At 45.7% G+C, this 115,519-nt stretch overlaps 2 protein-coding genes across 2 annotated transcripts; one reads left to right on the forward strand and one right to left on the reverse strand.

Moving 5' to 3' along the window:
• Positions 1 to 4,508: 4,508 nt before the first annotated feature.
• On the reverse strand, positions 4,509 to 36,269 carry C3H1orf131 (chromosome 3 C1orf131 homolog). The gene is made up of 7 exons (XM_066596097.1): positions 36,046 to 36,269; positions 35,198 to 35,511; positions 30,268 to 30,315; positions 22,265 to 22,360; positions 21,720 to 21,791; positions 5,545 to 5,597; positions 4,509 to 4,945 (listed from the first exon to the last, which is right to left on the reverse strand). The coding sequence occupies exons 1-7, from the start codon at positions 36,095 to 36,097 to the stop codon at positions 4,819 to 4,821; spliced, it is 762 nt and encodes a 253-aa protein (XP_066452194.1). The 5' UTR covers positions 36,098 to 36,269; the 3' UTR covers positions 4,509 to 4,818.
• Positions 36,181 to 100,572, forward strand: GNPAT (glyceronephosphate O-acyltransferase). Its single transcript, XM_066596096.1, has 16 exons — positions 36,181 to 36,351; positions 54,420 to 54,611; positions 57,599 to 57,775; positions 62,427 to 62,556; positions 62,959 to 63,086; positions 67,337 to 67,412; positions 76,236 to 76,387; positions 76,470 to 76,600; positions 78,272 to 78,495; positions 80,241 to 80,486; positions 84,007 to 84,086; positions 87,121 to 87,261; positions 88,233 to 88,332; positions 93,490 to 93,583; positions 98,668 to 98,729; positions 99,818 to 100,572. The coding sequence occupies exons 1-16, from the start codon at positions 36,322 to 36,324 to the stop codon at positions 99,859 to 99,861; spliced, it is 2,007 nt and encodes a 668-aa protein (XP_066452193.1). The 5' UTR covers positions 36,181 to 36,321; the 3' UTR covers positions 99,862 to 100,572.
• Positions 100,573 to 115,519: the final 14,947 nt, after the last annotated feature.

The raw sequence follows: 115,519 nt of genomic DNA on the forward strand, positions 1-115,519 counted from the left end.
TTTGTAGTACTTAATCTTATTCACAGAACTGAGCAGCTCAAAATAACGGGATACTGGCAGTTGAATGAATCACTCCTCAATAACGAAGGTGTGCAAAAGGAAATTTTGGACACCATTGAGGATTAGTTGTGCATAACCTTCCTGGTCACACCTCATACGCCACCAATTGGGAAGCCCATAAGGCAGTAATCAGAGGGAGATTCATTCAATTAGATTCCAAAATAAAGGCTCATTGGGCGAAGGAGCTACAGCATAAAGAAGCCCACTATTCTTACCTGTTGGAACACCATAAAAATAACCCCTCTCTGAACCTTCTTTCTGAAATTTCTAAAGCGCATACTGAACTAAATCTATGCTTAACTACCGTAGCAGAAAAACAATTAAGATGGTCCAGATAGAAATTCTTCTCTCAGGGGGATCAACAGGGTAGATTGTTGGCTTGGCAACTGACTACCAGACTCTTCCTCCCTGCTCTCCCTAAGTTACGCCTCCAGAATGGTAACCTGAGCTAAAACCCAGTAGAGATCAGAAGAGTATTTGGTCAATTCTATAGGAACCTTTCAACTTAAAAATTATTCTCACAGCAAATGTGTCAGAAATTGCTTGACAAGGTCGTTCCTAGGTTGACACCAGAACATAGGGATATCCTTGAGGGGAAGGTGACAGTGGAGGACACCTGGATAGCAGTAAAATCACTTAGGCCTTTCAGGGCCCCTGGCCCAGATGTTTTTTCAAATATATACTATAAGAAATTTTTCACACCCCCTGGGTGGTCCTATGGTTGGGTTTTTCAATTCCTTTCTACAAACTCCCTATTTATCCCCTACAGCAAACAAAGCCTTTATTCACGTAATCCCCAAAACTAACAGGGATCACTATTTGCGAAAATTATTGCCCAATTTCCCTAATTAATAATGACCAAAAGATTCTTTCAAAAATTATGTCCACCAGACTTGACATGTTCATCAATCAGTATACTCACCCGGACCAGGTTGGATTTATCCCTGGTCTGCAAGCCACCGATCAAGCTAGAAGGGCGATTGATATTATCTCAGCAGTACAATCAGGTTGGGTCAGGGAGACAAACAGGCGAGGACTTCTCCTTAGCCTAGTTTTATGCAAGGTCTTTGATTCGGTCTCTTGGCAATATTTATTTTATATTCTTGAGGACATGGGTTTCGGAACAAAATTCAGAACCCTAATCCAGGCTCTTTACTCATTTCCCTCTGTCTCGGTATGGATGTGGGGCTTTGAGTCTGACACAATAGCTATTGAAAGAGGGATGAGGCATGGGTGCCCATTATCACCTCTTCTAGTCGCATTAGCAATCAAACCGTTGGCCTTTATGCTTAGAGCCAATGAGAGTGTTAGGGGCATCCACATAGGGGGACATGAACACAGATGCGCCCTATATGCAGATGACATGCTATTGTTCATCCCCTGCGCCCTTACCTCTCTTCCCAATATATATCATACTCTGGATAAATTTGGAGCGATTTCAGGTCTCAGAGTTAAAGATACCAAATCGCAGGCTTTAAACTTAAACTTACCCTCCTCCATGATTAAGCTATTGAAACTTAATTTTAATTTTTATTGGGTCACAAAAAGTCTTGCTTATCGGGGGATACGCCTCACTAAAGCTTTTGATACATTATATCGAGTTAACTTTCCCCCGCGATTAAAAATCTAGGACAAGATCTAAATACGTGGACCTCCTACAATCTATCATGGTTAGGCAGAATCCATTCTATTAAAATGACATGGCTTCCAAAAATTCTCTATCTTTTCCGTGCTTTGCCCATTCCTATCCCAGCAGTGGACTTGAAACATTTACAATCCAAATTGTTGATATTTATCTGGTCAAATAAATCAAGGCGTATCCAACAGTCTACCCTATATGCACCTCGAAGTGCGGGAGGCTTGGGGGCCCCTAATATCACTAAACATTACCATGCAGCTCAACTAGCACAATTAACCTCCATTTTCTCCCGTTATGATAAACCTCAATGGGTATCTATTGAGACACAGGCAGTTTTCCCCCAATCATTGGAAGATATATTTTGGCACAGAGCGGAGTATAAAAAAGCAATCCTGAACCCGACCCTATCTTCTTCCTTGGCTCTTTGGGATAGATTATACAAAAGATATGGCCTTATATCCAAACATCTCCCCATGTCCAGTATATTTAGTAATCCAGCCTTCCTTCCTGGTATGAAAAAAATGACTTTGGATGGTGGATAGCCAAAGATCTTACCAGAATGATTGATTGATTTTGTGGATAGATTAGGCTTCAGACAATTTGAGTTCTTTCGGGCTATTAACTCCATTCCAAATTAGGAGATTTTTCATCTCTAACAAATTAAGCATTATGTATTGACTCGTACTGAAAATAGACGAAATTTGGCTGAATTAACTATCTTTGAAAGCCTTTGTAACACAAATGCTTGAGGCCCTGGAATAATTGCCAAATTATACTCCAACTTTATAACACCCAAGGACAAACTCCCCTAATATGAGGAGATGGGAAGGGGAACTAGGTGAGGAACTGCCAATTTCTGAGTGGCATTAAATTGCAACATCAACTGCAAAACTCTCTATTAACGTATCAATAACAGAAGCGGGTTATAAACTTCTTATGTGTTGGTATTTTGTTCCTAAAAGAATCTCCAGTATGTGTCCAGGGATGTCAGGCCTATGTTTTAAGGGGTGTGGAGGGGAGGGAACCTTTCTACTTATCTGGTGGAACTGCCCTAGGCTCTGCAGGTTCTGGTTTCAGGTCAACACCCTTATATACTCCATTACTAATATTTCATTACAAAAATAGTCCTGGAAAGCTTTACTTGGCAAACAAATTCCTAAAATCCCCAAACACACTCATAAATGGATATCTTATTGTTTCCTAGTTGCACGTATAGCAATTGCTCACTCCTAGAGGAAAACATCAGTTAGTGTTGATTTAGTTAAAATAAAACTATTATGGATTATGGTTAATGAGAAACTGGCAGCTATTCTTGCAGACTGTGAAGCGGTATATTAAAGAATCTATTCATCGTGGTACCAATACTCGCTTACCATGCATCTATGGAACCCAACAGCGAGAGCTGTGACCATCCCAGGGGTCTCTAGCTCTTTTGGGGCAAAAATTTAAAAGACAGTCTTATTTTCAGGGAAACACGGTATATCGTAGTTTTCCTCAGGACATTCTCGCTTCAAGTTCACCCACTTTATTAGCCAGATTTCTTGCACTCGTTGCCATACAATTTATACGGGTTACGATTTGTATTTCTTAAGTTAATTACAGTCCTATTAGCTGCTCTGTCAGTTCTATCTGCACCAACTTCCCTCCTCCTGCTTGACTCATTTCTATTCTTTAATCCCAGAACTCTGTCTACATGATCTTCTCCCCTCTCCTCCCCCCCCCCCCCCCCCAGTCCCCAGATTAAACATTCCTCCAACCATTTAGCCATCTTCCTCTTCCAGCACAGCAACATCCTCCCCATCCCTATGGTAGAGTCTGTAGACAGCAACAAAGTCAGCGCAGTTCTCCAGGAACTCAAACCCCTTCTTCCTACACCAACTCTGGGGCCACTTGTTTACCTTCCTAATCTCCCACTGCATTTCTGATGTGGCTCGTAGTACAGGTAGCATTTCAAAGAAAACTACCTTGGAGGACCTTGCCCTCATGGCAAGATGTCAGACTAGGTAGAACGGGAGCAGCGGGGAAGGTGAGCATAGCTTCTTTTATGTTGGTACAGTATGGGGACTAGCTTCTGAAATAATAAATGTCCCCGGATTACCCTCTTAAGGTCGGCTTCACATAGGCATAAGTGCATGTGCGTATTTTACACTATTTTTTGCGCACACATTGATTTCATTGGGCGATTAAGTTTAATATGTGCAATTTTGATACATAATACAGACGAAAATAGAACATGCTGTGTATTTTTTTTGCATGAACAAAATGTGCGCGCAAAATATATGCATGTGAATGAAACCATTGAAATCAATGGGTTCCATTCACTGCATATTGTGCTTTCAAATTTAACATGCGTAATATGCAGCGCAAGTGTGTTCGTGTGACTAAGCCCTTAGGCTGCATCTGCATGGGCTACAAAATCTCGCTACATAGTTTCCAATGGGTTCTTTCACAGGAGTGATGTTTTGTAGTAAGATTTTGTAGCCCGTGCGGATGCAGCTTCAGAGTAGGAAACCAATTCCTTTTCAGACTTCTATTTTAATGCAGACCTTCTTGAATTTTTGGTTTTGCAAAATAGCTGACAGTGAACATCCTAATGAATCCCAGATATTAGATTTCCATTAGAAGATATGGAAGGGTGTCACAATATGATCCATTAGAATAAAAGAGGTGCAATAAATTATCAAGAAAAGACAGTAGTAGGTGGCAACAAAAATGGGAGAAAAAAAAAAAAAAAGTATGGAAACACGACTGCGCACATTTTGAGAACCATATAAAGAATATACATTAAACTGCACACACAAGCAGATAATACAACATACAGGTTACTTTAATAATTCAAAGCATCTCAAAATCTACAATATCATCATATAATAAAATGCAGCTTGTTCCAGAGGACAGAAACTTGAACTGATTGTATGATCTTGATCGCAGTTTACAATTTATGATTTTGCTCTGTGGTGCCAGATAAAAGGGAAAGGAAATGTATGACATGTAAAGCCACATGTCATTTGTTAGCTTCAAGAGTCACTAGAACGGTTCAGAGGGCCAAAGTTTAACCTGTACACAGCAGCAACACGCAGAGATGTAGTCCATTATTGTCCTGAATGATTTAAAACTGCTTATTTAGTAACTCTAGACTTTTTGATCTTTTCAATATCTTTGCCACTTAGGAACAATGCTCCATTTCTAAACCGGCCAAGTTGGCCTGATGGTGCTGTTCTTGAACCTTTCGTTTTTCTTGACCTCCTTTAAAAAAAAAAAAAAAGACAAAAACAATGTCAATACTGTCATTTGGATTAAAGCAGTTATAATACACCACAAGCATCTCGACTGTCAAAAAGGATATTTGGGAGTGACTCAATGTCAAGAGAGGAGGTCTGCAACATTTTGTAGGCTGTAAGCCACTTAAAACCAGAGTCCTGAGCCAGGCTGTGTGTGAAAGGGAGGGGGTGGGGGAGTGTTTGCATTATGATATGGTGATGTGGCTATTATTTTGTTAATTTTGGCTTGGAAAACAATTTTTAGTAATGACATTGTTGGAGCCACGATAGTAAAATAGGATCTTCAGCTGCCAAAAGCTGGGAAGCCATGAGGAAAGTTTAAAAAAAGCTTTTGGCTTCCAAAACACCGGTTGGGGATCACTGGTCTAGAGAGTAGACGACTCTTATGGGGCCTATTTGGCATACCAAAAGCTTTATATGATCAGATGAATAACGTGCATCTGCACTCATTTTAGGTGTACTAAATTAAGGCAAACATTGTTATGGAATTAGTATAACAGGTATGTAATATTTTGGTGAAGACAATGAATACCATTGACAACTTGTGTCTCTTGGAGTACTCACCGGTCCTTCCTTTCTTGCTTTTGTTTTTTTCTTTCTGTTTCCAAGCCATTTTCCTAAAAAGTGTAAGATAAGAGCTAAGAAAATGTGCAGTATTTGGTTACCATCGTCATAGACTGCATGCCAAGTCTCTAGTTGCAAATTGGGCAGGAACGGAACACACAGGATAGCCATATACAGATAGGCCTATTAACCCCTTGAGTGGCAGGTTTCCTACCACCCTGTCGTGCCCACCAGGGCAGGTTTTTTAAAATGGTCTAATCATTGAATTTCAACTAATTTTGCAGTTGCATCACAAGAGCCATAAATTTTTCATTTTTCCATTGACATGGCCATGTAAGGGCTTGTTTTTTGCGGGACAAGTTGTGATTTTTTAAACAGGGGGGAGGAAAAAAAGAAATGGGGAAAAAAGAAAAAAAGGGGCCATGTCATTAAGGGGTTAAATAATGTATTAACTTCCTTCTCTGGGTCATTACGACGCATGGATACCACATGTGTGATTGTATTTTTGATTTTTTACAAAGTAAAGGGAGACAAGTGTTTTATTTTTTTTATAATTTTTTAACTTTTTTTTTTAATTTTTTTTTTTTGTTGTCCCTTTAGGGGACTTCCACAGGGACCCATCAGGACCCCTGATCAAATTCCGGGGGTCCGATGGTGACAGCCCTTTACATGCTGCAGTCACATAGACTGCAGCATGTAAAGGGTTAACAGAGCAGAGATCGGAGGTTTTCTCTGATCTCTGCTGTAAGAGCAGGTACCTACGGTAGCTGTCCTCTCACAGCCAAGCACCAAGCTCTCCCTGCCACAGAGACCATCGGCTAGCTTCTGACAAGCCGATGGTCTCTATGGCAACCTGTAAACAAACCAGTGCAGGAGTTTGCCGACATATCTGCAATATCTTCTGCTGGTTTTTCAAAGCCCTTGCTTTGTTCTCTGTGGGTCTGTGCAGGCAGAGCACACTGTCACAGCTTGTGGCATTGTGCTCTGCAGCTCCCATAGTGATACATAGCCCGGAAATCTTCCGGGCTGTATCGCTATGAGCAGTGGAGCTCGTCCCGGAAAATTTCCGGGCGTGCCACTCAAGGGGTTAAATCCAAATAAAAGGAACACTAAGGAGGGATTTATGTGAGCCAGTGTTTCAAATCCTGGTCTTAATATGATCTCTGCAGATATGTTGGGTGTATCTGATGTCATCTGAATCTAAAATAAATCTGTACCATCTATAAGCTAGAGTAGATTCCTGATATATTTTTGCAGGATTCTGGCATGAATTATACTTAAATTTGTCAGATTGGGCAGTCACTGCCCTCTCCTAAAAGGCCACTCCTGTTTCCACTTAAACTGATAAGAGCCTGTTTAAATGTAAAAAAAAAAAAAAAAAAGAAAAAAAACACAAAACACATTTTTTTGTGCAAATAAGGCTATTACTAAAATTTGCGCCTCAATACACACAGCCATGTAACCTCCATAACCTATAGATGAAAGGGTGATTTTCAGCTGCCTGAAGTATTGGTGCTGGCCATTTATTTAAGAGTTTATAAAATCTTGTACTTTTGGTTTAGCAAAAGCCTGTCGAACTGTTTACCACCCCAGTGGATGCCTTTTCCATGTTACTACCTTAATCATCATAGTTAAAAAAGAAGCATATTTATGTAGATGTACACTTAGACAGAGTTGTCATTATGCGAGCATCTTTTCCGTGCCAAGAACACATTGGGGAAAACAAAGTAAAGCAGCTGCCCAGTGCAACTCCAGTCAAGCTCTCATTTTTTAGAGGTAACAATTTGTAGCTCTGGGTGACTCTTCCACTCTTTAATTTAATAAGTCTCTAGTGGTGGCCATTTGGACACAAGCCTTAAAACATCACTGTCATGAGACACAATTTAGGCCAAATATCTGTTTGGTATTTAACTGGGGGTGATGGGAGCTCCCACAAACAGAATTTGGAGGCCCGTTTAAAATGCTGGCATCCATCTAAGCACATAATTCTCAGACACCTCTGTACTATGTCAGTTGCTGCATTGGCTGCCCATCCACTGCAGAACTAAATGTAAACTCCTCAACCTCACCCACAAAACTCTGCATGTCACTGCGCCACTGTACATCCCCTCCCTCCTGTCTGTACACCACCCAGCCCGCACACTCCGATCGGCTAACACAGACTAAACACCCCTGTAATACGAACCTCACATGCTCGCCTACAGGACTTCACCAGAGCAGCACCCATCCTCTGGAACGCTCTACCCCAAGGCATCCGGACAATTCCTGATGCACGAAATTTCAGACACGCCTTAAAAACGCACCTCTTCAGGAAAGCATACCAAATCCCCTGACCTAGTCCCCCGCCCCTCACTATGGCTTCCCACACCTTCCACCCTGCCTATCAAATACGACCTCTACCCCTGCACCTCCTAACCGCCCCACTCGGTTTGCTTTCTAATAACCGATTTCCACATGAAATCCCCTACTGCCTGTGTTCCCCATGTCCCCCCCCCCCCTTGTACCTCCCCCACCCCATTTGTTTCAAACAGATTGTACCTCACATTGTAATTGTTGTATTGTTTGCATTTATCCCATTCTTGAAAGCACTGCGGAATAAGTTGGTGCTATCCAAATAAAGATTACTATTATAATTAGCAGCAGGGGGGGCGTGGCCTAACCAGAGCACAGGACAGCTGCAAGTCAGGAGTGTTCCCACACAAACAAAGCATTATCTGCGATTTTCTGAAGCAAGAGGGCCCTGAATCATCCCCAAAACACCACCAGCATCACCCCAGAGCTGAGAGGAACAGAACAAGGGGCTGCATGACCCGCTAGGACAAACCAGCAGATCGCAGCCTAGCAGTGAGAATTGAAGCAGGGGACTCGATTGGCAGGAGGACCCACAAGCAGGGGCTGCTGAGATAGGCCAGGAGGCAAGCCTACAGACCACCAGCGGCTGGAGCAGAACCCCTGACAGAAGAACCAAGAGGAGATAGAGGTGAGGTGATACCAGGAGGAGGGTCCACAGGCCCACTGGCGGGACCCGCGAGCGCCAACCGTGGGCTGCAGGACAGGCACAGAGAGCCTCTATAGCAAGCTAGGCAGCTCCTTGCAGTAACTAGGACTGCCAGCAGTGAGAGACACAGAGGAGTGAAAGACCTCAGAGTAAAACAATAGAAGACAGGCAGCCAGGGAGAGAAACAAAGGCCCTTCATTTACATTACAATACCTGGGCTTAGAGAAGCAGCCCACACCCTGCATAAGGGCTTCCCCTCCAGCCACATCTGCAGTAAGAACCCTCATTAACATCACAAGCAGCCCACACCTGGTTTAGCAGATTCCCCCTCCTCCAGCCACAAACAAACAAAAAGCTGAGGATCGCCCATCCCCTCTCGTCTACTCAAAAACAAAGGGGAAATAAGAAAAAAAAAAAAGAGAGACTGCTTACTGGCTCTGGTGGCACTTCAGAGCACTGTCCCTGCCCTCACAGCATCCTGCTCCAAGCTGTAAAGTTAGTTGCTCCATATACAAGCTACTTGTTCTGTACCCCAAAACGGTACTTTGCTGATTTACTGCCACCTGGTGGTGAATTCAAAACATTACATCAACTAATGCAAACTTCAGGGCTAGTTTACTACACAAGATCTGTTACCAGTATTCTAGATCCTAAACAGAGCCTGGCTGACTTGCTGCCACCTAGTGGTGAAATCAAGAAAATACATCAATGAGAGCCTGCAGCAGGAACAAACGCCATTTCTTTTAGAACAACCCCGCTACTACAACACAAGCGAACACACTAAAGTAGAGGGTGGGGGGAAAAAAAGACAGAGCTCAGAAAGGACAGAATGATAGGATGCCAGCCCTCCTAAATTAAGTCTGCAATTCCCCTGGAGGTGGGACATCACGCATGCCCACTTTTTATAAACTCCCTAAAAGCAAAGAAACCGGAGTAACAGAGGACGTCTCCTTCACTCATCCTTCTGCTCCGGGGGAACTGGGGTGTAAAAACCCATTAAGCAGCACAACCTGCCGAAATGGCAACATATTTTGCTCATTACATAGACCTGGCGGATGACCTTGACCCGATTCATAAGCCAACAAGAGGTCGTAACTGTTTGACAACCCAAGGCCTGGGAAAAAGTCCGCCTAAATCCCAAGACTTTCGACCTATGGCAAACTAAAAGTAAACTCTGAAACACGCTGCAGTAATACCGGATCCAAATTTAGGGGCCAAACTAGAAATTATGTGGTGACGAAGGTCCCTGCTGACCTGGCATTGAAAATCTTACACCCAGTCTAAAACCACGACTGTCTACGGACTGTGAATCACCGCCCACAAACAGAATCACCAGCAAGCGCTCTCAAGAGTTTAGGACACGAGGGCATGGACAAATTCATAAAACGGACTGACAACCACAAAACACCTCAATGCACTTCGCAAACATCTCAGCGATCCTTTTCAGGAAGCAAAACCATGCAAAACTTGTCAAAGTCTAAAAGTAAAAAAGAGAAACCATCCTTAAAGATTATCCAGGACTCCCCACAACACAGCCAAGAACCAGAATCATCACAAGACCTGGAACAAGAACACAATATGACAACTTCATGCTCTTCTCCGGGCCACAGTCCAGGTCATACACCTGATCTAGGAACAATTCAGGCTGTCTCAGTGGCGCAAGAAGTTTCACGAACCTTAATGCCCATGCTGGACAAGAGATTCGAAGTTCTCCACACATCTAGTAACTCAGCTCTGTCTCTCATTACCACAAACTCCCAAAAAATTGTGGACTTAGAGAATAAGTTGAATTCACAAGAAATAACCATCTCCAACATGGAACAAACCATAACTAGATGCCACGACAGTGAGCAGGCCCTTAGAGATAAACTCGAAGATTTGGAAAATAGGGATCGCAGAAGTAACTTGAGATTTGTGGGAATTCCAGAAACCATTGTGGGAGAGGACCTGATGACTTTGCTGACAATAGACCTTCCAAAAGTCCTAACCCCAGATGTTGCCCCTGGCAGATCCTGTATAGAAAGGGCACATAGAGTGGGGCCCCCCCAGACAATTGGGACCTGGCCAGCGACCAAGACAGGTTATTGCCAAATATCTCAATTGGGTGGTGAAAGAGAGCGTCCTCCGAAACTATCGGAGACAACAAACATTGACAGTCAGAGGCTTTAAAATACTTCTATTCCAAGACTTTTCAGCATCGGTCACCCAGAAAAGGAAGGCTTTTACGCCAATCTGCAGACACCTTCACGACAATGCCATTAGGTTTCAGCTGCTCTTCCCAGCCAAGCTAAGAGTAATGGAAAACGGCAGACAACTGATCTTCAGCGACCTCCAATCGGCGGCCCAACACTTTCGGCTGGAAGCCGGTGATGAACCATGACTGATCTAGAATCCAAGGATTCTGGCGCACTGTGGTGTGGCAATAGGCAATCATTGCCACTTTCTGAGAAAAGGTTTAACCAAACCTTTCCCCTCCCAGGGAACTTTATGTAATGATGTTTTGTTTTTACAGTTGTAAAAGTTGAATTGACACCCATATATCTCTCTCCTTCTGCGATGTCCGGTCCTGGTGCCCTGGCGCGTGTTCCTCCTAACATAATGCATTGGACTTCCCACCGCTTGCTGGGATGGCTGGGACGAAAGGTACAACAAAACAATACAACACAGAGATTGCAGACTCCCCCACCATGACAGACATGAACAATAGAACAGAACAAGAGTACCTCACACACACATATCAAGATAGTATCGTAGAACATAGCAGGCCTCAACACGCCATTAAAAAGAAAAAAAATCATTACACATCTGAGACGCCTGAAACCTGACATTATATACTTACAGGAGATGCGCTGGAAGCATGATTCGGGAAGCACCCTTAAGGCCCCATGGCTCGACTCATGCTACACTGCAAATTACACATCAAAAAGAAGGGGGGTGGCTATCCTATTCCGCAAAGGCCTGATATACTCAGTGGAAGAGGAACTAGCGGATAAAGAAGGCAGATTTCTGATGCTCAGAACACGCATACACGACATGGACTATACCCTACTTAATGTCTATATGCACCAAACCACACAACCAACAATTTCTTTCCAAAACTAAATTCTATGCTCTTACAGAGCCAACACCCAAATCTGATCATAGGGGGAAGACCTTAATACCGTTATATGCCCCGACATGGACAGGACGTCGCCGAACAACTCTTTTACACAAACAACTAGACGTCATACACCTTATGGAGACACAAAATCTTTGTGATCCCTGGCGCATAACAAATGCAGACTCCAGAGAGTACACATATTACTCAACAGCCCACCAGTCCTTTTCCAGGATAGATTGTTTCCTTTTGTCAACAATGCTGTTTGGGAAACTCGTAAATGCTTCTATTCTTCCCATCGCAATATCAGATCATGCACCAATTACGCTATCATTTCAGGGTAAAGACTCAGAGTAAAACACGAATCTGGTCCTTCCCTACACACTTATACCACTCGGAAGACTTTAGAAACTATTTAAAAATCCACTGGGCGAATTACATCGACGACAATATTGAACACACAGAAGACACGGCTCTCCTCTGGGCAACATCAAAAGCGGTGATGAGGTCACATAATGAGCTACACCTCATACAAGCGAAAGCAAACAAGACAACAATTCCTCAAACTCCAACACAATTTAATCACAGCACAAAAGCACTACGCCCAATTGCCATCTCAACAAAACAAATCTGTCTACAACCAGACAAAACAAATCTTAGAAACCTATGTCCAGAGGCAGGCCCTATGGCTCACTAAGATAGATCAGAATAGATACTACCGAAATGCCAATAAGCCTGGCCATTTGTTAGCCCGCATAATTAGTGTACAATCCACGCATAAGCTTATACTATCCCTGACTGACCCTACTACGAATGCAAAAATCTCAAAACAGGAGGAAATAGAAAACATTTTATCCAACTATTTCGAAGATCTATATATAGCAACCCCCACAGACAAAAATGAGGTTCAAAGGTGGCAAGATACCCTCGCCCTACCAAAACTCACTGCCGAACAAAGAATCCTCCTGGAGGAACCGATCTCAGAGACAGAGGTGAAAGAGGCGATTGGGACATCACCAAACAACAAAACTCCAGGCCCCGATGGATATGGGAATGAATATTACAAACTTCTACAACTAGAAATAATCCCAACCTTGACAAGACTGTATAATGAAACCTATACACAAAACATACAAGTAGACACATTATTAGACTCAAGAACAGTCTTAATACTGAAACCCAAACAAAAACCCAACGTTAGTCCAATCATATCGCCCAATATCCCTATTAAATAGTGACTACAAGTTCTTGACAAAAATACTAGCCAATCGTTTACAAATGCTCTGCCCAACAATTATACATGCCTCTCAAAGTGGCTTTCTAAGCAATAGGCACGCTACTAAAAACATACGAACAGCAATAGCAGCGACAATTGAGGCCAGCTGCCCACACACCCCACAAACATTACTACTAAGTCTAGAAGCAGAAAAAGCATTTGACAAGGTGTCCTGGCCCTTTCTGCAGGCCATCCTGCAAGACAGACAATTTGGCCCAAACTTTCTCAACTTTATTGGGTATATCCAAATTAATGTCTCAACCACCCTGACAGTTAACGGACATAGCACTCTGCCCATAGACATATTTCGGGGTACAAGACAGGGATGCCTGCTCTCACCCCTACTTTTTAATTTATCCCTGGACCCCCTATTGCACCTTCTAAAACCAACCTCACCAATGCCAACCCCCCCGCCCATATCATCCCAACATCTCCATAAATGCTTTTGCAGATGATGTTCTCTTGACCATTAAGGATCCGGTTCATACACTCCCGGAAATACTCCAAGACCTTCAGACACTAGGCCCTCTATCAGGCTACACTCTTAATCTGGAGAAAACCGAAGCACTCTTAATAAAAGGTTCGCAAACACCACATTGGACTCACCAATACCCCTTTCAATGGAGAACCCGATTTATTACCTACTTGGGAGTCCGTGTTCCAAAGAGATATCAAGATATATACAACATCAACATGAAGCCATACATAACAACCCTAGAACAAACCCTAACAAAATGGCGCAAACTCCCACTGTCATACATAGGTAGATGTCACCTATTTAAAATGGTAGAATTCCCTCGCCTTTTATACTTACTACATGTTCTCCCAATATATATTACCCCTGAGGATGAGAAAAAGATAAACTATCTAATAAGAACATTTATCTGGAAGGGTGGCAGAAGCAGAATCCCCTTCAATATCCTCAGACAACCAAAACAAAATGGAGGAATAAACCTTCCCAACATAAGAACGTACAATATTGCAACACTAACCAAAATAATCATCGACTGGATACAGCAGACATCTGTTTTCGTAGACACGGAAATAGAATAGCCCTCCCCAATTTCTTACATCTAACATATCAAATGATCCCAATAGAATACAGAGAGAACCTTCTCCTAATGTCGACCTGGAAAGCATGGCAAAAACTCCGCAAAGCCACCTCTTTACACCCACATTTTTCACCGTACTTAACGCTCTTACACAACCCATATTTCCAGGCCAACTCATCTCATGGTGAATTTCGATCCTGGCATGTGGGAGGAATAATCAATATCCAGTCCCTACTACATAAAAACACTCATAAAATGCTGTCATTGGGAGACCTACAATCAAAATATCCACATATCCAGTTTACCTTCTTTCCGTATCTGCAGGCCAAAAGTTTTGTAGACAAAATATTATTGAAAATACCTACGAACGAATGGCTTGAATTATACCAAATTCAGCTAAAGCAACCTACTAACACACGTGGTCATATGACTAGAACTTACCAATTCCTAAACAGCCCACTAGATCACAACACTTCCAGAACAGCACTCTCAAAATGGACAGCAGATATCCCGGGACTCACAGTACCACAACTCTTAAAAATGCTAAAATATAGTCTGACTATATTACCCTCAAGTAGATATGTTGAAATGACCTTACAGATATACCATAGAGCATATATTACCCCTCAGCGAGGACAAAAAAATGGGATTATACAATAATGACAGATGTTTCAGGTGCCAAATGGCCGTGGCGGGCCTTCGTCACTGTCTGTGGGACTGTGGGATAGTCCAGAATTTTTGGATTAAAGTACACCGCTATACAACACATTTGACCTCCGCAGCTCCGTTAGACCCCCTGTGGGCAATCTTTGGCTTTATAGACCTGGATAAATATAGATGCACCCCGGGCAGCCGTAGGCTTCTGCACATGGTCGCCATGGCAGGGATGAAAACAGTTCTGCAGACATGGGTAGATACGACCCCTCCCCCCTTTAAAGGGGTTGTCCCGCGAAACAAAGTGGGGGTATACACTTCTGTATGGCCATATTAATGCACTTTGTAATGTACATTGTGCATTAATTATGAGCCATACAGAAGTTATTCACTTACCTGTTCCGTTGCTGGCGTCCTCGTCTCCATGGTGCCGTCTAATTTTCAGCGTCTAATCGCCCGATTAGACGCGCTTGCGCAGTCCGGTCTTCTTCTTTTCTGAATAGGGCCGCTCGTGCCGGAGAGCGGCTCCTCGTAGCTCCGCCCCGTCACGTGCCGATTCCAGCCAATCAGGAGGCTGGAATCGGCAATGGACCGCACAGAAGCCCTGCGGTCCACCGAGGGTGAAGATCCCGGCGGCCATCTTCACAAGGTAAGCATGAAGACGCCGGACCGTGGGGATTCGGGTAAGTATTATCTGGTGTTTTTTTTTAATCCCTGCATCGGGTTTGTCTCACGCCGAACGGGGGGGCTATTGAAAAAAAAAAAAAAAACCCGTTTCGGCGCGGGACAGCCCCTTTAAGCTCTTTCTGGAAAAGCTGTCCTTTCTCATGCAAATGGACTGGACTGAGGCCTCATTTCAAAAGGAGGCGCAGGTGGAGGGATTCTTTGAGGTGTGGGAGAGTTTCATTGATGTCCTACCGCAACGAGTGAAAAGGGCAATCGAGGAATCCTTCAAAACAACCATATGGTATATGGAGAGATCTATATCCGGAGATCCACCAGTTAGTGGGACTTGACCTGATGTGGGAAACACCTTGGGGGCCTACTCGCTGGGACATAAAATAGACATGTTTCTATAAAGAAGATACGACTGGACCGGATATTCGCAGAGGAGGAGAGATGTAAGAAAGCGATTTTGTAATGTATCAGGTGTCAAAATTGTTTATTTTCAAGGATGTTACTGTAGTGGGTAAAGTAATGTGACCCCTACATATGTTCCCCCCCCCCGCCCCCCCGACCCTCCCTACAACCCCCCACTACCTTGATTCTTCGATCCCCCACCCCTCCCTGTGTACGCTAAGGGAAAAGGAGAAAAATAGAAATCTGGAGAGAAGCGGTAGCTGTCTTGACACAGGATATAATATGCAACCCTATGATGTAATAATGTGTACAGCTCCGTATAAAAATGTATCCCTTAGTGCACATGTGTCAAACACAAGGCCCGCGGGCCGAATCCGGCCCGCTGCCTCGTTTCATGTGGCCCGCGGCGTGCCGACGCTGCTCACCACTAAGCTATTACCAGCTGGAGTGCTGCAGCTCCCCGCTGGCATATTAACATTTTTCACAACACTTCTGCCCTATTCAGCAATTCCAGCAACCTGATTGGTTGCTTGGTGAATCAGCCAACCCAAACAACCAATCAGGCTGCTGGAACTGCTGAATAAGCAGAAGTGATGTGGAAAATGTTAATATGTGAGCGGAGGGGAAGCAGCGCAGACAGCAAGGAGGAGGTAAGTATGTGGTTTAGGGGGGCTAATGGTGGCTGCTGGGGGGGGGGGGGATTTAGTGGTTGCTGCCGAGGGGGGTGTTAATGGTGTTAATGGTTGCTGCTGGGGGGGGGGGGGTGTTAATGGTGACTGCTGAGAGGGGGGGGGTTAATGGTGGCTGCTGAGAGGGGGGGGTTAATGGTGGCTGCTGAGAGGGGGGGGTTAATGGTGGCTGCTGAGAGGGGGGGGTTAATGGTGGCTGCTGAGAGGGGGGGGGTTAATGGTGGCTGCTGAGAGGGGGGGGGGGTTAATGGTGGCTGCTGAGAGGGGGGGGGGTTAATGGTGGCTGCTGAGAGGGGGGGGGGGTTAATGGTGGCTGCTGAGAGGGGGGGGGGTTAATGGTGGCTGCTGAGAGGGGGGGTTAATGGTGACTGCTGAGAGGGGGGGTTAATGGTGACTGCTGAGAGGGGGGGTTAATGGTGACTGCTGAGAGGGGGGGTTAATGGTGACTGCTGAGAGGGGGGGTTAATGGTGACTGCTGAGAGGGGGGGTTAATGGTGACTGCTGAGAGGGGGGGTTAATGGTGACTGCTGAGAGGGGGGGTTAATGGTGACTGCTGAGAGGGGGGGTTAATGGTGACTGCTGAGAGGGGGGGGTTAATGGTGGCTGCTGAGAGGGGGGGGTTAATGGTGGCTGCTGAGAGGGGGGGGTTAATGGTGGCTGCTCAGAGGGGGGGGTTAATGGTGGCTGCTGAGAGGGGGGGTTAATGGTGACTGCTGAGAGGGGGGGTTAATGGTGACTGCTGAGAGGGGGGGTTAATGGTGGCTGCTGAGAGGGGGGGGTTAATGGTGGCTGCTGAGAGGGGGGGGTTAATGGTGGCTGCTGAGAGGGGGGGGTTAATGGTGGCTGCTGAGAGGGGGGGGGTTAATGGTGGCTGCTGAGAGGGGGGGGTTAATGGTGGCTGCTGAGAGGGGGGGGTTAATGGTGGCTGCTGAGAGGGGGGGGGGTTAATGGTGGCTGCTGAGAGGGGGGGGGTTAATGGTGGCTGCTGAGAGGGGGGGGGTTAATGGTGGCTGCTGAGAGGGGGGGGGTTAATGGTGGCTGCTGAGAGGGGGGGGGTTAATGGTGGCTGCTGAGAGGGGGGGGGTTAATGGTGGCTGCTGAGAGGGGGGGGGGTTAATGGTGGCTGCTGAGAGGGGGGGGGTTAATGGTGGCTGCTGAGAGGGGGGGGGTTAATGGTGGCTGCTGAGAGGGGGGGGGGTTAATGGTGGCTGCTGAGAGGGGGGGGGGTTAATGGTGGCTGCTGAGAGGGGGGGGGGTTAATGGTGGCTGCTGAAAGGGGGGGTTAATGGTGGCTGCTGAGAGGGGGGGGGTTAATGGTGGCTGCTGAGAGGGGGGGGGTTAATGGTGGCTGCTGAGAGGGGGGGGTTAATGGTGGCTGCTGAGAGGGGGGGGGGTTAATGGTGGCTGCTGAGAGGGGGGGGGTTAATGGTGGCTGCTGAGAGGGGGGGTTAATGGTGGCTGCTGAGAGGGGGGGTTAATGGTGGCTGCTGAGAGGGGGGGTTAATGGTGGCTGCTGAGAGGGGGGGTTAATGGTGGCTGCTGAGAGGGGGGGTTAATGGTGGCTGCTGAGAGGGGGGGTTAATGGTGGCTGCTGAGAGGGGGGGTTAATGGTGGCTGCTGAGAGGGGGGGGTTAATGGTGGCTGCTGAGAGGGGGGGTTAATGGTGGCTGCTGAGAGGGGGGGTTAATGGTGGCTGCTGAGAGGGGGGGTTAATGGTGACTGCTGAGAGGGGGGGTTAATGGTGACTGCTGAGAGGGGGGGTTAATGGTGACTGCTGAGAGGGGGGGTTAATGGTGACTGCTGAGAGGGGGGGTTAATGGTGACTGCTGAGAGGGGGGGGGTTAATGGTGGCTGCTGAGAGGGGGGGGGGGTTAATGGTGGCTGCTGAGGGGGGGGGGGGGGTTAATGGTGGCTGCTGAGAGGGGGGGGGGTTAATGGTGGCTGCTGAGAGGGGGGGGGGGTTAATGGTGGCTGCTGAGAGGGGGGGTTAATGGTGGCTGCTGAGAGGGGGGGTTAATGGTGGCTGCTGAGGGGGGGGGGGTTAATGGTGGCTGCTGAGAGGGGGGGGGTTAATGGTGGCTGCTGAGAGGGGGGTTAATGGTGGCTGCTGAGAGGGGGGGTTAATGGTGGCTGCTGAGAGGGGGGGTTAATGGTGGCTGCTGAGAGGGGGGGGTTAATGGTGGCTGCTGAAAGGGGGGGGGTTAATGGTGGCTGCTGAAAGGGGGGGGGTTAATGGTGGCTGCTGAAAGGGGGGGGGTTAATGGTGGCTGCTGAAAGGGGGGGGTTAATGGTGGCTGCTGAAAGGGGGGGGTTAATGGTGGCTGCTGAGAGGGGGGGGTTAATGGTGGCTGCTGAGAGGGGGGGGTTAATGGTGGCTGCTGAGAGGGGGGGGTTAATGGTGGCTGCTGAGAGGGGGGGTTAATGGTGGCTGCTGAGAGGGGGGGTTAATGGTGGCTGCTGAGAGGGGGGGTTAATGGTGGCTGCTGAGAGGGGGGGTTAATGGTGGCTGCTGAGAGGGGGGGTTAATGGTGGCTGCTGAGAGGGGGGGTTAATGGTGGCTGCTGAGAGGGGGGGTTAATGGTGGCTGCTGAGAGGGGGGGTTAATGGTGGCTGCTGAGAGGGGGGGTTAATGGTGGCTGCTGAGAGGGGGGGTTAATGGTGGCTGCTGAGAGGGGGGGTTAATGGTGACTGCTGAGAGGGGGGGGTTAATGGTGACTGCTGAGAGGGGGGGTTAATGGTGACTGCTGAGAGGGGGGGTTAATGGTGACTGCTGAGAGGGGGGGTTAATGGTGACTGCTGAGAGGGGGGGTTAATGGTGACTGCTGAGAGGGGGGGTTAATGGTGGCTGCTGAGAGGGGGGGGGGGTTAATGGTGGCTGCTGAGGGGGGGGGGGGGTTAATGGTGGCTGCTGAGAGGGGGGGGGGTTAATGGTGGCTGCTGAGAGGGGGGGGGGTTAATGGTGGCTGCTGAGAGGGGGGGTTAATGGTGGCTGCTGAGAGGGGGGGTTAATGGTGGCTGCTGAGAGGGGGGGTTAATGGTGGCTGCTGAGAGGGGGGGTTAATGGTGGCTGCTGAGAGGGGGGGTTAATGGTGGCTGCTGAGAGGGGGGGTTAATGGTGGCTGCTGAGAGGGGGGGTTAATGGTGGCTGCTGAGAGGGGGGGTTAATGGTGGCTGCTGAGAGGGGGGGTTAATGGTGGCTGCTGAGAGGGGGGGTTAATGGTGGCTGCTGAGAGGGGGGGTTAATGGTGGCTGCTGAGAGGGGGGGTTAATGGTGGCTGCTGAGAGGGGGGGTTAATGGTGGCTGCTGAGAGGGGGGGTTAATGGTGGCTGCTGAGAGGGGGGGTTAATGGTGGCTGCTGAGAGGGGGGGTTAATGGTGGCTGCTGAGAGGGGGGGTTAATGGTGGCTGCTGAGAGGGGGGGTTAATGGTGGCTGCTGGAGGAGGGGGGTTAATGGTGGCTGCTGGAGGAGGGGGGTTAATGGTGGCTGCTGGAGGAAGGGGGTTAATGGTGGCTGCTGGAGGAGGGGGGTAAATGGTGGCTGAGGGGGGGGGGGTTAATGGTGGCTGGGGGGGGGTTAATGGTGGCTGCTAGGGGGGGTTAATGGTGGCTGCTGAGAGGGGGGGTTAATGGTGGCTGCTGAGAGGGGGGGTTAATGGTGGCTGCTGAGAGGGGGGGGTTAATGGTGGCTGCTGAGAGGGGGGGTTAATGGTGGCTGCTGAGAGGGGGGGTTAATGGTGGCTGCTGAGAGGGGGGGGTTAATGGTGGCTGCTGAGAGGGGGGGTTAATGGTGGCTGCTGAGAGGGGGGGTTAATGGTGGCTGCTGAGAGGGGGGGTTAATGGTGGCTGCTGAGAGGGGGGGTTAATGGTGGCTGCTGAGAGGGGGGGTTAATGGTGGCTGCTGAGAGGGGGGGTTAATGGTGGCTGCTGAGAGGGGGGGTTAATGGTGGCTGCTGAGAGGGGGGGTTAATGGTAGCTACGGGGGGGGGGTTAATGGTGGCTGCTGGAGGAGGGGGGTTAATGGTGGCTGCTGGAGGAGGGGGGTTAATGGTGGCTGCTGGAGGAGGGGGGTAAATGGTGGCTGCTGGAGGAGGGGGGTAAATGGTGGCTGCTGGAGGAGGGGGGTAAATGGTGGCGGCTGGAGGAGGGGGGTAAATGGTGGCTGCTGGAGGAGGGGGGTAAATGGTGGCGGCTGGAGGAGGGGGGTAAATGGTGGCTGCTGGAGGAGGGGGGTAAATGGTGGCTGAGGGGGGGGGGGTTAATGGTGGCTGCTGAGAGGGGGGGGGTTAATGGTGGCTGCTGAGAGGGGGGGGGTTAATGGTGGCTGCTGAGAGGGGGGGGGTTAATGGTGGCTTCTGAGGGGGGGGGATAATGGTGGCTGCTGGGGGGGTCACTATTAGGGCTTGTTCACATGGGTATTTCGGTAGCACAAATACGCTGTGTATTTGCGCAATCAAAAATTGCTAATGCCTGCATATTTAGGCACGGAAAAAAGAATGCAGATGGTGCCCAAATATGCAGTGAATACATAGGTTTCCTGCGCATTCACCACATATTTGCACGGCCCATTCACTTCAATGGCCTATTGGGGTGTGTAGTAAGCAACAAAATAGGTCATGCTGTGTGAAAATGTACATCATGTGACTGAACTCACTGAAATCAATGGCTTCTATTCACTGCATATTATGTACGCAAATACGCTTGTGTGAACAAGCCCTTACTATACTGTCTTACAATCGGCCCTTTGAAGGTCACCATAAGCCTGATGTGGCCCTCAGTGAAAATGAGTTTGACACCCCTGCCTTAGTGCATGTCCTGGATGTAAGCAGAAACCCTGCTCAATGGAAAGATGCTCGATAAAACCTTGTCGAAATAAAACAGATTTTCCACAAGACAAGGCTCCTAACCTTACATCCACCCCCTTCCTTCTACCCTCCGTTTCCTCTCCCCCCACCCCCCTCCTCCGCACATACTGGGGCAGAAACTCAAAGGAAAGTAATTTTAAAAGCCATAATGGACTTACTGATGGAACTATATCCTAATACTTTTGTACTATGCAATCTGACAGACAGACTAATATAAATGCATGATTATTACTGCAAACCCTGTATGTGAACGGAGATCCTGTTTAATTTGAAAAATGTTTAATAAAAACATATTAAATAATTAGCAGCAGCACTGATGTCCCAGTGATGCTGATAGGCTAAGAGCAGGTTATAATGCTCCTCCTGAAGGTCCTTTCCAGCAGGATGTCCAATGCCATGTCCACCCAAACTATAATATAGAAACAAGAACATACAACATATGTAATTGACCAACAAGTTTTTTTACCTTCTGCTTTTGCTCTTTTTCCTTTTTATTTGCTTGATAGAGCTTATAATTCACATATTCTCTTTTGGGAGGCTAGAAGGAAAATTTATTATTACTTTTTACAGATGAGTCACGATAAAATATCAGAAGCTACATTCAGTAATTGGGGTCTTATAGCAGTGTTCTATTATGCTACATCTTAGATAAGTCTGACTAGACGGTACAAGTGCCAGCTGAAGTGCTCATGTGGTGTCCTGCCTTACAGACAGTCAGAAGCTCAGAGAAACCTTGGACAGAGTCTCAGTACTTTATGCACTTTCTCATGGCGTCTGCTTTGGATGGCATTGTCATGGCATAACATTAGCATGTAGGTCTTGCTTTGTTTTAGCAGTTTATTTAGCACTTCAAAACAATCTCATCAGGTGAAATTGTGCTTACTAATTCAGTTTTATAAACCTCTTTGGCTAACCATTTCCCCAGATATGATCAGTGATCTACTATGTGAATAGTCATCTTGTCCATCACTGCTTTACCATCTGCATTACCCTTCATATCGGCATACTTACTTTCGCCCCCAGCATTATAGCACGCTCTACTTCAAGTTTTCTTTGTGTCTCTTTCTTGTAACCAGTGATTCCAAATTTATGTACCTCCAACCGAACCTGTGAGGAGCGAAATCAATGCTAGTATACATGACATTATGTAAATGAAAGCAAAAGATGACCTATGTACTAAGGGTGTTACCTGCCGGCTGTTCCAGAACTCTCAAAGAAATCAATGGAGAGTCTCAGACACATGCAGCCACTTTACATTTATTTTCTGCCACATCACCAGGCGGGTCAGAGGTTTCCCATTCGCCCTTTAGGTGGGCACCCAGCGGTAGGATCCACATCTCAGACATTTATAGCATGTCCTGTGGATATGCAGTGAACGTCCAAGAGGGAACGCTCCATTAAATAATGCTGAAGTTAAGACATTGAGCGTTCCTCTGTGACAGTGGTCCCCAATCTTTTGTGAGTCAGCTGGGGAGCCACATGCAGAGGGCCCAAGTCACACATGTGCCACCCTAGCTGATTGTTTTGGGAACTCTGATTTATGGGATAGAACATTTATGCAGTTAATCAATCTAGAAAAGCAGAATCTGCCAAACCTTCCATCCCGAGAAAACAGTTGTAAGCCTGAAAGAAGGCTATTATTCCACAGAGCTGATACAGAAGAAAGTGCCTTACACACGGATTTCTTTTTACTTGCTGTTGAAAGCAAATCTGTGCATATAACAATCAGAAAACTGGACGTACCTGTAAGCCGTGTACCGGGGTGGGCTCCCCAGGATACAGCGAAGTCACAAACAAGAAAAACGTCTCTGACACCAGTTCAGGGGCAAACCGAATTTTACTAAAGCTCTGTGGCCCACGTGACCACAAACAATGGGTAACCCAACAAAACTCACATACACTCAGCCAGATGGCTGAGGCCCTTGTGCTGTACAGCGCTGTACTCCCCAGAGGGCGCTACTATAATAAACTATGCTTTTACCTAACGGGCAGGCCTAAATAATCCTGCCCCTTGTTACCTATTAATACCGCTACTAAGGAACAAAGGAAAGGGAGAGTGATCTGAGTACCGGCGGTGCAGCACAACAGCTTACAAACTTAACAACACTGACTCTATCCCCCCAGACCAATACAATAAGGGGTATGTATAAATAACAGCAGCTATATAGCCAGGTGAATGTTCTCCAGAAGCTTCTTACTGATGGCTGAAGTGTGGCCTGACACGGTCCATAACCCTACCTAATCTAACTACAGGCCAAAATGCAGTCCCAAGTAACTTGGCGCCAAAATATGGTGTCTTGCGTGCACATAGACCGGTCTGCTGTTTGATCGGCCAAAAAGTCTAGACGGATGAGGGGCTCCTCCAGAAAAGCGTGCGGTACCGCAGAGAGCCGTTACTCACTTCCTCAGCGGCATCCAGTATTGTCCACACAATATCCAGTCTCGCTCCGGTTGTTCAGCAACATCCCCGGCAGCAAGTCTTCTCCCATCCAGCGGGCATCTGGTCCAAATCTGAATCCGCTGCAGCTCCGGTCCCTTCAGGATACGACCTCCTTCCCTCTTCCGTAGCTCCACTCAAAATGGCTTCCTCGACCAACTGCCCAACTCACAGTGTACGCACGCTTTTAATTTTCTCTCCTCCCGTGCGCACGCTGTAACCAGGCAACGGGTTCTCCAATCACAGGCTACCATGGTCCTGTCACCTCACAGCTTGACCATAATCTTTTCTGCAGAACAGTGACCTCTTGTGGACAAATAGTAAAACACACAGTAGTGGACTATTTACAGTAACAAGAACAATGTACACATATTGGAGGCTGTCTCACCCTCTCACATGCCACCCCACTAGAGGTTGACGCCCCCGGCAACCTTACCCAAACAAACTCGTCCTGCGCATAGCGCAGTGGAGGTACGCCAGCGTTGGACCTAGTTGTCCTACGCAGAGTCATAGAGTCAAGGGAGTTGGGCGCAGTCACTGAAGGATGCACTGCTGATTGTGTAGCTCCTTCCCTGGGTGTCGGATTTGTCTGAACTGGAACCTCCGCCGGGATAGGGACTGAGATGACCCAGCTTTCCTCTTCTAAGGGAGGTTCCCTAGTACTCATGGCGGGTGTAGACACCTCCTTCTCAGCTGCGGCCTCTTCAAAGTTACAACGTCTCAACATATTACGGTGTAGACTCCGCGAGGGTCCCCCAGTTCCTACTGGCTCTACTTCATAAACTGGTATGTCAGGATCTACCCTTCGCTTCACCATATACGGAACCGCCTCCCACCGCCCATCCAACTTTCCAGATGGCCTCTTGGCCCGGACTAACACTCGGTCACCCGAAGTGAACTCATCTCTCTGCACTGGTCTTGAGTTTGGATGCACCACTTGCCTCAGGCGTTCTCCCACAACCCTGTGCACCGCTCTCAACCGACGGCGGTGTTCTTGTACCCATGCTGTAGTATTCCTCGGGGGTGGCCCCATCGGGTCGGGCATGTGGAGATCCTCAATCTCCTGGCCTGCTCTCCCGAACATCAGCATATGGGGAGAGTAACCCGTAGTGTTATGTACCCTGTTGTTATAAGCCCACATCAGTTCGGGCAAATACTCTGGCCAACGAGCCTTTTGGCTATCCTCCAAAGTTCGCAGCATCTGGATCAAGGTGCGGTTGAACCGTTCACACGCCCCATTCCCTTGGGGGTGGTATGGGGTCGTGCGGGAACGTTCAATCCCATAGAGCTGATACAACTCGCCCATCAGAGTACCCTGGAAACAAGCCCCTTGATCGGAATGAATTCTCTGTGGACACCCAAACACTTGTATAAAATGTTTACAAACTGCTTTTGCAGCCGATTCTGCCGTTTGATCTCTGGTGGGTATGGCCACCGCATATTTAGTGAAATGGTCTGTCATGACTAAACAGTAGGAATGTCCTGAGGTAGAGTACCCAATCTGCACATAGTCAATCATCAAAATCTCTAGGGGGGCAGATGTACTGATAGTTTGTATAGGAGCCCGTTCCTCGGGACCCTTACTCAGTCCACAGGGCCGACACTTGAGACAGGCCTCAGTCACCATGTCTCCCAAGTCAGGACAATACACCAATCGCTGGAGCCATTTGTATGTTTTATCGCTCCCAAAATGGGCGCCCCTGTCATGGGCCTCCCGGGCTGCTGCCGGCCCCAGCAACATGGGAATGACAATCTGTTGTCGGTACTGCAACTCTGACTGTAGGTATATGGTCCTGCACAGGACCCCCTGGACAACGCTCAATTTATCCCACTGTCTTAGCAGCCTTTGACCCTCTGGAGTTAAGCTGGCTCGCTCTTCAGGCCGAGGCCATATTTTGCTCTGGACCCACTGCTTCACTTTCTTTAGGTCCGGGCAGCTATTTTGGACTCTCTCCCAATCTGCTAACGTCTTTCCCAACACCATTGGCATTCCCGAAGCCACCCCACTTGAATGCGTTATGTTCTGGAAAGTGGGCGCCCTGCCAAGATCCGGGATTTCGATGTCCTCTAGCTCCTCATCACCACTCTGGGTCGGCAATCCTACAGGAACTCGGGAAAGCGCATCCGCGTTGCCATTTTCTTTCCCCGACCGGAACCGGATACAATATTGGTACTTGGAGAGGCGAGCCATCCATCTCTGTTCAAGAGCCCCTAGCTTGGCATTCTCCAAGTGTGCTAACGGGTTATTGTCCGTCATCACAGTCACTTCGGCACCCGTCGGGTACTCCGCAAACTTTTCGGTCATGGCCCACACCAGTGCCAAAAGTTCCAACTTAAAAGAGCTATAGTTGTCGGGATTGCGCTCCGACTCCCTTAAAGACCGGCTGCCATAAGCAATCACTCTTTCACGTCCATCTTGAATTTGAGATAGCACGGCCCCCAGACCATGGAGGCTTCCGTCAGTGTACAACAAGAACGGGGTGTCAAACCGTGCATAAGCCAGGATCGGGGCACTGGTTAGAACCTTCTTTATCGCCTCGAAAGCCTCTTGTTGCCGTGACCCCCACTCAATGGGACGATTCTTGGGTCCTCCAGCCGTGCCTCTCAGCAGCTCATTTAGCGGACTAGCCAGGTGAGCAAACTTGGGTATGAACCTTCGGTAATACCCGGCCAACCCCAGAAAAGCCTGCACCTCCCGTAGGGTCTTTGGTTGGGGCCACTGTTGGACGGCCTCCACCTTACTGGTAGTCGGCTGCACCCCCTCTGGGGTAACCACATGCCCAAGGTACTCTATCTGCTGCTTGAACAGTTGGCACTTTTTGGGCTTGACTTTAAGCCCATGGTCTCGCAGCCGTCCTAGGACCTGTCGCAGCTTCTGAAGATGGTCTTCAAAGGAGGTCCCAAACACTACCACATCGTCCAAGTAGATCAATACCGACTCAAAGTTGAGGTCACCCAGACAATGCTCCATCAACCGCTGAAATGTCCCCGGGGCATTAGTCAGGCCGAACGGCATCCTGTTAAACTCATAGAGTCCCATGGGTAGGATAAAGGCTGTTTTCGCCTTGTCCTTTTCGGCCACAGGCACTTGCCAATACCCGCTGGCCAGGTCGAGAGTTGAAAAGAACTTGGCATGACCTAGGGAGGACAGCGACTCTTCAATCCGCGGAAGAGGGTAGGCATCCCGAATGGTCTGTGCATTTAGCTTCCGGTAGTCTACACAGAACCGAAGACCCCCGTCTTTCTTCCGCACCAGGACCACTGGGGCAGCCCAAGGGCTCTGACTCTCCTGTATCACCCGGGTTTCCAACATGCTGGCCACCATCTCTTTCACTTCCTGGTAAATCTTGGGTGGGATCTGTCTGTACCGCTCCCTGATTGGCGTGGCATCGCCGGTAGGTATTTCGTGTTTGATACCAGAAACACACCCGAAGTCCTCATCATGCCTCGAGAATGCCTCCTGGAATTCCCACAGAGTCTCCTCCAGAAGCGTCTGTTGCCCCGGAGTCAGGGCCCGGAGATCCACCCCCATCAGGGCCATAATCACTCGACCGTTCCACTCCGACGTCGGGGCCTCTTTTTGCTTGATCTCTACTGCAAAGGTCCAGGCTGACCTTCTATCTGGCTGTAGTGTGAAGCCTCTCCGCCGGAGGATATCCCCCTCAGACACATAAACTTCGGCCAACAGGGTATTTCCAGGAACAGTCAACTCACTGTCCGAAACATTGATGCAGCGTACTGGCACACATCCATCCTTAACAGTGGCAAGAGCCCGAGCTACCAGGGGATGGGCTGACCTTTCCCCTTGGGGCGCGGGCTCGATTAAAACCTCTAGCCCATTCAGCTTCCTCCCAGCTCCTACCGGCAGCATCAAGATTTGTTCCCGTCGTGGAGGGATCTTCATCGGGGCCCTCAGTGGTACCTTCACGCGCCCAATAGCCTTATCAGACATGATGCTCTTTTGCAGACTGTAGCTCCTCACCATATGCTGCAAAACCTTCTGAGTCGGCCGATGTGAGGTGGCCCGCTGCCAGTATTTAGGCCCTTCCTTGGCATAAAGATGTTGGTCTAGGTCTCTCAGCACGTTCATTCCCAGCGTTACATCTAACCCTTTCCTCGAGGGGTGATCCACCAGTACGACCCCCTTTCTGCCAATATCCTGCCCAAATAGGCAGACCCGCATCCAGACTATGCCTCGTACATTCATCTCCCCGTTATTTGCAGCCGTCAATCTGATGACACTCCCATCTTCCGGCTCTATCATGTGGCCGAAGTGTCTCTCAAAGAACTCCAGAGGCATCAGGGTGCACTCCGACCCAGTATCAACTAGGCAGCTTACTTTCTTGCCTTCCATCTCCGCTTCCATAACAGGGCTGTTAGCATACAGATCGCGATCATCGTGTACAGGACTTGGACCTTGATGAACCGCCGCAGTTCGCCCTGTTACTGCGGCGGTTGGGAGTTTAACGGCGGCTCAGGCTCCACCTGCATCGGGCACTCTCTGGCGATATGGCCATACTGTTGGCAGTACCAGCAGAGGGGTCCCCGCGATCTCCGAACACTAGAAGGACCTCTGTTGGTGGGCCCACACACCTGGCTTATCCTTGATGGAGCCAGGTGGGGTGGTGGGACCATTTTTGGAGCCTGAGGTGACCCTGCTTTCATCTGGGACACTTCTACTCGGAGTTCCCTCAACTCTGTCCGCAGGGCCTGGACTATATCCTTCAGGGACTCCGAGTCTTCCGGACCCGATCGACCTCTGGTCACTCCGGTGCTACTTACTGCTTTCACAGCCACAGGCATGGGCTCCTCTTCCCTCTCTACTGCAGCCAGGTAAACCTGGTAGAATGTCAGTTCAGGCGTCGCCCAGGCTATCTCTTGCATCTTGTCCTGCAAGAACTTATTGGATAACCCTATTATGAACTGGTCACGTAATAGCCGGTCCACCCCCCGGAAGGCTCCCATAGCCTCTGGGTCCCGCCGCTGCACTTCATTCAATATCTCCTGTAGGGCGTTAGAATATTGCATCAAAGTCTCGTCCTTCCGTTGTGACCGATTGAAGAACTGGCTTCGCAATTGTGCTACCTTGGTGCGTCCCCCTTGAGCTCCTTCCAGCAGGGACAATATTTTGTCTAAGGTGTCCCTCTCTGACTCGGGCCGCACCATTACAGTCCGTCTTACATCACCCTCTAAGGCCCCCAACGCTATTTCCGCACGCACCTCAGGGGTCAGGTTGCACATTTTAACCACGCTTCGCACCCTTTCGGCCCAGTCCTGCAACGTCATGTTTTTCCCGTTGAATTTGGGCAGTTGCTGCATTAATGCCCCAACTGACAAGTATCCTACCTGGGCTAAAGTGACTGGCGTGGGCTGTAATGACAGTGCTGGGGCACCCTGAGCTGAACCCTGGGCCGGCGCTACTGGATTAATTTCTGCCGTGTTCCCGTCCATAACGGTCGCTGTATCCTGCCGACTACGCCAAGTTGTAAGCCGTGTACCGGGGTGGGCTCCCCAGGATACAGCGAAGTCACAAACAAGAAAAACGTCTCTGACACCAGTTCAGGGGCAAACCGAATTTTACTAAAGCTCTGTGGCCCACGTGACCACAAACAATGGGTAACCCAACAAAACTCACATACACTCAGCCAGATGGCTGAGGCCCTTGTGCTGTACAGCGCTGTACTCCCCAGAGGGCGCTACTATAATAAACTATGCTTTTACCTAACGGGCAGGCCTAAATAATCCTGCCCCTTGTTACCTATTAATACCGCTACTAAGGAACAAAGGAAAGGGAGAGTGATCTGAGTACCGGCGGTGCAGCACAACAGCTTACAAACTTAACAACACTGACTCTATCCCCCCAGACCAATACAATAAGGGGTATGTATAAATAACAGCAGCTATATAGCCAGGTGAATGTTCTCCAGAAGCTTCTTACTGATGGCTGAAGTGTGGCCTGACACGGTCCATAACCCTACCTAATCTAACTACAGGCCAAAATGCAGTCCCAAGTAACTTGGCGCCAAAATATGGTGTCTTGCGTGCACATAGACCGGTCTGCTGTTTGATCGGCCAAAAAGTCTAGACGGATGAGGGGCTCCTCCAGAAAAGCGTGCGGTACCGCAGAGAGCCGTTACTCACTTCCTCAGCGGCATCCAGTATTGTCCACACAATATCCAGTCTCGCTCCGGTTGTTCAGCAACATCCCCGGCAGCAAGTCTTCTCCCATCCAGCGGGCATCTGGTCCAAATCTGAATCCGCTGCAGCTCCGGTCCCTTCAGGATACGACCTCCTTCCCTCTTCCGTAGCTCCACTCAAAATGGCTTCCTCGACCAACTGCCCAACTCACAGTGTACGCACGCTTTTAATTTTCTCTCCTCCCATGCGCACGCTGTAACCAGGCAACGGGTTCTCCAATCACAGGCTACCATGGTCCTGTCACCTCACAGCTTGACCATAATCTTTTCTGCAGAACAGTGACCTCTTGTGGACAAATAGTAAAACACACAGTAGTGGACTATTTACAGTAACAAGAACAATGTACACATATTGGAGGCTGTCTCACCCTCTCACATACCTTCTCAAAATTAAATTCTCGTCTGTCTTCCCCCGACTCAATGGTTTTCTGTAATAAAGACAACGTTGTACTATGAATGGAAGTAACAGAATACCACGTTTATGCAATAAAACCTCAATAGAAAAATCATTTGTCTGTAATCTATAAGGATACAATTCCTTGTAGTCCGCTGCCCCCACCTCCCCCCACCTCATTAAATTCTTCTGCATGTTCTAATCCTGATTTTTAGCAGCTGTTATTAACTTTGTGTCATGGTGACTACACTGTTCACATTATAGGGTCAAAATCTGTGGTCCCCAGTATTGTCCGGTGGATCACTTCCTATACAAACTATAGGATGCTATCAGATTGTCATTGTGTGACGCTGACATTCTAGCATTTCCTATGCCGAGACCAACGTGCTTCACGTTGGCGATGCTCTTTCGCAGCAGTCCGCTTAGGCTTACAGGGCTGTCCAGAATCTATCAGAAGGGCCTCGCTCTGGTCACAAATTTAATTTTCCATCTTTGCCCGGATGTCCTTTAAAAAAGGATTATTACTTGTAACCCTGAAATGTGTTGTTGCGTCTCCAGTAAAAAGATTGACAGAAAGTGTCTCTTTGCTGTATGGCACTATGGTGGTACAAACGGGTGATGGTGCTGCTTGGCATGTGGAAAACAGCTGCTTCCCTTTGGACCCATTATATATAAAAAACACAGCTTCTTGGCTAAATTGCATAGAATGTGGAACCTTTGGTGTAATTAACCTCTTCCTAACTAGTCCCTCTCATGCCTGCAAACTGCATTGCAGAGGCGATTCCTCGGTGCCGACTACACAGCTGGTCCTTTCTAATAGCTGAAAGATACAGAATGTTTTCTGAGGTTGCTCAGTAAATACAATGCGGTGCTCTTGTGGAACAGCTACACACATGGGTCTCTGTTACTGCACACCAAGTATATACAGTTATATATATATATATATATATATATATATATACACACACACACACACACACACACATATATACACATACACACAGTTTATAAAGATTTGCCACATCCCAAGAGCCATAGCATTTTTTTACTTTTCCCCATCAACAGAGATCTATGAGGCTTGTTTTTTGCAGGACAAACTCTAGTCTTCATTTATCCCATTTTTGGGGACGTGTAACATTTTGACTGCTTTTTATTCCATTTTTTCTAGAGGAAAGATTAACAAAACCTGCAATTCTGGCATGTTTTTATTTTTAACTGCATTCACCGTGTAGAATAAACATGTTAAATTATTTCTGCGGGCCGGTACCATTACATCAACACCAAATCTATGTTGTACTTTTTAAATGGTACCGTTTGTTGATCCATGCAATGTTTTAATCACTTTCTATTCAGTTCGTTCAAAAGGTGAGATAGGCAAAATTAGCCGTTTTTGCCATGATTTTTGTATTTTTCTGACTTTTTTTTTTATACTATTTTAACTTTTTATTTTTGTCCCACTAGGGAACTTAAATATAGTAGTGTATTAAAAGGATGATAAGAGATGCTGATATTCCAGTATAGTTGTGCATTAGAAAGCCTATGAAGCTCAGCCTACGTAGCTGGCTGACCCAGAGGCTATATCAAAGACTCTGGGTGCCATGGCAACCCATTGAGACCCTGTGATCACATCACAAGGGCCGATGGATGACAGAGGGAGCCCATAACAGCAGCCTATTAGACTCCACTTCCAGCAGTCTAATAAGCGGAGTTACATGGGAGACATGGAGGCCTTTGTCAGGTTTCTGGCTGCCATGGTAATCCCTCGGTACCTTGTGATTGAACTGCGGGGTCGTGATGGGTGATAGAAAGAGCCCTCTCACCCCGTCATCTGCTTGCATGCTTTAGTTGCTGTTGATTGTGGCATGTAAGGGGGTTAAACTGCCGTATTTAAAGTTTCTCCGTTCCTGCCTGTTAGAGCAGGAACCTGAGTGACAGTAGTCCACCAAGCCACCGGCTTAAAAAGATGTATTTGCAGGTTTTAAGCCCAATAGTCACTGCTGTAAAAAAGATTATTGGTGATCACTAAGAGGTTAAACAGGCAGTCATGGATGAATGGCTGCCTGTTTATTCAGCCTGGTCAGTGTATGGTTATTATTCCTGCAGAAACTGAATTATTGTTCGTCGTCAAGTTGCTGGCAGCATTTACGCTGAACAATTACTGATCAGATTCCTGCGGTCCAGCGAGAAACTGAACGATAATCGTCCCATGTAAAAGGGCCCTTACAGACCGGAAAGTGACAATGGTGTCTGAAAGGACAATAACGCTTTACAGTTGTCACCTGACTTCTGCTATTTTAGTTCTCACTCCTCCGAGCATATTGTCATTGCATATTATATATGTAGTTCTCACACACGTAATGTGCAATACACAGTAAATACACATGTAAAGTATGTATTTGCTGGGTATTGTAAATCCTCATATCCTATACTGGCGTGTAATACGCTCCAAAATGGGACATGCTGCATTTTTTATTACATATGTGAAACCAGGTGTTAGTGGCCAGATAGAAATCAGCCAGCTTTTAGCACTGTGTATTACACACGTGAAAAATATGAATATAATATGCAGGCCAAATCCGCCAGTGCGAGCCCTTATAGCTAGACAATAATTGTCGCTGGTGCCTTTTTCTGTAGGTTTGGTAGGTAGCCACAGAGTCTATTAACCTGAATAGTGTTTTATGGAAACGATTCCTTAAAGGGGTTGTCTCACGCCGAAACAGGTTTTTTTTTTTCCAATAGGCCCCCTGTTCGGCGCGAGAAAAACACAAGGGATGGGTTAAAAAACAAACAAACGTTTAGTACTTACCCGAATCCCCGCTCTGCGGCGACTTCTTACTTACCTTACCAAGATGGCCGCCGGGATCTTCACCCACGATGCACCGCGGGTCTTTTCCCATGGTGCACCGTGGGCTCTGTGCGGTCCATTGCCGATTCCAGCCTCCTGATTGGCTGGAATCGGCACACGTGACGGGGCAGAGCTACGAGGACCAGCTCTCCGGCACGAGCGGCCCCATTCACCACGGAGAAGACCGCACAGCGCAAGCGCGTCTAAAATCGCCAGAAGATGGCGAATTTAGACGGAGCCATGGAGACGGGGACGCCAGCAACGGAGCAGGTAAGTGAATAACTTCTGTATGGCCAATATTTAATGCACGATGTACATTACAAAGTGCATTAATATGGCCATACAGAAGTGTATAACCCCACTTGATTTCATGAGACAACCCCTTTAACCCCTTCCCGCTCCAGGACGTACCGTTACGTCCTGGGAGCCTGGTACTTCCCGCAACAGGACGTACCGTTACGTCCTGGGAGCCTGGTACTTCCCGCAACAGGACGTACCGGTACGTCCTGGGGATAGCGCAGGATCACATAAGATCCCGCGCTGTCCCGCTGCAACAGCGGGGGGGCATCAGAGATGCGCCGCCCCGCTGTTAACCCCTTCCCTGCCGCGATCTAAGTAGATCGCGGCAGGGAAAGAGTTCACAGAGGGATCGCGATCCCTCTGTGTCTCCGGCCGGCTTTCGCGATGTCATCGCGAGAGCCCGGCCTGTCGCCATGGCAACAGGACGCCAGACACTGGCGTCCTGTATTGCCTGTGCCTATAATCGCTGTATAGCTCTGCCATGCCTTATCACAGCGATCATAGGCATACTGCTGCAAGTCCCTCAGAGGGACTCAAATAGTGTAAAAAAAAGAAAAGAAAAAATGTAAAAAAAAAGAAAAATGTAAAAAAAAAACAGTAACAAAAACCCTTTTTTTATGCTTTTTCTAATATTAGCATAAAAAAAGGGGAAAAAATGAAAACCCCACATATTTGGTATTGACGCGTCCGTAACGACGTGTACAAAAAGTTGAACACACTTTTCATTTTGTACGACAAAAAGCGTAAAAAAAAAAAGTTAAAAAACAGAGGCAAAATGCTAATTTTTAGCATTTTGCCTCCCAAAAAGTGCAATAAAAGTGATCAAAAAAGCCGTACATTCACCAAAATGGTACCAATAAAAACTACAGCTCGTCTCGCAAAAAATAAGCCCTCATAGAGCTCCGTACATAAAAAAAAAAAAAGTTACAGGACTTTGAATGCAGCTATAGAGAAAAAAAAAAAGATTTCCAAAAAAAGGGGGGTTTTATTGCAAAAAAGTGTAAAAACCTAAAAAAATATAACAATTTTGGTATCGTTGTAACCGTACCGACCCGCAGAAAAAAAATTTGTGTGTCATTTATGCTGCATGATTAACGCTGTAAAAAAAAGAAAAAGAAATCTATGGCAGAATTGATGCGGTTTATCTCCATGTTATCATAAAAAAAAATTTTTCAAATTTTACGATATTGTCTACGTACCCAAAAGTGGCACCGATAAAAACTACAGCTCGCCACGCAAAAAACAAGCCCTTATACGGCCGCGTCCACGGAAAAATAAAAAAGTTATGGCTTTTGAAAAATGGAGATGGAAAAATACGAAAAAAATCACTTGGTCCTCAACGCCAAAATAGGCCATGTCATTAAGGGGTTAAGGCTGTCTCACACGTGTGTATGGTAATAGCATATTGCACTGGTGGGTTTTGCGTTCTAAATACACTGTACCAATATCTTATAGGCAGCCATGTTACCGCTCACACAAATTGCATAAAATATGCACATAAGGAAGGGGGGGGGAGAAATCGCAGTATGTTCCATCTTGGCATGTATTATATACGCATACACACCATGATAGTACACAGCGATTGGCGGCCCGCAGCAAGTATGTAATGTCGTTTCATAATGACTGTGTGCCGAGTGTATACCTCGCAGCCCACACACTGCCAGACACGTTCGTTTGAGCCCAGCCTTAGTGATAGTAAAAAAAAAAAAAACAACTTTTGTATCAAAGAGCACTTTCATCAATGGAAATACTACACTATGTTAAGGAGTACCTCTATATACATCCCTCGTAGATGCTGGTCTTGGCTTCGCTTCTTGCCTTTGTGACTTAGAAAGGACACAACTTCAACAGCAGAAGGCTGTGGTACAGAAGTAGCGGACATGACGGGCGTCTTGGCCTGGCTGGACAGTTCATCCTTTATAGAATCAAAGAACACGGAGACGGTTTTCTTTCCCCGTTTGGAACACACCACCGCTTGCTGATCTTCTACACGGCCATTTACTTTATAAGACTCCTTATCTTCTGAAGGTTCCTTGCTCTGTCCACGCACAGGTACTTGTTCTTCACGAGTCACAAAGTCATCACCTGCAACACATTGTTATCAAGTCATAGTAAAGTCTTAGTTCCAGACCCTGGAGACCATAAATCACGGGTAACCGGCCAATCACATTGCAATATAACTTCTCTTATGTTGGGGATAGAACTACATGGATGGCAAAGGCCCTAGATATGGGCGACAGATAGGGTGACCGCGGAGAATCGCGGCAATTCACAGCATGCTGCGAATTGCCAGTCATGAGTGGAAAAATCGCAATGAGTCTCTGCCTGTGGACACAGGGTCGGCACTTTCTTCAGACGGCGTGATTCACCGGCGATTTACCAGGCCACCCCGACCCTCTTGCAGTGCAACAGGGATTATTATAGGGTCACAGTGTTGCCCCAGGACTCTCCCCACAGTCACCAACGATCTTCTAGGGTAACCGGAAATCCCCGCTTCATTATTTGAAGCACTGGGCCGGTTGACTCTCTAATGAAGGAGCCCGGTGGGTGCTGTTACCAGGGCACTCTAGGGGCGGCGCTGTCGGCATGTGCCCTCCATCCGCAGGAGCATCTACTCACCAAAGTCATAGAGGTTACCGAGCACCGCGTCCAACTGCTCCCGCGCTGTCATTGTGGGGGGGGGACACACGCCGCTCGGTCCGGCAGCACGTGCAGTCGGCGCCACAACAGCTGAGCGGAAGTTTGGTCTCACGCGGCTGCCGTAGAGTTCGACCGCCCAGCGCTGACTGTCCTGCCAGGCTTCCGTAGCTCTCAAAATTGACCTGCCCGTGCCCGTTATCGTGATCCCCGCCCCTTCCGGTGTAACGAACGCTCACCGGGGATGACAGAGGACCAATGGCGGGCGCCACAGGCACACCGTACTTAGTAAGTGCTCACCCGGTATGAATGGCACTGACGAGACTGCTAATCACGTGCACGGTCCTAGAGGCTGTACTGACTCTTGCTTGACAGGATCACATCTGCAGACGATGACTGCTGTGGGAGACGGCTGCAGGTTCTGGCCGCAGTAGTACATGTGTGAATATATATATATATATATATATATATATATATGTATATATGTGTCTCAGAATAATAGTGTCGCCACCCCATGATACGGAGCGTAACATGTCATGACACAAAGTGTAATAATGTCACGGCATGGAGAGTGAGTGTCGCCCCACGGCACGACGCGTGAAAGTGTCCTCGGCACCTGTCGTTGCCTCATGACACATAGTGTAATAATGTCACGGAGCGTAGATATAGCGGCCTGACAAAGGGCAGTACATAGCGCTGTTTAGCTGTGGGGCCCAGTAATATAATAACCGGCTCTAGTGGTTTAACCTGAGTAATTTACACAAGGGGTGCAGATAACCCAGCGACCAGTTAGACTGCATCCGCACAGGCTACAAGATCATCGCTATGATGTGAAGTCCATGGTTTCCAATGGGTTCTTTCACATGAGCCATGTTTTGTAGTGAGGTTTTGTAGCCCGTGCGGATGCAGCTTCAGGATTGTAAAAATTCCCAGCGACTCATATGATGCAGGTAGCCTAGCAACCAAATAGGTTGTGATTGGCTGCAGACAGACTGGTCAGGTGACAGAGGCAATAAATAGCCGGATAATGGTCGCAGAAGCCAGAAGTGGCAGAGAGAGCAGAACAAGCAGGAGAAAGACAAAGACAGAAGAAGAAAAAAAGCTGAGAAACAGTGGTTAACAGAGAAGGAGAGTCAGCTGTGACAGTGAGTAGAGGAGAGATAAGTGAGGGGGAGATAAAGAGACGTAAATATGGAGAAAAGAAATTCAGAGTAAGCTCCCAGTATATAAATGTGTACAGCTGCCTGTCCACGGGCGTTTTTGCATTGTGTTCCCCACGGTGATAATCCAGCTGCGGGGAACGCAGTGCGAGCTTTCCATAGAGTTGCTATGGAAAGCGCTCTTCCCCCCCGCCCCATCCACGAGCGGAGAATCATAGCGATTCTCCGTTTGCAGCCAGCAAACCGCAGCTGGCTACGAATTGCCATGATTCTCAGCAATGAGCCTATCAGATAGGCTCACCGCAGAGATCTGTCAGCTGGCTACTTCTCCCTAGCGGGGATACCGCAACGCCCATAGACAGGCAGCCTTGGACACAAGTAAAGTGATGCAAATTGTATATCATTTATTACTCACTGTGTGTGTTGAAGAGAATTACCCCATCTCCCTGTTTTATTGAATAACTAGCTTACCCGTCGCGCGTTGCTGCGAAGACAGACAGACATACATTCGTTTTTATATATCTAGATAACAACCAATCACAGCACAGCTTTCAAGTTACCTTAGCGGTATAATATATAACAACCAATCACAGCGCAGCTTTCATGTTACCTCAGCTTTATAATATATAACACCCAATCACAGCGCAGCTTTCATGTTACCTCAGCAGTAAGAGAAATAACAACCAATCACATCGCAACTTTTATTCTGCCTCATCAATATAAAAAATAGCAACCAATCACAGCGCAGCATTCATTTTACCTCAGCGGTATAATATATAGCAACTAGAGATGAGCGAGCACCAAAATGCTCGGGTGCTCGTTACTCGAGACGAACTTTTCGCGATGCTCGAGGGTTCGTTTCGAGTAACGAACCCCATTGAAGTCAATGGGCGACCCGAGCATTTTTGTATATCGCCGATGCTCGCTAAGGTTTCCATTTGTGAAAATCTGGGCAATTCAAGAAAGTGATGGGAACGACACAGAAACGCATAGGGCAGGCGAGGGGCTACATGTTGGGCTGCATCTCAAGTTCCCAGGTCCCACTATTAAGCTACAATAGCGGCAAGAGTGGGCACCCCCCCCCCCCCTCCCAAGAATTTTTACTTCTGAAAAGCCCTCATTAGCAATGCATACCTTAGCTAAGCACCACACTACCTCCAACAAAGCACAATCACTGCCTGCATGACACTCCGCTGCCACTTCTCCTGGGTTACATGCTGCCCAACACCCCCCCCCCCCCCCCGCACGACGCAGTGTCCACAGCGCACACCAAAGTGTCCCTGCGCAGCCTTCAGCTGGCCTCATAGCCACACCACCCTCATGTCTATTTATAAGTGCGTCTGCCATGAGAAGGAACCGCAGGCACACACTGCAGAGGGTTGGCACGGCCAGGCAGCGACCCTCTTTAAAAGGGGCTGGGCGATAGCCCATAATGCTGTACAGAAGCAATGAGAAATCCAATCCTGTGCCACCTCCATCAGGAGCTGCACACGTGGGCATAGCAATGGGGAACCTATGTGCCACACACTATTCATTCTGTCAAGGTGTCTGCATGCCCCAGTCAGACCGCGTTTTTTTATAAATAGCCACAGGCAGGTACAACTCCGCAATGGGAATTCCGTGTGCACCCACAGCATGGGTGGCTCCCTGGAACCTACCGGCTGTACATAAATGTATCCCATTGCAGTGCCCATCACAGCTGAGGTAACGTCCGATTAAATGCAGGTGGTCTTCGGCCCACACTGCATGCCCCAGTCAGACTGGGGTTCTTTAGAAGTGGACACATGGAGTTACAACTCCGTGTGGACCGACAGCATGGGTGGGTCCCAGGAAGCCACCGGCGGTACATAAATATATCCCATTGCATTGCCCATCACAGCTGAGGTAACGTCAGGTTTAATGCAGGTGGGCTTCGGTCCACACTGCATGCCCCAGTCTGACCGGGGTTTTTAATACATAGACACTGGCAGGTACAAATCCCTAATGTGAAGTCCCTGTGGACCCACAGCATGGGTGCCTCCCTGGAACCCACCGGCGGTACATAAATATATCCCATTGCAGTGCCCAGCACAGCTGAGGTAACGTCAGCTTTAATGCAGGTGGGCTAAAAATTAGTAGGATTACACTGTAGGCGAGGGCCCAAAAAATTGGTGTACCAACAGTACAAATGTACTTCAGAAAAATTGCCCATGCCCAACCAAGAGGGCGGGTGAATCCCATTAATCGCTTTGGTTAATGTGGCTTAATTTGTAACTAGTCCTGGAGGCAGCCCAGTTCAAATAAAAATTGGTTCAGGTGCAAGTTTCAACGCTTTATTGAATTGAGAATTGAAACGTATAAACATTGTTTACAAAAGTTATATGACTGAGCCTTGTGGGCCTAAGAAAAATTGCCCGTTCGGTGTGATTACGTGAGGTTTCAGGAAGAGGAGCAGGAGGAGGAGGATGAATATAATACACAGATTGATGAAGCTAAAAGGTCCCCGTTTTTGATGGTAATAGAGAACGATGCTTCCATCCGCGGGTGCAGCCTATGTATTGTTTAGGGTGCAGCCTATGTATCGCTGCTGTCCGCTGGTGGAGAAGAGAACTCTGGGGAAATCCAGGCTATGTTCATCTTTATGATTGTAAGCCTGTCGGCACTGTCGGTTGACAGGCGGGTACGCTTATCCGTGATGATTCCCCCAGCCGCACTAAACACCCTCTCTGAGAAGACGCTAGCCGCAGGGCAAGCAAGCACCTCCAGGGCATACAGCGCGAGTTCAGGCCACGTGTCCAGCTTCGACACCCATTAGTTGTAGGGGGCAGAGGCGTCACGGAGGACGGTCGTGCGATCGGCTACGTACTCCCTCACCATCCTTTTACAGTGCTCCCGCCGACTCAGCCGTGACTGGGGAGCGGTGACACAGTCTTGCTGGGGAGCCATAAAGCTGTCAAAGGCCCTGGACAGTGTTCCCCTGCCTGTGCTGTACATGCTGCCTGATCTCCGCGCCTCCCCTGCTACCTGGCCCTCGGAACTGCGCCTTCTGCCACTAGCGCTGTCGGATGGGAATTTTACCATCAGTTTGTCCGCCAGGGTCCTGTGGTATAGCATCACTCTCGAACCCCTTTCCTCTTCGGGTATGAGAGTGGAAAGGTTCTCCTTATACCGTGGGTCGAGCAGTGTGTACACCCAGTAATCCGTAGTGGCCAGAATGCGTATAATGCGAGGGTCACGAGAAAGGCATCCTAACATGACGTCAGCCATGTGTGCCAGGGTACCTGTACGCAACACATGGCTGTCCTCACTCGGAAGATCACTTTCAGGATCCTCCTCCTCCTCCTCAGGCCATACACGCTGAAAGGATGACAGGCAAGCAGCATGGGTACCCTCAGCAGTGGGCCAAGCTGTCTCTTCCCCCTCCTCCTCCTCAATGCGCTGAGATATAGACATGAGGGTGCTCTGACTATCGAGCGACATACTGTCTTCCCCCGCCTCCGTTTCCGAGCGCAAAGCGTCTGCCTTTATGCTTTGCAGGGAACTTCTCAAGAGGCATAGCAGAGGAATGGTGACGCTAATGATTGCAGCATCGCCGCTCACCATCTGGGTAGACTCCTCAAAGTTTCCAAGGACCTGGCAGATGTCTGCCAACCAGGCCCACTCTTCTGTAAAGAATTGAGGAGGCTGACTCCCACTACGCCGCCCATGTTGGAGTTGGTATTCCACTATAGCTCTACGCTGCTCATAGGGCCTGGCCAACATGTGGAGCGTAGAGTTCCACCGTATGGGCACGTCGCACAGCAGTCGGTGCACTGGCAGATTAAACCGATGTTGCAGGGTGGCAGCGTCCGTCTTGGACTTGCGGAAATGTGCTCTGAGCCGGCGCACCTTTCCGAGCTGGTCGACAAGCGTGGGTAGCTTTTCAGAAAGCGCTGAACCACCAAATTAAAGACGTGGGCCAGGCATGGCACGTGCGTGAGGCTGCCGAGCTGCAGAGCCGCCACCAGGTTACGGCCGTTGTCACACACGACCATGCCCGGTTGGAGGCTCAGCGGCGAAAGCCAGCGGTCGGTCTGCTCTGTCAGACCCTGCAGCAGTTCATGGGCCGTGTGCCTCTTCTCTCCTAAGCTGAGTAGTTTCAGCACGGCCTGCTGACGCTTGGCCACCGCTGTGCTGCCACGCCGCGCGACACCGACTGCTGGCGACGTGCTGCTGCTGACACATCTTGATTGCGAGACAGAGGTTGCGTAGGAGGAGGAGGGTGGTTTAGTGGAGGAAGCATACACCGCTGCAGATACCAGCACCGAGCTGGGGCCCGCAATTCTGGGGGTGGGTAGGACGTGAGCGGTCCCAGGCTCTGACTCGGTCCCAGCCTCCACTAAATTCACCCAATGTGCCGTTAGGGAGATATAGTGGCCCTGCCTGCCTGTGCTTGTCCATGTGTCCGTTGTTAAGTGGACCTTGCCAGTAACCGCGTTGGTGAGGGCGCGTACAATGTTGCGGGAGACGTGGTCGTGCAGGGCTGGGACGGCACATCGGGAAAAGTAGTGGCGACTGGGAACCGAGTAGCGCGGGGCCGCCGCCGCCATCATGTTTTTGAAAGCCTCCGTTTCCACAAGCCTATACGGCAGCATCTCCAGGCTGATCAATTTGGCTATGTGCACGTTTATCGCTTGAGCGTGCGGGTGCGCGGCGGCGTACTTGCGCTTGCGCTAGCGATGGCTGGACGGTGCGCTGAGAGACATTGCTGGATGGGGCCGAGGACAGCGGAGGTGAGGGTGTGGGTGCAGGCCGGGAGACGGTCGTGCCTGTGTCCTGAGAGGGGGGTTGGATCTCAGTGGCACGTTGGGGCACAGGGGGAGAGGCAGTGGTGCAAACCGGAGGCGGTGAACGGCCTTCGTCCAACCTTATGGTGTGCTTGGCCATCATATGCCTGCGCATGCTGGTGGTGGTGAGGCTGGTGGTGGTGGCTCCACGGCTGATCTTGGCGCGACAAACCTTGCACACCACAGTTCGTCGGTCGTCTGCACTCTCAGTGAAAAACTGCCACACCTTTGAGCACCTCGGCCTCTGCAGGGTGGCATGGCGCGAGGGGGCGCTTTGGGAAACAGTTGGTGGATTATTCGGTCTGGCCCTGCCTCTACCCCTGGCCACCGCACTGGCTCTTCCAACCTGCCCTGCTGCTGCACTTGCCTCCCCCTCTGAAGACCTGTCCTCAGTAGGCTTAGCAAACCAGGTGGGGTCAGTCACCTCATCGTCCTGCTGCTCTTCCTCCGAATCCTCTGTGCGCTCCTCCCTCGGACTTACTGCAATTACTACTACCTGAGTGATAGACAACTGTGTCTCATTGTCGTCGTCCTCCTCACCCACTGAAAGCTCTTGAAACAGTTGCCGGAAGTCCCCAGCCTCATCCCCCGGACCCCGGGAACTTTCCAAAGGTTGGGCATCGGTCATGACAAACTCCTCCGATGGGAGAGGAACCATTGCTGCCCATTCTGGGCTGGGGCCCGAGAACAGTTCCTGGGAGTCTGCCTGCTCCTCAGAATGTGTCATTGTAATGGAGTGAGGGGGCTGGGAGGAAGGAGGAGCAGCAGCCAGAGGATTCAGAGTTGCAGCAGTGGACGGCGTAGAACTCTGTGTGGTCGATAGATTGCTGGATGCACTTTCTGCCTTCCACAACAGGACCTGCTCACACTGCTCATTTTCTAATAAAGGTCTACCTCGTGGACCCATTAATTGTGAGATTAATCTGGGGACGCCAGAAACGTGCCTCTCTCCTAATCCCGCAGCAGTCGGCTGCGATAGACCTGGACCAGGAGCTCGGCCTGCACCCACACCCTGACTTGGGCCTCCGCGTCCTCGCCCGCGTCCACGTCCTCTAGGCCTACCCCTGCCCCTCAGCATGGTGTATTACCAGTAGTGCAGAAACAGAACGCTGTAATTAAATGTGCCGCTTATTGGCCTGTGGTTGGAGGCTGACTTCGCTTACGGAGCGCACAGCAGAGCCTGGAAAGAATTTTGCGCAAGCCTGTAGTGAGACGTAGGTGCGTATGACTGAGCTAGTGGAATTCACAGCGCAGAAGCAGTCAAGTGTCCAAAGGCCACTAGTAGGCCTTAAGTATTTTGTTTCTATTTTTTTTAAAGGCTGAGCTGAGACAGCAGACAGATACTGTAGGCAGCGTATATATGTATACTGTTTCCCTCGGGACGGGATGATGGCGGTGATGTAACGGGCAACGCAGAGCCAGGATACAATTTTGCGCACGCCTGCTGTAACACTTAGCTGCGTAATAATTAGGACTACTACCCCCAGCAGAGACGCAGTACACTCAAGACGATCACAGGCAGCCCAAAGATAGTATTTTTCCCAAATTTGTTTGAAAAAGCCCACAGCCCAAAGATAGTATTTTTCCCAAATTTGTTTGAAAAAGCCCACTGCCTATATAGACAGTATATCTCTTTCCCTGCCTCACCAGTACTAGCCCTATACTATGTAAAATTACTGCAGACTGTTTCCCTCTGGACTGGATGACGGCGGTGATGTAACGGGCAACGCAGAGCCAGGAAAGAATTTTGCGCAAGCCTGCTGTAACACTTAGCTGCGTATTAATTAGGACTACTACCCCCAGCAGAGACGCAGTACACTCAAGACGGTCACAGGCAGCCCAAAGATAGTATTTTTCCCAAATTTGTTTGAAAAAGCCCACTGCCTATATAGACAGTATATCTCTTTCCCTGCCTCACCAGTACTGGCCCTATTCTATGTACAAGGACTGCAGACTGAGGACGCAATGCTCTGCACGCCCGATATACAAAAAAAAAAAAAAAGTGCAACACTGCTCACAGCAGCCTTAACAGTACTGCACACGGTCAGATGTGGCCCTAAGAAGGACCGTTGGGGTTCTTCAAGCCTAAAAATACTCCTAACGCTCTCCCTATAGCAGCTCCGGCATCAACAGCACTTTCCCTCCTCTATGTCAGAGTGCATCTGTGGCGAGCCACGGGAGGGGCCGATTTATATACTCGGGTGACACCTGATCTCCCCAGCCACTCACTGCAGGGGGGTGGTATAGGGCTGGAACGTCACAGGAGGAAGTTGTAATGCCTTCCCTGTCTTTCTATTGGCCAGAAAAGCGTGCTAATGTCTCAGAGATGAAAGTGAAAGTAACTCGAACATCGCGTGGTGCTCGTCTCGAGTAACGAGCATCTCGAACACCCTTAGGCCTCCTTCCCACGAACGGATTTCCGCCGCGTAATTCGCGGCGAAAATCCGCTGCGTTACCCGCAGCTATTAGGTTCTATTGAACCTAATAGCACAATGCTCACGATGCGTAATTCCACCGCGGAATTACGCACCGCGATTTCTCCTGTCCTCACCCGCAGCATGCTCTATTTTCTGCGGGTGAGGACGGGCTGTACGCACTGACGGCTTCCATTGCAGTCAATGGAAGCCGTCCGTTCACGCTATCTCCCGCTGTAACCAGCGGGAGATAGCGTGAAAAAACGCTTTCCCGCCCACCGCCGCGCGTCATATGACGCCATATGACGCGGCCGGCCGCGTCACGTGACACGCTCGGTGACGCGGCGGCGGTGGGCGGTGACGGGCGGTGACGCGGCGGCGGTGGGCGGGGAAGCGATTTCACGCTATCTCCCGCAGGTAAGTATAGGGGCTCTGGGGGGCGCCGTGACGGGCTTCACAGCGTAATATTACGCGGCGGAGCCCGTCACGCTCGTGGGAAGGAGGCCTAATACTCGAACGAGTATCAAGCTCGGACGAGTACGCTCGCTCATCTCTAATAGCAACCAATCACAGCACCGCTTTCATGTAACCTCAGTAGTATAAGAAGTATCAACCAATCACAGCACCGCTTTCATGTTGCCTCAGCAGTATAATATAGAGCAACCATCACAGTACAGCTTTCATGTTACCTCAGCAGTATAATATAGAACAACCAATCACCGCGCAGCTTTCATGTTACCTCAGCAGTAAGAGAAATAACAACCAATCACAGCACCGCTTTCATGTAACCTCAGTAGTATAAGAAGTATCAACCAATCACAGCACAGCTTTCATGTTGCCTCAGCAGTATAATATATAGCAACCATCTCAGCATAGCTTTCATGTTACCTCAGCAGTATAAGAAATAGCAACCAATCACAGCACAGCTTTCATTTTACCTACAGCTTTCATTTTTATATATATAGACTAGCTTACCCGTCGCGCGTTGCTGCGAAGACAGACATACATACATTCGTTTTTATATATCTAGATAACAACCAATCACAGCGCAGCTTTCATGTTACCTCAGTGGTATAATAAATAACAACCAATCGCAGCACAGCTTACATGTTACCTCAGCTTTATAATATATAACACCCAATCACAGCGCAGCTTTCATGTTACCTTAGTATAATATATAACAACCAATCACAGCGCAGCTTTCATGTTACCTCAGCAGAAAGAGAAATAACAACCAATCACAGCGCAACTTTTATTCTGCCTCAGCAATATAAAAATAGCAACCAATCACAGCTCAGCATTCATTTTACCTCAGCAGTATAATATATAGCAACCAATCACAGCACAGCTTTCATGTTGCCTCAGCAGTATAATATATAGCAACCATCACAGTACAGCTTTCATGTTACCTCAGCAGTATAAGAAATAGTAACCAATCACAGCACAGCTTTCATTTTACCTCAGCATTCTCAATATCCAGCAGTTGTCTTGCGAAACGTTCGGCGGATGTATCATTTTGTAGTTGAACGCGCATCCCGTTGCTCGTAATGCCTTTTGCTTTCGTGCTTGAGATGGAAATCAAACGATCTTTGTCTGGGGGGCATAATTGTCGACAATGCTCGCACGCGTGCCACCTATCGTAGGATAGTTGTACTATGCCAGTAATCTTCCCAGGAGTGTACTCAACAACTTCCCAAAGTTTCATGGCGATTGGATGAATGGTGTAGTAATGCATAAAGGACAGACAGACAGACGTTTTTATATATATATAGATGACATCAGGAAGTGAGAGAATTAGATTCCGTATGTAAAATTTGGACGATAATTCTTTTGCGCTTAGAATTAAATAATCGAGTTGGGACCCATTAGCTTTTCCTATTTATGACATAATCAATGCTCGTGCCAAATTTCATGTTTCTACGACATCGGGAAGTGAGAGAATTAGTGGCAATGATGGAAATCGAACAATCTACGTGGAGGGCGTAACTGTTGACGATGCTCGCGCGCGCCATTTATCATAGGATAGATGTACTATGCCAGTAATCTTCCCAGGAGTGTACTCAACAACTCAACAAGTTTCATGGCAATCGGATAAATGGTGTAGTAGCGCATAAAGGACAAACAGACACACACGCATACATTTAATTTTATATATATAGATGACATCAGGAAGTGAGAGAATTAGATTACGTACGTAAAATTTGGACGCTAATTCTTTGGCGCTTAGAATTGAATAATTGAGTTGGGACCCATTAGCTTTTCCTATTTATGATCTAATCAATGCTCGTGCCAAATTTCAAGTTTCTATGACATTGGGAAGTGAGAGAATTAGATGCCGTACGTAAAATTTGGACGCTAATTCTTTGGCACTTAGAATTGAATAATCGAGTTGTGACCGATTAGTTTTTCCTATTTATGACATAATCAATGCCCGTGCCAAATTTCATGTTTCTACGACATCGGGAAGTGAGAGAATTAGTGGCAATGATGGAAATCAAACGATCTTCGTCTGGGGGGGGGGGCGTAACTGTCGACGACGCTCGCACGCGCACCATTTATCATAGCATAGATGTACTATGCCAGTAATCTTCCCAGGAGTGTACTCAACAACTTCCCAAAGTTTCATGGCGATCGGATGAATGGTGTAGTAGCGCATAAAGGACAAACAGACAGACATACATTCATTCATTTATATATATATATATATATTTATATATAGATAACAGTGTTTTCTACAAGTTAAAGGGGTTGTCCCGCGGCAGCAAGTGGGTCTATACACTTCTGTATGGCCATAATAATGCACTTTGTAATGTACATTGTGCATTAATTATGAGCCATACAGAAGTTATAAAAAGTTTTTCACTTACCTGCTCCGTTGCTAGCGTCCTCGTTTCCATGGAGCCGTCTAATTTTCGCCGTCTAATGGCCAAATTAGACGCGCTTGCGCAGTCCGGGTCTTCTTCTCTTCTCTTAATGGGGCTCCGTGTAGCTCCGCCCCGTCACGTGCCGATTCCAGCCAATCAGGAGGCTGGAATCGGCAATGGACCGCACAGAAGAGCTGCGGTCCACGGAGGAAGAAGATCCCGGCGGCCATCTTCAACCGGTAAGTATAGAAGTCACCGGAGCGCGGGGATTCAGGTAAGCGCTGTGCTGTTTTTTTTTTAAGTCCCTGCATCGGGGTTGTCTCGCGCCGAACGGGGGGGGTTGAAAAAAAAAAAAAAAACGTTTCGGCGCGGGACAACCCCTTTAAGCAAATTATCTGCCTCTGTGTGTTAGGCCCACAGCGGTCCTTGGTCACATCTCCCTTCTTAACAAAATAGATCAAAACTACTCTTCACTCTGTTGGGTATGTCTCAAAACAAAAGGCACATATATGGTTCTCCTGCCCTTTACTTCAACCCTTTTGGTATGACTTGCAAACTAGGATCAATTCTATTTTAGGAACCAAAATTACTATCACCCCAAAACTACTACTATTACATTTGAATCCAGCTATAGGTGAGTATTTTCAGCTCCTCTCATGCATCTGATCCGTGAGGGGAGCTGAAACTTTACCATTTTTCACTTTTCCGTGATCGCTATTGTCCATTGGACCGTTCACTGTGGTCCCCAGTGACATCCCCTACATTAAGTAGCTGGGAGCCAGGAGATTTCAAATCTCCTGGGCCTCCCAAACTCCTGTGCGTGCGCATGCTGTAATACGTCTGGCGCGCATGCGCAGTAGGCGCTGTCGGGTTCTTTCTGGACCAGATCACCACAGGACATCGTGGAGAAGGGGGTGAGTAAATTCAGCTCCCCTCATGGATCTAATATATAAGGGGAGTTGAATCTTTAACTTTTTTTCACTTTCTGTTTACTTTTAAGCAATCAGCGGTTTCCATTGGATAATGCCGTTCGCATGACCGGGGAAGGCTCCCCACGGCCCACTATGACAGCTCCGGGTTGTCACGTCCTCAGACCACGTGGCTTTAATCCCCAGAGCAAGTATGTTTTAAAGGGCGTAAAAAGTCTATGGATTGGTTACTAAGGGGTAAAATACTACAGTTACATCGTCTGCAAGTTCTTCTACCCATCAATTAACAACATTCATAAGGGGACAACCCTCCAATCTTATCGCCCAGTCCCCCCCCCCCCCCCCCCCCCCCCCAAAAAAAAAAAAAATTGTGCCCAACAGCTCCACAAGTAATGGGGATGAAGGGCAAGACCAATCCACATCGAGCAATCAGAGAATGGATTGTATACATACAGTATATGAGACATATTCCAATATAAATCCAAACAGCATCTGGGGTACAATAAATCACCGGAAAGCGTTCTTAAAAGGAATGCTTCTTTTTTTCAATCCACCGCATAGCAACTTCTCGACTGCTGCACTGCAGTATTTTTCAAGCCAATTGACATACAAACTCCGTACATAAATACTTTGCAAATATAACAAATTTACCAATCACCAACACCAAAATTGCCCACAAGTAACACATATCCTGATAGTGTGTAGAACGTTCTCCTCTCGCTGAGAACCCTGATCACCAAGGGTCTGATCATATGATGCCGTCATCATCAGGAAAAGCACCCCAGTACTGCGGCTCTGCGGGGCTTACCCTCCTCTCGTGTAATCACCGGTAACCCCCGACATCCACTGCTATCTATCGCGCCTGCGTGTATCCTACCCAGGTCTTACCCAGGTGGCCGCAGTAGCCACTCTCTGACGCTGGAGCGTTTTCCCTGATGATGACATCACATGATCACGGATCAATGTTTGATCCGTGTTAATACGCAGATCAATCAAATGCATTCGGTTACACAATTCCACTCACATTAGCGGGTCGAAATTACAGGCCTAATCATGTGTCCTGTAAGCAGATTTGGGCTACAGTGGGTATGTTTCTGAACACGGGACAAACGGGAGTATCCATTTTAGGATGAAAGGGGAAAGATCCACGGATAAAGATCCTGTCAGGGGGCATCACCGGAGGCCTTAGGTAAGTAATTTTACCTCTCCTCACGAAACGGATTCCAGGAAAGGAGGTGAAATTTTAACTTTTTTTAACTTTTACATAGTCGCTGTTATCCATTGGACAGTGGCAATCCGGTGACCAGGGACTCTGTACCACGGCTCTCCCTGTGAAAATCTCCCGGTTCTCGGCTACGTTTGGTAGCCAGGATCAGGGAGATTTTAAATTACCCTGGCAATCCATGGTTTTGTGCATGCGTCCGCCATCTTGACGACTGGTACATGCACAGAAGCCGGGGTAAGTTCCATGTATAAATCTGGGGGCCTTAGGTACGTAATTTCATCTCCCCTTACGGATATGATCCATGAGGGGAGATGATACTTAAACTTTTTTTTTTCTACTTTACATGATTGCTGTTATCCATTGGATAACAGTGATTTTGTGACTAGAGCCCGCCTACAGTGGTCCTCGGTGATATCTCACTGCTTTTGGCTACTCATGCTAGCCAGGAGCTAAGAGATTTTAAATCTCTCGGACCGTGAGCCCTTCTGTGCATGCGTCCAATGTTTGTCTGGCGCGCATGCGTAGAAGGCTATGTAAAGTCCTGGAAGGACCAGAACGTCGCGGGACATCGCGGAGGATAGAGATGAGTGCTTTCAGCTCCCCTCATGGATCCGATCCATGAGGGGTGCTGAATCTTTAACTTTGTTTAACTTTTTTCACACTTTTATGTGATCGTCGTTATCCATTGGATAACGGCGATCGCATGAATGGGGGTCGCTCATTACGGCCGCCAATGATAGCTCCAGGCTATCGGATCTCCTCAGGGCGATCGTGTTTTTACGCCTCTGAGGATTATAGCCCACAAAGCCAGGACGTAAAAAGGCAATGGGGCGGTCACTAAGGAGTTAAAGGCTCTAAAGTACATAAAGAAGTGGCCATGGACCGCAGGGATGGAGCATGCCTTTAAGGCTAAGAAGGGGCTGCAACCTCCAGTCTGTGGTTAAATTTGAATAAAAAGAGGTGTTATCTTTAAGGGTAAAAAGTGAGGAGAGTGGGAGGGGTGGCACATTCTGTAGAGGGACATTGATACATGCAGTCTGAGGAGAATCTAACGCTTCTCTATGTGTATACGTATTTTATTCCTCTGTTCCTCTGAAGTAACCACAACTTCATAAAATTTTCCATACAAACAACATGGAAGCTGGGTATATCAGCTGGTCTATTATATGTATCAGCACATTTTCTCCAAATCTGATCAAACTTAGGGTGCTTTCATATCTGCGCTTGGTAGTGTGTTTTCATGCTCCATTCAGAGAGCAGTTGAGGGGAATTCTCACTGCCGAAGATCTCCAGACAGATCCAAACAGCCCAAACATACCCCATTGACTATAATAGGGTCTATTTACTTACCGCCCAGCTGCCCAGTTTTAGGACGGAAGATAAAGCGCTGCATGCAGCACTTTCCTTCCAGCATTTGCAGCCGCAACTTCAACGGAAGATCCGGCCGGAGGTTCCTTTGCAGATGTGAAACCGCCCTCAGGCTGGGCTCACACGACTTTTTTTAATATGCTGCGTAAAATTAACAGCGTTTTACTGTCGTATTGAACTGCGTATTGTCGCGTTTTTGCTTGCGTATTCCTGCCCATGTACAGTGTATTTTATGAACGTTTCCTGCAATGGCTTCCTGTTTTTTTTCTTTTTTGTTTATTTCCTTGCCATGTCACTTGTGATTGTGTATGCGCTGTGTTTCAAACGCACCAATAGAGAAGAATAGGGCTTCTATGTACGTAATATGCAGTAAAATAGAACCTGCTGCATTGTTTTTTTATGCTCGTAACATGCGCAATAAATGCAAGTGTGAGTGAAACAATGAAAATCAATGTACTTTCATTGACGCCATTTACTGTATATTATGTGCGCCTAATACACAAATAAGTTTGTGTGAGCCTGGCCTTAGTTAACCCCTTAATGACATGGCCTATTTTGGGCTTAAGGATGCAACGATTTTTGGCGGATTTTCATCTCCCTTTTTCAAAAGCCATTACTTTTTTTTATATTTCTGTCAACACGGCCATATAAGGGCTTGTTTTTATTGCTGCCATTTTTGGTTAGAGAGACTATATTGTAAAACTTTTATTATTTTTTTTATGATCGCAGAGAGAGAGAAAACACATCAATTCTGACATAGATTTTTTTTATTTTTTTTAAAGCGTTAATTATGCAGCATAAATGACACAATACATTTTTTTCTGCGGGTCGGTATGATTATGACACCAAAATTTTTTATTTTATTTTTAGGTTTTTTCCACTTTTCTGCATTCAAAGTCCTATAACTTTTTTTAGTTTTCCATGGTCGGAGCTCTGTGAGTGCTTATTTTTTGCGAGCCAAGCTGTAGTTTTTATTGGTACCATTTTAGTGTATATACGGCTTTTTTTAATCACTTTTATGTGTTTTAGGAGGAAAAATGCTAAAAATTTGCGGCTCCTGCTGCCAGATAGCGCGAGATCTCTTCTGATCTTGCACTATCCACAGGATGTAAGGGTACGTCCACTTACGCTGCCAGGACATAACCTTACGTCCTAGAGCGGGAAGGGGTTAAATAGCCTCTGTTTTGATATGCCCCCTTTCCAAGGATATAACCTAAAATCTTTACCCCATTTCTCTTTTACCTTTATTGGGAATTGCTGTAAACGGTAGGAACGCATCTGTCTATAAAAATAATATGTTACACCCTTCGTAGCTCCAGAACGCCCAAGAGAATTCACCAAAGGGTGTTGGACGGTAAGCAGAAACTGACCGGGCCTGAATAACAAATGCGTGTCATAACTGAAGGAACTTGAAAACAACATGCAACACATGTACGTCATCTCTAATGTACGCGGCTTCCTGTGCTGCAGGGGGTGTTGTCATTTACCAGAGATTTTCTCTGGAGATGCAGCCCCCGACGAAGCAGTATTGTTACTAAGGCAACTTTACGGTGCCTGAAGCAAGTCCTGCATGGGAGCCTGCATGAAGTTCTTGCTCTAGTTTCCTTGAAAACAGTACTTCCTGATTTGACGGCTGCTTCCACACCTGCGTTAGGCTGCCAGTCCACGGGCGTTACGGTATCCTGCGGGGGATCTCCGCCGCCCAGGAGCAGGAGCGGGCAGACGGATCTCCGCTGTCAGCCTATCTGACAGATAGGCTGACCACGGAGGATCTGGGCAATTTGCAGCATGCTGCGAATTGCTGGCCGTGAGCAGGGAATCGCAATGATGCTCTGCTCGTGGACAGGGGGGCGGCGCTTTCCATAGCAATGCTATGGAAAGTGAGCATAGTTCACCACGGGGAACACAATTCAATAACGCCCATGGACAGGCAGCCTTAGGGTCAGTTCAGGGTTTCTGTCTCCGCTTCGTTTTTGGAGGAGAGAAGCTGAATTTAAACAGAAAAAAACAGATCCATTCCTTTCCCCATAGATTTTAATTTGGTTTCAAAGAAATGGAAAGCGAATTAAAAGACTTCTGTTCTGTTAGCTTTACATTTTTTGGATGGAAAAATAGCTCAGTCTGCAGAGGGTTTTTTTCTGTGAAATAAAAAAAAAAAAAGCAAAAACCTGACAGAATTGAGGTAAACTGAAACTTTTCCATTTGCTTTCTGGTTTTTAAAACCCCATTGAAATCAATGAGGGGGGAAAAAGGAACCCTTTTTTTTTTCTCTCCTCCAGAAACAGAGCGGAGAGATGGAAATCCTGAACTGACCCCAAGGCCGGTGTGAGAGCGGCCTCACCTGAACTGACCCCAAGGCCGGTGTGAGAGCGGCCTCACCTGAACTGACCCCAAGGCCGGTGTGAGAGCGGCCTCACCTGAACTGACCCCAAGGCCGGTGTGAGAGCGGCCTCACCTGAACTGACCCCAAGGCCGGTGTGAGAGCGGCCTCACCTGAACTGACCCCAAGGCCGGTGTGAGAGCGGCCTCACCTGAACTGACCCCAAGGCCGGTGTGAGAGCGGCCTCACCTGAACTGACCCCAAGGCCGGTGTGAGAGCGGCCTCACCTGAACTGACCCCAAGGCCGGTGTGAGAGCGGCCTCACCTGAACTGACCCCAAGGCTGGTGTGAGAGCAGCCTTATGTGTCATCAGATTCAGAACTGAAGCTACTCGTCGTGGTGCTGCTCATCCCCCCTTTTGCCATATAGACCCCAGAAGAAGACACACGTGGCTTGAAGTGACAATAAAACTGATTTTGTACAATGGTCTTTGTAAAGTGCCCCTTTGACTTGGATGTACACAGGGTAATGTACTAATGAATCGCAGCAGTAATTCCTGAGCGTGGGTGTTCTCAGCGGTCTATTCTAAAAGTGTCTGTCACCTAGAAGGGTTTTGTTTTCTTTAGTTGTGCTTCCCATTTGTACTAAACGGACAAAACTATCAGCAATTATTTTGATTTGTGTACATTAGCGTCTCTGAAATGTCTGGTTACCGTTATGTTGTCTCTGAGAAATGAAGAGCCGTCATGATGACTTTTAGATGGTCGATAATGTAATAGTTGGTCATCAGCAGTTTGATCAGCTGATGCACAGAAATCAATATCCCGGCTGATTTATTTTATTAGGGTCTAGTCACCTCTGCGCTGGGATTCCATTATAGGCAGGAAAGAATCCCCTGATCGACGGATCCGTCCCTTGACAGAACCAAACTGTGCCAACCAGACCCTACTGACTATAATGGTTCCTGCACCTGTCTAGCATCTTTACCGAACAAAAAAGTCCTGTGCCGGAGGCGGTAAGCGGAGCCTCTTGCGGAGATGTGAATAGAGCTTTACAGGCTTTGGACCATTTGGAATGTCTGATGGTGCTGATAGTCCTAGGCTCCATAAGTCCAGGCATGAAATGGTCATTAGTTCTCAGACTGCACTTTGTGTTTCCTTCATGTCTCCTATGATGTCATGATATCGACCTGTAATAGAGACCTCATCAAGAATAACTGCATTGCAGGTGCCATTTAATCAGATCTGCTCTTTTCACCATTTTATTCACAGCAAAGGGAATTCAGAAGCAAGAAAAGGGAAGTGTTTGAAGATATCCTGGAAGAACGACGCCACTCCAGTGACCTGCGATATGCTATGAAATGTTATTCACCAGTGATATATAGGAGCCTTATCCCATGCAAGCCAAGTGCCCTGAAAAACATGGTGTTACAGTCTGACCAACTACAATATGTAATCAGACAGGTGAGAGGAACAACTCTTAGATGACTTAAGGCCTCATTCACATCTGTACTTTGGGCTCCTGGATATTTCCGTTGTTTTGCTCCGTCCTCAGGGCCAAACAGTGAAAATGTCAAAGCCTCCAGATCTGCTACATACCATTGTCAAACTGTCCCCACTAACTATAAAGAGGTCTGTCTCGCGTCTGCCATTCTGACCGGATTTTTTGCTGCTCTGCGCCGGAGGCTCCCGGATGTGAGTGGGCCTAATACAAGGGTTATTCTACAGGAAGATATTTCCTGATTCCTTTTATTACCAGTTTTTTTTCTTTAATATTCTGAAGAACTGATTATGTGCTTATACCTGTCTTTTCAGATTCTAAGTAAATTGCATCTCCCCTTGGTTGGTTATATGTGAAATAAAGTGCATAGGAAAAGTGGAAGGATTGCTCATAATAAACAGTGACATCATTATAAAGATCTTGCGTTTTCTTTGCCATTTCACTTTTTATAAAAGTATCGCGTATTACATTACAGACTCTTGCATCCTTTAGATGACTTTCCAAAGTATCCCTTGGGGTGCCCCTTGCTACACATGCCACAGCCATGAGCTACAGAGCGGAGATGGGTGACACAACTAATCTGCAGCTCCTGAGATCTAGGAAGAGTTTGGTTTCTTCGGCCTTGGCTGGCAGCTGGGTCGCTCCTTTATGACGTATCGCACTCCAGTTCAGTGTAGATAGATAAATTCCAGTTATATAAGCCCCAGTATATTAATTAGTTCCTTTTGGAATTTGTACTGTTTGCATCCTATATTCGTTTCAGCAGTAAAGCGATGTTGTTGATCTTTGTATGCATTGCTTGAAATCTGTGCAGCATTTTCAAAAAAATAAAGAGTAATGATAATGTGAAAATTATCATATTTTTTGTTTTACACTTTTTGGATACTTTTTCTAAATATCTCCATACTGAAAAGCAGGGGCATCAAACTCCTTTTCACTGAGGGCCACATCAGCATAAGGCCTCTCACACGGGCTACAAAATCATTACTACAAAACGCCTGTATGTGAGGCCTATGGTTTCCAATGGGTTCTTTCAGGCTACAAAACATCTCTCGTGAAAGAACCCATTGGAAACCATGAGCTTCACATACATGTGTTATCTAGTGATGACTTTGTAGCCCGTGTGAAAGAGGCCTTGTGGTTGTCTTCAAAGGGCTGTTTATAAGTGCTCATTCACACGGACGTATTTGTGCTCCGTATTACAAGTATATTTTTTTTCTGCTTAGAGGTATTCAGATAAGAATTTTTCATGGATGTATTTTATGCTTTTGAAAAAAAAAAACAGCATGTCCTGTTTTGGTCCACATTATGGACAGAAATTGCTCATTAAAGTCAATTGGAGTACATAGTGAATATGCAGGATACACGTGTATTCACTGTATATTTTTGCATGAAGGCAGGAGAAATTTATGAGACCTTCTTGCGGTTTTTTTTGGTTTTTTTAGCGCACATGAAAAACACAGTGAATACGTGTGTTAAAAATAAATCCAAATACACAATGAATATACAGAATTTCAGTCTATGAAAACGCTGTGTATTTCATGGACCAAAGCTGCATCTGCTCGTGTGAATGAGCCCTAAATGTAACTACTCCTTAAGGCCCACTTACACTGGACGATTATTGCTAAAAAAATCGTCGATTGTTTTAGCGATAATCGGTGCGTGTAAATCGTCTGCTTTTCGGCTGATCGTTAAAATCAGTCCAAAATACAAATCGTTGCTCACTTTTATCAGAAGTTCTCCACGGGGGAGTGCTGATAGCCTTGTTTCCCCGTGGAGAACAAAGGATCTGAGCGCAAATAATCGCCTCAGGCTATTAATTGGGTTCAGTGAAGGCTTCATTTGCATACCTAATTGATATTTAAGTAGCTGAGTAGCTACTTTAATACCAATTAATATTTATGCAAAATGATCGCTCAAAGCTGTCACTCAAACTGTCGTTTGAGCGATCATCGGCCCGCGTAAATCAGCCTTTACATGGCTGTGTCGCTCTGTGCACTATAATGGGGTTTAGCACTGAGCTTCCTACCTTGGGAGGGTGGCTAGGGTGACCGGGTAGGCCTGGCAGAGCTGTGCCCTGACTTGTGTGCTGCTGAACAGAGCGGTGTGGAGATGTACGCCCAGGCTCAGAATGTAAGATGGCACCTGCGCCCTCTATCAAGCACTGGTTGGGGTCCTGGGGAAAGTGGAGAGTTGGTCCTTCTATGTCCAAACCTCGTTGCAGGCCACATAAAGTGACTTGGTTGGCCAGATTTGAGTGTGACACGTGCTGTAAAGCAAGCAACACCAATAATATGAAATTATGACACTGATGTTATATTTTTATTTTATGAGCATTAGAGATGAGCGAACGTACTCGGTAAAGCACTACTCGTCCGAGTAATGTGCTTTATCCGAGTACCTCCCCGCTCGTCCTGAAAGATTCGGGGAGCGCCGCGGAGCGGGGAGCTGCAGGGGAGAGCGGGGAGGAACGGAGGGGAGATCTCTCTCTCCTTCTCTCCCGCCCGCTCTCCCCTGCTCCCCGCCGCAACTCACCTGTCAGCAGCGGCGCTCCCTGAATCTTTCAGGACAAGCGGGGAGGTACTCGGATAAAGCACATTACTCGGACGAGTAGTGCTTTACCGAGTACGTTCGCTCATCTCTAATGAGCATACATAGTACATGATGGCTGTTTATTCTTCCCATGCACATACCCACAACATCTGTGACAACTGCTGAATCCAGTGAGCTCTAACCTGTCTTCTGATACTTACACTGAAATAAGACACAAATCTATATAAGATCTATATTACGGACTAGTTCTGAAAAACCCCTCCGCCATGTTGTTTTGACAATTGGTGGAGATCTCAGCACCCAGACCATCGGTATATGACGTCAAAAGTTTTCTGAAAGTTTACCATGTATTCACTGATGGATTTTAATTGACATTTCTTGTACCCTTTTTCTGCAGATTAGTTTGGAATCCGGAGAATCCCTGGATGTTGTTCAGGATCAAGCAACTGAGATTCTTGATGAAATGGGTCAAAATTTAAATCTGGCTGCTATCCGAATGTTTGCTCTCACTCTGAGTAAGATCTTCAAAAGGCTTTTCCGAAAAGTTTGTGTCAATGAAGAGGGAATACAGAGAGTAAGTGCTGTTCAGATATGACATATGGGAGAGGGGGAGTAAACATTCCATGTTTCTCCATTATAACTTGGAGATACAAAAAGTTAAATATAAGTTGGGGTTCCTCATAGTGTTTGGTTCAATACCTGTCCCTGGTTGGAACAGTGACTTCCTGCAGAAGTACCCTGTTAACCTCTGGTAAATATTGCAGAGAATTGCTTAATTGGTGTGGCTTCATAGCAGTACCAGTCATCTGGACAATTCTTAAGTTCTGACCCAGTTACAGAAGATCTGAACCTTGAAGGGTAAATAAATGTTAAAAAACTTACTGACAAAAATTTCTCAGAAGTATTGATCAGTGGGCTCCAGGGGCTAAGACATCCACTGATCGCCACAGCTAATGAGTATAAGTACTCATCTGAGCACTCTGCCCCCGTTTGGCTGTTTTCGTCCTTGCTCAGAGCAGTGAATTGGCTTCATAGAAAGTATATGGGATTCCTACATTTCTCACTGATAACAGCCTGAACAGCACAGCACTCAGCGGGGCGCACTTGCTTGTTCGTTTTAGTGACCCCCACAATCAATGCTTCTGCTATGTCACTGAAACGTGTCACAAGTTGCTTCTTTTTAGAAGCTTATTTACACTTAAAAGGTTGCCATAAACAGATGTATGTTGACCAAACCTGCCAAGTTCGTCTGAACCAGCCAGCTGTTTAACTTCTTAGGGACGAAGCCTGTTTGCGTCTTAGTGGCAAAGCTAAATTTTGGAAATCTGCTATTACACTGGGGGGCCGCTGTGGGGTGTAACTATTACACTGGGGGGCGGCTGTGGGGTGTAACTATTACACTGGGGGGCGGCTGTGGGGTGTAACAATTACACTGGGGGGCGGCTGTGGGGTGTAACTATTACACTGGGGGGCCGCTGTGGGGTGTCCCTATTATACTGGGGGCCGCTGTAGGGGTGTCCCTATTATACTGGGGGCCGCTGTAGGGGTGTCCCTATTATACTGGGGGCCGCTGTAGGGGTGTCCCTATTATACTGGGGGCCGCTGTAGGGGTGTCACTATTATCACTGAGGCCTCTGGGGGGCACGTGGGGGGATGTCACTATCATCTCTGGGGCCGCTGAGGGAGGTCACTATTATCACTGGGGCCGCTGGAGAGGGTCACTATTATTGCTTGGGGAAGGGGTCACTATTATCACTAGGGCCGCTGGGGGGGGGGGGTGTCACTATTACCACTGGGGTATGTTTACATGTGGTGGAAATAGGCAGGGCTGTTTCAAAATAGACAGTGTGCAGATCTTGGCCGCCTGCAGGTGGCCGGGTCGGATCCGGCTGCGAGAATTCTCGCAGCGGGACCCGACCCGAGCGTCTGCAGAGAGCAGCGCGGGCACTCACCTCTCCCGTGGCCCCGGCTCTTTCATGTGCCGGCTGCCAGTGCACGCGCAGAGCGGGGCCGGCGGCCGGTGAGTGACATTTCCGTGCCGGGCTCTGCCAAATCGCGACCGTCTGCATAGGATTGCGTTTGTTAACGCAATTCTATGGCAGCTTCCAGGAGCGGAAATTCCGCGGGAAATCCCGCCGCGGAATTTCCGCCCATCTGCAGGTGGCCTCAGATTGCTTTTTGGATGTGGAAATACTGCTGAATTTTCCACAGTGATTTCCGCCGAGGACATTCTGCACTATTTCTGCACCCAAAAAGCTGTCAAAATCTGCACCCTGTCTATTTTGAAGCGTCCCTGTCCTTTTTAGAACGACGGGGGTAAAGTCAAACGTCATGATAAGCCCCACCCCCTGACATGTTGGCACTTTGCGATAAATAAGTGGGTTTGGGGTTGCAGTTTGGGCACTCGGTCTCTAAAAGGTTCGCCATCACTGGATTATACAGTTTGTTAGTAAAAACTTGAGTATGATCTTAAAGTGACCCTCCAGTCCTGGACAAACAAAGATGGCTGCACCAATTCTCTCACTACCACATGTAGGCCACGTGAGCATCACTGGCCGATCAGAGGAGTGTCTTAGAGTACTGATGCATACTATGCACAGTGTACATCAGGTAGTCAGAGATGCTTACTTTTTTGTTTGTCCTGGACAGGAGGGTCACTGTTAATTGCTGAATGTGGTGCATTTTTAAGCACTAACTTCTACAGTATGCATTGATGAAATGCAAAGGAATATTAACCCCTTAACGACCAGCCCATAGTGTTTTTACGTCCTGCCCAAGTGGGCTTTATTCTTTGAGGACGTAAAAACATGCGTCCTGAAGAGAATAAAGCCACGTGGGCTCTGGACGTGACGGCTCCATGCTGTCGGTGCCCGCAGGTAGCCGACAGCATGGAGCTGTCATCCCGGGCTGCAGGAAAGTCAAAAAAGTCATCGTACCCCTAGATAAATTCGTTAAGGGGTCTACTTTTCAAAATGGGGTCACTTGTGGGGGTTCTCCATCGTTTTGGTCACTCAATGGCTCTACAAGTGTGCCATAGGGCCTAAATCTCCTTCAAGCAAAATTTCTGTTCCGAAAGCTCCTTTCATCTTAGGCCCCATTGTGCATACAGACGTAATACTAGGGCCACAATGGGTATGTTTCTGAGCACGGGACAAACAGGGGTATCCATTCTGGGGTGCAAATCCTCATTTTCATGTGTATTATAGAAAAAAGTCCTGTCTTTAAAATGACATATTTGCAAAAATATGAAATTTTAGTTTTTCTCTTCTAAATTGCATTGATTCCTGAAAAAAAAAACAGTGGGGTTAAAATACTCATGACACCCCTCAGTGAATACGCTAAGGGGTGTAGTTTTTAAATGGGGTCACTTGTGGGGGTATCTATCATTTTGACTCCTATGAGCCTTTCCAATCTTGGCTTGGTGTAGGAAAACAAAGTGTTCCTCAAAATGCTGAAAAGTAATGTTACATTTGTACGTCTCCTAAATGGTTAAAAAAAAAATGTTTTTCCAATGTGCGCCCAAAATAAAGTAAACGGATGGAAATATATATCTTAGCAAAAATTTCTATATTATGTTTGCACATATTTGAGCTATTGCAGTTGGAAATGTGAAAAAATGACGATTTTTTAAAAATTTTTCCCCAATTTTGGCGCTTTTAATAAATAAACACAAATTCTATCGGTCTTTTTTTTCCGCCTAAATGAAGTACAACTTGTGGCGAAAAAACAATGTCAGAATCGCTTGGATATGCAAAACCTTTCTGGTGTTTTTCCATGTTAAAGTGACACATGTCAGATTTGCAAAATTTGGCCTGGTCATTAAGGGCGTTGTCCCGCGAAAGCAAGTGGGGTTCAGCACTTCTGTATGGCCATATTAATGCACTTTGTAATGTACATCGTGCATTAATTATGAGCCATACAGAAGTTATTCACTTACCTGTTCCGTTGCTAGCGTCCTCGTCTCCATGGTGCCGTCTAATTTCAGCGTCTAATCGCCCGATTAGACGCGCTTGCGCAGTCCGGTCTTCTCCCTTCTGAATGGGGCCGCTCGTGCCGGAGAGCTGCTCCTCGTAGCTCCGCCCCGTCACGTGTGCCGATTCCAGCCAATCAGGAGGCTGGAATCGGCAATGGAACGCACAGAGCCCACGGTGCACCATGGGAGAAGACCTGCGGTCCACCGTGGGTGAAGATCCCGGCGGCCATCTTCGCAAGGTAAGTAAGAAGTCACCGGAGCGCGGGGATTCGGGTAAGTACTATCCGTTTTTTGTTTTTTTTTAAACCCCTGCATCGGGTTTGTCTCGCGCCAAACGGGGGGGCTATTGAAAAAAAAAAAAAACCGTTTCGGCGCGGGACAACCCCTTTAAGGCGCAAACAGGCTTGGTCACTAAGAGGTTAAAGGGGTTCTGACACAGATAATGTTTTTATGCTTTAGCAGCCATTGTTCCCTGGTGTGCCTAATGGACGCAGGGAACCCATGGTTTAATGGCTGCTAAAGCATAAAAAGATAATACTTACCTGTTCTTCTGTTGTTGTTGACATCGGGGGGGTCATCTCCCGGCAGGCGCTGTTCCTCCTCTTCTGTCTGCACGAGCCGCGCCGCTCCGGGATCGCGCGCATGCGCAGTGGAGAGGTGCCCTCTGACAGGAGTCAGGACGGGCTGCGTCTCCACTGCGCATGCGCAGCACTCCGGAGTTCAGCAGGACGGACGGGCCGCCCACAGCAAGCACTGCTTGTGACATGCATGCTGTGGGCGGTCCGTCCGTTCACCTCGGAAGTGCCTGACGGACGGAGCAGAGCCGGAAGCGGTCATTTTGACCGCTCCTGCTCTGCTTTAAAGGCACAGAAGAAGATGCCGGCTGGAGGGGACATGCCTGGCGATCGGGCCAGGCAAGATGAGTACAAATTTTTTTTTTTTATGTCAGAACCCCTTTAATGGTGTCACATCTGAACTGACACGTCCTCTTTAACTTGCTGTGATCTTTTTTGCAGAAATAACAACCATAAGTTTTAACCATATCGTTTTTTCCTCCTTTATTAGTTTCTGATTAATTAAAAGGTGATAAACTGCCAGTGTAGTCTGTTGGTTATCATAAATGGATGCCACATAAAACAGGCAAATATCATTATCCCTGCAGGTAAATTAAATATTAAAACATATGATTTAGTTAAAATATTAACATATGTTTACATTGATTTGATTGTGATTTTTTTTTTTTTTTTTTCAGTTGGCTCAAGCTATTCAAGATCATCCGGTTGTGCTGTTGCCCAGTCATCGGAGTTATGTTGACTTTTTGATGATGTCATACATTCTGTACACATATGATCTGGCACTTCCCGTTATTGCGGCTGGAATGGGTAAGTAGACGTCATTGTGCTTCTGTTGCATTAGTGTATGCTTTATCCCTTTTTTTGCACTACTGGAGTTTAATTTGTATGCATAATTCATATAACATAAATTTTCCTGGACCTTATGAGGTGCAGATTATTAAAAAATAGTGTGTATAAATTTATCAGGGTGCAAAAAAATATATATATACAAATTTGCGAGTATCATATCTTTAGCAGGGGTCTAGTTACTGGTTGTCTGTGCCCTGTCTTCTACTCTTATGTGTTTAATGGGTTGAAAACAAATGCAGGATTACCAAGGTCTATGAATTATCAGATCAATTTGGAAAACAATGAGCATCAGGAAAGTGGAGAAGACAGAATAGGCCAGCAGAAAATAATGTGGTCGAATTATTTTATTATATATTTTAGATTTCATGGGAATGAAGATTGTGGGAGAATTACTACGAATGTCTGGTGCCTTCTTCATGAGACGCACATTTCGTGGAAACAAACTTTACTGGGCAGTATTCGCTGAGTATGTTAAGACAATGTTGCGGGTTAGTAAACTGAATACTCGTTTCTTTATTGATTACCTAAACAGAATATACCATATGTTATACTATTTCATCATGTCTTACATGATGTAGCAGATTTTCTTGACTGTCATTAGGCGACACAGCACGACCTTGGGTGTAGGTTCTGCCACTAGGAGGTGACACTAAGCATAAAAGAGTTCCTCCCATGAGCTATACCCCTCTAGCTCTGCAGGTCGTGTGTCTTTTTTGTTGTTTCTTTTATTCCCCTCTAGGTGAGATTCGGGGATGAGCTAACTTTCCAACTTCCCAGATAGTCCCCAAGTGGAGAGGGCAAACAGTGCTGCATCAGAAATGCTGCCACTTCCTCCTCCAAGAAGGCAAAATGGACCAGAGTAGCTCTAACTACTCTGCTTCCATAAACCAGGGGGGTCTCCTGAGGTTTCCTGCCTGCTTTTTCATATGCAGCGACCTCTCACCACTATGTCAAAGTCGCTGAAGAGGTAACCCTGCTGATACATTGAGAGAGCGGAAGAGAAGGTGATAAAGGGGAAGTGGGTATGCTCTTTTACCCCCTACCCCCCTAATACTTTGGTTTTCTCCCCATACTCTCAACATTCTGCCTTTTCCCTTCTACGTACCACGGGTAACCCAGTCTTGTTTACTTTTTTCTTCCACATGCATCTATGTCACCTCCACATGTCTCTACCTTCCTCTTGGTGCCAACCACGATAACTCTCCCAACTTTGTCAGCACTCTCTGTTCCCCTGAGTCTCCTTGGCCCATTACTACTCCTGGGCTCTGGCGTGCCCTTCTTATGGTAGTCTTGGGGCGCAATCCAGTTGTTTGTCTAATTGAGACCCAGGCCTCAATGTCGCCTACTAGGCCGCAAACTACAGAGAGGGTCAGAGCCTTTCCCCTTCTCCCTCTGATACCTTGTGCTGATCCGATTGATCATCCTCTGAACCTCAATCAGAGGTTTCCCTTCTCCATGCAAACTCCTCATTTACGCCTCAGCTTTTGGGGTCTGTATAGGCCTATTTGTGGTGCAGGAGCTGCAGACGGACCTCCGGTTTGTGCAGGGGCTACAGACGGACCACCGTTTGGCACACTGACTACACCGCATTTCCTATGGAGCGTGCTGGAGCACTTGCTAGGCAGGTCTGGCGTCTGCAGTGGGGGGCTTGGACCACTTACTCTGTCAACTCCATGATCACATTCATTACCACAGTTTGCCCTCTTGTTTCTACTGGGTGCAGTTAAGAGTCTACCACTAAGGCTGGGGGTTATGCTGCCTGTCCTTTTATTATTTTGGTACTGTTTCTCGCTACCATTTCTATATAACAGATGAGCATTAGTATTAAGGCACTTTGTCTTAACAGCTATCTGAAGCAGTAGTTTATCTATATAGAACTACATAGGGATTTATTCTCTCTGCTTCATAGCTATTAGGAGTAGGTTCCTCTACTAGACATATTAGGTCTTAATAGTATTAGATCTGCTCTACAGCTATTAGGGGTAGCTTCTCCACTAGACAGATTGAGTATTAGCTCAGCATAAGAACTGTCTTATTAGGGACCTACCCCGGGGACACCTCATCCGGGTCTCCGTCTAGGGATACCTTTCCCCCCCTATAGGGTAAGGTAGCGTAGCTCATTTTCATTGTAAGGTGGGCTGCTGTTCATAATACGGGTACGGTATAATATCATAATACCATGATATTCCATACTGGCACAGCACCTAGTGTGTATAGCCCTATGTGAGCATATTTTTGCTAAATACGTCAAACCGGTTCACAATAGGTTCCTGATGAGGCGATCAAACTGCTGAAACGCGTCGAGCCATAAACCATTAAACTCTGATTGATATGAACCACGAATCACTGAGGCTATCTTATCCTCACACTCTTTATATTCAAGTGAATTTTGGATGTTTACCAGTGGTGATACTGCAATTAAAATCACCCCCTGCATAGGGTAGGGTCTGTGAATCGTAGAGCAGCACACATAATCCTTTGACTTATAAATGGGCATATTCCACTCTTTTGCCAAGCATAATAGTGTGCTTCCAGGCCACATTGTTCCATATGAATTGTAGGTGACAATTTTTTTTTTTGAACAATTTTTATTGAGTTTTCAATTATGCATACATACAAGGGTACAGTAGTATGGAAAAATTTCCAGTCTTAATGTAAAAGAGTAGTTACAAGCCTTGTATCTTCTAAATGGGTGTATAACAAAGTAATAGCAAACAGTCGTTATTTTAATTCACAGCTGTCAGTGCGAGTTTCCGGAAAAACATTATACAGTAAGTAACAATGGCCTGGCCTGGGCCAAATAGTATGTCAGGGGGGAAAAGGGGAAGGGTTGGATGGTGGGGTGGGGGAGTATTCCCTCTCTCTCAGGACTGCCGACTGTAGGGGCAAAGGCACCAAGAAATCATATTTAGATTAGTAGGTTCATCCCCGTCGTAGGGAGGGCATAATTTATCCATGGAGTCCATATACTAAAAAATGTATCATTTTCATCTTCTGCTATCGAGGGTAGCCTTTAATTTATCAAATACCAATTCATGCGGTGTTTAACTTCAGAAAAATCTAGTGAAGCTTTACGCCAGGAATGGGCAATGGTTTTTTTGTGGCTAAGAAGAGGAAAGAAATCAATTTTCTGGAATTTGGGAATATATTCTTGATCTTTTTGTTCAACAGGGCCTCCCAAGAATTTTTGCGCAGGTTATGGTACGTTACTGAATAGATTAGGGAGTATGTTCTAATCCAAAGTCTTTTGACTCTGGGGCAGGACCACCATATATGGAGCATGTCTCCAGGGGAAGAACAACCTCTGAAACATTCTTTAGAGAAGCCAGGGACCGCATGTGCAATTCGTGTTGGGACCAAATACCAGCGAAGGAGGATTTTATGTGAGGTTTCTAACATTAATATGTTACGGACCCCTTGATTGGTAGAACTCCAAATCTGAGACCACTCCTCCTCACTTAGAACATCCCCCAAGTCCCGCTCCCACCTGGCTACATATGATAATTGTGTGCGGTAAGTGGTGTGAACAAGATTCGAGTATATTTGAGAGATGAGACCTTTTGCCTGCGGGTGTTTTAAGTCAGAAGGATTAGAAGGGGGTAAGGGTGTACGGAGAGTCTGTATTTTTCAATAAGGAGGATGGCCAGTTTTTTAACTGTAAATAACGGAATATTTCCGAGGGTGGCATGTCCTTATTTTTCTGTAGGATAGGGAATGTGGTCACACCTTCCCAAGAGAGTAAATGGTGAACCTTAGTGATGCCTCTATGTGTCCAATTTTGAAAAGCCAAAGGGGATTGTAGGTGACAATTTATTGCAGTAGTTATTATTTTTTCTTTATTTGTGTGTGTTTGTCTTGTAGCCTTTTCATTTTAGATGAAATTATTAAAAATTATATTTACCTGTTAAGGTAAATGTTTATTGAAGAAGCAAAGGCCCTTTAGACGCAACGATTATCGCTCACAATTCGCTCAAAAGCCGTCTTTTGAGCGATAATAGTTGTGTGTAACTGCACGGGCATCGTGCAATTTCTCGCTAAGCCGTCGCTCAGCATTGTCTTTCAACATACTGGAAGACGATGAGCCTTATCAGGGATTCACAGCGAGATACAATTGATACTATTGTTTCAGTTGATGAGAGGCCGGGTATGAAGAACAAAGCGGTCCAGCTCTGTTCTCCATGCTCAGAGCGCTTGGCTGTATAACAGCCGGGAGCTCCTAGCAGAGAACAGCTGAATGCAGAAGACAAGCGGGGACACCCCGCTTGTCTTCTGCATCCTCCACTCGGAACGTTCGACTATATAACAGCCGGGTACTCTGAGCGGGGAACAGCTGGATGCAGAAGACAAGCGGGGACACCCTGCTTGTTTTCTGCATCCTCCGCTCAGAACGCTCAGCTGTATAACAGCCGGGTGCTCTGAGCAGGGAAGACAAGCGGGGACACCCCGCTTGTCTTCTGCATTCTCCGCTCGGAGCGCCTGACTGTTTAACAGATGGACGCTCCAAACAGGAAACAGCTGGATGCAGAGGACAAGCGGTCCCGCTTGTCTTCTGCATCCTCCACTCGAAGTGCAAGGTGATCGCTCAATGTGTGCTGTAAATGACACAACGATTATGGCTCAATAATCGCTCAAAAGACATCTTTTAAGCGATAATCGTTGTGTCTAAATGGGCCTTAACACAATAGCTTGTGATGGTGTTTGATTACATTTCATAGTAACTGGAAATTCTCTCTCACAGAATGGATATGCTCCAGTAGAGTTCTTTCTTGAAGGTCAAAGAAGCAGAACTTGCAAGACATTAGCACCCAAATTTGGTATGTATAAGCATATTGTCTTTAAATCTATATATATATATATATATATATATATATATATATATATATATATATATATATATATATATATATATATATATGACGAAAGCCCTCACTGACTGACTCACTGACTGACTCACTGACTGACTCACTGACTGACTCACTCACTGACTCACTCACTGACTCACTCACTGACTCACTCACTGACTCACTCACTGACTCACTCACTGACTCACTCACTGACTCACTCACTGACTCACTCACTGACTCACTCACTGACTCACTCACTCACTCACTCACTCACTCACTCACTCACTCACTCACTCACTGACTCGCCAAAAGTTCTCCAACTTCCCAATGTCGTAGAAACATGAAATTTGCTACAAGCATAGATTATCTCCAAAATAGGAAAAGTAATTGGGTCCCAACTCGACTATTCAATTCTAGCGCAAAAGAATTGGCGTCGAAATTTTGCATACGGAATCTAAATCTCTCACTTCCCAATGTCATAGAAACTTAAAATTTGGCACCTGCATTGATTATGTCATAAATAGGAAAAGCTAATGGGTCCCATCTCGATTATTCAATTCTAAGCGCCAAAGAATTAGCGTCCAAATTTTACGTACGGAATGTAATTTTCTCACTTTCCGGTGTCATAGAAACGTGACATTTGTCACGAGTATTGATTTATGTCATAAATAGGAAAAGCTAATGGGTCCCAACTCGATTATTCAATTCTATGCGCAAAAGAATTGGCGTCCAAGTTTTACGTACGGAATGTAATTTTCTCACTTTCCGGTGTCATAGAAACGTGAAATTTGGCACGAGCATTGATTATGTCATAAATAGGAAAAGTTAATGGGTCCCAATTCGATTATTCAATTCTAAGTGCAAAAGAATTAGCGTCAAAATTTTACGTATGAAATTTAGTTATCTCACTTCCTGATGTCATTTTATATAAAGGAAACATCGCATGGTTACCTCCACGTGGTGTTTCCTGGGTAACGCAGAAAACTATGCAAAATGGTGAACATATGTTTTTCCGGTATCTCTAAAGTAACCACGACTTCATAAGATTTTCCGTGTGAACACCAGATAAACACCAGTACCAAATTAACTCTGGCGAAGCCGGGTATATCAGCTAGTATACCATAAATGGGAAATACTGTAAAAAACAAAGGCCAGTGGGTGCTTTTTAACTGATTAATCTACACTCTCTAGACTGTGGTGAAACTGGCAGAGCACAATATATGAATGAAAGCTTAAAGGGGTATTCCGGTTACACAAGGTTGCTGTCAATACAATGTATACTAATCAAATATTATAGTTTGCAGTGTGGTTCTGCTTTGGATTTTGTGTCTGTCGCTCTATAAACCATTCCCTTCTTCCGGCACTTCAAAAGTGTTTATTGCCATGTTTTATTTGCATCCATGGAACAAGGCGAATTCCTGGTGTCGATCGACATGAAGGGCACATAGCTCCATGTGCCCATCTGTAGAGTGCATCAAGACTTTCTGCTGTTCACCCTTCGTTTGTTACAGTACTAGTTTGTGGCTCTCTTTCGGATTGACCATCACTTTGAAGGTGTTTACAAAAGTGTTGGTGGCAGTGATGACAGTTTTACGCTCTATAGGGATTGTTGCTATCTCCTATTTCAGCGGCATCATAGTGAAGGGACCTTCCCACTCAGCCACTTTGGAAAGTCTCCACATCACCCTAGACACTCTGTTTAGTTTCTGGTGGATTATCAACTACCCCATGTCTGCTCTTCCCTTCTCAACGTCTGGAATTTCTGTGCCTGGTCCTTAACACAATAAGTTCCCGTGTTCTTCTACCATTGCAGAAACTTCAATTTCTCCAGACACAGGTACACTCCATGTAGGAGAGTCCTAGGTTTAATGGTCCCTGCTTTTTGAGGCAATTCCATTCAGCCAATTTCACACCCGATTTCTGTGGACAACCCTCCGACTTCCCTGTATGCTTCGTCACTCCCTCCACTGGTGGCTGGAATTCCCTCTAGTTTACCAAAGGCGATCCTACCTGACACTACAGTGGTTGGTGCTGATGACAGACGCCAGTCTCCTCGGATGGGGAGGGGTGTTATACAACTCAAGGGGAAGTTGACAGTACAGGAGTTGTCGCTCCCAATAAATGTGCTGGACCTTTTGGGACACACTACTGTCACTCCATCTCTTTGCACAATAAGTGTCGGGGTTCCCAGTCCGTGTCCAAATGGACAATACAACGGCTGTATAAATCATCATAACCTGCAGCTCAGCAGTCATGGAGGAAGCGGAAAAAATCCTCGCATGGGCGGAAATGCTCCTCCCCGATGTCTTTCAAGTCGTGTGCTGCAGATGTGGTCTCCCAGCCATCAACATGATGGCATCCAGAGTCAATTGCCAGAGACCAACCTTCGTGTCCAGGTCAAAGGATCCTCAAGCACAGGCGGTGGATGCTCTCCTACTTCAGTGGACAGACTTCAAGTTCCTCTACATATTTACACTGTTCCTGCTCATTGCTCGCTTTCTCAAGAAAATCAAACAAGAATGTCTTCCAGTGGTAATCATGGCTTCAAACTGGCTTTAACACGCATGATATGCGGATCTAGTTGACCTACATGTTGACTCTCTTTAGCGCCTTCCACTTCAAGACAATCTTCTCTTGTTGGGACCCCTCTTCCACCCGAGTTTAGCCATGCTTTATTTAACAGTGTGGTGGTTGAAGCTGCAATCCTGAAGGATCGGGGTTTTACTGCACCTGTCAATCAGACTATAATGAAAGTTAGGAAAACCTCCTCCTCTCGTGTTTTACTATTGGGTGTGGAAAGCTTTCTTGCTCTGGTGCGAACAGCATGGTCTTCACCCCATACATTTTTCTCTTTCCTAACACCTTTCTTTTCTCCAGGCAGGTCTAGACACGGGCTTGGACCTCAGCTCCCTGAAAGGGCAGGTATCAGCCCTGTCCATCCTTTTCGGCCGTCCACACCTTCATACAGGGAGTTGCCCATGCTGCTCCTCCCTATTGTTTACCATTTCCACCTTGGGACATTAACTTGAGCCTAGATGCACTAACTGACCGTATGTTTTCTTACATATTTTTCCCATCCCGTGGACTGCTCTAGAACATCCAACAGTCTAAGCTGCATCCTCCAAAGACATGGACAAGAAAATTTGAATTGCCGTAAAAAATTTTCTCTGCTTGTTCATTGGGGGACACAGCACCCATCCAGTTTGTTGAGACTTGTTTTATATCTCCCTCCTTGTTGGAGAGTTTTTTTTTTCCTGGAGTTACACATGGTTCTCCACTGTTACAGTTTAATTGTTAATGTTTGTATACATTACATTATTTGTACGTTTTTCATATCCTACTCTGTTGCTCCTACTACAGATAGTCCCCGACTTGCGAACATTCGAGTTACGAATTTCGCTAGATACGAACTATCTGTCCTGCACAGTATGATGTAATGCTATGGCATTACATCATACTGTGCAGGGACCGGACAAGCTTCTATCAAGCCTGATAGAAGCCTGTCCGGTCAGATCGCGGTTGCTAGGCAGCCGGAGGCCTTCTGAAAGGCCCTAGGGCTGTCTATGCAGAGCGCCTATCAAGCCGTGCGCTTGATAGGCACTCTGCATAGGCAGCCCTGGGGCCTTTCAGGAGGTCCCCGGCTGCCTAGCAACCACACAGCGTCCCGCGATCTCATCGTGGGACGCTGTACGGGCCCCCTGAACGTCGGGTGCCGGCTGCTTCTTACAGCGGACACCCGGCGGCAGCAGTTCCGACGCGCCGCTCGTCAGAACTGTTAACACTTTAAATACCGCTGTCAGAGCGGTATTTAAAGTGTTAACGGTTCTGACAAGCGGCGTGGCTCGTCGGAACTGCTGCCGCCGGGTGCCCGCTGTAAGAACAGCCTGCACCCGACGTTGTATGGAGCGGGATCCACCCGCGATCCCGCTCCATACAAGCATGTGTTCGACTTGCGAACAAAACGGACTTGCGAACGGGCTCCCGGAACGGAACCTGTTCGCAAGTCGGGGAGCACCTGTACTTGTATACAATCACTTTTTCTGCTTAGTGTCTGCCTCCTAGTAGCAGTAGCTATAACCAAGCTATGTCCCCCAGTGAACGCGAGGAGGAAAAGATTTTTTTTTACAGGAAGTACAAAAATCTTATTGTTGCGAGCTGGATAGCAAGATGAAATGGTGAGCATAAGCCAATGGGCAACAGTGGTCTTACCTGTCACACATTTGTTTCTGTCTTTATATTAGAAAAGATGATGGTTGGACTAAATTCTTAAGTTATCTGGAAATGCATAAGAACATATTTCTGCACATCCAGTGTATGGAATTCCCTCTTGATTTTTGTAGAAGAATTAGCACAGAAAGAAGGCAATCAGACTTCTTGTTGGCAGTGGAAATCTGTGCCAGTTTAGCAAAAAACTAAGACTGGTGTCTCAGAATAACTGGATTTTCTAAGAGGGGGAGGTATGGAGCCATGCACGAGAGAACCAGAAGCTTGCCAACTTTTTTGCCATGGTTATAACATGCAAAAAAGTAGTCTTAGTGGTCAAGAACATTAGAGCACTTCCGCAACAGGCTCAAATGTGGGATATCTGAGTGGGCAGAGAGCACTAGGTCAGGGTTCCACTGTGGCATAACAAAAGAAAGAACAGAGTTTCATAGAGCCTTTAGTGAAACCTCTGACTAAGAAGTTATCAAGTAATTTGAAGTCAAAGAAAGCACTCAAAGTAGCCGCCAGAATCTTAAGAGGGCAGGCTTTTGGACCTTTGTCTAGGCCTAATTTAAAAAATTTCAGGTGTAGAGAAAACTAGTTGTTCAGGAAGATGCTATTTATCTCTGCAAAGAAAATGAAGGTGCCATGGCTTGTGGCCATGCAGTAGAATAGAAATGACAGCTTCAAGGTCCTTTTTTGCTCAGGATGGCTCCTTCAGTCTCTGGGTTGTTATTTTGAAGTGATAAATAAGCTAACCATTGTACTGGATTAGGTCTGGTAAGGGAGAGGCAGAGTCCAGTAATTCTCTGGTGACAAATGAGGAAGTAGGGGGCTAAGTTCTTTTTGGCCATTGAGGAGCAGTCAAGGTCATTTGCACCTTTTCCTTCAGAATCTTTATACTTGAAATGGGGAAAACGCATAGAGGAGATCCTTTGGCCAGGTCTGAGAGACGGTATCCATCTGGAGTGGCTGGTTAAAGTGGGACAGAGAGAAAAAACTTGGGACTTGGCAGTTCTTTCTTGTGACAAATAAGTCCAGACTTGGCAATTCCAATTTCTTTGTGAGTTTGAAGCTTTATCTTGAGTTTCAAATGCAGTCTCCCTCTCCTCTTTGCTTCTTAGGTGGATTGTGCACATGTAGATAATCATTTCTGCCCAAGAGAAGATCATACCAAAGAAAGCTTCTTGTGCCCCCTCTATTGGTTTATGCAAGCACCTGTGATCACACTGTCCAAAAGTATTTTTCACATAACTTACTTTTATGGAAAGAGCTAGAGCCCTGAAAGATTTCCAGACTGCTAAAAGCACCCTGAGATTGGAGGAGCCTGGCTCACAGACTGGTACCATGTGCTTTGCACCATGGACTGAAATGTATGGGCTCCACAACTTTGCGTGCTGGCAATGGTTGTGTAATCCCTATTTGATTCTGCTGGTTCTGGAAAACCCCTCCCTGCAGGTTCTCTCTGACAAGTCACCAACCTAACAAGCCTTTACCTTGAGGGAATGTCTTTTTTTTTTTTGTTTTGTTTTTATACCAAGATGACAGAAGGAAGGATTGCAGAGGCCTTGAATGGGCCTTGAGCCCATCTGACTGCTGGGATTGTGGAGGTCAACTGGCCAACCATCATAAAGTCTCTGATGGAACTAGTGTGGTGTAATGGAAGGAAGAAATCTTTAAAACCAATGACTTTTGGGGGAAGAAAGGAAGTTAACTGGGGAGAATCTAGAAAAATGCTAATAAATACCTATTGCCCATAAGGTTCAGGAAATTGTAGAGCTTTTTCAGGATCTCTCCATTCCCTGGCAGTTTGTTTCCTGACAATTTTGGAGATCGATAACTCCCTTCTTCTATCACCAAGGCCTTGGAACGTCTCACACAGGACAAACTGTGGTCCTTCTGTAAAATCGATAGGACGGTTCAAGGTATCACTAGAGGAATCTGATTCATCTTACAAACAATATCTTGATGTCTGTCTCATTATCCAGGTCTAATGGACTCAGCTCTCGAGGTCTGACAGTAGATGTAGGAGTTCTTGTCAAGAGAAGGAGAATAGTGATCAATGGCAGAGTCAATGTTTTTCTTTATCAAAGACTGCATGCTGTTGAGAAGATTGGGAGAATCTTCTGTAACCAACTTCTCTGTACATTTCGGGCACAATGGAGTTTTGTAGGATGCCACTAGCACATTCTTTGCAAGAGGCCTTGCCACATGGTGTCTTAGAAGAGGGTATATTCCTAGCCAGACTAGGGGGATCTATACACTGCCAGGATCCATAGACTTTCATGGTTTGAGGAATCAGTAGGAGTGGATGTGGCTGCTGAACACCAAAACAAGTTGACCAGGAACTCTACCAGCACAGAACACCAGATACAGAATACATTTTACAGAATACAGGAAAGGGTGGATATCTGTTTCTGACCTCCAAGTGGATGAAACAGCAATGGCATCAGTGTACTCCATGCCACACGACATTCCTGGAATAGCTACTCAAGGAGGTGGAATTCCCCTTGCCAGGGGAACTCCATGGTCTACAGATGCCATATGTGTGGCTGGATCCAGGTACCAGTAAGCACCTAGTGGAAGATCAGAGGAGAACCCAGAGCAGCCTATACGAGGGGCTGCTGATAAGTCTTTGGCTTTACCCAGAAAGAAACGAGATGGGAAACTTTACATTTATTCCACATACTCTCCACTGATGTCAACACACTTTTTACATTGGTGTTCCAAGTTCTGTAAGCCTTGCAAAAAGAAGGATTTTGGTTATGCCTCAAACCAGTCATCTGTAGCAGCCATGGCATCAGAAATGGGGTGAAATTTGAGGTGTTTCTTCAGGTTTGGAAACAGATGATAGTCGGAGGGAGCTAGATCTGGTGAATAAGGTGGGTGGTCAACCAGCTGGAAGCCTAGCTCCACCAGTTTTCGATGGTCGATTGTGCAGTGTGAGCGGAGGCGTTGTCTTGCAGGAACAAGATTCTTTTGGACAGCTTGCTGTGCCTTTTGACCTTCAGAGCTGACTTCAGTTGGTCCAAAAGTTCAATGTAATACCTTGCATTGATAGTGGAACCATTTTGAAGGTAGTCCACTAGCAGCAAGCACTCCTTATCCCACACACCATCACCTTAGTGGACCTAGTAATACTCCGGGTCATACAAACACAATTCTAATTAAAAAATTATAAACAAAATATATCAGATCAATCCATATATAGGAAATTGATATCAGCCAGAAGGATTATATAAATGGAGACTCTGGAAAATCTTCATTAAGACCAGTAGGGCTCATGGATTTCAACCTAAAAATCCATCCAGATTCCTAACGTCTCAATTTGAGGCCCCAATAAAATCTGACTGAGGCGTATGAATCTCAAGCAATAAAGGTCACCACCATGGATTTTAATAATATGGCGATCCAGTGATGTATCTTTTTTTTTTTGTCCAGATAGTGCCAAGATGTCCTGACATTCTTTTCCTCATTTCTTGGCTAGTTTTTCCAACATAAATTTTTGCCCTTGCTACAACAATTTATGGGCGGTTTAATATGGTATAGTATGTTTTGCCATTAATACGGTTCACAAAGATGTTGGTCGAATCAACATAGGGGCAAAAGATGCACTCTCAACAAGGTGAACATCCAGTCTGGGCATTACATTGTGTCTGAGTTTTCTAACATCAATGACATCCAAGGTGGCTCTTGACTAATAAATCGTGAACACCCCTTCTGAATGTAATGCCAGGATGTTCAGTACGTCCTTCAATACGTCCTTCAAATTAGAATCAGCGAGTATTATAGGCCAATATTTAGGGAGAGTTTTGGTAATCTGTGTGGTATATCCATCAAATGTACCAATATATCTGATTTGTATGGATTCCATTTATGTACTTGTAATAGGTCTCAAAAATCTATCTCTGTCATCAGAGCAGGCACGCTTATATGCTTTCTTCAGAATGTGAGTAGGATATCCTCTAGTTTTAAATCTAGCTTACAAAGAATCGCATTCAGTTTGGAAAAAGACCATATCCGAGCAAAATGAGAAAATGCCGGGCTGGGTACAAAGGATAAGCCTTTAATAAGGACCTGTTCTTTAGCATAAGTTAGCTCGTGAAAGGACAAATTCGCAATCTGGGATTTATTGGACAGAGTAGAAGATTTATCCTTAGGTACACAAGATATTAGGGGAATGTTGCTGGAATTTCCCACATCCACTTCAGTCCCCAATTTGGCTATATGTATGTCCCTGTTGATCTAATCTGCCTACCATTGCTGGGTTTACCTGGTTGGCAGCACCTCCACCATACTTTCTACTGATAACCCTCTTCAAGGCTTTTTGGTCACACCCAGGGCTCAGTCTGTTGTGTTTTTCTCCACCCTTTTCCTTCCTCTTCAATCCCTACTTTTAACAGTCATACCTGAGGAAGCTGTTGGTACAACAGCAAAATATGTCTTTCTATTTGTGGACTACAAAATAAAGACATTTGTATTTATCTTCCTGGGTCCCTGTAGTGCATCAACTTGAGCTCCACGATTACCGTTCTGATAGCCAGCCTATAATTTTATACTGTTTTAACCTATTCTTTGGATTTATTGCAGGACTTCTAAGTGTAGTCATGGAACCATTTTTTAAAGGAGAAGTGTTTGATACTCACCTGGTACCAGTCAGTATAAGCTATGAGAGAGTACTAGAGGAGTCCCTCTATGCCTATGAGCTCCTTGGAGTACCAAAACCAAAGGAATCCACATCGGTAAGATTTCTGTCATCTAAATGACCTGTCACTGCTTAAATACTGACACTGTGCATGATTTCATTGCCATGTCTTCCTGCAGGGATTGATCAAAGCCAGGAAAATTCTTAGTGACGACTTTGGAAGTATTCACATATTTTTTGGGGAACCCATGTCATTGCGGTCGCTGGCATCTGGAAAACTAAATCGCTCTCAATATAATCTTATTCCCAGGTATTTGTAGCTTCTTATTAGTAGATAAAAATTCTCTTCGCTTGTGTTTAATGTTTTATTAATTCCTCATTGGTAGTTCTTACCTGATGCAGATATGCTCCAATATTCCTGATTGGATGTGAAGAAGGCGTTCTGATGAGTTTAACCCCTTAGTGACCAAGATTTTTTTTTTTTTGTTTTTCCATTTTCTTTTTTTCCTGCCGCTTTATTTATCAATCGACTGCTTGTTTTTTTGCCGGACAAGTTGTATTTTTCAATGGTACTTTTTAATGGTACCATATAATGTACTGAAAAACTTTTAAAAAGTAGAATAAAATTTAAAAAAAAAGAAATTCCACCGCTTTCAGTGCATCTTGTTTCTCCGGCGCACAAACTGCAACAAAAATGACATGATAACTTGATTCTATGGGTCAGTACAATTACTATGATACCAAGCTTATATAGTTTTATTTATTCATTTTTTTCTGTACTACTTGTATTCTTTTTCAAAGATGTTTACATTTTTAAAAATTATTTTCTGCTGCGATCTTTTGTGCGCAATAACTTTTAAAATTTTTCTGTTGACATAGTTGCGCGAGGGCTCATTTTTTGCAAGACGTCCTGTAATTTGCGATGGTACCATTTTGAAATACATACGACTTTTTGATCGCTTCTTAATGCATTTTATTCTTGGAGACAGTGTGACTAAAAAAGCGCACTTTTGGCAGTCTTTTTTTTGACGTTCACCGCATGGGGTAAATAATGCATTATTTTCATAGATCAGACTTTTACGCATGCAGCGATATCAAATATGTATCTTTGTTTTATTATTTAGATTCTTTTATTACAAAAATGGCAAGGGGGGGGTTGAAATTTTTATTACTTAAAAAAAAAAATAAATTGTAAAACTTTATTGTTCTTATTTGCCTCAGGGTATCGGCTGTAAGAGACAGCCGGCGCCCACGTTGTATGAAGAGAGGTCACGACGCGAACTCTTTTTATACATAGACTGTCGATACAGGCCGTCAAAAGGTGTATCAGCGGTCACAAAGGGGTTAAAGGGGTTGTCTTGCGGCAAACATCAAAATTTAACATTACCCCATTCCCCCTGTCACCCCCCCTGGCATAAAATAGCATTTTAAAGCGGTTTTTAAACCGCTTGCTACTTACTGATCCGACGAAATATGAAGTTTTAAAAATCTTCTCCCTAAGATGGCCGCCCGTCCTTTCCCAGGGATACACTGCGGTTTTCTCCCATGGTGCACCGCGGGTCTTCTCCCATGGTGCACCATGGGCTCTGTGCGTTCCATTGCCGATTCCAGCCTCCTGATTGGCTGGAATCGGCACACGTGACGGGGCGGAGCTACGATGACGATGCGGTGACCAGCTCTCCGGCACGAGCGGCCCCATTCACCAGGCAGAAGCACGGACTGCGCAAGCGCGTCTAAAAACGCCGGAAGACATCAGAATTAGACGGAGCTATGGAAACGGGGACGCCAGCAACGGAGTAGGTAAGTGAATAACTTCTGTATGGCTCATATTTAATGCACGATGTACAAAGTGCATTAATATGGCCATACAGAAGTGTATAACCCCACTTGCTTTCGCGAGACAACCCCTTTAATGACGTGCTGATTAGCAGAAATCATTGTTCCAGAGATTACCGTAATTTTTGGTATTTAAACTTTTCAGACATCTTTCTCAACGACCTTCGGAGGAAATGCACACGTTTATCTCTGATGTGGCCTATAAAGTAGAACTTCAGCAAATCGCTAATATGGTGCTGAGCCCTGGAGTCTTGATAGCGGCCATATTACTACAAAATGTTCCATCACTGAACTTCAGTCTATTAGTTGACAAAACGATTTGGCTGAAAGATCTAACAGAAGCCTTTGGGGGATGTCTAGAGTGGCCGGGTAAGTAACCTATTAGCTGTTCATAATTTCTGCTCATTTGGTTAGCAGCAATCAGGTAGTACTCAAATAAATGTGTATTGAAGCTGCTTTTCAGTGGTGCAAGAGGGTTAACACATCCGCAATAAATAAACCATGGAGTTAATAATTTGTGACAAGGATCAATCGGTGGTATCACATGGGCACAATACTCCTTCATACCGTTCCCATTTGCAGGTTTACACCAGGAATATTTCCCAGGTCAAAAATAGACCCAACATTTAGCAATTATTTTCGCAAACAGAGGGTAAAGCAGGTTTCACATGTGCATCAGTGCCTCCAGCCAGATGTCCAAATAACAGAAGAAAAATCACTGCATGCAGTGCTTTTTCCTCCATCTAAAAACCTGGCAGCTGGGTGGAAAGTGGGTGGACCCCATTATAGTCAATGGCGTCCGCCCGGCGCTGTTCGGACACAGGGATTCCCCTTTCCTGATTCCCGAACAGAGCAGGAAAGCAGATTTCCCAGTGCTAGTGTGAAACCATCCTAATGCAATTCTTGTATGAAAGGTGAAGCTGTCCAAAACTATGTGATAGATATATATAATTTTTATTTATTTTTTAATCATGAGTTTTTGTTTATTAGCCGTTCACAACAACTTAAGTATACCTAAAAAATGTAGGAGAGGGATGAGGTGTAAAGTCTGTGCTGGAGGGAAAGAACTGGCAGATTAGTGTTCTGTCATACTGTATTTAAAGTATTTAACAGACTATACCCTGAATAGCAACATCATTAGTGGCACCTGCCCTTACAAGATTGGAGTTTCCTTGTATGAAGATTGGACGCGTGCAGTACAATACCAAATGAGCAAGCTTTCCATGGACAAATTTCAGAGTCCACACTACAATGGAAAAATCAAGCAAACTGAGCAAATTCCAATGGGGTCTGGTCATCACTGCTAGAAGAGTCGGGGTCAGTATGTCAAAAACTTGTAGGGCTTGTTATGCTCCAACTAACTTGTTCATATGTCCAACTCACTTGGTGAACCTTTCCTGACAGCTGTTGGGGAATGTTGTGGTGATTTTTGGCACATCCTCAGCATTGTGGCCAAGCAAGTTCATCTCTTCCTGGCAGCTGTTTACCTTATGGCAGATGGACGCTTGTAGCAGGACAATGTACCGTGCCACGGTAAGTGGTTTGTATAGCCACGTATTGGTTTCAAGAACATGACAGCAAGTTTTTATTCTTCCCTAACCTTCACGGTCCCCAGATGTTAATCCTATAGCGAATCTCAGGTAGGTAGAACAGGCTTTTCAAAACATGTCAGTACCCCCATCTAATCTGCTGCAACTACAAGAAGCTTCCTGTCCGCATGGGCCAATGTTCCTGCAGAACAATTTCACAAATAGTACAATCAACGCCACCATGAATTGCTGCGGTTCTGTTGGCCAAGGAGGTCCAACGCACTGCTTGATGGGGCTCTAATAAAAATGACCACGCAGTGTATGTGTGTTAATGTATGGAGAAAAGCTCCATCCAGTGAGCTGAAATGTCACATTTTTGTGCGCGTGGGTGACTACAGAACCACTTTTTGGACTGCGTTGGGAGTGTTGCAATTTTTCTGGACTAGCTACAATAGTAGCATGATGAGAAACCAGACCAGACCACTCGCACACCTGTTGATTGAACACAGTGCTGTGTATATAATTTTGCGCGGGTGTATGTACACTTACCAGACCTGAAGCTAATATGTCTTGTTTACTTTCTAGATAATATGTCTGCCAGCAAAGTGGTTCTGGCCAGCGTAGACCTTCACTCAAATCTTATGAGAATTGCTGATGGAGAAGTTGTATTATTTGAAAATGGACCAAATGATGTACTTACAGAAGAAAAGGTCTTCACTCGCGCTATTACTTTACTTATGTGTGCCTCCTACAGGAACCAGATGGTCAATACTTATGCAAGACCTGCTCTTGTGGTGCTAGCTTGCAACATGGCTCCAAGCTCATCAAGAGGTACGAGCCGCTATACTTCCAGCTTAGTGAGAATTAATAATTATCCCCCAAGAAGGGATTTCAGTTACGACATTTCAGATTAGTTGGATGTCTGCTATTCTGCTTTCATCCATGTGAAGAAGTCTTGAAAAACTAAAATAACTGAAAACAAAAGGATTCACAGCAGACTTTATTCCTTAAATTGAGAGGGGTGCGGATCTGCTACGCAGATCTTGTCAAAATCCACATCAAACCGTGCATGTTTTGTACTGATCTGCTCCAAACATATGAACATTCCATACAGTAATTCAAACCACTTTTCAATACAGTTGCTGTAAATATTTCTCAGATGTATGCAAATAGATGTCATAGATTTAGAGACTTCTGTATGTCTGAGAGAAAAACAAGCTAGCGTACAGTGTCTACATGATCCAATGGTCACCGCAGAGCAAAAACCAAGTTACACCTATAATTAAAGGGGTTGACTAGGATTAGAAGAAAGATGGATCTGGGACAGTTCGCTGTCTGTGAACTGTGTCTAGTATTGCAACTCATTTCCAATCACCTAGGGGAACGGGATTGAGCTACAATATATGAGACACAGCTCGTATACAAGAAGGGCACTGTTTTGTTTTTTTTTGTTTTTTTTTAATTTGGGGGATGAGGACCTGTTTCTTTTTTTTTTATTCGTAGCCTGAATAATCTCATTATTATTATTATTATTATTATTATTATTATTATTATTATTAAAAAGGATGCAGCCAAATGCAAAGATTTATGGCTCAATCTGTTTTATTAAGAACTGACAATAAGCATAACATACAAAAGTCGATGAAATATTAAGCTGCACTCAAATGTACCCAAGTACAAGTCAATAGTGATCAATTGTAGAACATTTCAATTTAACTTTAGAGAAGTCAATTGGAGCAAACCTCAAATTTCTTTAACATATTAAGGACCAGGCACTGTAAATTTACAGCGCCTGGTCCTAGGCACCACCGATAGTAAAATTACGGTGATGCTTTAAGCCTCCTGACTCTGCAATCAATTAGAGGCAGGATGGGTTTCAGCCGTTAGCCTTTTTCCTCCCCTGACTACACAGCGCTCAATGAGCACTGTGTACTAGAAAGTGAAAGTACAGTGTAACTTTCACTCCGGGAGCCCAGGGGGTCATGTGACCGCCGGGGTTCACTGCTACAGCAGAGCTGGAGGGTTATACTAGACCCTGGCCAGGCGGGGTGGCTGCGACGGGGACAGATGAAGGGGGGGGTGGCGGCTGCAAGGGGAACAGACGGTGGGCTGCAAGGTGGTGGGGAAATGACACCTTAGGGTGTATCACAGACTAAGTAGCCAGGTGGCGACTTCCCGGGTATCTTGAAACCGTATCCAAAGGGACCAAAACTGTGGTGAATTTGTTGCAGCGGTCTTGATAGATGAAAACAAGGGTTCCGATGATTGATTTATTACAGGGGTTCTCTGTTTTTTTTTATATCTACGTGTATTCAAAAAACTGATGGCATTTCTTTCTTATCTACTAGTGCAGTTGGCCACAAAGAGGAGGTAAAAAGAAATGTTTAAAATGTAGCAGGATATGCCTTTAGTAGAGCTGAGCGAGCGTAATCGCTCAAGGATTCTGTTTGAGCCAGTAACTGTGTGTGAGAGAGATCTCTTGCCTTCGCTGCCCCCCCCCCCCCCCCCCGCATGCCTCTCGGGCGAGTACACAGTTACTCGATAAGACTGCTACTTGCTCGAGCAGAAGCCTTGAGCGACCACGCTCACTCATCTCTAGTCTTTAGTATAGCAAAGAAAGGAAAGAATCAAAGTTAATACATGCCAAACAAGAACTCTTGCTAAATGTATGTTTCATGGACCTTTTATATTTATATACAGATCCGAATGGGCTAATAAGAGTGCTGAAAGAATACACTGAATACAACTGCACCAGATGGGTACTAAAAGGCAGCCCTGGCATATAAATCTCACCGGTCCATGTACAATATTGTACTGTGGTGAATGTTGACAAAGAAATAAACCAGCCTATATGAGACCTCTTTTGTCACTCCCCCACCGCTCCGTTTCACTACTTGTCTGCTGTCCAAGCGTCTGACCGCTGTGGTCATGCCTGGCCATGGATTGACTGCAGCAGTCATACACTTGGACAACACATGACTCTGCTATGCAGAAGTCAGCTGACACCCGGTGACTTAAGTGAGAGGAGTAGTCTCGTTCTCCTATTTTTCAGCATTTGCTCACTTCAGATATGAAACCAATAAATAAAGCGTCTGGCAGCACTTCAGGGTGTGTTCACGGGTGGTGGAGTCGCTGTGCACTTTCTGTGGAGACTACAAATGAGCCTCAGATTTCACCTTTTGAATTACAAAGGGTGGAAGCCCCACTGAAAATCTTCAGCGTAACTTGACATACTATCAATATAAAATTCGCATCACAGGTCAGTTTACATGTGGATTTTGTCCACAGCTTCTGGATGGGATTTTCAATCTTTGCTGCTACTTGAAAAATCTGAAGCAAGTTCATCCCATGTGAACATGGCCTTAGGGGGAACACTGTGGCTTGCACTAGAGGAGTTCCCTGCCTAGGGGGTCATGGGGACTAGTAGCTGTCGTGCTCACCTATTTGTGGTCTTACCTGACATTCTCCTGGGCTTGCTGCTTAACTGCCACTTCAGACCTCCAGGTTGCTTGCAGCCTCTGGAACCTGTTTCTTATCTACTATCCTTCCTTCCTCACTTCTCCTTCCCTTTGATTGTTGGCCTTACTTTTTTCTTCTCCATCTTCTTCTCCACGCTGCACTATGACTCTAACTCCTCTTAGTACCCACCATTGCTCCTTTCTCACAGTCACAGGATATGCTGACTGATGCAAAGAGAAGGGGTTCAGTGTCCAGGCCGTCCCCACCCACTGCTGTCCCTCAGGGTTGGGTGAGTCCTTCTTTCAGCGTCCCATTCTTCAACCCGTCCAATTTGAAAAAACTTCTCATGTCTGCACGACCCTTTAATCCGCCCATTGCAGCGGCCTACTCGCCAGCGGCTCACGGGTAGATTGCCAGTCAAGGCCTAATTGAGTCTGATGTTTTAATCAAGGGAGCTATTCCCCACCCTTGGGTGGTGATTACCAGGCTGCTTTGTGTGCACATGTACCCAGCAGTCTGTCAATCACTGGGGAAGTAGGAGGAAAGTGCTCTCCTCCCGAAAACATCAAACTCCTTCCTATATTCAGTGTATTCTTTTTTACACCAAGTTTTGTTTTGCTGTTTTTGCACTAGAAGCCTTGAGCAGTGGCTGGAATAAACTATCCTTATGTCTGGCAGCATATTGCGCTGATAGATCTGCTTGAAATCAATATCGATTTTAATACAATAGGGAAAATAACTGCAGAAGAAAATAACATTGAGAAAAATGCAGATGTCCACAGAGCCTGCGCCATTATATAGTGAACATCAGTATGGTGAATGAACTCACATTATCACTGTTACATCATTATGTAACATTTATATTCATAAATCTTATTCTTATCTTTTAAAGATGATGTTTCCAGGACCTTTTACTTCTTGAGAAGCCTCTTTTCCAAAGAATTTATTTTCTTTCCCGGGCTTGAAGAAAAGGTAAGAAACAAAACCCTTTTTTTACCCAAGGGGATAATTTTGTTGCATGTAAAGATTTCCAAGAGAGGATCAACAATATGCTTACCATTACTGGTCACTGGCTTTAGCAATGTAGTGTACATATTAACAACAGCACGGTGTTCTATAAATGTGCATCAATTTCTCTTCTACTTCTGCTTTCCCACTCTACCAAAGTTTTACACGTACATCAAAAAGATACAAAAAGTCCCAGTCAGAAGCCCTGTGGCCACTAAGCCACCAGCCTAACGTTGTGCTGCTGGGGTTTAGCTTTCTAAGGCTGCTCTCACACAGTCTGCTTTTTACGTGGCATTTCAAACACCACGGTACAAAACCTTCATTGATTTCAATGGGGCTTCACGGACCAGTGCTTGAATACGGCATTTCTAAAGCTGCAATTTTTTTCAGTGCGGTCTGCTTTATTTTTGCGCATTTTAGCTCTTTTTAATGCACCTCATCACAATGATGGGGTGCTTTAATAAAAAACCCTGACCAGCGCTGTAACATGCGTTTTTGAAAATGCAGCGCGAAATCGCAGTAAAACGCAGCGACTTTGAACTGGCTGTCTTCTGAACGCATGTGTGAGAGAGGTCTAAATTTCCTTGTGACAGTCAACTTTTTGAGCATTAGCAACTAGCTAGCTAGATAACTAATCCCTAGGCTAGCTTAGGGTGATTGACAGACACACAAGGAGATTAGGGTGATTTACCAGAATACTGCAAGGTTAGGTTGTAGGAGCACATAAGTTTAACTCACAATTAACCATTTAAAGACATATACACATTTGTCATGAGAAGTGGCCACAAAAGTGTTGTAGTACCCAACTCTGGGGTACTACAAAAAATTATGAGAGTTGTGGTGTGAGTTATAAAAACGGTTTTGTCATCTGAGACCCTAAAATGGTTTCCCCCTTGGCCTATAAAACACTCTCAGAGGCTCCTTGTGTGTAGTGACCTCTTCTTCCGCTTGTGTAGAGCTTGTTGACCACTGGACCCCTCTACGACGCAGAGAAGAGATCTCACCCCGTTACCAGTATCTGAGAGGTGGTGCATTATTGGGATGTGAGAAGCTGCATGGTCATATCAACAAATTGTCCCCATCGGGGCCATTCTGACCAGACTATTAGGACCAGTGGATGTGTGAGGGCACACAAGGTGATTGGGCTCAGAATGTCCTCGACAGACCACCAATAGAGAGGATTGCCTGATCATGCGACGAGCACCAGCAGCTTCAACTCCAGGTGGTGCCATCATTACATTTCCAGGCCTTTGACACCCACCATCGCCTCCGTTCACAGTGGTGTCGTGAACAATGATAGTGGATGCCAGAGAGTGGAACCGGGTTGTCTTCAGCAATTAGGTTTAGTTTGGGTGCTGACGACTGCCGTATTCGTGTCTGAAGACCTCGGGGTGAGCGCCTCAATCCTGCCTTTTCTGTGGAGCAGCACACTGCCCCTGCTACTGATGTGATGGTCTGGGAGGGCATCGCATACAGCAGTCTGTCACCCCCTAGTAGTGGTACGAGGGACAAAGACACCTCAGCTATATGTTCAGGACATCCTGCAGCCACATGTGTTCCTCTCATGGCAGAGCTTCCGAGAGGCACCAGGATAATGCTCGGCCACACACACAAGGGTGTCACAGGAATGGCTCCACAACATTGTCACACTTGTATCACATCTGATATCCAAGCTTGAGGTGGTACCAACAAGGTACTAAATCCCCCATACCCGCCTGTATCACATCTTGTATTCAATCTAGAGGCAGTATAACATGGTACTTGAGCATCCATGCCTGTCTTTATCACATCTTGTATCCAAGCTAGGGGCGGTACAACAGGGTACTAGAGCCTCCATGCCCACCGTATAACATCTTATATCCAAGCTAGAGGTGGTACAACAGGGTACTAGAGCCTTCATGCCCACTATTTCACATTTTGTATCCAAGTTAGAGGTGGTACAACAGGGTACTAGAGCCTCCGTGCCCACCTGTATCACATCTTGTATCCAAGCTAAAGGCGGTACAACAGGGTACTAGAGCCTCCATGCCCGCCCGTATCACATCTTAAATCCAAGCTAGACGCGATACGACAGGGTACTAGAGCCTGCCTACAAGGAGTCAGTTCTCCACAATGAATGATCCTTTTACTCTGCTATTGTAATCATTTACTTATATAAATGTTACAATCACACAGAGAAAGTTTCAACTTCTAGGGGAGGGAAGCTACTGACAATGACTATGTTGTATGTATGTGTGTATATATATGGTTTTGACTGTGTGTATTCTGATACTGTCAGAGCTTTAGGGATGCATCCACAAACTGCGACCTAGGTGTCAATTTGTTGATAAATTTCTAGTAGGAATAACAGAGGAACAGCATTATAAGAATTAGATATTCCAGAATGATGATTATAGAGGTATGTACTAAAACAAGCATGTCAGGTTCCCTTAAAAGCGACACATCTGGCATGATTTGGGGGATATTAAATAACACAGGGCTAAAAGGTGACAGATTTCCTTTAAAAAAGAAGCATAAAAGAGCTAAGCTTATTGGCTGAAAGTAGGCGACCCGCTGAGTCCTGGGATGTTATTTTTTACCTATCCCGTCGTTCCCTGGTATGAGCGCTGCTAAGTAGTGCTCCCTTTATAAAATTAGAACTGGTGGACTACTTAGCCCAGCATTCAGCGCTGACATCGGGGCAACAACGGGGAAGATAAGTATAACACATCCCTGGACTCAGCGAGTCTCCTACTTTCAGCCCATAAGCTTAAATGATAGAGCTAAAAGTAGGTGACAGCTTCTCTTCAATCCCTGTGTCATATGTTACCCTGTTGGGCTTTGCACTAGCGTGTGAGTTTTGCCCGTAGTGCTTTCTTATGACTATAGTGCTTTCTTTTGACTTTGGCCAGTCAACCTCTCTGCTGAGTTTTTCTTGGACTTTATCTTCTGACATGTTTCTGTATATTTTACTTTCAGGAGACTTTCTGTATTTATTAAAAACTATTTTACATTGCAGGATTTTGAGGAAGGCAGCTTCCTGCTGTCGAAGTGTGACATAGTTCACTTAACACCACTTGAAATAGTCCTTACCAAGAATGGGGAGAGTGCAGCCATGTTCTTAGTCAGAATGTTCCAGCCCTTCTTAGAAGGTTACCAGGTAGGTCAATTCAATGGCATATTATTTTCTTTGTTACATGTCAGGACCCGAATCACACAAAAAATTTAATCAAACAGGATGTTTTTCACCGTGAAAATCTTTTTTTCATTGATCTCTTTTTTAGTGGTTTAAATCATCCTATATGATGGACATTGTTTCTCATGTATTTTGATCTAAATGTACATTTTTCACTTTTTGTCTTCCCGTGATTTGTCTAATTTCTCTACCCATTCTTGTAATAAATAACCACAGAGGTTCAGAGGATAGGCAGATGTTCTAACTTTTTTTGGGGGTAAAAAAATAGTGCACATAGCTTCTCCGATTGGGGGTGGGGTATGGGCAGGGGGTGTTGAAAACTTGAATTGCACCACTAAGGCTAATTGGAAGGCTGTAGAGGAGGAGAGAGGGCAGGAATAGACTGATCTGTTTGGCCGGGCTCACACACTATGTGGGTCATGCAGCGTTTTACTGCTGTGGAGCCAGCAGTGGCCCGGTGTACTGCCACATATGGCAGCGAAATTGTCATGCCTGATCGATCTGTTTTTAGAGAACCGTAAGCGCATATATATGTGGCAAAATAAAACCTGCTACATTCTTTTTGTGCTCACGTACACATTTCTGACATGTCAATGTGAGCAGAACTGCATAAGGCAATGTACTTGATTGATTAGCTGTAACTTACCTTGTATCACAGGGGCGTACAGCACAGGTGGTAATCATACACCCATGTGAGCCCGGCCTTTACCTGCTCTCATTTTCTAAATTCCTCATTGGCAAGGAAAAGCTTAATGCCTTGTCATCAAAACAATTTCACTGCAAAAAGAGTGTGTCAATAATGGCTATATATTATTAGTATTCTTTGTATATCCAATTTCAGAAAATTGTAAAACTAGATTTTAAAGTGTTCTAAGATGAAGAGAGCTATAGGCACATTTACAGCACAGTAAGTATGTTTTCTACATATTTTACAGCTGGCCTTTATGCACTTGGCCAATGAGGTGACAGGTAGCTTGACAGAAAAACAGTACATATCTGGCATGAGAAGTTTTGTCACAAGAAGGATCCTGGCTGGTGAGCATTTAAATGTTGTCGTATGTATCAACACCTTGGTGAATAAAAGACACAACCTTTCTAAAATCCTTCTTTCCAGTGTCTGGGTTCAAAAATCGTGTTAAAAGTGTATGGGACAACAAAGGGCTGCACCCATATGGAGTATATTGAGCAGACTAGAAATCATATATTAATATGAGCAAATTGTACATTGAGTTGCCAAGAAAACATAACTAACGAATATGCACCTTTCACATTAAAGAGACTGTCACCTACTTCTAGTTCTATCAGCTAAGCTTATGGGCTAAAAGTAGGTGACCTGCTGAGTTCGGGGTTGGAAGCGTTTTATTTACCTTCCCCGTCGTTCTCCCGGTGTCAGCGCTGAAATCTGGCGCTGCTAAGTAGTCCATCCATTATAAAATTAGAATGGGCAGACTATTTTTAGCAGTTCTGTTCAATGCATTCAGCAGTGGCTTCCAGTGCTTACAACGGGGGGGAACGACGGGGAAGGCAAGTATAACACTTCCAACCCCAGACTCCTCAGGTCACCTACTTTCAGCTACGCTTATAAGGCTGAAAGTAGGCGACAGATTCCTTTTTAGTAGCTTGGAGGACGTTTTCTTATATTTGCACACATTGTCCTTTGAATAGCGTAAGGAATATTTTACTGACATTCAGACATTGCACACTATGTAGCAAGCAGAGCGCATACTAATATTAGTATCTTGTACTTTGTATAGTTCAGAGGGTATAGTTGTATTCACATTATACACCAAGCAGCCAAGAACAATGTTTCTGTACTCCAGTCCGGATTTTAGGATCTTTATATTCCACTTCTGATATAATTATTTTGTGCATTACACATATCCTCGGGGTTTTTTCTACAGTTGCCTGGACATATACTAATATTCATACATTGTACTTTTTTTTTTAGCTTAAAAAGTTTAACAGCAATGGAGTATGATTAGCCTGGAGGCTACATGCTGACATGCATGTGTTGTACACTGAGTAACCTATAGAGCATATATGTACATCAGATGTTATCATAATGTGTAATCAGCCACTCTCACTTGATCTTGGTGTTGCTATACAGTAATGGGCAACATTTAATGCAATGAATAAAGAACTGCAGCATTCACCAATGAGGTGTCGGCGTACTGCAGTAAAAGTCTGAAATGTATAAACAGTAAGAGGACGTGACTATTCAGCTTTCAGCTGTACTTCTGAATTGTCTTTATAAATCCTCTTACCATTCATTGCTATGGATTTTAGATTTGTGAAAGTATTCGGTCTTATACTTGTCATGGCACGTTTACACACAACAAGTGTCGCTCAAAATTCGGTCAAACGAACTAAAGTGAGCGAATCTTGTTACTTCCAAACGCGAACTAATAACTAGATGACTAAGCAGAATTGTTTCAGCGAGCATTAAAATCATCACCGCTCGCTCACTTCTTGTTACGTCTAAGCACTCCCTGCTCCGTGTATATGTAGAAATGTGAGAGCTCTGAGCGAGAAATGGGCAATTCTCAAATTTAATCTGCCTGTCTAAAGAGGCTGCACGAGAATCAGCTTGTGTAAAAGGTATATTATTCAAGGATTATTAAAGATTAGTCCAAAGCACATAGAAGCAGCCATTCCTGGAGACCATAGTTAGTCATTCTATCTGCTTTCTTGTACGTTTATCAATGTAAGTAATGTAAAGAACACGTCACATTATATATCCATTTGTCAGTGTAAGACTTTGTAATGATTTGCTGCTTTCTAAGACATGGTCTCTTGTGATTGAACACTATACCTTTCTTTGTTCTGCTTTGTGCTATTAATAAAGCTAACATTGGGCTGGTCCCTCAGAGAGAGCACAGTGGTGACTTCACACAGTTGATGTCTCTTGTTCTTTCCCTGATACAATCAAGATAGGAAAAAGACTCACTTTATGCGCTCCGTCAAACTATATCAATGTATAGGGATCTTACTTGTTGTGGGGTGCCTGGACTCCGGGCACCCCCAATATCCAAGAGAGAAGAGAACTCCAATAGAACAGGCGTATTCCTCATAGGTCAGTTTATTACATTTAAAACAGGTAGATGGCGCTGCGACGCGTTTCGGCTTAAATCAAGCCTTTTTCAAGCATACTTGTTCTTTCCCTGATGATAATTGTTAATGAATTTGGACACATGAGAGAACTCAGATCCTGGGAGCCTTATAACTGATTCTAAGTGTAAAGGAATACTCCAACGTATCTTGACTGCAGCAACAACTGAAGACTCATGAGTAGCTCCGTTTTTCAGTGCAAAAAGCCACTTTAGCTAACATGAAGACAATATAATATGCCTAAGGTATATCCAACATTACGACAAAAGGAAAACAAATTGCCAAAAGCTGGGCTAAGCATTACCCTTGTCTGACAAAGTCAACCGATGTAACACAGTTCTAGTGGCTAAGGAATTTTGGAATCCTCTCCCTCCTGATTTCTTCAGCTGTTCTACAATGAGATTTTGTATTAATTTGACAGTCTGAGAAAAAGTAACATGTTTCTACAGAGCCTAGTGTGTTAAAGAGGTTGCCAAGAAAATGTTACATTCGGGTTTTTCAAGCAGGGGATAGGAAAAATAACAAAATAAATATTATTAACCTGGTAAATCTTCCATCGCTCCAGTAATCTTTACTGTTCTCTGTTGATGTCCAAGTAGTAATGACTGTCTGACTAAGGCCGGTTTCTCAAAGGCGATAAAATTGCACAATGCGAGAGCGCGTGAAAATGCAGAATTATGAAACCCTTGCTTTTCAGTGGTTTACTTCACATCTGCAATGTTTTCACTCATGCGATCTTTTTGCGTTTTTGCTCTTTTTTTTTTTTATCCCCCATGTTTCCCTATGGAGCCTTCATTTTATCGCAGCGCACAAACTTTCAATTTCTGAGCTATGCGATTTTTAACATTAGAAATTTCTATTACCTTTCTCGCGAGAAAATTGCAAGTGACAGCAATGTTTTTACAAGAAAAAGCAGCGCTGACGCTCAAAAATCGAGGTAACAAATACACGATTTTGCCATGATTTTCTCACAGAGATATCGTGATCGACCGTGTGAAACAACCCTAACCTACATGTGACCATAGCAGCCAAATACGGTCTTCATCTGCACAGTTGGCATGTGACGACTGAGGACAGTGATTGGCTGCGGTGGTCGTATGTAGAAACTGCCGCACTGTAGCACAGTAACAGAGACCAGGGGAAGCATCGGAGGAGCAGCACGATTTACCAGGTGTATAGTAGTAGTTTTATTTTAAAACATTTCCTGTTTGTATCTGGTCTTTTAGCTGTCCTAGATAACCCCTTTAATGCTCCACCAGTATGAAGACCCATTTACATGGAACGATGATCACTCAAAATTCGCTCAAACAGCAGCTTGAGTGACAGTTTTGAGTGATCATCTTTGCATAACTCTTAAGTAGCTAATTAGCTACTTAAAGAGTTATAAATGTAGGCGGAGTGGGACATTGAACATACAAAACAGTTGCTTTGTTCTCACAGTTATCGGCGGTGTCCCGCTGAGCTGATAACTCCGAGAACAGCAGGAGCGCTGACAGCTCTTTGTTCTCGGAGCTTTCAGCTGGTATCCCGCTGGGATGTCCCAGTGGGATGCCATCTGAAAGAATACGATCAGCCCCGCCTGCTGAGAAAATCTGTGTGCGGCGCTGATAAGTCATCAGTGATTTTTAGTTTGCTAGAAATCACCAATGAACGAATAGTAGAAAAAACAGTGCACAATGGCAGCATGTTTAGACACAACGATTATCGCTCAAAAGTCTGCTTTTGAGCGAATTTTGAACGATAATCGTTTTCTAGGTGGGCTTTTACTAGTAGAACTGTGAAGCTCCTGGCCCCCATTAAAAAGTAGGTGATGATATTGCTTGTGATAACTTTGCAATGTAAACCCTAAAATGAAGTAGTGATTTGCACAGTGCAGTCTGTACTGGTTAGGTTTTGCCCCTAAAGCCACATTCAGACAGCAGTATTTGGTTAGCATTTTGCATCAGTATTTGCGATCCAGAACCAGGAGTGGGACCTACAGAGAAGTAGTATAATAGGATTTCCATTTCTTTTTTTGGACCCATCTTGGGTTTAGCTTTTAAGTGCTGATGCAAAATACTGATCAAATTTTACTGTCTGCAGGGGGTCTCTAGAGTGTTGTTGCAGGCATTAGAGACCATTTTAGGGTGCAGCCTCTGCAACACTTAAATAAAATCTGTCACCATGTTTATGCAGCACCCTGTGAGAGCACAGTCATGTAGTGCCCATCGTATTGATTACAGTGATATGTTTATGTGAATCGGTGCAGGAGTTTTTCGGAAACCTTTTATTAGCATCAGCCAGATACACAACTAGTCCTGCATATTCATGAGCTGCAGGCTAGACACACCCAACCCACCCTCCAGCCAATAATTGGCATAGCTTTATCTATGCACTTTAGGCTGGGTTCACACAGAACGGATTTGCAGTAGAAATTCCTTCCACGACCACTAATCCTGGGATTGGCTAACCATGTGGACGAGATTTATGAAAAATCTCATCCACACGGGACGGACAATCTGTTGCGGCAAAGCCAGCAGAAGCTGGTGCTGTGGATTCCCCGGCCGGAACATGTCAATTTTTTTTCCCGTTGTGGTCGCGCTCTCCTTTATGGGAGCGCCGTCCGCAATAGAAGAGCGTGCGGCCAAGCCACTCCACAACCCGCAAGATTTTTCACTGTGTTCAAACCGTGAGATTTCTGACAGGATTCCACAGTGTGAGAACCCAGCCTAATAAGCATACAGCTGTCAAGCAGTGCCTGGAGGACGGGATAGGTGAAGCTAGCCTGCAGTTCATGAATATCTAGGACTACTTCCTGTACTCCTGTATGCATAAAATGTAAGTTTCTCCCAAACTACTGCACAGATACATACAACAGACAAATCCGTGTGACTGTCACTACCTTATGATGTCCTAGGAGAGGGGCACAAAAAGATGGTGACAGAATCTGTTTACAATCTATTTAACCACTTTAGAATTCTTATTACTTTATGCACTTATGTATCAGTACTGTGCTGTAATGTAAATGTATCTCTTGTATAGCAATTACAGAGTCACAAGGGAAGCATTAGTACAATATTATACTCATGCCTATTACCATTACAGGAGACAGCCAGTGTTATGAGGCCTTATCTTCTGATATGCAAAAAAATACACTAGCATCTTTCATGCACCTGGGGATTATGAAGGTTGAAAAATCGTAAGTATACGTGGTTGATCCCTTATTTTTTTTTGTTATGATTTTTGGAAAGTCAGAAGGCAGAGAAAAACAAACTGTTTTATTTTTCCATTGACGTTACTGTCTGAGGGCTTGTTGTTTTTTTTATTTCCAAAATGACCTAACTTTATTCTGTGAATCATTACGATGGTACTAGAGATGAGCGAGCACGCTCGGTAAGGTGAGTTACTCGAGCGAGCCTCGCTCATCTCGAGTAATTGCCTTCTCCTCTGAGGGTGCTCGGGGGGGCGGCGGGGTTGAGCGGCGGGGAGAGAGTTCTCTTTCACTCTCCCCGCCGCATCCCTCTGTCCCCCCGAGCACGCTTGGAAGAGAAGCCAGTTACTGGAGATGAGCGAGGCTTACCCAGCGTGCTCGCTCATCTCTAGATAGTACCCAATCCAAATGTGTTTTTTTTTGTTTTTTTTTTTAGTTTGTTTTTTCCTGGTGTACTACTTTTAATTATTCCCCCCCCCCCCCAAAAAAAAAGCAGCAGAGTTGTTCTACAATACATTAAGGCTGGGTTCCCACTGGGCGTATTCCCGCCGGAAATCCCGCGGTTTGGCCGCAGCAAAAACCGCAAGATTTCCGCCGGGAGAACCGCCGTGGAAAAGCCAGCGGCAGCTTTGAAGCGGCCCAGCCGCTCGCTCTTCCGCTGCGGCTGGCACTCCCATAGAGGAGAGCGCGGCGGAAAGAAAAGATAATTAGACATGCTGCATCTTCTGAAGCCGCGGTTCCAGCCTGACTTATCACAGCGGATTGCCCGTCCCGTATGGATGAGATTTCTGAGAAATCTCGTCCACATGGCTGGCTAATCCCGAGATTAGCGGCCGCAGGCAGACTTGCCGCAGCTGAATTTCCACGGCAAATCCGCCCTGTGTAAACCCAGCCTAAGTGTACTGAAAAATTGGTATCAATAAAAACTAAAGTTTGCCATGCAACAAACAAGCCCTTTTTATGGCCATGTCAGTGGAAGAATGTAAAAAGTTACAGCTTTTGAAGAGTGGAGATGAAAATCCCCTAAAGAGCATGATGTCCTTATGCTGGAAAAAAACATTTTTGGAAAAGAATAGTTATTTTCTGCCACGCCTTCTGAGAGCCATATTTGTTTTTTATTTTTCTGTTGATATAATTGGGTATGGATTTTTTTTTATGCCCCGTAGTTGTTATTAGTACCATCTTGGAATTCATAAGACTTTTCTTTGGTTCCATATTACATTTCTTAGACAGGTTGACTAAAAAAGCGCAATCTTTATGTTGTGTATTTTTTTTTCTGGTGACGTTCACTGTGTGGGATAAATAATACGTCCAAGCAGCCCGTGTGAATAGAGCTGAGGTCACACTTGCATGCCGCCACTCCATTCATTTCAGTGACAGCTCTGGAAGTAGCAGAGTACCAATGTGCACAAATCTTGCATACTTTGTCACAGAGCAATAAGTTACCCATCACTCTGCCCTGTCTCAGGATTTTACTAGGATATCACAGACTTTCCTTGGACATTGAAGTGGAATATAGTAGAAGATCATCAGTTCTGATGTTTTCCTGATTTTGACCCAGAGAGCTCTTCAATTATTGTAGTGGGTTGGGATATAGCTTACCTGAATACATTGTGAGATCTTTATTATGTAACTGTCTCATTTTAAAGGAGTTAGGCCCCATTCACATCTACATAATAACATAGTATGTTAAGCTGAAGGGAGAAAATGTCCATTTAGTTCAGTCTGTTTCCACCCCCTTGTTGATCCAGAGGAAGGCAAAAAAGCCCAATGAGGCAGAAGCCAATTTAGCCCATTGAGGGAAAAAATTCTTTCCTGACTCCATAATGTAATTTTGTTAGCCCATAATATAATTTTGTTAGCCATTAAAAGGTATCCTATCTACAAGATTACTTGGTTTCTCTCACTGAGAACAATCACACTTGACTCTACTGGCTAACACAGTACCAAACCTTTTTTTCATATTTTCTGACTCCATAATGGCAGTCAGAATAATCCCTGGATCAACATTTTGAAAGTTCCTACCTGACTCCAAGACCCGGATTAAGAACCCCATTGGTTATTTATTGTTTATATCCTGTAATATCATAGCGCTCTAGAAAGACATCTAGTCCCCTTCTAAACTCCTCTATGGATTTTGCCATCACCACCTCCTCAGGCAGAGAGTTCCACAGTCTCACTGCTCTTACAGTAAAGAACCCCCTTCTATGTTGGTGATGAAACCTGCTTTCTTCTAGACTTAGAGGATGCCCTCTTGTTACAGTCTGAGTCCTGCGTATAAACAGATCATGGGAGAGATCCTTGTATTGTCCCCTAATGTATTTATACATAGTTCTTTGAACACCCCTTAGCCGTCTTTTTTCCAGGGTGAATCATCCTAATTTTGATAGCCTCTCTGGGTATTCCAGTCTTCCCATTCTGTTAATTAATTTAGTTGCCCTTCTTTGAACCCCCTCAAGCACTGCAACATCTTTCCTGAGCATCGGTGACCAGAACTGTACACAGTATTCCATGTGGGGCCTGATAAGTGCCTTATATAGTGGAAGAATAATGCTCTCGTCCCCCGCCCCTATACCTCTTTTAATGCACCCCAAGGCTATATTTTCTTTTGCAGCAGCTGATTGGCATTGTTTGCTCCAGTTAAGTCTATAGTCAACTAATATCCCAGGTCTCTTTCCATATCACTTTTCCCTAGCAGTTCCCCATTTAGTGTTTATTGGTGACATCCATTTCTTCTTCCCATATGCATAACCTTACATTTATCAATATTGAACTTCATTTGCCATTTTCCTACCCAAACCCCCAGCTTATCTAGTGTCATTTGCAGCCGTACATTGTCCTGTGTTGTATTAATTACCTTGTATAATTTCGTATTGTCTGCAAATATTGATATTTTACTGTGCAGGGTCTCTATCAGGTCATTGATGAATATATTGAATAGAATGGGGCCACTAGCAACGGTTGCCCATTCATTACCACCCTCTGCTTTCTATCTCTGAGCCAGTTTTTACCCAACTCCACATGCTTTTGCCCAGACCGAGCTGTTTCATTTTATATATCAGCCTATTATGTGGCACAGTGTCAAATGCTTTAGAAAAATCCAGATGTATGAGATCAGTAGACTCTCCCAGGTCCAGCCTAGAACTTACTTTATTCAGAAGCTGATCAAATTGGTCCGACATGATCCACCCCTCATGAACCTATGCTGATGAAGAGTTATACTTTTGTTTTCCTTGAGGTATTCCAGGATGGCATCTCTCAAAACTCCTCAAATATTTTTCCAATTATTGAAGTGAGATTTACTGGCCTGTAGTTACTAGGTTCCCTTCTTGACCCATTTTTGTATATTGGAACCACATTGGCAATACATCAATCCAGTGGTACAACCCCAGTCTCGATTGTGTCCCTAAATATAAGAAATAGCAGTCTGTCTATCTTGTCACTTAGTTCCCTTAAAACCCTAGATTTTTAATCTTTGTTTAACCGGCTCTGCTGTTTTTACTGAGTTAGGTAGGTAATTGTGTGTGTGTGGTTGTGTGGTTGTGGTTGTTTTACCCCTATGTTTCTCATGTAACATTTCTTTTTGTTTCGTGAATACACTTAAGAAAAAACAAATAGATTCACCTTTCCTCCATCATCTTCTATGTTTTCTCCTGCATTATTTGTTAAAGGGCCAGTGCTCTCAGTGCAAATCCTTTTACCGTTTCTATAATTAAAAAATAGTTTAGGGTTTTTTTTACTCTTTGGCAATCAGTCTTTCTGCCTCCTCCTTTGCAGTTTTTATCTTTTCCTTACATAATTAGTTTTCTTCCCTGTATGTTTTTAGCGCTTCTTCACTGCCTTCTTGTTTTAATAGTTTAAACGCTTTCTTTTTTCACTTATTTCCCCCTTACAGTCTTGTTGAGCAACATTAGTTTCCTTCTACTTGTAGTTCTTTTATTTTTAAAGAGTATGAACTGCTCACATTAGGTAATTAGGATGTTTTTAAACCTCTCCCATTTGTTGCTTGTACTATTATTTTTGAGAACGCTGTCCCAATTAATGTTGTCGATAGTAGTTCTGAGCTGTTCAAATTTCTCTTTACTAAAGTTTAGGTTTTTTTTTTTTGTTGCTCCCTGATAGGGCTTCCCATTGAATGACACCTGGAAATTAATTATATTTTGGTCACTATTTCTCAAGTGTCCCTCCACCTGCACCCCTTTGATTCTGTCCGGGTTGTTGTTGTTAAGTCCAGGATGGCCCTCCCTCTAGTTGGCTAAGTTGGGTAAGACCGATCCAGGTCTTTGTGGCAGATTGCTCTGCCCCACTACTAGGACCTGTCTAGCCTGCCCTGTGCTCCCCTTCCCCTTCTTACTGGAGCAGTCATCTCCCTGGCGTTAAGAGGGCAAGTCGTGCTCTAGCAATGCTGACCCTGTAATGGCATCCCCCTCACCTTCCAACTTTGCAAACTTATTGGGGTGTGCAAATCTGTGCCTGGCACATTCCTATCAGTGGACTAATTTAAGTATGTATTCTTATGCTCATTCTGTTCTTGTATTGTTTTAAGTGCAAATTAATCACACCAGCTCTGTGCCTAGTCACATTTATATGTGTATAATATATATGCGCCTCTTCTGATCTATGCTATTTAAGCCTGAGGAAGAACCCTACATAGGATCGAAGGCTCGCTATAACATCATGTATTTTTGTTAGCCATTAAAAGGTCTCATATCTACAAGATTACTTGCTTTCTCTTACTGAGAGCAATCACATTTTGAGGTTCCTATTTACATTGTTTGGCTTCATTCTCTTGAGTTGAACAACGGAATACCAGAACTGACAGATCTGGCACATACTGAACAGAATAGAACAAAAGCCCTTTGACTATAAAAGGGTCTGTTCAACTTCTGGTACTTTGACCAGTCTTCTTCTGGACAAAATAGTGCAGCAAGCTGCACAATTTCATCTGGGATTGTGTACTACATCTGCGCCAGTGGCTCAGACTGGACCTTCTGACCCATATGTAAATGGAGCCTTAACATTTTAAAAGTACGCCTGTGTTGTTTAATTACTTTTCATCTTCTATTTCTCAGGATTGATGCAGCCATCTTCACGGTAGATAAGCAAGCTATGGCAGATGTGGAAGGAAAACTTGGTGAGAAACATGAAATTCTATTAATGTGGTTATAAATATTACAGTCATGCAAGATGTTGTTGTATTTTTCCATTGATGTAATAATTTATAATGTTATTACCAATGTAGCTTGCCTTATGTAAAAAATATATTTGAAAAAAGTGAAATTTTGAAGCATGACAGAAAAAGCAGAACTTCCAGTAGTCTCATAAATAAAACATTGTTTTTATTGCATATTCTAAAAGGCAACACAGTGAGGAGTAGAGCATAAAAAAGGAACATCGAATAATCCTGGAAATTTGCTATGATTTAGAGCCAGGATTATATGGCTTGAAACATGTAAGTGTCCCTTTTTATGCTCTGCTCTCCACTGTGTTGCCTTTTAGAAGATGCAATGAAAGGTATGTTATATTTATTAGATCACTGGAAGTCCTGCTTTTCCTGTGACCTAGTGGTTTGCTGCTATAACAGCCCTATTACCACTCAGTGAAAAACCGATTCCTAATACAGCCATGTGCATTGGCCCTAAGAGTGTAAAAATAAATTGTTTTGCTGCAGTTCCTGCTGCCATTGTCACGATTGTGGCAAGGTGCCATAGCATTACATCATACTGCAATATGACAGGCAGTCTATCAAGCCATCCCATGGGATGGCTTAATAGGCATTCTGCCATGACAGCCCTGGAGCCTTTCAGAAGGTCCCTGGCTGCCATGACACACCCTAAGATCTCATCATGGGGGGGCCGTACCTGACCCCCGAACATCGGTCGGGGGATTTAAAGGGTTGACAGGCCCAATGAGCCACGCGGCTCATCGGAGCTGTTGCCCGCGACTGTCAGCTGTAAGAAACAGCTGGCCCCCGCAGTGTATGGAGGGAGATAGCCGCACGATCTCCCTCTATACATGACCTGCAACGCCAGGATGTAAAAACACTATAGGGCGGTCACTAAGGGGTTAGAAAAAAATGGAAATGTTATGTCCTTTCTGTATGCTCTACTGGTTAGTGTAAAATCTGTATTATATATAGTTGCCTAATGAAACATTTCCATTAATGCATATGTGTTATTGTAAGCAATTGCAAATTTTAAAACTGGTGTCTATTCTTAATAGGACTGCAGATGCCAATCATGAAGATCCCAGTACCACGACTTTGATTCATGGCAGTACACTGAGCTATTTTGGTTATGCCAACGCTTTTAAATACTACTCCAGTCACTTGAAAGCTCAACTGCTAAGTGTTCTGAACAGAAGAAGGAAGAAAAGGGTAGCTTACCTATTCTTCATTATGGGTCAGTTTTATGGACTAATCACTATGCCAATGAAAAAAGAGCCAAGAACAAATGTTCCTGTGTTAACGGCTGCTGATGCACTATGACTTTCTTCATGAGGTTTTGGTGGCCCATCAAGTAAAATGAGGTGCTAAGGAGCGAATTGCACTGAAAATGGGGACACTGTTATTAGTGAATTTAACTGCATCCCCTTGTATGGAGTCAATAACTTGGCACTTTTAATAGTGTGTGTGCGTGTGTGTGTTGTAGCAGAACAAGAAATCTGATGGTTTTAGAACAGAAAATTCTGACACTGCCGGATACACCATGTGACATCTAGATCTCACATTTGAATCCCTAACTCAGGTCCTTACTGATACATATTAGTGTTGCTTATGTTTTTATATCTTGGAATATTGCCATTAACTGTAACCCAAAAGCTCTTAAAGTGAAATACTCATGTCACTTGCACTTCTATTATTTTTGGTGGCATGTCTAAGATTTTGGAAAAGTGGAAAATGGCTACTGTACAGTACATTCTTTGGTTCCCAAAAATGTAAGTTCATAAAAAGAGATAAAATAAATATATAATTTAAATCTGTGTGTTATAATCTGCAAATCAGAAGTAAAAATGGGACTAGCAAATTTTCTTTTCTCTTGCACGAAATATGGCATACTTGAAGGGTCTCTGAACTTGCATTATGTGTATAAAATATCTATAGAGTAATATAGCATACTGGTACTGCTTCCTTGGCCCGCCTTTACACGGACGTAAGTGCAATAGAGCGCCGTAGCGCAGTGTTTTTGCATTATGAACGAGTCTTTTTTCGAACGCATATTGAGGTATTTTACTGGATGTTTTCTGCTCACAGGGCATGTTCACTTGAGCGAGGCAAACAAACTCACTGATTGAAAGGAGAATTAGTTCCAAATGTCTACTTTTCTATCGCAATTGTGCAGCGTTTTATTGCGCATCTTGCACGCATTTGCAAAATTGAAGTCAATGGGGATCTCTGGTTTGCAAATATACAGGTAAACCGCGCATGTTTTTTTTTTTAGATTTTTTTTGCGTGGCCGAAATGCACACACAAAATATGCGCATGTGAACAAACCCATTGAAATCAGTGTTTTCTATTTACTGTGTATTGCGTGCCAAAATACGTTCGTGTGAAGCCAGCCTTCAAGTTATTTTTCCAAGATCACATTGGTTGCGTAATGTGTTCTATATCTAAATATAGAAAATACACCAGTTCTGACTTCTCACCACTAATTATCCATTCTCAACTGTGTTAAGCTTTGGTTGCTAGGACCTCCAGTAGTTCCTCACTCTGGCTGAGCATGCTCAGTTCATTCTATTTACACTTCTATGTAATTGCTCTGTCCCAGTGTTTAGCACACAGGGTGAGTGTGCAGAGCAGGCTGTGTCTCTGCTTTCTCTCCACTGCATTTAGTAAGCTCAACTCACACTCTTCTTTACAAAAAAAAGATTTAGCATTTCATATGCACAGGTACAGTTCACTTGGTCTTATCAAGGCTGTGAGAAACAGTGTGCATAATGTACTGTATTTTTCATTCTCTAAGACGCATCGGACTATAGTACGCACCCTGAAGCAGGAAAATAGGGAAATAAATATTTGAACTGACCCAGGGACAGTGCAGGGTTAGTGCTGGGCGATGGAGCAGCAGGAAAAGCACCAGAGGTCTGAAAAATTGGCGTTCCATGTCACAGCGGTGCTTGTGTGCGGCAGGAGGAAGGGAGGAAGACGTTTGGTGGAGGCGGGGAGCAGCAGCAGTACCCACTGGCGCTCACCACCAATCAGTGGTACGTATGAGCGGCAGTAGGGAGGGGAGAAAACTTCTGACTGATGGCACATTTGTTTGTGCGATTGCGTGTTTAACGCACAATCATGCTAACTAAATCGCGGTTGCGCATTAAATTCGTGATCGTGCTAAAAATGGTGATCGTAATGAATTTTCGGCACATTTGCTCTATAAGATGCAGCAACTTTTTTTCCCTTGCTTTGGAGGGGGGAAAATGCATCTTAGAGCGAAAAATACGGTACATAACCTTCTGCTTCACCATCCTCTTCTGGTAGTTCAATAACCAGCAGGCTTGTGTGGGTGAAAGTACGCATACATGGGATACATAACACTTGACACATATTACACACATATACTTGCCACCATGCGGGACATCAGTAGTGGAGCTATAAGATGGTCTCTGTATATTTATTTCCCTCCTCTTTGGGCCGACTGGAGGGATGCGGGACCTTTTATGAGGCTGGAGAACAACGGGCAGGAAGAGCAGTCTAAGCCTGCTTTACATAGGACCTGAGGTTAATGAACTGAGCCTTTCTCCTTGCATCATTTTCTACTGTCAACTTGGCACATGTTCAGAACAGTCATGGCCGTATGAAGTCACATGATCCTTCATCTTGACTATTTTATGGACATGGGTTGCTTGCTGACTGGACAATTGAAAAAACATTGATAAATGTGAGGCAATATTTCTTGGCTGACCTGAAGGTCTTTCCCATCAAATTAAAAAGATTGAATGATATGGGTCCATTGTTCTCATGTGAAAAAGCTATTGTTAATGGAGAGTGTATTTCATGGACAGCACATGGACTTATGAGGCTATTCATAAGGGTGAGTTTTCACATGGAACGATGGTGTGAAAAAAAAAACGTAGCATGTGCTATTCTGATCCATACCACGGACGAGAATTAGACGTGGAATAGCCACTATCCATGGAATTCGGACAGCACACAGGTGTCAAAAAGTATAAGTGCTTCTGAAAATTTATTGCATCAAGGCATGGTTCACAGTAGTCAGTCTATCTTGAGGAGAACAGATTTTTTTTTTCAGTAACCAAGCTTTGTGTGCCTTTATTCAATGGGCAAAGCACATGTGAAACCCACACTTCCTATAACATCCCCTTAATTGAAGCTCCTTTTGCTAATTAGCGTTTGGAGGAGTCTTTTCATTGGCCTTCCCCGCACCAGACTCTCCCCTCTCCAATCCATACTAAACACGGCAGCTAGGCTTGTTTTTTTATCCAGCTGTTTCTCAGACACCTCTCGACTATGCCAGTTGCTACACTGGCTGCCAATCCACTACAGAACTAAATTTAAACTCCTCACCCTCACCTAAAAAGCTCTCCATGGTGCTGCACCACTGTACATCGCTTCCCTCCTGTCTCTACACCACCCAGCCAGCACACTCCAATCTGCTAACACACTCAGACTAAACACCCCTCTAATACAAACCTCACATGCTCGCCTACAGGACTTCACCAGAGCAGCACTCATCCTCTGGAATGCTCTACCCCAAAGCATCAATGCACGAAAATTCAGACGTGCCTTAAAGACGCACCTCTTCAGAGAGGCATTCCAAATTTCTAGACCTGGTCCCCCTGCCCCTCCCTATGGCTTCCCACACCTTCCAAGCTGCTTATTGCATACGACCTCTACCTCTGCACTCCCTTACCGCCCCACTCCATTTGCTTCTTAATGACTGATTTCTACATGCAATTCCCGTACTGCCTGTGTTTCCCCCCCCCCCCCCCAATGCCTTATCTCCCCCCCCCCCCCCCCCACCTTGTACCTCCTGTATCACCCCCACCCCGTTTGTTTCAAATTGATTGTATATCACATGTAATTGTTGTATGGTCTATGTTCTCCCATGCTTGAAAGCGCTGCGGAATAAAGGCCCATTTAGACACAACGATTATTGCTCAAAAATTTACTCAAAAGCTATCTTTTGAGCGATAATTGTTCTGTCTAAATGCGCTGCCATCATGCACTATTTGTTCATCGTTCATTTCTAGCAAGCTAGAAATTGGCGATGAGCCTTCTCAGTGCGGCATGCTGATTTTTCTCAGCCGAGCGTCAATGATAGCATTCTTTCAACTGGTGTGCCACTGGGACTTCCCAGCGGGATAGCAGCTGAAAGCTCAGAGAACAAAGTTGCTGTCAGCACTCCTGCTGTTTCTCGCAGATAGCAGCTCAGCGGGACACTCAGAGAAGAAAGCAGCTGTTTGCATAATCAAAACAGCTGCTTTCTTCTCTGAGTTATGAGCCGTGACCCGCTCCGCCTGCATAACTCTTTAAGTACCTAATTAGCTACTTAAGAGTTATACAAAGATGGTTGTTCAAAACTTTCACTCAAACTGTAGTTTGAGCGATCATGTTTCAGTCTAAATGCACACTAATTTGTCGCTATACAAATAAAGATTATTATTAATATGTCTTTAAAGGGGTTGTCTGATTGCTGGACATCTCTCTTACAGCTCCAACTGTGTTAAAATAACAAAAGCAGGTGTACATACCTGACCTCTGCTGCGGCAGTCAGGCACTGCAGCCTCACGTTAATCCCAGTTTTTGTTCTGGAAGAGGATGTCACCTGAGTGCTGCAGCCAATCAGAGGTCAGAGGGGTCACTTGCCATTCTCCTGGCATCACTGCTCAGATGCTGGCAGCCGTGTAGCCAAAAGAATGGCACCTGTCTGCTGTGGCCTCTGCTTGGCTACATGGGTCAAGTGCTATCTGGTGACTTCCTCTTCCATAACAAACAGCAGAAGGGCTGCACTACTAGATTGCTGCAGCAGAGGTTGGGTAAGTACACTTGCTGATCAATGAAACAAAGGGGCTGCAGCGCTCACTCGCGCTTGTTGGTCTTCTAGGGAGATGGATGCGTCTTCAGCTGCTGATAGGAGCCAAGAGACGAAAGGGCACAACGTGTGGGTGAGCATGGCAGCCCCTTCTTTTCAGACTTGGACCACCTTTGCTCAAAACTTTTGACAAGTCAAAGTTTTTAAATTGTGCAGTTACTCTTTCAGGGCTTAAAGTAAATTAAACCGTACATACTACAAAGCCTTACCAATTATATTTAACTCTTCAAGTACTATATCATAAAAATGCAGCTGATTCCAAAGGGTTCACTTACTTTTTCTTGCAACTATAAAGTATATAGGCACCTTACTTTAAAAAAAAGAAACGTTCAACATAATGTAAAAATGTGGTGTGAAGTCTGACTAACCGATCTCTTATACAGACCCCAACTCAGTTGGGTATGGGTACAGGTGCAGGTAACTGCAGGCTGTGTGTTTTAGGTATGGGTACAGTTACAGATGACTGCAGGCTCTATAGTTTAGGTCTTGAGGGATAACATTTGAGTTGGATACTGAGCTGGAAAATAATAAACAACAATGGATGTAACCAATTGGAGAGATTTCACCTGTGATCATTGGAGGTAAGGACAGCCTTATGTTGGATATGCATGAAACCTGCCTGCATGCAGGGCGATTGTCTCGAAAGGGCCGGCCTCCACGCTGGAACCTAGGGACCTAACTAGATGACACACATGTCTATATCCTGTAATATCCTAGTGCTCTAGAAAGACATCTAGTCCCCTCTTAAATTCCTCTATGGATTTTGCCATCACCATGTCCTCAGGCAGAGAGTTTCAGAGTCTCACTGCTCTTATAGTAAAGAATCCCCTTCTTTGTTGGTGATGAAACCTGCTTTCTTCGACTGTAACAAGAGGGCATCCTCTACATCTAGGAGTCCTGGGTATAAACAGATCATGGGAGAGATCCTCGTTATTGTCCCCTAATGTATTTATACATACGCATTTGAACACCCCTTATCTGTCTTTTTTCCAGGGTAAATAATCCCAATTTTGATAGCCTCTCTGGGTATTCCAGTCCTCCCATTCTGTTTATTAATTTTGTTGCCCTTTTTTGAACCCGTCGAAGCACTGCAACATCTTTCCTGAGCACCGGTGTCCAGAACTGTACACAGTATTCCATGTGAGGCCTGACAAGTGCCTTATATAGTGGAAGAAGAATGTTCTCGTCCCTCGCCCCTATACCTCTTTGAATGCACCCCAAGACTTTCTTTGCTTTTGCAGCCGCTGACTGACATTGTTTGCTCCAGTTATGTCCACAGTCAACTAATATGCCCAGGTCTCTTTCCATATCACTATTCCCTAGCAGTAACCCATTTAGTGAATATTGGTAACATCCATTTCTTCTGCCCATGTGCATAACCTTACATTTATCAATATTGAACTTCATTTGCTATTTCTCTACCCAAGCCCCCAGTTTATCTAGGTCCTTTTGTAGCCGCACATTGTCCTCCGTTGTATTAATTATCTTGTATAATTTTGCATCATCGGCAAATATTGATATTTTACTGTACAGTCCCTCTATCAGATCATTGATAAATATATTGAACAGAATGGGGCCTAATACTGAACCCTGTGGCACCCCATTAGTAACGGTGGCCCAATTAGAGTATAAACCATGTATTACCACTCTCTGTTTTCTATCTCTGAGCCAGTTCTTTACCCAGATCCACACGTTTTCACCCAGATCGAGCTGTCTCATTTTATATATTAGTTTATTATATGGCACGGTGTCAAATGCTTTAGAAAAATCCAGATATACGAAATCGATAGACTCTCCCAGGTCCAGCCTAGAACTTATGTCATTGTAGTAGCTGATCAAATTGGTCTCACATTATCGACCCCTCATGAACCCATGCTGATGAGGAGTTATGCCGTTGTTTTCCTTGAGGTATTCTAGGATGGCATCTATCAGAAACCCCTTGAATATTTTTCCTTTTATTGAAGTGAGACTTACTGGCCTGTAGTTTCTAGGCTCTCTTTTAGACCCATTTTTGTATATTGGAACCACAGTGGCAATGCACCAATCCAGTGGTACAACCGCAGTCTCAATAGTGTCCATAAATATAAGAAATAGTGGTCTAGCTATCTTGACGCTTAGAATCCTTGGGTGTATTCTAAGCGGGAGCTCAGAGCACTGCTCCCAGCTCTTCCAGCCTCATCCCCCTGCAGAGAGAGATGCCGTATATCGGCCAGCGTGAATACCCAGCCGATATACGGTCATCTGAATAAGCCCTGCTAAATACTTAATAAAAATCCAATGTTTCAAAAAATAAATATATATATATATATATATATATATATATTTCCATCGGTTAACTTTCACTCCTGCCTCCAAGACTTCTCCAGAATAGCATCGGTCCTCTGGAACGCACTACCAAAGGCTACCTGGGCAATCCAGGACTCGAAAAACAGTAGGCGTGTTCTAAAATCGCGCCTCTTCAGGAAGGCATACCGCATTCCCTAAAAAAACTCCTCTGTACGCTGCTTGATAACATTGCTCCTTAAAGGGGTTGTACGGCCACACAGGGTAAAAATTTTTATAATGCTGCTGCTTTCCTTTCAGTAAGGATAGTAACAGACAGCATACAGAGGCTCAAACCGGCCGGCAGATCAGCTGGAATGTCAGTTTCTTACCTTAGATTCTGATCTTCACTGCAGCTTTCAAAGATGGCGCCTCTGTGCTGCCTTCCCACAATGCTCTGCGCTCTCCCTCTTCTGTGTGCGTGCTCCCGATGGTAGTAAGAGGCATGAAAAGGCAGGATTTCCCTCAGCTCACGTCCTAGCCCCGCCCATGACACGCCCACCTCTATTGAACTGCTCTACAGTCTCTCCCCGCCCAGGCCCCGCCCCCTGCTAAAGTAAAATAAAACATTTCCCCACACACACATGCCTTCATAGTGCCCCTCTCACAATGACACCCCCCCCCCCCCACTTCTGTCAGCCGGGTCCATGCACACACATCACTGCACCCCCCCCTGCACACATCCATCGATCCATCCATCTCTCCCTCTCCACACACACCCCCCCCTTCCCCCGGGACTTCTGTCAGCCGGGTCCGTGCACACACACACACATCACTGCACCCCCCCCCCTGCACACATCCATCCGTCCATCCATCTCTCCCTCTCCACCCCTTCAACTCCTCCTCTCCAACATTTCTCCCCTTCCACATACTTTTCAAGTCCCGATGGTGTCTCCTTGGCTCTTCTCCAAGCAGCAGCGGCAGGCAGTCACTCACTCCGCTCTGGTATATGAAACCAGGAAGTGAGTGTACTGCGCATGCGCCGACCGGCGGCGCGCGTCCCCTGCAATAATTAGGTAAAGAGCGCGGTCCCGGCGGAAGAACGAAGGACTGCGCATGCGCGGAGGGGAAGAGGTGCGTTCCCGCGCCGACGAGAGCTGCTGCCGGCCCGACAAGAAATACAGACGATTTCTTGTCGTAACCACGGACGACCGAGGGTCAACACAGGGGGGGCCACCCTAAAGGTAAGTGAATAACTTCTGTTTGCAACATTTTCAATGCACAATGTTCATTACAAAGTGCATGGAAATGTGCAAACGGAAGTAATGAGATATGATGTTTATGGCCGGACAACCCCTTTAACCTATTGACTGCAATCCCTGCTAGCCGTCATAAACCGCTCCTGCAGTCATAACGATTCTGCCGTCTCACGGCTAAATGTCTGACCATTGTCTGTGTATAGCATCCCTCACTCTCCACCCCGCCATACTGTGCAAATCTCCAGCCATTTTACCTTCTGTATCACACCACTATTTGTAGTATGTAAGCTTGTTAGAGCAGGACCCTCACCCCTATTGTTTCCATCAACTGATTACTATTGTAACCGTGGTTCTATAATTTTTGTACTTTTGTCTCTCTGTATTCCCCCTGTCTATGTAAGCGCTGCGGAATATGTTGGCGCTATACAAATAAAGATTATTATTATTTTGGATGCACATTTGAAAAACTTTAGTTTTTTTTAACCATTTAGGAGATGTACAAATTTTAACATTAATTATTTTTTATCAACATAATCAAGCCAAAATTGCAAAGGCTCATAGGTGTCAGAATGATAGATACCCCCACAAACCTACACCCCTTAATATATTCACTAAGGGATGCCATGAGTATTTTGATTCCACAAGTTTTTTTAGGAGTTAATGCAATTTTTAGAGCAGAAAAAAATAAAATACTTTTTTTTTCTATAGTGCACATGAAAATAAGGCTTTGCACCCCAAAATGGATACCCATGTTTGTCCTTTGTTCAGAAAAATACCCGTTATGGCCCTAATCTTATGTTTGTATGCATAACGGGGCCAAAAATTGAAGGAGCAGCTGGTGGCTTTAAAAATAGAAATTTTGCTTGAAGGAGTTTTAGGCCTCATAGTACACTTGTAGAGCCCTTGAGCGGCCAAGAGAACCCCCATAAATATCCCCATTTTGAAAACTAGACCCCTTATTAAATTCATTTAGGGGTGTACTGTATATTTTGACTTCACAGTTTTTGAAATTAATCTAAGGAAAGCAAAAGGAAAAAGTACGATCTTCGTTTTTTTGGCAATTGTGTAATTTTTTTTTTTTATGATTGAATTTTTATTGGAATTTTTCAAAATTTTTCAACCAGTTACATAGTTGTAGAAGCACCTTAATAGGTGAGTCTTAATCTTAGCAGTACAGAGTTGTAACATGGGTGGACATACAGACAAAAACATAATCAAACATAACAACACTTATAAAACAATGCAAAAAACAAAAAAGTAAAACCAGCGGAGGTACATTTTCCCTCTTGAGAAGGTAATTCTCCTTGGGTTATGCTAATAGGTCTTTACGGTATAGGTCTGAATTCCATCCGTTAGGAGGTAGAGGAGTCTAGGTGGAAGAGAAAGGGTTAAGAAGGATAGGGAGGTGGTGGTGAAGAGTGTTTGGGGTTGATAGGATGGGGGTGTTTCATTGACTTATGTTAGTAGTTTTTATGTCTATCCTTTGGAGCCCCCGTGTCTTTTACCCCTCAGACTCTTATCCTTTCTATAAGGGGTTGTTGCTTGTATAGTCCAGCCAGGTTAATTGTGTCATTTTAAAAACATTTATTTTTGTACAGCACATAAATGAATGAAGACTTACACCCCAAAATGGATACCTCTGTTTGTCCTGCGCTCAGAAACATACTGATTGTGCCCCTAATGTTATGGCTGTATGCACAACGGTGCCCAAAATGAAAGGAGCAGCCAGTGGCTTTGAGAACAAAAATTTTCCTTGAAGGTGTCCATAGCACACTTGTAGAGCCCTTGGCCAATCAAAACAATAAAGAACCTCCACAAATAACTGAATTTTCAAAATGAAACCCTTAATGAATTAATCTAGGGGTGTACTGCGTATTTTGACCCTACAGTTTTTAAATTTATCTAAGCAAAGCAGAACGAAAACATGATTTTCATTTTTTTGGCAGTTGTGTCAGTTTAAAAACATTTGCTTTTGTACAATACACATATGAATGAAGACTTGCACCCCAACATGGATACCCCTGATTGTCCTGTGTTCATAAACATACCCATTGATGCCCCAATCTGCTTACTGGACACATGGCTAGGCCTGTAATGGAAGGAACACCCATAGGATTTCACGGCACAACTGAATAAATTCCAGGTCCCATCGCCCAGAAAACAAATGAAATCCCTAAAAATAGCCCACCAACCTTCCCTGCCCTTTTTGGCATTCCCTCAATCTTAGATGTAATAATGTAGGGAGCGTGGCTTCGGCATGGCGGTGTAAAGATGTGCACACAGGCTGAACTAGATGGACATATTCTTCATTCAGCCTAAAATACTGTTACTATGTTAGCTCCAGACCCACACCGTATCTTTCAGCCAAAAACTCACTCAGACCAGGTCCCTTTCCACCATGGCAAGAGGGAACATAAATCTTTCTCAGCAGCGGCTACAGCCCCGATGAGCCGTTACCCTTGCAACACAGCCGCTCCTGCTTCCCCGACTCAGCTCACCCGGCGCATGGAGCCGGCAGACTGCATGGCCCCCTCTGCTCCCCAGCGAGATAGAAAGGTTAAACCAGCAGCTCCAGCACAGCAGAGTGGCCCCGACACTGCCACGCGAAGCAAGAAATCCCCACAGCAACGGAGGAAGCGGTGACTGCCTCTCCTGCCCAGCGGTCGTGAATGGAGTGCCAGCACACCACATGGTTCCCTTCTCAACGAGAGGACAAATCAGCTTTTCCAGCACAGCAGAGTGGCCCAGACACAGCTGTGCAGGAGGCAGCTGTCCACACGACAACGGAGGGTGTGGCAGCTGCTTCTCCTGCCCAGCAACCACAAAGCAGAGTACCGGCACACCACATGGTCCCCTCTCTCCAGCGAGAGAGAGCAGATAGATCAGTCACTCCAGCACAGCGGGGCAGCCCAGACACAGCCACGTTGGGGGCAGTGGTCCCCAGGGCAACGGAAGATGCGGCGGTGGCTTCTCCTGCTCCTGCCCAGAAACCTGCCCAGAGTGGAGCACCGGCAAACCACGCGGTCCCATCCCTCCTCACCCGGGAGGACAGGGATAAAATGGAGAAAGCTGCAGCACAACGAGGCGGCCTCAACAGCACCGTTGTCAGAACAAAAAGCAATTCAGCCACAGCAAGGAGAGAGGAACAGCCTGGTCCACAGCCCAGACAATAAGACCAGCAAAGCGTGAGTGAAGCACTATATACTGCTACACCACAGACATCCACAGCAAAACCCTCGCCTACCACAGACAGAAACCTCAATATGCATGGATTTGCTGGGAGCAGTAGTGCGACAACTTCCACACAACCCACCGAAAACCAAAACACAGCAGCCCACACATCTACCTGCTCCATTCAGGGAGGTCCTGGGATGCACATGGGAGAGCTACAGGTTATGCCAGCAAACACGGCGCACACATTGCAGGGAATCTGGAACATGATCAGCGCTCTGCATACGAAGGTGGATTTAGAGGCACAATACCAGCGTATAGAAGAAAAACACACCACGGCCATACAGGCAGTGGAACAGTCGGTGCAGTCCCTGTCTGAACGAGTCCTATCACTAGAACAACAGCCAGCAGCAACCTCACCAGATATACAACACCTGACCCAGAACATCAACAATCACCAAAGCCAACTGAGAGACCTCACACTAAATCTCGACCTGGAAAATAGAGGACGATGCAACAACCTAAAAATTATGTTTAATATGTTTTTATTAAAGCTTTTAGCAAATTTTCACAATAATAACAAAACAAATATAACAAGTAGCTAGTCTCGCAGGACTGCTGCATTAGTATAAGGGCTATAACAATAAATCACACCAAAATGTGACCGGACTCGTAGTTGCTCGGTGCTCAACTGACACCCCTTTGGTATTCGTACTTTGGCAGCGAGTCCTTTGGTTACTGAACCCATGGTTACACGTAATCCAGGAGAACCAGATAGTAATAGGATAAAAAACAACGTCCAGTTTTTAAATAGCTACGGCAACCAGTACAAAAAAGAGAAAAAACACATAGAAAAGAAGGACTCAAGAAAACCTAGAGTACACGCAGATAATGGGGGAGGGATAGAGAAAGAGGAGGGAGAGGGGAAAAAGGAGGAGGAGGGGGGAGGTACCGGAAATAAGAAGACAGGAAGGGAGAGGGTGCAAGGGCACCCAGTCCTCGTAGGTTAACAATCCAGGGATCAGATCTGCATCATAACTTCCCGCAACCCTGGGGCAACTTGTCGCCTCACCACCCCGTAATATTCTGAAACTCAGCTGAGTCACGAAATTCATTCCATACTGACCATGCACGCCTGCCCGAGCTCTCGGCTCCAGCGCCCTCATCCCCCAGCTCCTCCATGTACATCAGGTGATTCAGCTCTTGAATGAATTCTATAGTTGAGGGGGTGACGCCGCTTCGCCAGTGGCGTGGAATAACGGCCCTGGCTGCAGTGAGGAAATGTCGCAGAAGACCCTTCTTAATCGCGGCAAAGGGACCAGGGATGATTGAGAGCAGCGCCAGTTGCGGAGTGGCATCCACCGTGCTGCGTGACACCCCCTTGAATAGTTCGAAGACCATCTTCCAAAATGGCTGTATAAGCGGACACTCCCACCAGATGTGCAGCATGGTTCCACGCCCGACCCCACATCTCCAACAATCATCAGGCACCGATGGAAATATGCGGTGAATCAGATCTGGGCATCTGTACCATCTAGAGAGGAGCTTAAAGTTTTTCTCCTGCGCCACGCAGACCAGGGGTAGTCTGTGTGCGAACGTGAATGCTCTCTCCCAATCAGAGTCCTGCAGCTCCAAAGACAAGTCCCTCTCCCACCCCTTGGTGTAATGAGGAAGACCCTGTGTGAGCCTCCCTAATATAATGTTGTATATCTTCGAGAGGACACGAGTGGGGGGGCTGGTTTGTAAGAATAGTTTTTCAATCGGTTCGGCGGGATCCCCAATGCGATTTAACCCCATCCGGGCCCTCCAGAAGGAGGACAGTTGGAGGTACTCCAACCACTGTAGTTTCAGATCTGGTCGGGATGCCTGTAAGTCGTTGAATGATGGGAGGCCCGCTGGACCCGTTATCTGACAGCACCTTGTGTCCTCCTCCTCTCTCCAGCCAAGGAAGCTCTGCTTCTCCTGTCCCGGTGGGAATGCGGGGTTGTGAAATATGGGGGTCAGTGCCCCCCTGCGGATTGCAACATCACCTCTAGCCGTCTGCCTATCCCACACGTCAAGGCAGTTTATGGTCAGGGGTGTATGGGGAAGAGCCTCGGGCCTATCCCCCAAGGAGATCCACGGCAGTATGTGTATTTGCGGCCACACCAACGCCTTTTCTAGGTCCACCCACTGTTTCGAGCCGGCATGATGATGCCAGTCCAAAAGCCTTGTGAGGATCGCGGCTGAATAGTAAATTTTGAGGTCGGGTAAACCCACCCCTCCCCTCGACTTTGTACGGGACATGATCCGGTAGCTGATGCGGTTATTCCGGCCTCCCCACACGAATCTACGGAACGCCCGCTGGACCAGTTTAAAAAACTGCATAGGGAGTTTAATTGGCAATGTCTGGAAGAGGTATAGAAACTTGGGGGTCACATCCATTTTTAGGACATTTACTCGTCCAAACCAGCTCAATTGTTTGGCGGCGTACCCATCCAGTTCACGTGTCACTTTCTCAAGGGAACATAATTCAGATGGTATAAGGAAGAGATGTCTGCTGCAATATGTGCCCCTAGGTATTTGATGGAGGTTGCTTGCCATTTGAATTCAAATTGATCTGCTAGATGGGCCACCTCCGCAGCCGGGAGGGATATATTCATAGCTTCGGACTTGTGAAGGTTTACTTTAAAATTGCTTAGACGCCCAAATTTGGAAAACTCCTGAAGAATCGCTGGGAACGAAATCCGCGGCTGGGAGACAAATAATCTGCAAGCCACGTACGTTGGGATTGTCTCGTAGTGCCACAGCCAAATGCTCCATGACAATGGCGTAGAGAAGAGGGGACAGTGGGCATCCCTGTCTTGTCCCGTTCCTAATAGGTACTGGGTCGGACAGTAGGCCGTTCACGCGGATCCTCGCCGACGGGTTCCCATACAGTGCGAAGACCCAGTTCAGGAACTTAGGCCCCAAACCCAACTTCGTCAGGGAGGAACGCAGAAAGTCCCAGCTAACACGATCAAAGGCCTTCTCTGCGTCCACTGAGAGGAGACAAAATGGCTGCGACAATTGCTTAGCCTGACTAATCAACAAGAGAGTCTTGTTGGTATTGTCTCTAGCTTCTCGTCCTTTTATGAAACCCACTTGGTCGTTGTGTATGTGGGCTGGCAAGATAGGGGTTAGCCTATTTGCTAGAATTTTGGAAAACAACTTGATGTCTAGGTTGATGAGCGAGATAGGGCGATAGCTGGGACATAGCCCCGGGTCTTTACCCGGCTTGGGGAGCACCGTAATGTGGGCCATGAGTGACTGAGAGGGGAATGGGGTCAATGGCGAGATTTGGTTGAACGTGTCTCTCAGAATGGGTGTCAGAATTTCCCGGAACTGCTTGAAGAAAACGGAAGTAAACCCGTCCGGACCAGGGGCCTTTCCCGACGGCGAGGCCTTAATAGCTTCACTAATCTCTTCTGTAGTGAAATCCATCTCCAGGGTTTCTCTGTCCTCTCCTATTATGCTTGGGAGGGCCGTCTCCGCAGTATATTTGTCGATCTTGTTTTCCCGGGTGTTGTGAGCCATGTCAGGCAGGTGGCCTCTTATATTGTAGAGCCCGTGATAGTAATTGCGGAATGCTTCAGCGATACCTTTCGGGTCATGTCTCTTGTGGCCTGCACTGTCCAGTATATGGGGAACGTACGTGAGGTTTGCCCTACTGCGGAGATAGCGTGCCAGGGAGCGTCCACTTTTGTTGGTATGTTCATATGAATACCGCTTCAAGCTATCGCGGTAACGCAAGTATTTCTGGTCAAGGATGTGTCTCAGTTCTTCTCTGGTATTCACCAGCTCGTTTTGAGTGGCTGCAGCGTTTGAACGGCGAAATAGCGTCTCCAGGGACACGATCTTGGCTAACAGAGAGACAACCTTGGAAGCCTTTTCTCGCTTGAGGCGTGCTCCATGTTTAATGAGGACCCCCCTCAGGACACACTTTAGGGCCTCCCACTGGACTGGTTTAGGTGTGGGGTCCCCAGAGTGGTCGTTGAGGAAATTGTCAATGGTGCTGCGCAACTCGGTGCAGCACACAACGTCCTTCAGAAGGTTGTCATTCAGTTTCCAAGACCCCTGCCTCTCCAGAGCCCCTGGGACGGATAATGTGAGGAGAACCGGAGCATGATCTGACCATATTGCCGATCCAATGGAGGCAACCG

The sequence above is a fragment of the Eleutherodactylus coqui genome, chromosome 3 (assembly GCF_035609145.1).
Source record: "Eleutherodactylus coqui strain aEleCoq1 chromosome 3, aEleCoq1.hap1, whole genome shotgun sequence".
In the NCBI taxonomy this organism is placed as follows: domain Eukaryota; kingdom Metazoa; phylum Chordata; class Amphibia; order Anura; family Eleutherodactylidae; genus Eleutherodactylus; species Eleutherodactylus coqui.

Excerpts from the sequence above, each read along its gene's own strand:
- C3H1orf131 (XM_066596097.1), bottom strand. The coding sequence starts at position 36,097 with ATGACAGCGCGGGAGCAGTTGGACGCGGTGCTCGGTAACCTCTATGAC. Across the intron at positions 35,512-36,045 it reads CGGTAACCTCTATGACTTTG|GTGATGACTTTGTGACTCGT; the intron begins GTGAGTAGATGC and ends AATGTGTTGCAG. Across the intron at positions 21,792-22,264 it reads CTATAATGCTGGGGGCGAAA|CCTCCCAAAAGAGAATATGT; the intron begins GTAAGTATGCCG and ends TTTTCCTTCTAG.
- GNPAT (XM_066596096.1), top strand. The coding sequence starts at position 36,322 with ATGGCGGGCGCCACAGGCACACCGTACTTA. Across the intron at positions 80,487-84,006 it reads GGCTCCAAGCTCATCAAGAG|ATGATGTTTCCAGGACCTTT; the intron begins GTACGAGCCGCT and ends TATCTTTTAAAG. Across the intron at positions 88,333-93,489 it reads CACAAGAAGGATCCTGGCTG|GAGACAGCCAGTGTTATGAG; the intron begins GTGAGCATTTAA and ends TTACCATTACAG.